This window comes from Ranitomeya variabilis, chromosome 6 (assembly GCF_051348905.1).
Source record: "Ranitomeya variabilis isolate aRanVar5 chromosome 6, aRanVar5.hap1, whole genome shotgun sequence".
Lineage (NCBI taxonomy): Eukaryota > Metazoa > Chordata > Amphibia > Anura > Dendrobatidae > Ranitomeya > Ranitomeya variabilis.
This window is the reverse complement of record NC_135237.1, coordinates 326,290,326-326,434,504: the sequence shown is the minus strand read 5'-3', so window position 1 is coordinate 326,434,504 and position 144,179 is coordinate 326,290,326. Positions and strand designations below refer to the sequence as shown.

The 144,179-nt window shown below is 44.3% G+C and overlaps 1 protein-coding gene and 1 long non-coding RNA gene across 3 annotated transcripts; both read left to right on the top strand.

The window, feature by feature from the left end:
- Positions 1-27,766: 27,766 nt before the first annotated feature.
- On the top strand, positions 27,767-112,789 carry DUSP22 (dual specificity phosphatase 22). 2 transcript variants are annotated; one of them, XM_077269782.1, is made up of 7 exons: positions 27,767-27,968; positions 48,395-48,428; positions 67,038-67,120; positions 84,657-84,706; positions 100,769-100,843; positions 102,393-102,564; positions 110,864-112,789. In XM_077269782.1, the coding sequence occupies exons 1-7, from the start codon at positions 27,948-27,950 to the stop codon at positions 111,050-111,052; spliced, it is 624 nt and encodes a 207-aa protein (XP_077125897.1). In that variant the 5' UTR covers positions 27,767-27,947; the 3' UTR covers positions 111,053-112,789. The 2 variants fall into 2 exon arrangements, with proteins under 2 accessions (XP_077125897.1, XP_077125898.1); XM_077269783.1 differs by lacking the exon at positions 48,395-48,428 and having other exon boundaries at positions 27,781-27,968.
- On the top strand, positions 59,663-62,202 carry LOC143781141 (uncharacterized). Its single transcript, XR_013216586.1, has 3 exons — positions 59,663-59,956; positions 60,080-60,190; positions 60,637-62,202. It is a non-coding gene; the product is annotated as an uncharacterized LOC143781141 (long non-coding RNA).
- Positions 112,790-144,179: the final 31,390 nt, after the last annotated feature.

Sequence of the window (144,179 nt, the reverse complement as noted above, 5' to 3'; positions counted from 1 at the left end):
ACTTTTGGGACAATTTTTAGGGGTTAAAAAGTCGTCTTATACGCCGGAAAATACGGTAATTCCGTTTGTGTTTATTCACAGTTTTGATGCCTTCAGTGTGAATGTACAATTTTCATAGTCATGAAATTACAGAAAAATCTTTAAATGAGAAGGTGTATCCAAACTTTTGGTCAGCTCCTCCATTAGAAAAGCTTTCCCATGCTCTATCAGCCCTCATTGCATTATACATCTAACAAGACAGGATGGTATGTAATAAAGACAGGGCTCTATATAATCCGATATGTAAAGGACATGTAAGTGACGGTGCTGTACATAACAAGGGAGGGCACTGTGCAATAAGGGATGGCAATATACATAATAAAGAAGACTGTAATATATACACATGTGTGTGTGGCTACACATTATGTATATATATATATATATATATATATATATATATATATATATATACTGTGACTTGCGAAAGTATTCAGCTCCCTGGAACTTTTCAACCTTTTCCCACATATTAATAATAATAATAATAATAATAATTTTTATTTATATAGCGCCAACATATTCCGCAGCACTTTACAACTTATAGAGGGGACTTGTACAGACAATAGACATAACAGCATAACAGAAATCACAGTTCAAAATAGATACCAGGAGGAATGAGGGCCCTGCTCGCAAGCTTACAAACTATGAGGAAAAGGGGAGACACGAGAGGTGGATGGTAACAATTGCTTTAGTTATTTGGACCAGCCATAGTGTAAGGCTCGGGTGTTCATGTAAAGCTGCATGAACCAGTTAACTGCCTAAGTATGTAGCAGTACAGACACAGAGTGCTATTAACTGCATAAAGTGTATGAGAACATGATGCGAGGAACCTGATTATGTTTTTTTTTTGTTTTTTTTATTAGGCCACACAGGGATAGTTAGGTTAATGCATTGAGGCGGTAGGCCAGTCTGAACAAATGAGTTTTTAGGGCACGCTTAAAACTGTGGGGATTGGGGATTAATCGTATTAACCTAGGTAGTGCATTCCAAAGAATCGGCGCAGCACGTGTAAAGTCTTGGAGACGGGAGTGGGAGGTTCTGATTATTGAGGATGCTAACCTGAGGTCATTAGCGGAGCGGAGGGCACAGGTAGGGTGGTAGACTGAGACCAGAGAGGAGATGTAGGGTGGCGCTGAGCCATGGAGTGCTTTGTGGATGAGGGTAGTAGTTTTGTACTGGATTCTGGAGTGGATGGGTAGCCAGTGTAATGACTGGCACAAGGTAGAGGCATCGGTGTAACGGTTGGTGAGGAATATGATCCTGGCAGCAGCATTCAGGACAGATTGGAGCTGGGAGAGTTTGGTAAGAGGGAGGCCGATTAGTAGAGAGTTACAATAGTCCAGACGAGAATGAATAAGTGAGACAGTAAGAGTTTTTGCAGAGTCGAAAGTAAGAAAAGGGCGAATTCTAGAAATGTTTTTGAGATGCAGATAAGAAGAGCGAGCCAGTGATCGGATGTGGGGGGTGAATGAAAGCTCGGAATCAAGGATGACCCCAAGGCAGCGGGCATGTTGCTTTGGAGTAATGGTGGAACCACATATCATGCTTCAAACATAAAGATACCAAATGTAAATTGTTGGTGAAGAATCAACAACAAGTGGAACACAATTGTGAAGTTGAACGAAATTTGTTATTTTAAATTTTTGTGGAAATTAAAAAACTGAAAAGTGGGGCGTGCAATAAAGTAATGATGGCCACTCATTTTTCTTTACTTAGAATTTGTATTATGGCAAGAAAAAAGTTTCTAACAGTCTATTCAGTAGGACTATCAGCTGTGTATCCACCAGACTTCTGCACAACACAACTGATGGTCCCAAACCCATTTATATGGCAAGAAATCCCACTTATTAAACCTGACAGGGCACACATGTGAATTGAAAACTATTCCCGGTGACTACTTCTTGAAGCTCATCAAGAGAATGCCAAGAGTGTGCAAAGCAGTCATCAAAGCAAAAGGTGGCTTCTTTGGAGAACCTAGAATATAAGACATAATTTCAGTTGTTTCACACTTTTTTTAAAAGTATATAATTCCGTTTGTGTTTATTCACAGTTTTGATGCCTTCAGTGTGAATGTACAATTTTCATAGTCATGAAATTACAGAAAAATCTTTAAATGAGAAGGTGTATCCAAACTTTTGGTCTGTACTATATATATATATATATATATATATATATATATATATATATATATATATATATACACATATATATATATATATATATGTTGTGGCGATACGCTACCTGAGTGTGTTGGGGGACACTCGCTTGGCATATGATTTAAGCACTCAGGCACAATTTTTCCACAAATTAATTCCATACCGGTTTATTAAAGCATCATAAACCATGTCTCGAACAGTTCATTATACCGCCATATCAGCATATCACATACGGTTTTACATTGCCTTCAGTGGTCACACTGGTATCTCTCTCCATTACATGCATCAACGGAACATATTAAACCCCGACAGTCTGTTCCAATGGCAGATACGTCTCTGCCGTATATCACAGGTTTTTCCCATACCAGGGATTACCTCACAGGAACTTCGGCTCCACACACTGACTCCTGCCAGTGCTGGTTCACAGGGAAACTGCCTCACTGGGATCACCGTCCTTGTGACCAGGGCACCTCGGATAGTCCAGACCCACAGTAGGAACTGTAGCTTCCCCAACACAAAAACCGTCTCATGCTCTGTAGATGCAGACTTTCCATGCGCTTCCAGGAAGACCAATCACAGGCACTTCCAACACACAGGCCATCAGTCCATGATCTACCCAAGTGCTTACAGGACTCCAGTCCATCCGCGGACAATCCAACACTCTGACCATTCCAGGACTCACACTCTTACCAGGTGCTTGCACGACTCCAGCCCATACCAGGACAATCCAACACCTCAAGCATTCAGTCCATAGCCTCAGCAGTGCTTCCAGGAGTCCAGTCCATCCCAGGACAATCCAACACACAGGCTATTGCAGGACTCACTCTTCCCAGGTGCTTGCAGGACTCCAGCCCATACCAGGACAATCCAACACCCTTGAGCATTCAGTCCATAGCCTCAGCAGTGCTTCCAGGACTCCAGCCCACTTCAGGACAATCTAACACCCAGGCTATTGCAGGACTCACGGTCTCAGTGCCTCCAGGACTCCAGTCCATCCCAGGACAATCCAACACTGACCGTACATCAGGTCCACGGTCTCAGGTGCTTGCAGGACTTCTCCAATACCAGGAGTCTCCAACACCGACCGTCCAGGACCTTGCACATGGACCAAACAGATCCATACACAGGAACCACACAGGCACATGTGACCCACACCCTGGTCACATTACATACCTGTAACCACTCCCCTGGGTGGGAGTGTGGGTGTGTGTGGCTAGTCTGACCCTCCCATCTCTCATAACTAGCCCTGCCAATCTCCCATTAGCATTACACAACTACTTGTGGGACTACAGGTCCCAGCACACCAACCAAACTTCAGATTGACAGCACAGAGTGTCTTCCTCTGCAACACACACACCGGCCATTAACACTCCTGCTGGACTTAGTCTCATCACATTTATGCCTCCAAGCGCATCTTGAAGCACACACACAGCGCCCCCTGGCTGTAACGTTGGTCACTGCACCACAATGTATATACATACACACACACTGCTCAAAAAAATAAAGGAAACACCACATCTTAGATATCTCTGAATGAAATATTCCAGTTGCAAATTTTTATTAATTACATAGTGGAATGTGTTCAGAACAATATAATATAACAATTAGCAATGTAAATCAAAATGAATATACCCTTGGAGGTCTGGATTTGGAATGATACTGAAAATCAAAGTGGAAAATCAAATTACAGGCTCATCCAACTTCAGTGGAAATGCCTCATGACAAGGAAAAGATGCTCAGTATTGTGTGTGGCCTCCACGTGCCTGTATGACCTCCCTACTGTACAATGCCTGGGCATGCTCCTGATGAGGCGGCGGATGGTCTCCTGAGGGATCTCCTCCCAGACCTGGACTAAAGCATCCGCCAACTCCTGGGCATTCTGTGGTGCAACGTGACGTTGGTGGATGGAGCGAGACATGATGTCCCAGATGTGTTCAATCGGATTAAGGTCTGGGGAATGGGCGGGCCAGTACATGGCTTCAATGCCTTCATCTTGCAGGAACTGCTGACACACTCCAGCCACATGAGGTCTGGCATTGTCCTGCATTAGGAGGAACCCAGGGCCAACCGCACCAGCATATGGTCTCAGAAGGGGTCTGAGGATCTCATCTCGGTACCTAATGTCAGTCAGGCTACCTCTGGTGAGCATATGGAGGGCTGTGCGGCCCTCCAAAGACATGCCACCCCACACCATTACTGACCCACTGCCAAACCGGTCATGCTGAAGAATGTTGTAGGCAGCAGATCGCTCTCCATGGCGTCTCCAGACTCTGTCACATCTGTCACATGTGCTCAGTGCGAACCTGCTTTCATCTGTGAAGAGCACAGGGCGCCAGTGGTGAATTTGCCAATCCTGGTGTTCTTTGGCAAATGCCAAGCGTCCTGCACGGTGTTGGGCTGAGCACAGCCCCCCATCTGTGGAAGTCGGGCACAGACCATCCTCATGGAGTCGGTTTCTAACCATTTGTGCAGACACATGCACATTTGTGGCCTGCTGAAGGTCATTTTGCAGGTCTCTGGCAGTGCTCCTCCTGTTCCTTCTTGCACAAAGGCGGAGGTAGCGGTCCTGCTGCTGGGTTGTTGCCCTCCTACGGTTCCCTCCACATCTTCTGGTGTACTGGCTTGTCTCCTGGTAGCGCCTCCAGCCTCTGGACACTACGCTGACTCACACAGCAAACCTTCTTGCCACAGCTCGCATTGATGTGCTATCCTGGATGAGCTGCACTATCTGAGCCACTTGTGTGGGTTGTGGAGTCTGTCTCATGCTACCACGAGTGTGAAAACAACCAATATTCAAAAGTGACCAAAACATTAGTCAGAAAGCAAGCATTGGTACTGAGATGTGGTCTGTGTTCCCCACCTGCAGAACAACTCCTTTTATTGAGGGCGTCTTGATAATTGCCAATAATTTCCATCTGTTGTCTATTCAATTTGCACAACAGCATGTGAAATTGATTGTCAATCAGTTGCTTCCTAAGTGGACAGTTTAATTTCACAGAAGTTTGATTTACTTGGAGTTACATTCTGTTGTTTAAGTGTTCCCTTTATTTTTTGAGCAGTGTATATATGATACATTTATTGCATAAAGTATTTCAGCAGGTTTTTTTTGTTTGTTTTTTTGCGGCTAGTGCATTAAAAGTTCTCTGATCATGTTGCCTTGTATGAATGTTTTTAATTTTATGGGAAGCATTCATATCTACTATATAATCATCTAATTCTGTCTGTTTGTATCGGAAATCCCGCGTCGCTGATTGGTCACGGGCGCGCGACCAATCAGCGACAGGCGCATTCTGGCCGCGAATGGGAGCGGGATTTGAACCACGCTTCGCTGATGGGTCGCGCCCGGCCGGCCGCTACCAATCAGCGATATTGGCACGGGATTTAAACCACTACATACATATTCTAGATTACCCGATGCGTCACCATCTAGTTTATTTATAAATGCTTGTATTGTGTTTTCACTTTATAATTAGTGATGAGCGAATATACTCATTACTCGAGATTTCTCGAGCATGCTCGGGGGTCCGCCGAGTATTTTTTGGTGCTCGGAGATTTTGTTTTTCTTGCCGCAGCTGGATCATTTTACATCTGTTAGCCAGCATAAGAACGTGTGGGGGTTGCCTGGTTGGTAGGCAACCCCCACATGTACTTATCCTGGCTAACAGGTCCTGTGTAGCGTGTGAACCAATACAAGTGGGGAATGTGAACACAGATGAAACAATTACCATCAAGGACTTCATCAATTGTAAGACCAGGGGGATAATATATAGGGCATTATGTGTATGTGGAACTACATATGTTGGCCAAACGATCAGGGAGTTCAGGAGGCAGGTGGGGGAACACCTGAGGGACATTCGGAACAAAAGGGACACAGTGATTGCCAAACATGTGAATGGAGTTCATGGAGATGATGTAAGAGCAATACGGTTTATGGGCATCGATAAAGTAAAATTTCCAGTAAGAGGGGGGAATTTTGATAAGATGCTACTACAAAGGGGGGCAAAATGGATATTCATATTGGACACCTGCCACCCCCATAAATTAAATGAGCAATTAAATTTTGGATGTTTCCTGTAAAAAAATAAAACAACAACAATTATATTATTCCCCTACTCCAATCCCTCAGGTACCTCCACCCTAAGTACCCCTGGATAAGGGAGGTTATCAATTTATAATCCCACAAGGGCCCTTATTTTTTATTTGAAACCTTCAATGAATTCCCCATTCAGTCCCTTCCTTTTCTCCCCCCCCCCCCCCATTTATATCTAATCCTAAATTCTCTTTAACTTGTATGGGAATAACGATTATAATGCTCGTGGCTTTTTGTGTACATGATCTGGTATTTGGAACTGTAGATAAAGGACCACCAAGGAAAACAGTACTTGCCTTCCACCATGACGGATAATTCATTTGAAGGAAGGGATTATCATCTACCTATTCTTTTTGTTCCCCTGTGAAAATACTACAATCTTGGTCCCCTACCTAGGGATGGAAATTCCAGTGATCTAAATACAGGGGTTCCTTATTATTGGACACTTGAGACTATAATGATGGCCATACAGGCTAATTATGTACACAATTATAAATCCCCATATTCGATGCTATATACAATTGGGCCCTTGAACGCAGGTAACATGTTTATTTTCAAAAGCTAAATATGACAAATCATACATGTGGAGGTTGGTAATGTGATCGCGCTCTGTGAGAGGAATGGGCCTAATGATGTTATGGCTAGATCCACTGTGGAGTTTTTGCGGCTCAGATTGAGTTTGCGTTCCACTGATGGAACGCACGGCGCACCTTCGTAGTACGGGCCTACTGGATATGACGTGCACAAGATGGCGCGTCCACTTCCGGTTGTGTTCCATGAGGTGGAAAGGATGGAATCCACTGGTTCCTGATAGGTAGCTGCCGGACATTGACGGAATAGCATGCAGTCCGGATGGACACATGGATAAGGCACGGACGAATGGGGTTCCGATGAAAAACTTGTAATAATGGCCCCAAACTTTTAAAATCTCCAATGAAATGTGAGTATAAACATGGGGAGGGGTTGCGATGATAAATAGGTCACACGCCGAGGGCGTACCTTACTAGACAGCTGTACATAAGAGGGAGGTTGATAAGTATATCTCCCTATGCCAACTGCCCACATATAGGCTGAGACACGGACAGCAATATTGGCTTTAGGGAGCTCCTGCCACTGCAGGGCCCTACAATGAGGATAGATATATAATCTCATCATAATACTCATCTGAGTTGTTCCCCTGTTGAATCCCCAGGAACGGGGAAGAAACGCGTAGGGAAGTATAATTATTTGTGGATGGTGGGATGTCCATAGTAGGGCACACTTGGGGCCTGTCCTTGTAAGGACAGGAGCTTTACAGGGGCACGACAGGGAGTCAGAAATAATTATCCTGTCAGATCCCTCACCTGTCCAAGAACAGATGGACCCCATGTGAAAGCATATCCTCTAAAATGGTGAGACCAAACCATTTTTAACTTGAGCACTGGTATGCATGAGCACTTTATACACGTGGTTTTTGTGTGTCTTTTTGTCCTTGATTTTAATGTTACAGTAAAAGTTATGATCCAAAAAATGTGCAGCGACAGAAGTAATAGATTTACCTTTTTCCCCGTTGACCCCGGCTTTTGCGATATTCGAGATTTGTTGCTGCACTCGTCTCAATTCTTGGCTTGTTTGACCCACGTAAATCTTTGGACATTGGCATATAAGCAAATAGACAACATTGCGTGACCGACAGAATAAAATATTATCCTGATCTATCCAAGAAAAACAGGCAAGGAAATGTTGTCATCTGCAATCAACAAAGGACAGATCGTACAACCCCCCCACATGGAAATGAGCCCACCAAGCGATGACCAGTACCTGTTCTAACTGTTGACCACCTGAAGTGACTCACTGTCAGATGATCCTTTAAGTTCCTGGCCCTCCTGACCATCATTCTGGGGGTTTCAGATAGAAAGGATCAAAGTTTTGATTTGCTGAGTAGGATGCTCCAATATGTTTGTAATATTCCATGGACTTCATGCCATTGATTGTCATTATTGCAGCCAACTCTTCGGAACAGATCACACACCATCAACATAATAACTGTGTACAATAATCAATGGCATGAAGTCCATTGAATATTACAAACATATTGGAGCATCTGTTACTGCTCAATGAATGTTGAAAGACTGTAGACAGGGCCGCCATCAGGGCATTATTGCTCTGTTCTGCTCACCGGGCCAGCAGCAGGATCCTGCCGCTTCAGTAACTGATTGTGCATCCTCCGTATTTGTTCCTTGTATGTGCTATTATTTGGTCACTATGTGGTGATATGTGGTCTGGACATGGTGTGGTGGTATTTGTTCCTTGTATGTAGTATTTTTCGGTCACCATGTGGTGGTAATATGTGGTCTGGTCATGGTGTGGTGGTTTTTGTTACTTGTATGTGGTATTATTTGATCACTATATGGTGGTAATATGTGGTCTGATCATGGTGTTGGCAGTATTTATTCCTTGTTTGTGATATTATTGGTCATTTTAAAAATTGAAAAATAAAAATATACCTAAATTGTATTGGATATTTTAACAAATGTTTAGTAAGTTACACTAGAGTAGAGCCCAGCCAAAAGAGTCTACCTTGTCATAGTGGTGGATTAAAAAATCTTTTGGCCAAAACAAAAGCTGCAGGTTATGTATGTGGTGATGGGAACTGTTAATGTGTGATTGGTGAGGATGTGGTGCAGAAGAGGAGTTTTTCCAAGAGAGGGTGGAGGGACTGTGGACGGTTCGAGGGGTGGAGCCTGGGCGGACTAACAAGGGGGCCCAAAAATTTTTGCCAGTATTGGGGCCCGAAATTCCTAGTGGCAGCCCTGAATACCAGTACTACAGACAGGGCTGCCACTAGGAATTTCGGGGCCCAATACTGGGAACATTTTCAGGGCCCCCCTGAGACTCTGCCGAGGCTCCACCCCAGCCCCGCCTCCACCCCTCGAACTGTCCACAGCCCCACTGCTCTCTCTTGGAATACTCCACTTCTCACCAATCAGACATTAACAGATCCCATCACACATATAGCCAGCAGCTTTTGTTTTAGCCAAAAGATTTTTTAAGCTGCCACCACAAGGTAGATTCTTTTGGCAGAGCTCTACTCTACACTAACCTATTAATCATTTGTTAAAATATCCAATATAATTTAGGTATATTTTTATTTATTTTTCAATTTTGAAAATGACCAATAATATCATATACAAGGGACAAATACCACAGCACTATGACCAGATCACATATTACCACCACATAGATCTAGAATACCGCATACAAGGAACAAATACCGCCACACCATGTCCAGACCACATATTACCACCCACCGTGACCGAATAATATCACATATAAGGAACAAATACCACCGCACCATGTCCAGATCACATATTACCACCACATGGTGACCAATAAAACCACATACAAGGAACAAATACCACCACACCATGGCCGGACAACATATTACCACCACATAGTGACTGAATACTTCATTAATAAAAAAGAACACACAATACTAATATCACCATAAGTGCCATTTGTAACGAATGGAAACGGAGGCACAAAGGTTGAAGCTCACATTCGTTTTTATTATGATTTAACGTGGAACCTCAGGATCACAATCCGGGGGGCTCCGAAGGGGGCGTGACTACATGAGCCCCAGACACCCGTGGTAAGTCCCCTCGAACAGGGTCAGAATGGAATGCCTGGGGGACACGGGTGCTACCTCCAGTTAGACACCGGACTCGTGGCAGCTGTCCCAGCGGGACAAACGGACAAGCAGGGTTAGCAGGAGACATGGAGCTAACCAGATGATACCGGGTGTACAGGTAGGAGCTGGTACCGGTGGTACTGGCGTTGTCCGGAGATGAGGATGGCAGATTGGCGGGATGAGATGGAACTGGCGTAGACAGAGCAGACGTCGTCCAGGATAGCCGAGCAACAGGTAGCTGATGATCTGTGGAGACAGACAGTGTAAGCGGAGCACTGGCAGAGAACTTCAGAAACAGAAGCATATGCTAGCAGGAACCGGAAGCAACAGTGAATACTAGTTGCTCAGGCGCCCTCCCTATGGTGGAGGAGCTAGAAATAGTAACCATCAGCACGCCATTGGCCAGAAGTCCTTTTTGAAAAATGCGCTGTCTCTTTAAGAGACCGGAAGCGCGTGCGACCTAAGCACTCTGCCCGAGAACCTGCTGGCAGCGCGCCAGGACGCAGAGGAGGAAGGGAAGGCAGAGGCTGTATCCTGACAGCGTGGAGCCTGCACACAGCAGGAGTCCCAGCGAAGGTACAGGGACCGGAGCGGGTGCAACAGTATCCCCCTCTTTACGCCCCCTCTTTTTCAAGCCTGCGTAGAATCTCTTCAGAAGGAGAGGAGCCCGGATGTTCTCTTTAGGCTCCCATGACCTCTCCTCAGGACCAAAGCCCCTCCAATCCACCAAATAATAGGTCTTACCCCTTACTCTCTTAGTGGCCTAGATATTCTCTACCTCAAAAACATCCTCCTCACTGATGGGATCTGGAGTTCGAACCCGGGTCTTTAAAGAAGGAGCTCAAAACTACTGGTTTGAGGAGGGAAATATGGAAAGAGTTAGGCACACGTAAAGAAGGAGACAATTTCAATTTGTACGAGACTGCGTTAATCTGTTTCAAGACTTCAAATGGACCGATGAAGCGGGGACCCAATTTGTATGAGGGTACCTTCAGACAGATATACCTGGAGGAGAGCCACACCTTATCTCCAGGCCGAAAGATTGGAGCATCCAGACGTCTATTGTCCGCATGCCTCTTCATACGTTGTGAGGCTTTCTCCAAGGCGACCTTGGTGTCGTTCCATACTTTTGAGAATTCCCCAGTAAAGGTATCAGCTGCAGCAACGCCTGAAGACCCAGAGATGGGAAGAGGGATCCCGGGTTGGAGTCCAAACACAATCTGAAAAGGAGATTTTCCAGAGGATTCACTTACTTGATCATTGTACGAGAATTCTGCCCAAGGCAGCAACTTGATCCAGTCATCATGATGCACATTGACGAAGTGATGCAGGAATCCAGTCAGGATTTGATTGGCCCTCTCTACTTGCTCATTGGATTGAGGATCGTATGCAGAAGAGAAGTCCAGCTCCAATTGTACAGATTTACAAACCGCCCTCCAGAACTTGGAGATGAACTGGGCATCCCTGTCGGATACAATGAGGAGAGGAAATCCATGAAGACGAAAGATGTGCTGTATGAAATGGTCAGCAAGCTCAGGAGCAGACGGAAGACCGGGTAACGGAACGAAATGAGCCATCTTCGAAAAACGATCCACCACTACCCAGATAACAGAACAACCGGAAGAGACAGGAAGATCAGTAATGAAGTCCATCGCGATGTGCTGCCAGGGAACTGAAGGAACAGAAAGAGGTAATAACTGCCCGGAGGGCAGATGCTTAGCAGTCTTGTTACAGGCACACGAAGGATAGGCAGCAACATATTCCTGGACATCTTTGCCCATGGTGGACCACCAGTAGTAACGAGAAATGAGTTGCAGAGTCTTATGACCGGCAATACCAGCCAACTTGGAAGAATGACTCCACCGGAGGACTCTACTCTTACCTGAAGTAGATACAAGAGTCTTACCTGGAGGAAGACGAGCAAGATTAACTGCAGCCACAGGCACAAATCTGGACTGTTCAATGATGTGTTCCTCAAAACCTGGAGGCAGGAATGCGCTAGAGAGTGCATCCGCCTTAACGTTCTTACTACCTGGACAAAAATGAAAAACAAAATCAAATCGAGCAAAAAACAAGGCCCAACGGGCCTGGCGAGGATTGAGTCTTTGAGCGGATTGGAGATAAGCAAGGTTTTTATGATCAGTGAAGAGGACACCCTGTTGTTGCCATTCCTGCAGGGCTAACTTGATTGCTAACAATTCACGATCTCCTACGGAATAGTTTCTTTCTGAAGTAGAAAAGACCTTGGAAAAGAAACCACAGGTGACCATCCGACTGGTAGACGACTTCTGGGTGAGAACCGCTCCAGCCCCTATGAAAGAAGGGTCTACCTCAAGCAAGAATTGTTTATCTGAGTCCGGTCGATGAAGAATGAGTGTGGAGGAAAAGGCCTGTTTAAGAGAAACAAAAGCCTCCTCTGCCTCTGGAGTCCATTCCTTAGCGTTAGCGCCTTTCCGGGTCAAGGCCGAGATGGGTGCCACTCGGGTAGAAAAGTGTGGAATAAACAACCGGTAATAGATGGCGAACCCCAGGAACCGTTGTATGGCTTTCAGGCCGGATGGACGAGGCCATTTAAGGATGGCGGATACCTTCTCCAGATCTATCTTTAAACCTGTGGACAAGACAGTATATCCAAGGAAGGGCAGAGAGGATTGTTCAAAGGGACACTTTTCAAATTTAGCATAAAGTCTATTCTCCCTGAGTCTTTGTAATACCAGAAGGACTTGTCTCCGATGGGAGGCTAAATCTGCAGAGAAGATCAAGATGTCGTCCAGGTAAACAACAACAACACACGAATAGAGCAGATCTCTGAAGATATGATTTACGAATTCCTGAAAAACTGCGGGTGCATTGCTTAGGCCGAACGGCATTACCAGGTATTCGTAGTGTCCATCCCGGGTGTTAAAATCAGTTTTCCACTCGTCTCCTTCACGAATGCGTATCAGGTTGTAGGCCCCTCTGAGGTCCAGTTTGGTGAATATTTTAGAGCCCCTAAGACGGTCAAACTCTGAAATTAGCGGCAATGGATACCTGTTCTTTACCGTAATCTGGTTCAGCCCCCTGTAATCAATGCTGGGCCGTAGGGAACCGTATTTTTTCTTCACGCAGAAGAATCCTGCTCCAGCTGGCGAGGATGACTCCCGGATAAATCCCCTGGCCAGGTTCTCCTGAATGTAATCAGACATGGACTGAGTCTCTGCTTGAGAAAGAGGATAGATTCACCCTCGAGGAGATGTTCTGGGGAGCAGATCAATGGAGCAATCATACAACCTGTGCGGAGGTAATTTCTCTGCTTCACATCAGCGAAGACATCAGCGAAGGCCCAGTAAGAGGATGGTAGACCCGGCACGGTATTGGGCTGGACTGGGGGAAGAGCAGGACGGACAGGGATGATACACCGATCCAAGCAGGGGACTCCCCAGCGCAGAACCTCTCCCATCTTCCAATTTAAGACTGGTTCATGTATCCGGAACCAGGGTAGACCTAAAAGCAAGGGGTGAGACGAATCTGGCAACGCATAAAAGCAGATTCTTTCAGAATGCATTAAACCTACCCAGAGTTCCAGAGGCTCAGTCTGGAACCGAATGGACTCAGACAGGGGTTTGCCATTTACGGATATCACCTGCAACGATTCTGGAAGGTGCTGGACTGGTATCTGATAACGATCCACAACCGCCTGCTGAATGAGACTCCTGGCGGCTCCGGAATCCAGGTGACAGAGTTCTGAAAATGTTACCTTGCCTGAAGAATACGGAGACTGTTATTTGCAGTGGAGGAGAGGGATGATCCTTACCTAGGGTAGCCTCTCCTACAGACCCTAGGCACTGGAGTTTCCCGACTTCTTTGGACAATTGTGGATATGCTTCGAACTGCCACAGTAGAAACAGCTCCCCTCCTAGCGGCGGTTACAAAAGTTTCTCAATCCACGTCCATAGCCATAGGTGAGGGGGATGAAGTCGAGGAGGTTGATGATTTAGGAGAATTAGCAACCTGATGATAGGACTCCTTTTCACGTTTGGTCTCCTTGGATCGTTTTTGAAACCGTAGATCAATCCGAACTGCCAGGGAAATCAGGTCATCCAGAATTGTAGGCATGTCCCGTCCTGCCAGCTCATCCTTAATTGTTCCTGAAAGGCCCTGCCAGAAGGTAGCCACCAAGGCTTCGTTGTTCCAGGATAATTCAGACAAAAGGGTATGAAATTGCACTGCATACTGAGCCACTGCAAGATCCTCCTGTCGTAGTTGAAGAGCCGAAGCTGTCGACGTAGCACGACCAGGTTCATCAAAGGTCCTGCGGAATGCCTCTAGAAAAGACTGAAGATTAGTAACCAGAGGATCCATTCTCTCCCACAGCGGATTCAACCAGGCGAGAGCCTCTCCATCAACGTGGGACATGATGAAGCCCACCTTGGCCCGATCAGAAGCAAACATATGCCAAAGGAGTTCAAAGTGCAGCGTGCACTGGTTAATGAACCCTCGACACTGAACGGGATCGCCACGGAAGCGGGTGGGAGCCACCAGGCGAGGACCTTTACTTGCAGTACAGCTAGATACCTGGATGCCGGTGGCAGAGACAGGAGCAGTCGAAGAGACCAGGGTATCTATGCGAGCAGACACGTTGTGCAGAAAAGTCATGATCTTGTCCTGTTGACCCCTCAGACGGATAATTTCTTGACATAGCTCTATGGCCGGTGGTGTCTGGGATCCAGCGGGTTCAGTGAGACACATATATATATATATATATACATATTTATATTTAATACGGCGCTAGATAGCTTAAAAGCCGGTAATTCAATTACCGGCTTTTGCTATCTCCTTCCAAAACCCGACAGGATATGAGACATGGTTTACATACAGTAAACCATTTCATATCCCTTATTTTTTTACATATTCCTCATTAGTAATGTTCCAAGTGTCTGTGTGCAAAATTTTGGGTCTCTAGCTGTTAAAATAAAGGGTTAAATCACGGAAAAAATTGGCGTGGGCTGCCGCGCAATTTTTTCCGCCAGAGTGGGAAAGCCAGTGACTGAGGACAGATGTTAATAGCCTAGGGAGGTACCATGGTTATAGGACCCCCCGGCTAAAAACATCTGCCCCCAGCCACCCCAGAAAAGGCACATCTGGAAGATGCGCCTATTCTGGCACTTAGCCTCTCTCTTCCCACTCCCATGTAGCTGTGGGATATGGGGTAATAAAGGGTTAATGTCACCTTGCTATTGTAAGGGGACATTAAGCCAGGTTAATAATGGAGAGGTGTCAATAAGACACCTATCCATTATTAATCCAATAGAAGTAAATGGTTAATAAAGCACACACACACACATTAGGAAAAAAGTATTTTATTGAAATAAAGACACAGGGTGTTGTAATATACTCTTAATCCAATTGAAGACCCTTGTCACCTGAAACAAAGTTAAAATAAAAAATCAACAATATCCCATACCTTCCGTCGTTCAGTCTTGTCCCACGCTGTAAATCCATCTGAAGAGGTTAAAGGGGTTGTCCACTACTTTCAATTATCCCCCCAATGTATCCCCCCGGGGCCTCTGATGAATTGTGTAAATACCTTCCGTTGCCGTTTTCGCCTGTGAGCGGCGCTATGCTGCTGGCTGAGTCCGGGTCACGTGACCCCCAGGCTGCAGCCGCCGCTAATTTCCGCCGACGTCACGTCAATTTCCAGAGTCTGGAAATTGACGTGACGTCAGTAGCAGGCGTGACCCCAGGCTCCACAGTCAGCAGTCACTCATAGAGTGACTGGGCTGTGGGCGGCGCTGGGGGCTGCAGGGCTGTACTGGGGGCGGGGCTAGGTAGTAGGCAGGGATGTGAACGCTGTGTTCTGGGATGGGCGGGCGTGGAGGAGTCTGCGGGATGTTCCTGCGACTGTGTCGTGGTGCCGGTGCCTGCGCCGTGATGTGCCGGTATGTGCTGGCGCCGGGATGTGCCGTGGTGCCGGTATGTGCTGGCGCTGGGATGTGCCGGTGCCTGTGCCGTGGTGCCGGTATGTGCCGGTGCCTGCGCCGTTATGTGCCGTGGTGCCGGTATGTGCTGGTGCCGGGATGTGCCGGCGACTGCGCCGTGATGTGCCGTAGTGCCGGTATGTGCTGGCGCCGGGATGTGTCGGTGCCTGCGCCGTGATGTGCCGCCACCGGGATGTGCCGTGGGGCTGCGCCAGGCTGTGCGGTGGGTCCGCTGGCCATGCAGGGGTCTGCGGCGGGCGGGTGTCATTGCTGTATGTCTCTGTGTGCAGGCATCGTCCGATGGGACTACAAGTCCCATCGGGGTCTGCCTGCTACAGTGACAGTGAGTGACACATTAGCCAATGATGGGACAGTAGTAGTCCCATCATCCGGCTAATGTGTTCAATGTAAAAAAAATATATATATACACAATACGTACAGACATACAGTACATACAGACATACAACATACACCATGTGACAAGCAACATATAACACGCAACATGTGACAACATGGGACATGAGACATGGGACACGCGACATGGAACACGCCACATGGAACACGCCACATGCACCATGCGACGACTTGCACCATGCGACGACATATGACATGCAACATATGACATACACCATGCGACGACATGCAACATATGACATGCACCATGCGACGACATGCACCATGCGACAACATGCACCGCCATGCGACGACATGCACCATGCGACGACATGCGCCATGCGACGACATGCGCCATGCGACGACATGCGCCATGCGACGACATGCACCATGCGACGACATGCAACATGACATGCACCATGCGACAACATGCACCATGCGACAACATGCGCCATGCGACGACATGCACCATGCAACGACATGCACCATGCAACGACATGCACCATGCAACGACATGCACCATGCGACAACATGCACCATGCGACAACATGCACCATGCGACAACATGCAACAGGCGACATGCAACATATGACATGCACAATGCGACATGCACCATGTGACGCATTGCGACATGCGATGACATGCGTCATACTGCATGCGACATGCAATGACATGCAACATGTGACATGCGACATGCCACATACAGTATGTACATACATACAACATACATACAGACATACAGTACATGTAACATAGATTACATACTCACCATCACTTGTAACCTTGATCCCCGAAGCCAGTGTCATCTGTAAAAAATATTAAAATAATAAACAACCAATATACTCCCTGATCCACAGAAATCCAATTAAAACGAGTGGCCCTCGACGATCTCCCGTGGAGAGCAGGCGCATCGCTGATGCGACTGCTCTCCAGGGGCTCCAGGAACACAATGATGGAAGGTATCCTTCCACAATGTATTCCTCACAATGTATTCCTACGCCCCTGTGAGAAAATAGTCCCGTCTCACTTTATGCCATTGCTGTTGAGAAATTTTCCCAGGCAGCAATTGCCATAAAGTGAGATTTGTCCTAAGGTAACCTCTCAGTGATGCACTGCAGGAGCCATTGTCTCCTGTCAGTGTGTCACTGAGGGTCCTATAGAGCAGTAACATCACCCGATGTCACTTTTCTATAGGGGAGATCGTCGTGGGACACTCGTTATTAATTGGACTACGGCAGACAGGTAGTATACGGTTTATTATTTTACGTTTTTTGCAGGCGCTGAAGTATGGTAAGTATGGTGAAATGAAGAATATTAAAATACTTTTCCTAATGTGTGTGTGTTTTATTAACCCTTTATTAGTATTGGATTACTAATGGATAGGCGTCTTATTGACGCCTCTCCGTTATTAACCCGGCTTAATGTCACCTTACAATAGCAAGGTGACATTAACCCCTTATTACCCCATATCCCACCGCTACACGGGAGTGGGAAGAGAGGGGCTAAGTGCCGGAATTGGCGCATCTTACAGATGCGCCATTTCCGGGGCGGCTGCGGACTGGTATTTGTAGCCGGGGGGGACCAATATCCATGGCCCCTCTCTAGGCTATGAATATCAGCCCGCAGCTGTCTGCGTAGCCTTTCTGGCTATAAAATATAGGGGGACCCCACGTTATTTTTTTTTTGGGGGGTCCTCCTATTTTAATAGCCAGTAAAGGCTACGCAGACAGCTGTGGGCTGATATTCATAGCAGGCTACAAATATTGGCACCTGGCCGTCGGCTTTCCCCCTCTGGCGCAGAAAATTGCGCGGGAGCCCACGCCGTTTTTTTCCGTTTTTTTTTTTTTTAAATTAAACGCTCATAAAGGCCTATTTCACCCTTGCGTCGGTACGGGTCCGTCGCTATGCGTCGGGCCTACGTACTGACGCACGTTGTGAAATTTGTGCACGTTGTGGGCAGCGGATGCAGTTTTTCAACGCATCCGCTGCCCATTCTGAAGTCCGGGGAGGAGGGGGCGGAGTTTTGGCCGCGCATGCGCGGTAGAAAATGGCAGACGCGACAGACAAAAAAAAACTTTCACTTGAACGTTTTTTCGTCCCAACGGTCCGCCAAAACACGACGCATCCGTTGCACGACGGACGCGATGTGTGGCCATCTGTCGCGATCCGTCACTAATACAAGTCTATGTGTAAAAAACGCATCCTGCGAGCACATTTGCAGGATCCGTTTTTTTCCCCAAAAAGACGGATTGCTAAAAACGCAAGTGTGAAAGTAGCCTTAGGCTGCTTTCACACTAGCGTCGGTAAGGGGCCGTCGCGCTGCGTCGGCCCGACATACCGACGCATGCTGGTCCAGTCTTAAGACGCTTCCGCTGCCCCATTGCAAGGTCCGGGGAGGAGGGGGCTGCGTTTCGCCAGCGCATGCGCGGTCGAAAATGGCGGACTAGACGCACAAAAAAGTTACATGTAACTTTTTTGTGCCGGCGGTACGCCAAAACACGGCGCAACCGTCGCACGACGGTTGCGAAGTGTGGCACTGCATCGCAAATAAAAGTCTATGGAGAAAAAACGCATCCTGCGGGCAACTTTGCAGGATGAGTTTTTTCTCCACAACGACGCACTGCGATGTGCAGTGCACGACGCTAGTCTGAAAGTTGCCTTAGAAACATCGGCCTTTCTATTATATATCTATGGATATATCTATCCAAAGATATATTTATAGATAGATATATCTATAGATACATAGATGTATCTATCCATATAGTTGGCTGCTTTCACACAATCCGGCGAGTTTTGAAGAAAACGGATCCATTTTTTTTGGTGCAGTTTTGATGCAGTTTTTGGTGCGGTTTTGGTGCAGTGTTGATGCAATTTTGGTGCAGTTTTTGGTGCAGTTTTGATGCGTTTTTTATGCAGTTTTTTGCACGGTTTTGATGCATTTTTTAATTCGCTTTTGGTGCGGTTTTTGCGCGGTTTTTCTGCGTTTTGGAAAACTAAATAAAGATGTATTATTGAACAAAAAAAAAAAAAGATTTGTGATGTCATTATTGTCCAACCTCCTCTTTTACATTTGTCCAACCCACACTCCATGACACACACAGATAGACATATAGATGATAGATAAAATGGATAGACAGATCTACATATAGATAGATCTATAGATGCATACATCTATCTATTCATATATCTATCTATAGATGTATCTGGATAGATATATCTATTGATAGATGTATGGATAGCGTAGGGTGTGTGTCCACTGTCTGGATTACATCCGAATGAGCTGCAGATTGGATGCTGCGTACCGTATTTTTTGGACTATAAGACGCACTTTTTTCCCTCCAAATTTGGGAGGAAAGTGTGGGTGCGTCTTATAGTCCGGATATAGCATGTGGGGAGGGGGGCAGCAGGGAGTGGGATCGCACTGTTATCCCACTTCAGGATGTCCCCGCTGCCCTGAATCAGCTGCTGGGGAAAGCACATGGCCCGCTGATTAAGTGCAGTGAATATTTATGAGCGGCTCCCCGCCCACCGATCAGCTGAGCGGTGAGCCGGGAGCAGCACATGAATGCTGCACTTAATCAGGGACACACAGGGCTTCCTCAGCGCTGATTCCTTCAGCAGCTAAGGAGATTTGTGTGTCCTGGGGAGCAGGAGGCAGTAGCAGGGGCCAGGAGATCGCTGCTTACCTGCCTGGACGCTGAGTGTTGTGCACAATCAGGACCTGTGATGATGTCAGGAGTGGGCGGGCTGGAGCATCACATGGCAGCTCAGAGCCCTCCCTCTTCCTGACATCATCATAGGTCCTTCAGACTCCCCAATAGAATCTGCAGGCTTCCTCTTATAACCTGTGCTGTGCTGTGGAGAGGCAACAAGAGGGAGGGCTCTGTGTGCAGCCATGGGATGCTTGTACCTCACCACAGGCTGGCAGGCTGCCACAATTAAGAGGTTAGTCTACAACACACAATAAAGCACTCTGCCACTCCTGTGGTTATCTATAACTCCCAGCGTGTCATAGGATCTGCAGGACATGCTGGGAGTTATAGTTCTCCCATGGGATTTTAAAGCAGCACTCCAGTGCTATTTTGCAGTGCTGGAGTGGTGCTTTCACTATAAGCCCTGTGCCCCCATTCTTATACTCACCCTCCAGCATCTTCATATAGTACTTCACAGACACCACACTGGTCCCGCAGCATCCAACATAATAACGTACTATTATATATAATAACACCACATATAATAGTATGTTATTTATGTTATTATTTTACCACATTTTTTTTGCTTCAAATATTTTTTTTCCCTATTTTCCACCTCTAAAACCTGGGTGCGCCTTATAGTCCGGTGCGTCTTATAGTCCGCGAAATACGGTACTTGTAGTCCCATCGGATGATGCCTGCACACACACCCCAAAAGACCCCCTGCACAGCCCCGCACACACCTGAACAGTCCCGCACACACCCGCACAGGACCGCACACACCCAAACAGTCCCGCACAGGGCCGCAACATCTGAACAGTCCCGCACACATCCGAACAGCCCGCAGACCCCGCACACATCCGAACAGCCCGCAGACCCAGCACACACCTGAACAGTCCCGCACAGCGCCGCACACATCCGAACAGCCCGCAGACCCAGCACAGACATACACGCACACCGTCACCGCCCACATTCCGCCCAACACACTTCCCTCCTGCCGAACTGCAGCGTTTCTCGGACCCACATCCGCATCTAAACTGCAGATCTTTTTTACATCTGCGGTTTTGCTGCGGATGTGCCCGACTCAATGAAAGTCTAAAGGTGCAGAAACGCTGCAGTTCCGCACACAAGAAGTGACATGCTGCGAGAAAAAAAAGCTGCGTTTCGGTGCGGCTTTTTCCGCAGCATGTGCACAAGTCTGCGGCTCCCATAGACTTACATTGGTTGTGCACTACACTGCGGATTTGATGCAATTCAGTGTGGCAAAAAACGCTGCGGATCTGCAATCAAATCCGCAACGTGTGCACACAGCCTTAGCATTTAATGAACCTAGCAAAAAAGCCAAGCAAAAAACAACTGTGGGATTTGCACTTTTTTGCAATTTCATTGCACTTAGAATTTTTTTCACATTTTCTGTTACACGACATGGTAAAACCAATGGTGTCGTTCAAAAGTAGAACTTGTCCCGCAAAAGATAAGCCCTCACATGGCTATATTGATGGAAAAATTATGGCTCTGGAAAGAAGGGGAGTGATAAACGAAAACAAAAAAGCTCCAGGGGTGAAGGGGTTTAGAAACATGGATATGGACATATCTATGAAAATAGACATAGATATATAGATATGTATTCATCTATTTATTTGTTATCTATCTATCTATCTATCTATTTGTTATCTATCTATCTATCTATCTATCTATCTATCTATCTGTCTGTCTATCTATCTATCTGTGTGTAATGGAGTGTGGGTTGGACAAATGTAAAAGAGGAGGTTGGACAGAAATGACATCACAAATCTTTTTGAAGATAGAGGGAGGGGTTGGGGTGTGTTTTGGAGTGGGTGTGCCAGGTGCAGAATTACAGGCGAGTGCAATGCATCATGGAACTTGTAGTATTAGAGCACAGTAAGTCAGGAGAAAGGAAGTTGTCGATTAACCCCATGAGAGCTGGATCCAGCACTAAAGATGTGCTGCTTCAGCATGATAAAAGGTAATATTGCTAAAATAAACACAGTAGATGTTTTCAGTGGCACATAATAGCAAGATTTATGAAAAAAAAAAAAAAAAAAGGTTATAGTAGTGGACAACTTCTTTAAATAATTTTACAAGCAGGAGCTCTGCTAATGCAGCTGTGCTCCTGGCTTTTAAAATCTGGGGAATGAATGGAAAGCAGTGGAACGTAGCTACCTAGACTTGCGGTGCTGCGCCCCCTGCTTGTATAACCTCAGATGAACTCGAGCGTGAGAAAATAATCAGAAAAATTCCCACGCTCGAGTTCATCTGAGGTTATGCCAGCAGGGGGCGCAGCACCGCAAGTCTAGGTAGCTACGTTCCCCTGCTTTCCATTCATTCCCCAGATTTTACAGCCAGGAGCACAGCTGCATTAGCAGAACTCCTGCTTGTAAATTTTTTTAACCCCTTCAGATGGATTTACAGCGTGGGACAAGACTGAACGACGGAAGGTATGGGATATTGTTGATTTTATATTTTATCTTTGTTTCAGGTGACAAGGGTCTTCAATTGGATTGAGAGTATAATAAACTATTACAAAACCCTGTATCTTTATTTCAATAAAATACTTTTTTCCTAATGTGTGTGTGTGTGTGCTTTATTAACCATTTACTACTATTGGATTAATAATGGATAGGTGTCTTATTGACACCTCTCCATTATTAACCTGGCTTAATGTCACCTTACAATAGCAAGGTGACATTAACCCTTTATTACCCCTTATCCCACCGCTACACGGGAGTGGGAAGATAGAGGCTAAGCGCCAGAATAGGCGCATCTTCCAGATGTGCCTTTTCTGGGGTGGCTGGGGGCAGATGTTTTTAGCCAGGGGGGGGGGGGGGGGGTCCTATAACCATGGTACCTCCCTAGGCTATTAATATCTGCCCTCAGTCACTGGCTTTCCCACTCTGGCGGAGAAAATTGAGCGGGAGCCCACGACAATTTTTTCCGTTATTTAACTCTTTATTTTAACAGCTAGAGACCAAAAATTTTGCACACAGACACTTGGAACATTACTAATGAGGAATATGTAAAAAATAAGGGATATGAAATGGTTTACTGTATGTAACCATGTCTCATATCGGAAGGAGATAGCAAAAGCCGGCAATTGAATTACCGGCTTTTCTGCTATCTAGCTCTGTATGAAATATACACATATATATATATATATATGTGTCTCACTGACATATATATACCTATACTATGTGTAGACATTTATTTTAGCTATTCTATTCTAACCTGTCAGTGTGATTTTACTGTACACCACGCTGAATTGCCGGCTTTTCTATAGAACACCGCTGCGTATTTCTCGCAAGTCACACTGTTGGTCCGTGTGTAAGCCGTATTTTTCTCGCCCCCATTGACTTTCATTGGCGGATTTTTTGCGCAATACGCTGACAAACGCAGCATGCTGCGATTTTCTACGGCCGTACAAGACAGTAAAATACACCAGATAGGAGCTGGGCCATAGAGAATCATTGTACCGTGTACAATGCGTATTTTCTGCGCCTCTCATACATCCGTAAAACTCACTAGTGTGACACCGACCTTAGGTGTCAAGTTCCCGCCTCTGCACAGGGGGAATCTGGGAACCATCTCCGCTGCGGTCTCCCATTCTTCTCCAGCCGCAGTGGAGTCTGCTCAGCAGAGACATCGGTCCCAGCGTCTAGCTCAGGCTGATACTGGACGACTGGTTACTACTGCCCTTCCAGGCTCTGTCCTTGTAGCCAGCAATGTTCAGCAGCAAGCAGGTCTTTCTGGGACTAAGTCCTGCTTTTCCCTTACTGAGCATGCCCACGGGCCGACCTCTCATTGGAGGTCGGGGGTCACATGCTCAGGTCCTGTTGCGACTCCTATTGCACCATCTGGAAGGTCTTGTAGCACTGCCACTATAAAAGGTTCACATGGCCGCTCGGCCATGCGCTAGTGTATACTTGTAAACGGTTGCGACGTGTGGCAAAGCGTCGCAATGCGACGCTAATGCAAATCAATGGTGAAAAAAAACGCATCCTTCAAGGACTTTTGCAGGATGCGTTTTTTCAACCAAACGACGCATAGCGACGTGCAGTGCACAACGCTAGCGTGAAAGTAGCCTAAGGTGGATGATTGCTATCTAGCGCCCGACTTAGCCATCAGCATGTGACACACAAAACAGCGTCAAATTGCTGTGACCGCCAGTGCGGCGCCGTGCGCTTTCACAGCGCTTTCCTTGCTCAAGCCTGATTGGTTAGTGGCGTATTTAAATTATTATTTCAGTTATGCTGACACTCCAGTTGTGGTGTCGAGCGCAAGAGGTCTAGTTGTACTCTAATCCCGAGTCTAGGGGTAGAGTTCTGTGACTCCTTGCTTGCGCTCTTTGTGCGGTACCGCGGCCCTGTGACGTAACAGGGTTCGCTTTCTTCATACTGGGTGAAGTTAACCCGTGTGTGAATCCATATTGTACCGCCATATAGTCCGTCATTACTTAGCAGCAGGTTCCATCTCTGCACGGTGGACCCCGGGCTGCGAACTCACCTTACTCTATCTTTCTAATTATTTGGTGCGTTCCGCTAGCCCTAACAGTAAGTCCCCTCAAACAGGGTCAGAATGGAATGCCTGGGGGACACGGGTGCTACCTCCAGTTAGACCCCGGACTCGTGGCAGCTGTCCCAGCGGGACAAACGGACAAGCAGGGTTAGCAGGAGACGTGGAGCTAACCAGATGATACCAGGTGTACGGGTAGGAGCTGGTACCAGCAGTACCGGCGTTGTCCGGAGATGAGGATGGCAGATTGGCGGGACGAGAAGGAACTGGTGTAGACAGAGCGGACATCATACAGGATAGCCGGGCAACAGGTAGCTGATGATCTGTGGAGACAGACAGTATAAGCGGAGCACTGGCAGAGAACTTCAGGAACCGGAAGAAGCAACAGTGAATACTAGTTGCTCAGGCGCCCTCCCTATGGTGGAGGAGCTAGAAATAGTAACCATCAACACGCCATTGGCCAGAAGTCCTTTTTGAAAAATGCGCGCTGTCTCTTTAAAAGACCGGAAGCGAGCACGCGACCTAAGCACTCTGCCTGAGAACCTGCTGGCAGCGCGCTAGGAAGCAGAGGAGGAAGGGAAGGCAGAAGCTGTATCCTGACAGCGTGGAGCCTGCACAGAGCGGGAGTCCCGACGGGGACCCCGCGAAGGTACAGGGACCGGATGTAACACCATTATACACAGGAGATCTGTACTTAGTATGCAGTGTCTGTGTAGAGGTAATAGAGTGATTACCGGTGACATTATACACAGGAGCTCTGTATTTAGTGTAAGTGTACAGGTAAAACAGTGATCACCAGTGACATTATACACAGGTGCTCTGTATATAGCGTCAGTGTACAGGTAAAACAGTGACGTTATACACAGGAGCTCTGTATACAATGTATAGTGTACGGGTAATACAGTGATCCAGGTAACATTATACACAGGAGCTCTGTATACAGTATCAGTGTACAGGTAATACAGTGATCAACAGTGACATTATACACATGAGAACTGTATATACTGTACAGGTTATACTGTGATCAATGACATTATACACAGGAGCTCTGTATATAGTGTCAGTATAAAGGTAATACAGTGATCACTGGTGACATTGTACACAGGACCGCTGTATACAGTATACAGTGTACAGGTAACACACTGACTCACCAGTGACGTCTCCAGGTGAAGTGCTTCATCTTTGCTTTTCATCTTCATCCTGCACAGACTGCCATCACTTCCAGCCAGGGCTCGTCCTGCAGGAAATAACACAGTTAGCTAGAGCACTGCTTGCAGAACACATTACTTAATTTTTTCCCAACTTCTAAACTACACCAGATGAAGAAAAAAAGGCAACATATTGTCGCTTTGAGCAGTAACAGGACTGCCTCCCGCATTTAAAACAGTATCATCAAAAAAGAAATACATCACTGCAGTAATAATATCCCTTAATTAGCTCTTGTGGTAATAATATCCCCCATCCTGGCCCCCGTGTGTCTCATTCCTGGCTCCAGCCATATGTTCTCCCATCCTGCACTCATGAGTATCCATTCTGCCCCCATGTGATGTCCAATCCTGCCCCATCGGTCCCGTGATCCTGCCTCAGCTGTCTCCATTGTATCCATCCTACCCATGATCCTGCACCATGTGTCTCCATCCTGCCCCATGATCCTGCACCACGTGTCTCCACCCTGCCCCATCTGTCTCCATCCTGCCACATGATCCTGCCCCATCTGTCTCCATCCTGCCTCATGATCTTGCCCCATCTATCTACATCCTGCCCCATCTCCATCCTGCCATCCAAACATTATTGCGGCTTGCCGCTTTCAATAGAAAAAAAAATGCTTTCTCCTTACTTGACCGCACCATCTGTCTCCATCATGCACCATCCTGTCCCCTGTATCTCCATCCTGCCCCGTGTCTCCATTCTGCCCCGTATCTGCATACTTCCCCCCCGTGTCTCCATTCTTCCCCGTGTCTCCATTCTTCCCCCGTATCTCCATTCTTTCCCCCGTGTCTCCATTCTTCCCCCGTATCTCCATTCTTTCCCCCGTATCTCCATTCTGCCCCCCCGTATCTCCATTCTGCCCCCCCGTATCTCCATTCTGCCCCCCCCCGTATCTCCATTCTGCCCCCTGTATCTCCATTCTGCCCCCTGTATCTCCATTCTGCCCCCCGTATCTCCATTCTTCCCCCGTATCTCCATTCTGCCCCCCAGTATCTCCAGTCTGTCCCCCAGTATCTCCATTCTGCCCCCCAGTATCTCCATTCTGCCCCCCAGTATCTCAATTCTGCCCCCCGTATCTCCATTCTTCCCCCGTATCTCCATTCTTTCCCCCGTATCTCCATTCTGCCCCCCAGTATCTCCGTTCTGCCCCCAGTATCTCCATTCTGCCCCCCAGTATCTCCGTTCTGCCCCCTGTATTTCCGTTCTGCCCCCCCGTGTCTCCATTCTGCCCCCCAGTATCTCCATTCTTTCCCCCGTATCTCCGTTCTGCCCCCCCGTATCTCCATTCTTTCCCCCGTATCTCCATTCTTTCCCCCGTATCTCCATTCTGCCCCCCAGTATCTCCATTCTGCCCCCCAGTATCTCCGTTCTGCCCCCTGTATTTCCGTTCTGCCCCCAGTGTCTCCGTTCTGCCCCCCCGTGTCTCCATTCTGCCCCCCCGTGTCTCCATTCTGCCCCCCAGTATCTCCATTCTTTCCCCCGTATCTCCGTTCTGCCCCCCCGTATCTCCATTCTTTCCCCCGTATCTCCATTCTTTCCCCCGTATCTCCATTCTTTCCCCCGTATCTCCATTCTTTCCCCCGTATCTCCATTCTGCCCCCGTATTTCCGTTCTGCCCCGTGACTCCATTCTGCCCCCCCGTGTCTCCATTCTGCCCCCCGTGTCTCCATTCTGCCCCCCGTGTCTCCATACTACCTCCCGTGTCTCCATTCTTCCCTGTATCTCCATTCTGCCCCCCATTTCCATACTTCCCCGTGTCTGTCATTCTGCCCTGTGTCTCCATACTTCCCCCCTGTATCTCCATACTGCCCCCCCCCCCCCGAACCAAAACCCTAGCTACGCCTCAGAGTCGCTGTATTCTGTTTTCTTTTTTTTCTGCACGTTTATCTCTAGTTTGAAAACCACAGTGTGACCATGACCATGGCTTTCTTCCATTACCAATGTTTTCCACACGTTTCCAGCAGCCGATGGTGCACGTCCGGGCGGCGGCCAGCAGAGGTCAGTACCGAGCAGCAGCCAGGCCAATGGGAGGCGGAGGCAGTGAGTGGTGAGGCGGGCCCGACCTGATCAGCGGCAGCTGGTACGGACCGATAGCTGACAAGTCCCTGAGCGCGGCCGTGACCGTAGTGCGGAGCCCCAGACGCACATGTACTAGCGGCGGCGCCGGTGACGCTTTGCTTCCTGTTGTGCGTGTAGCTCGCTGCAGTCACAGCCATGGGTAATGGAATGAACAAGGTACCGTACACTGCACGGCTTCTACCTACTTTTGTGTGTCTGTGAGCGGCGCTCTGCTGTGACGGCTCCACCCTGTGTGTGATGCACGCTTAGCTATGTGGCAGGTGTGAGCGGACATGTAATGCAGGGGTGACAGAGCTAACAGTATGCGGGTACCCGTGACGTCACGCGGGGGTGTGGCCGCAGAGGCTTCCTCATAGCTGCTGTATACAGGCAGCGATCTGATAGGTCACGTGGTGTGATGTCCCCACCAGCCACGTGTCCCTTGTGACAGGACATCCCTGCAGCCCACATGTGGAGTGGGACCTATGATGTCACATGGGTAGAGGGTGACGGGACATACCTGCTGCCCCCCTGTGGGACCTGTGGCTTCACGGGGGTAGAGGGTGATGGGACATACCTGCTGCCCCCCTGTGGGACCTGTGGCTTCACTGGGGTAGAGGGTGACGGGACATACCTGCAGCCCACCTGTGGGACCTGTGACGTCACAGGGGTAGAGGGTGATGGGACATACCTGCTGCCCCCCTGTGGGACCTGTGACGTCACATGGGTAGAGGGTGACGGGACATACCTGCTACCCCCCTGTGGGACCTGTGACGTCACATGGGTAGAGGGTGACGGGACATACCTGCTGCCCCCCTGTGGGACCTGTGGCTTCACAGGGGTAGAGGGTGACGGGACATACCTGCTGCCCACCTGTGGGACCTGTGGCTTCACAGGGGTAGAGGGTGACGGGACATACCTGCTGCCCCCCTGTGGGACCTGTGGCTTCACAGGGGTAGAGGGTGACGGGACATACCTGCTGCCCCCCTGTGGGACCTGTGGCTTCACAGGGGTAGAGGGTGACGGGACATACCTGCTGCCCCCCTGTGGGACCTGTGATGTCACATGGGTAGAGGGTGACGGGACATACCTGCTACCCCCCCTGTGGGACCTGTGGCTTCACTGGGGTAGAGGGTGACGGGACATACCTGCTGCCCCCCTGTGGGACCTGTGGCTTCACAGGGGTAGAGGGTGACGGGACATACCTGCTGCCCCCCTGTGGGACCTGTGGCTTCACAGGGGTAGAGGGTGACGGGACATACCTGCTGCCCCCCTGTGGGACCTGTGATGTCACATGGGTAGAGGGTGACGGGACATACCTGCTACCCCCCCTGTGGGACCTGTGGCTTCACTGGGGTAGAGGGTGACGGGACATCCCTGCAGCCCACCTGTGGGACCTGTGACGTCACATGGGTAGAGGGTGATGGGACATACCTGCTGCCCCCCTGTGGGACCTGTGGCTTCACGGGGGTAGAGGGTGACGGGACATACCTGCTGCCCCCCTGTGGGACCTGTGACGTCACATGGGTAGAGGGTGACGGGACATACCTGCTGCCCCCCTGTGGGACCTGTGGCTTCACAGGGGTAGAGGGTGATGGGACATACCTGCTACCCCTCCTGTGGGACCTGTGGCTTCACAGGGGTAGAGGGTGACGGGACATACCTGCTGCCCCCCTGTGGGACCTGTGACGTCACATGGGTAGAGGTTGACGGGACATACCTGCTGCCCCCCTGTGGGACCTGTGGCTTCACAGGGGTAGAGGGTGATGGGACATACTTGCTGCCCCCCCTGTGGGACCTGTGGCTTCACAGGGGTAGAGGGTGACGGGACATACCTGCTGCCCCCCCTGTGGGACCTGTGACGTCACATGGGTAGAGGGTGACGGGACATACCTACTGCCCACCTGTGATGTCACAGGGGCAGAGGGTGACGGGACATACCTGCTGCCCCCTGTGGGACCTGTGGCTTCACAGGGGTAGAGGGTGACGGGACATACCTGCTGCCCCCCTGTGGGACCTGTGACGTCACATGGGTAGAGGGTGACGGGACATACCTGCTGCCCCCCTGTGGGACCTGTGGCTTCACAGGGGTAGAGGGTGACGGGACATACCTGCTGCCCCCCTGTGGGACCTGTGACGTCACATGGGTAGAGGGTGACGGGACATACCTGCTACCCCCCCTGTGGGACCTGTGGCTTCACAGGGGTAGAGGGTGACGGGACATACCTACTGCCCACCTGTGACGTCACAGGGGCAGAGGGTGATGGGACATACCTGCTGCCCCCTGTGGGACCTGTGGCTTCACAGGGGTAGAGGGTGGCGGGACATACCTGCTGCCCACCTGTGGGACCTGTGCCGTCACAGGGGTAGAGGGTGATGGGACATACCTGCTGCCCCCCTGTGGGACCTGTGGCTTCACAGGGGTAGAGGGTGACGGGACATACCTGCTGCCCCCCTGTGGGACCTGTGGCTTCACAGGGGTAGAGGGTGACGGGACATACCTACTGCCCACCTGTGACGTCACAGGGGCAGAGGGTGACGGGACATACCTACTGCCCACCTGTGACGTCACGGGCAGAGGGTGACGGGACATACCTGCTGCCCCCCTGTGGAACCTGTGACGTCACAGGGGTAGAGGGTGACGGGACATACCTACTGCCCACCTGTGACGTCACGGGCAGAGGGTGACGGGACATACCTGCTGCCCACCTGTGGGGCCTGTGACGTCACAGGGGTAGAGGGATTTCTCGCCCACAAGATCTGGAAATCGCACACTAACAATCTCCAGTGTGTTATACATCACTGGGACCAGTCATCTGAAATCCCTACAGTAATTTGTCCCCAATAATCAGCTGATCACCCACCAGAGGAGCAGGCCCCAATAATCAGATGTGCGCTGACAAATACCGGCCCCTCATATTTTATTCAGATGGTAACATAAGATAGTTGTGTACTAGCCCCGGAAATACTCCACGTGTAACCGCTTCTAGTTTTGTACAATACATTTACTATCAAACAATTGGGACCCAGTGTTAAGGTCTGGTCACGGCTCTCCTGACCACAGTGGCACCTGCTGCCGGTCCTTGAATTTAACCAAGGGGTGAGTGATAGATCGCGAGGGTCTTATCTCTGAGACCATTATCGATTAGCAGAATGGGTCACTCTTATGCCTGCTATAATGGTGTAGCAGTGCGCTTGCTGGACCGATGCTCCATTCACCACCTATGAGGCTGCCAAGAGCTGAGCTCAACTTTTTTGACAGCCCTATAGCGAAAGAATGGAGCAGAAGTTGGACATGTACACTACTGTTCTAATGGGAATAAAAGTGCCCATTCTGCCAACTCTAGCAGTTAGATCCCCACCGATCTGTAGTTATAGACGATAACTTATTTTCACCTTAGAACCCCTTTAAAGGGAATATGCCTGCAGGATTAAACCTCCTAAGCCATCTATATGGGAATGCATATCCTAGGAAGGTGAATAAAATGATACCTTGATATCTGTAATCCAATCTCTTATACAAGAGAAATCAACGTTTTTCTTATACGTAAATGAGCTGGTAAGATCTATGGTCCGGACACCGATCTGCATAAGAATCTGCCTCCAGAGTTTATTTTAAATGAAAGGGGAGTGAGCAATGTAATGTACCAGTGTGAGACATGTAATGGCTGATGGTCTGCTCTCGTAATCATACACAGCTCCGCACTGACATCAGAACTAACAGTACAGCAGAAGTGAACTTTTATTACAGTCATTTTCAACAGCACTTGTCCTCTCCTAGTGCTGACAGCCCTGCTGCAGAGCTGTGCCGGATTATAACTAACAGTACAGTGGAGTTTCATCTTATTACCAACGCAATAAGCACATTTGCGCTTGTCTTGTCAGAGCTGTGATCTCTGCTGTAATGCCTTTCACCCACGCTGACTGCCCGTGAGATGGAAGCTGTAGCACTAACCGCAGGCTGCATGGATCACATCCTGGTCGCACGATTGCAGCTAGATATATATTTCTCTGAAGCGCTAACCAGCATGATACAGACGTAATACAATATGTTATATGAGGGATCGGGCTCAAACTGGTGCAAGTTCTAAGTTTTACTAAAAACCCTATATAAACCTATATAAATTTGGCATCACTGTATTCCTACTGACCTGCAGAATAAAGTTACCATGTCACTTATACCACAGTGAACACTTTCTAAAAGAAACCCAAAATGCCAAAAATAGGAGTATTTGTCCATTAAAAAAATGAGTTTATTCCAGTTACACCAAAACTGAGCCATTGAATAATAAAAGTCAAACTCCTAAAACCACGCTGATCAAAAATATATCCCATCTGGCCATGGAAAAAGTCATTAAAAAAAAAAAAAAAACCCTGCTGTGTCGACAATTGCCCAAAATAGCTGACCGCCCAAACATGGACGACCCCAAGTGCATCAAGGGTTACAGTAACTTGGTGTCGAGTTTGACTGAACCTATTTCTTGGGTGGTAAGAATTGTAAGATAGCCGTAGGGAATGTGGGGAAAAAATTCTCTTTTTTTTTTCCCCCCCTCTCGTCCTTCTTTCACACAGATCAGAGTCGGTGCAGACCACTGTTTTGCTTGTCTTGGGTAAGGTCCTCCAGCTTTGTCTTCCTTGGAATATGGTCGTCCATTCCTTTTGGTGTAATTCCCCTAGTTGTAGCCCCATGTGCTGCTGTAGCTTTTGTTGAAATGCAATACACTGCATGCCTGGGCCGCCATTGGCATGTGGTAAGCTGAGCTGCCCAACAGCTGAAGGACTGACTGTATGGTATTTGCTTTTGTGATCAGTGAACTTACTAGTGATTGCTCAGATGGCACAGACCTATGTACGGCGATGCTCATCATTCTCAGACTGCGGCCTCGGACACAGCCTAGGTCCCTTGGGGACCATATTGTACCTCTGTATACCCACAGTTGTACATGGGAGAGTACACATTGCCTCCACAATGCGACGCTTGCTGTCCAGCCTGTGCTGTAAGATCAGAATATAGTGTGCTTTCCGAAAGGGTTAACAGTACTCAAATAGGTATAGTTAGCATTCGGGCTTGTGTACCAGGACCTGCTAATTTTTGGGCAAATGCACACGATGTGGACTTTTCCGCTGCATATCCGCAGTTCTCCGCTTTCACTTCAGAATCAGCACTTGTCACATGAGGATTTTGTTGAGTTTTCCGATGGGCATTGTAAGATAAGATCATAGTGAATCCCACACAGCCTCGACAGGCTGCAGATTTTACAATCCGCGCAGCAGGTCAGTTTATATGTGGACAACCTGCAAAGTGTAGTTAAGAATTTTTATTTATTTTTTAAAGATCTCATTAGTTTAACTGGTTGCCTATTATGCTGCAAATTTTTAGCACTGAAAATCCACAGGAAATTTGCACGATCAGCACAGAATGACTGTTCGAACCAAGTACAGGCAATCAGTGCTTCACGGCGGGACCAAATATTTAAATGCATCTTCCCACCATCTCCTCTTCTGTGACAGCTCTGGCTTTATAGATCAGAGAAGGGCAGCGATGGAGGGAAAACAAGCAAGTGATAAGGTGTATATAAATGACTGGCCACTCCAAGAGTGCCACAAGCGCCTGCGCTTGGGTAGAACAGTAATCCTGTGCTGACAGTCCCTTTAATTTTACCGTCTTTAGTGTTTCTATGGGCACATATGCCTGTAATATCATTGGTGTTTAATGAAACGATGACCTGATTTTTGAACCCCTTTAAGTACTACAATATCAAGTGATTGTCCAGCGGATCACCGCAATGAAGGCAGCTGTAATACTCGGGTGTACTCTACTGCAGTATTACTGTATCTTCAAAAGGGTATTCTCATGTTATGAAATTAGTATAAGTTAAGCAGCAAAAAAATTGGCACGTTTGCCATTGACATTCTCTCTATCTGCTGTCTTTCTACTTCTATGAGACCTGTTATCTTACATATTGTACATTTTGTTGCCAAGGAGGCCAACCATTAGAGCCTGGCCGAGTGTGCGCAGTAGTTAAAGGGACTCTGTCAGCACAGAATGACTGGTCAAACCAAGAACAGGAGCTCTGTTCTTTGCGGCATTTAACCCCTTAATGACGGCCGGTTACGCCCTTTAACGACGACAGCTAAGGGGCCTTATTCCTCAGCGCCGCTTTATAACAACGCTGAGAAATAAGGGTATAGTGCCACCCAGCGTCTGAAAACATGATTCAGGTTGGTTTTTACTGTCTCCAGTCACATTATCACCTTTATTCACCAAATAACTGCGATCGCAAAAAAAAAAAAGTCCGATTTTTTTTGTTTGTTTGTTTTGTTTTTTTTCCCTCCCCCCATTAATTTGTCTTCTCTAATATGATCTAGCATACCAGAGAAGAGAGAAATGAGGTTGCCAGATACTTCCACCTTCCCTGGACCCTCCAGGTCTCCACGTCTTCTTCCTGGAAGAAAATGGCAGGCTCATGCACAGTGCACGCGCCGAGATCTGCCGGTCGGCACCCGGCAACAATAGGAAATTTTTCCTATTGGTTAATTTTGATCACTGTGATAGACCCTCCCTTCTGACCCATTCACAGTCATCATAAAAAAAATGGTATATCAAGCCCCCTTTATCACCCCGCTTAGTAGGATTGGGGTTCGGGTTGGAGTTAGAATTAGGGGGTTCCACTATCTCCAAACGCGACATGGCTCCCACCATTGATTCCAGCTAATTTTGCGTTCAAAAAGTCAAACGATGCTCCCTCCCTTCTTAGCCCTGCATCCAAACAGTGGCTTTCCCCCATACGGGGTATTGGCGTACTCAGGAGAAATTGCACAACAACTTTTGTTGTCCATTTTCTTCTGATACCCTTGTGAAAATAAAAATATTGGTTCCATAGTCAATTTTTTGTGAAAAAGTCAAATGTTCATTTTTTCCTTCCACATTGCTTTAGTTCTCGTGAAGCACATAAAGGGTTAATAAACTTCTTGAATGGTTTTGCGCACCTTGAGGGGTGTAGTTTTTAGAATGGTGTCACTTTTGGGTATTTTCTGTTATATTGACCTCCCAAACTCACTTCAAGTGTGAGGTGGTCTCTAAAAAAAATGGTTTTATAAAGTTTGTTGGAAAAAATGAGAAATCGCTGGTCAACTTTTAACCCTTAAAATGTCCTAACAAAAACAAAAATTGTTTCCAAAATTGTGCTGCTGTAAAGTTGACTTTGTGGGAAATGTTATTTATTAACTATTTTGTGTGACACCACTCTCTGATTTAAGGGTACAAAAACTAAAAGTTTGAAAATTGCAAAATATTCACAATTTTTGCCAAATTTCCGTTTTTTTTAATAAACCCAAGTTATATCGAAGAAATGTTACCACTAAGAGGAAGTACAATGTCACAAAAAAATCTCAATCAGTGGGATACTTTGAAGCGTTCCAGAGCTGTAACCTCATAAAGGGACAGTGGTCAGTATTGTAAAAATTGGCTTGGTCATTAAGTACCAAATTGGCTCTGTCATTAAGGGGTTAAATGTTTCGTCCCGCCATGATGCACTGAGCAACTGTACTTAATGACAGCCAATACGTCTTTTAACTGACCTGAGATATAAGGGACTAGCATCCATGTTTGCACCGTAAAAATCTGTTTAACCCCTTAGATGCTGCTGTCAATAAAGACTACATCATTATAAATGGTTAACAGAGTGTGGGGGCTTCCTCTTTATCCAAATTGGTGCTCTTGGATCATGATTGTGTGGTCCTGATGCTTGCCATGGCTATTCATGACCAAATAGTGGCCTTAGAGTCTGACGGCTGTTGTAACCTGTTCAGAAGTTAGAGGCGTTTAGGTGGTAATAATACACATTTTCATTTCTGTCATGCCACTTTGCATTAATTCCTGAAAAGCACCTGAAGGGTTAATAAACTACCTGACAGCAATTTTCAATATGTCAGGGGGTGCTGTTTTTAAAATGGTATCACTATTGGGGGTTTCCCAATATATAGGACCCCTAAAGTCACTTCAAACATGGATAGGTCCCTAAAAAAATAAATTTTGTACATTTCCTTGAAAAAATGAAAAAATACTGCTACATTTTTAAACCTCCTAAAATACTAACAAAATAAAAGAACACTTTACAAATGGTGCTGATGTAAAGCAGACATGTGGGAAAAGTTACTTATTAATGATTTGCTGTGGTATGACTATCTGGATTAAAGGGATAATCATTCAAAGCTGGAAAATTGCTAATTTTTCTCAAATTTCTGATATTTTTTATAAATAAACACAAAACATGTTGACCTAAATTTACCATTATCATAAAGTATAATGTGTCATGAAAAAACAATCTCAAAATCACTGGGATATGTTGAATCGTTCCAGAGTTACCACATAAAGTGACATCAGATTTCAAAAATTTGGCTCAGTCACTAAGGGCTTAAACAGCCATTCTGTGCTGAGTCGGATTAAAATGAACCAGTCACCCGGGTTGAGATATGGCCACCACCTTTCAGCCCTCAAAAGCACCTTTTACTATAGTCACCTGCGGAGATGTCCAGTGCCTCCTCTCCTTTCCATGCTGTCCTCCTTCTGTGCTTTGTGTGGATGATTCAGCGCATCCCAGCCTTGTGCAGGTGTGCAATTTTGTCCCTGGTGTCCTTAGGCAGCTCTTTGGTCTTGACCATGGTGGAGAGGTTGGAGTGTGATTGCGTGGACAGGTGTCTTTTATACAGGTAACGAGTTCAAACAGGTGCAATTAATGCAGGTAATGAGCAGAGTAGGAGGGCTTCTTGAAGGAAAACTAACAGGTCTGTGAGAGTGTAATTCTTTCTGGTTGGTGGGTGATAAAATACTGATTTCATGCAATAAAATGCAATTTAATTATTTAAAAATCATACAGTATGATTTTCTGGACCTTTTTTTTAAGATTCTGTCTCACAGGTGAAGTGTACCTACAATAGAAATTATAGACCTCTCCATTCTTTGTAGGTGGGAAAACTTGCAAAATTGGCAGCGTATCAAATACTTATTTTCCCCACTGTATGTTCAGTACAGCAGTACTTTTTACAGTAAACTTAGTGCCTTACCGGACTATGGCACCATTAAAATAAACAGACATGTCCTGTAAGTGAATGACACACCAAAAAAGCAAAGATTGATAATCTCGCACTCTGAGACAGATGTTCTAGTGACGCCCTATAAAGTATACATTACAGAATAAAGGATTCTACATTCATGTGTTAGCTGGACAATCTAGAACACACAATTCATTTTGTAGTGTGTGCAATAAAACAAAGGCTGTACGGTTGGTAAGAATATCATCACGTTCATCTTTGTCCCATCAGTAGTATAAAAATGAAGAAAAGTTAGATTGTATAATGACTTGGAGGTAGATTTATCGTGTGCTTGTGATAGTTTTTATGAAGGCCCCACACCCTTTTACTGAACACGTAGGAATTAATTTTGGTTTCTTATGGCGTGCGGTAAAGAAATAGGGCACAGTAGGAAACTAAAAGCAACCAGAAGTTTTTGTCACAAGTTCTGTCCAATCAAAAAGATACTTATATAGACAAAGTAATGCTATAGAGCAGGGGTGGGCAATTAATTTTGCCATGGGGCTGCATGAGAAATTGGGATGGTTTTAGAGGGCCGGACTAATATAATTAACTCATTTTTACCCAATACTATTGTACATTGTACATATGTCTGATTATTTTCTTGGTCAGAGCCGACTCAGGGAAAAAAATAAAAAATTGGGTTCAGACAGATCTTCAGATCACATTCGGCCTTGCAGGTCAATGAGTCAGTTAAAAACATCAGACATGACACCTGAGTGTGGTCCCATTTCTATGAACTGACAAAATGGAGAAGATGGAGATATTTCTGTCTCCATCTTCTCATTTGAGAGAATCGGAGCACACTATGGTCACATTCTGATCAGGTTGTGATTTGCATAATTGACCCAATTTTCTTGGATGAGAAAACATACGTGACGGAGTCTCAGCGGAGCACTGATTGGTGAAGGAGAGCCCTTTGACACGACGCAGAGTTCTGATACCAGATCTGATGGGATGACCATAGGTAAAGGATGAGTGAAACCAATGGAAAATGTCTCAATGACAGCCACTTACTGTGGGAGGCTGGTCGAGGTCAGATTGGATCCAGGGAATATAAATCAGAAGGACATATTTACGTCCAGTCATAAGAGGGCGACGGAGAATAAACATCTGTGAGATGTCAGCAGGAACAAGGACACTGCTACACGCCATTTACCTGCGCACCAAACATGTACTTTTCCTGCAAAGCAATGAATCACATCTGACCCCCAAATCCTCGTGTAACCATTACTCAGCACTGCAGTGGTCTTCAATCATGTCTAATGCACTACTACTCCCAACACACCCCACACATGCTGAGAGGAGTAGTTGTCACCACAGGACACTGCATTCTATTATTCTAAAAAGAATGGACTCTCTGGCATGAGCCTACGAGGGGTGAGAAGGGTGCCCCAGCGGAGGAGGGGACCACAAAGGACGGGATAGCAGCGCGGCGGGAGCAGGGGGCGTACAAGGAGCTCTGCATGTCCTGCTGCCACCAGGCAGGCGCCGACATCTGCTGCAGCGGGACCTGCACGGAATGTGGCCGCATGTGACATCGGCGCCCAGGGGAGGGGAGCCCGCACAGAAGTCCTCTATTACCACACAGTGATGGCACCCGTACACACCCCCCCCCCCCCCCCGCTGCACGTGTGAGCAGGAGCCTTACCGGAGCGGCTGCAGCGCGGCCCGGGCTACACAGATAGGACGCGGGCTCCTTCCCTTCATGCGATCCGCTGCTGCTGCGAGTACTACGGCTCCGGCTGCTGTATCCTCCCCCGAAAGTGGAAGCTGAGCTCAGCCCCGCACTCATCCTCACACGCTGCAGCCTGGCGGGCACCATGCATGCCGTGCAGTGTCAGTGTGCAGCCTCCTCACACCCGCTAGCTGTGTGGTCACATGTGCTGCCTGCAGCCGTCTGCACACAGTGTCCGAGCACAGACTGCTAACCATGCTCAGCTGGCCGAGCGGTGCTGGGGACGGCTGTCAGAAGTGACAGCTGGCGGGCCGTTTAAAATCATCAGGCGGGCCGGATGCGGGCCGCATCTTGCCCAGGTCTGCTATAGAGATTGAGAGATTTCAAGGAGTGCCAACATTGTTACTCATCCAGACTGGTTTCTTCATATTTCGCCCAGAAAAAACACCAATACCAAAACATTGAGTTAACTGGGTTGGCCACAGCTTTATTAAACATATGTACATACAATACCAAATAAACCTCAATTCATGCCCCTTTGTTCTTTTATATTATATTGCTCTTCTTAATGACCAAAAGCCAACTGCTGATGGGGCCTTCAGGAAAAAAACACCACGGAGCATGAAAGAGGACCATGCTGTGACGAATTTTGGATTCCATAAGACTAACCGTAAGAAGACTCCCATCCTCTAGAATGGGAAAATGAAAACAAAACAATTTAATATATATGAAGTCTGGAGACCTAGAACTTCAACGAGGTACAATGGCCCTTGTTCTCATAGAAAAAAAAGAGGATACCTTGTCCAGGATGCATCCTTTTTTGTGAATCCTCTGGCCATTGTGCCTAGTTGAAGATTTATGTTTCCTAATGAATCTCTGGGGGGACGCGTCTAGACAGGACGGGGACCTCAGTATGGACAGACTGAAGCTTTGCTGATGGTGATATTAGTCTTCATCGATAAAGAGAGGGTTACAAGGAACTGCAAAATAAGTACTGTACCTTCTTCATTATTGTGCATCATAGATTCATTTTTTCATATCTTTTTAGGGCAATATTTAGGGTTTTCAGGGACAGTCGTCGCTGAGTGGGGGCACCGTTTTGAATTTTAGGGAGCCAGCCTACACGACAAGGTAGAGGGTAGAATTTTTTAGGGGCATATTTAGACTTCAGAGGCATCTATTGTACTATATATATTTTTTCCTTCAATGTCCAAAATCCCCTTGTGCCATTTGTGTTTATTTTATTTTGAATAAGGAACTTAGTCCATTATATTGGAATTTACTGACCAATATTTATGGACAGTTTTACTTCCTTTTACTCTTCATTGGAGTTTGTCACTTAATGAATAATTCTGTATATATATTTTACTTCCACCTCCATTGTCCAGGATGGCTGAAGGTCCGTTAACTCCCCTCATATTCCATTTTAAACGCACGCATCCCACCCCATAATTACAATACGCCCCCTTAGCCCCTTGTTTCCTGCATTTTTTAATTAACCCTTTATTAACTCTTTCCAAACCTAGGCCCCAGCCTTATCAAGTTGAGGATCTGCTATACATACAAGCTTCATTTAGGAAAATGCTACAAACAAATTGCATCAAAATCACAGATAAATAACCTTTCTACTAAGTGGAAAAAAATACTTGTAATTGAAATTTATTGCAGAAGTGCCCAATATACAGTAAATGCATATATAGCAACAAGTTTGGTAGACAGTAAAGGGGCGTCTGTAAGGGGCACGTGCTTCGCCACACTGCAGTTGGAGTTCCATGGGTGGCTTTTCAGGATATTGTTAGAGTTGAGTATTTTTAGTAGCATTCGTTTTTGTTGTACTATAGAGTAAGTGGTGATCTGGACACTTGGGCTATTTTTATATTCTGTATATTCTTGAAGTCACTTAACACCTCCAGTGACAAATGAAGTGAGGTCAGAACTGAACAAGGGTCAAGCTTTTCTGAGCAATTGTATGTAGATTAATATTCCAATGGTTCAGGATATTTTACACTTTTATAGGCATTCGGGTCTATGCACACGTTCTGGTTTTGTCATAAAATTTGAAGAAATTTCCTAGTGGCGGCAAAGTGAATGAGATTCCTGTAGTCCCATGTACACTTTGCTTATTTTTTTTCTTGCATATTTAGACCTGCAGCATGTCAAAGTGTGCTTATTGCAGATTTCACCCATATTAATGAATGGGAAAAGCTCATGCAAAAAAAAAGCCTTAAAAAAACTCATGGATTTTATGTTGCGTTATTCCTGCCAACCCATCAGTATTTTCAGCAGGTTTTTCTGCTGCAAATACTGAGCGTGTGCACATAGCCTTAGTATATGCCAATTTTGGTAATACAAAATATCTTTATGTTCATAATAGTTGGCTTTATTATTCCAGCTTTGTGTCATTGCACTAGCAATAGGCACTGTTTATTGCATCATATGGTGGGTTTGGGACACACTGCAACACTACAATTGGTACCTATGTATGTAGCTTCAAAGGGCATATAGTTGTCTTACAAGAGGCAGGCTGGTATACATTCAGAAAAAGCACTTCCAAGTCGTTCAGAAATACATGGTTCCCTCATTTACATACTAGTGGAATAATTGCTCATACTAACAAGATTTCAGATTTTATACTCGATCCTGTAAAACCTGAACTTTGGTTGCTTATGGGCCACTCATCCTGTTTTATCAGCAAACATTTCTTCAAGATCTTAAAGGGCTTCTCTGGGAACAGAAAAAAATTAAAATGTCTTATAATTTCTTAAAAACCATTAATTAGCAAATAACACTTTTTTTTTTTCCCTTCGGGAGATAATCATATTATAGGAAAATGTACCCATCTTATTACACTGACGGAAGCCTATCCTAAAATTTTATTAGGAAAGGTGGTTGGAAGCTCTGTCCCTTCCTTTGTGTAGGAAGATTTGCTCCCAGTGGATATTCTTATCTAATACTAGAAATACCCAGGGGTGATAAGATGGTAAGAGGCTGCTCACACTGCTGTCCATCCTGACTTTCTGATATAATACTGGAGATACCAGGGGTGCTAAGCTAACAAAATTCTGTTTAAGCTGCTTATTCTGACCCCGTAACTAAGCTGCAAGTGTAGGCTGTTGAGACACCATTTCTAGGCTGCTTCTTTCAACACACATAGAATGATGTCCTCATCTTCAACTGTAGAAGGTACCTATGAAGATTCCACAGGAAGGTTCATATTCCAGCTGAATTCTTGTAGATATGCACACAAAATACTTTTCTGACCAGAGCTGCAAACACATGGGCTTCTAAGATGGCTGATAGTGATGAGCGAGTGTGCTCGTTACTAGAGATTTCCCAGCATGCCCGGATGATCTCCGAGTATTTTGGACTTGCTCGTAGATTTTGTGTCATCGCAGCTGCATGATTTGCAGCTGTTAGACAACTTGAACACGTGCAGGGATTGCCTGTTTGTTAGGCAATCACCTCATGTATTCAGGCTGTCCAGCAGCCACAAATCATGCAGATGCGGCGACACAAACATAATCTACAAGCACATCCAAACTACTCAGAGATCACCTGAGCATGCTCGGAAATCTCAAGTAACGAGCACACTCGCTCATCACTACTGATAGACAGTAATGAGGAAGAAGGGAGGGGTTACTGACATCAGAGCTGCATCAGAGTCACAGGGAGAGAGACAGGAGAAACTTCTAAAGAGACCAAACCATATTGCATAGCAACGAAACGGCACAATATAACACAATGATAATGCAATACTGTATGTATGATTCCCAGATCATGGGACATAACAATGCTGACCACTCTGACATAATACTGGAAATATCAGGAGTGCTCGGGTAAGACAAGTGTCTGCTCACACTGCTTTCCACCTTGTCTTTTTCATCTAATACTGGAGATACCGGGGTGCTGAAGAAAGAGGTTTCTCACTGCTGTCCACCCTGACTTTCTGATCTAATACTGGAGATACCTGCAGTGCAGAGGTAATAAGAGGCTGCTCACACTGCTGTCCACCCTGTTTTTTTAGTGTAATACTGGAGATACCAGGTGTGTTGAGGTAATAAGGGACTGCTCACACTGCTGTTCATCCTGTCTTTCCCATCTAATACTCGAGATACCAGGTGTGCCTAGGTAATAAGAAGCTGCTCACACTGCTGTCCACCCTGTCTTTCCCATCTAATACTGGAGATATCAGGCGTGCTGAGGTAATAAGGGGCTGCTCACACTGCTGTCCACCCTGTTTTTCTTAGTCTAATACTGGAGATACCAGGTGTGTTGAGGTAATAAGGGGCTGCTCACACTGCTGTCCATCCTGTCTTTCCCATCTAATACTGGAGATACCAGGTGTGCCTAGGTAATAAGGGGCTGCTCACACTGCTGTCCACCCTGTTTTTCCCATCTAATACTGGAGATACCAGGTGTGCCTAGGTAATAAGGGGCTGCTCACACTGCTGTCCACCCTGTTTTTTTTAGTGTAATACTGGAGATACCAGGTGTGTTGAGGTAATAAGGGGCTGCTCACACTGCTGTCCACCCTGTTTTTTTTTAGTGTAATACTGGAGATACCAGGTGTGTTGAGGTAATAAGAAGCTGCTCACACTGCTGTCCATCCTGTCTTTCCCATCTAATACTGGAGATACCAGGTGTGTTGAGGTAATAAGGGGCTGCTCACACTGCTGTTCACCCTGTCTTAGGCCGGTTTCACACGTCAGTAGCTCCGGTACGTGAGGTGACAGTTTCCTCACGTACCGGAGACACTGACACACGTAGACCCATAAAAATCAATGCATCTGTGCAGATGTCATTGATTTTTTGCGGACCGTGTCTCCGTGTGCCAAACACGGAGACATGTCAGTGTTCGTGGGAGCGCACGTTTTACACGGACCCAATAGAGTCAATGGGTCCGCGTAAAACACGGACCTCACACGGACATTCTCCGTCTGGGGTCCGTGTGCGTGCCGGAGACAGCGCTACAGTAAGCGCTGTCCCCCCCACATGGTGCTGAAGCCGCGATTCATATCTTCCCTGTAGCAGCGTTTGCTATAGAGAAAATATGAAGAATAGTGTTAAAAATAAAGATCTATGTGTCCGCCGCCCCCCCACCCCCTGTGCGCCCCCCCGCTGGTCAGAAAATACTTACCCGCTCCCTGGCTCCTTCCTGGTCTGGCCGCGCCTCCTACTGTATGCGGTCACGTGGGGCCGATCATTTACAATCATGAATAGTCGGCTCTGCCCCTATGGGAGGTGGAGCCACATATTCATGACTGTAAATGATCGGCCCCACGTGACCGCATGCAGGAGAAGCCGCGGCCAGACCAGGAAGGAGCGACAGCCGACGGGGGACCCGGGTAAGTATTTTCTGACCAGCGGGGGGGCGCACAGGGGGTGGGGGGGCGGCGGACACATGGATCTTTATTTTTAACACTATTCTTCATATTTTCTCTGCAGCAAACGCTACTGCAGAGAGGATATGAATCGCAGCTTCAGCACCATGCAGAGTGGGTACCACACGCTCCGTGTGGTACCCACTCGCCATACGGGCGGCACACGTGTGCCGCAAGTATGGCCTCCGTGAGTTCCCAGGCACACGGACACGGATAACTCCGGTACCGATTTATTCCGGTACCGGAATTATCTGGACGTGTGGGACAGCCCTAACTCAAGCAGGGTGAGCAGCTGCTGTGACCCAGAAATGGCCTATGTCCTGTACTCTCTAACTATCTCCAGGTCACAGCAGTGGAGCTTCCAACTGCACATGCTCACAGGCACTTTTAACCTTCTAGTACAGGTTTCTTTCAGTGCAACAAGGCAGCTGCGATTTAATGTACAACAGTGATTACCTTTTGACAAAACAAGTGTGGTTTACTAATTAAGTGTCTTTAGGACTTTACGCATACTACAAGTTCATTTTTTTAATCTGTATTTTTTTTTTTTTCCTGTTCCTGGAGAACCCCTTTAATCACATGCACTGACGTGCCATACAAACACTACACAGACACTCTGTATTAACAAGCCGTATAAGGACTAAAATGTGTACGGTAGCAATTTGATATCTTTTGGAGCTCAGGAGAAATACTTGCTCACTATAAAGCCAGATAACTTGAAAGGTTGTAGTAAATCTAATATATGAAGTGCCTAAACCCGTGAAATCAGACTGGGCTTTTTTATATAATTCTTTGCTGACGGACTGTGTTCTGCATGTTTTTGTTCTGAAAATAGCATTCTCGGTCTCACCCCGCAGTTAATCATATTTAGAAGCATTACTCCCTTGTATGTTGATCTGGTTGTGAAGATATGGAATCGTTGCTATGGCTGGAGGAAGTGTGTCCAGCCTTGGTGGATACTCATTTATTTATAATCTGGTACTTCATCCCAGACAGAAGGAAGCATTTATCATTTTTCTTGTTCTGCAGGTTTTGCTTGTTACTTTTCAGCGTCATTAGATTATGCAGTAGGCAGCAAGAATTTTAAGCTTTATGACCATTCGTATTACAAAATACCCCCACTGTAGGGTTGTCCACTTTCAGGAAAGTGGGCTGCAAACTTTGTAAAATACATAAGATAACAAATTCAGCAGGTACGCGGCCTCCCTGGGTCCAGCATCGGCTACATGCCACAGAAACGATCATGGCACCAGTGCTAACCACTGAGCCACCGTGCTATCCATGATGTGAATTCAAAAGATGACTGGATGACCGCAGGGTTGAGCTGCAATACCAGGCACAGGCATATGTATGGGAACCATGGCTCAGTAAGGTCCCCATGCACATTAGCCAAACTACCAATTTAAGAAAGCCCAACAGTTTTGAGTAGAGATGGGTCTCCTGATGGAAAGATCAGGCATGCTGATCCTTTCAGCCTATTTTGTTTTCAGGGAAGATGAGCTGCTGCCTGAGGTGTCTGGCAGCCCCTTTCGCCTGATTGGAAATTCATGCATGCTCTGCTGAATTGAGCGTGCATGTGTTCGGAGTCACACGAGCGCATAACACGGCTGAGTGCTATGTGATAAAACATCGCATAGCACTCTGCCCAGTGTTATTCTATGAGGCTGCTCAGATCTGCGATTATTTTCACATGCTGGTTCGGCATAAGAGAACAATTGCAGATTGGCAGCGAAACTCGGCTCACTCACACCCATACAAGTCTGTGGGTGCAAGTGCAACATCGGACTGCACTCGGATGTCACCCCAGTGCAGTCCGATATACGCCAAGACAGGCAATGGAGGAGGTTGAGAAATTACTTCCATCATCTTCTCTGCACCTGTGCTGCGATCTATTCACCATGTGAGAGGATTGGCGCACAGTAGCATAACTCTCGGATCACACTCGCATCAGAGCTGGAGCCAAGGGTCATTGGCATATCGCACCGGATGCCATGCGCTGGTGTGATTCCAGCCTAAGGCTAGGTTCACATTGCGTTAGGGCAATCTGTTAAGCGCATAGCGCTAGCGGATTGCGCTAACGCAATGTTTCTTTAGGGTTCGCGTTCATCGTTCCCGCTAGCGCAGATCCCCGATCTGCGGTAGCGAGGACCGGACCTCGGACGCACTTCGGACGCTGCAAGCAGCGTCCGAGGTCTGTCACAAAAGAACGGCACATCGCTAGCGCGTGCCGAAAATGGCATGCGCTAGCGATGCGCTACAGAGACAAATCACATTGCTGTCAATGGGTGCGCTAACGGACCCGTTGCACGGCGTTAATTGCGACAATTTCGCCGTGCAACGCAGTCCGTTAGCGTTAACCCATTAACGCAATGTGAACCTAGCCTAAGGCCGGGGTCACACTTATGAGAAACTCGCACGAGTCTCGCGTCTCAATACCCAGCATTGGCGCCGGCACTCGGGACCGGAGTGTGCGACTGCATGTATTTCTATGCAGCCGAGCGCTCCGAAATAAGTGGAGGCGGCAGTGCCGGGTATTGAGACGCGAGACTCGTGCGAGTTTCTTGCAAGTGTGACCCCGGCCTAAGAGTAATTGTTGCAGTTTCAGTTTATTAAAAGATATATTGCACCATTAGTCCTGATCATTGAGGTCCCAGCAGTCAAAGGCTCACTAAAATCTACATAATGCAATTTCCTGTAAATTAATTAATTTTATTTATTCTCCATTCTTGCTATGTTCACACCTTGCGTTTTTTTCTGCAGGCAAAACCTGCTCTCTTGACAGGTAGAAACTCGCCTCTAAAAAGCAGGTTTTGCTTAGTTTTTGCTGCCTTTTTGTCAGGGTACAATTTTTTTTTTTTTAGTGCATAAAAAAATCTTATTCTATTTCATAAGGTTTTGACACCAAAAAGTCATTAAAAGCCGATACCTGCGTTTTTGGAGCTGAAAACCCCCTAAAGAAATGCTGAAAGAAGTGACGTGCTCCATTCTGCAAAACCCAAGGTTTTGCACAAAATACTGAGCACAAATAAACCAAGCTGTGTGCATGAGATTTCTGAAATCTCATAGACTTTGCTGGTACTGTGAAACGCAGCTAAATATCTGCATAAAAAACTGCGGAAAAAAACGCAACGTGTGAACATAGCCTGTAGTCCAATGCTGCATTTAAAATTGCTAGTTTTAGCTTTCAAATCCCATAACCCCACTGGTTCCATTGTCTTTATATCGTGTCCTGATGATTTGCATTCATGGTCCTCTTCCGACAAGCCTACAACCTGCAGTAACCACCGATGTACCAAACCGCTGCACGACCAGCTCTATCCTCACCTACTGTATTCTCACCCATCCCTTGTAGATTGTGAGCCTTCGCGGGCAGGGTCCTCACTCCTCCTGTACCAGTTGTGACTTGTATTGTTTAAGATTATTGTACTTTTTTTTTATGTATACCCCTCCTTACATGTAAAGCGCCATGGAATTGGCGCTAGAACAATAAAAAAAATAAAATAATAATAATAATAATAATAATAATGGTCTCTAAACTAATAAGTGAAGGGGAAAAAAATGACTGCGTCACATATAACTTCAGCGGTTTGCAGACTGTCTTGTATAGGGTTTCTCACAACAACAAGCTGAATTATGAATATTGCTCCGGACTATGATACAGGCGTAATGTCAAGTACAATGAAGTAGCTACAACCTTGATAAATATTTCTTAATTTTTCCAGTTCTGTAGTGTAGACTTGTGTCTGACTTCTAAATAGGCCTTGCTCTCATTCTTTTATGTGCCGTATTTGTGTATCTTTCCATTCTGCCTTTATGTGCTGTTTTAGAATTTCACAATGAAAAATTACTGGCCTACTTTACTTTCCTGTATGATTTCATTTAAGGCTTCTTTTACACTTGCCATGCTTTTGTGCCCCCAATAGATTTCTATGGGGCCGCAAAAATTCGTTGGAGCGCCGTATGGCCATGAGGGCCGTATTTACGGCCGTGAAAAAATATCGAGCCTGCTCGATATTTTTCACGGCTTATGGACACGGCCTCCATTGAAAATCAATGGGGCCGCAAAAACAACGGAAGCTTGTTTTTGCCGTGCAGCGTGTTGACCGTATTTGCGGACCGCCTTTTTTTTTTTTCCCCCCCCTACTTTTCCCTACTATTCGAAACAAGAAAAACTGAGATCCGCAAGATTTTTGCGGCCTGTTTTTGCAGAAGACCATGAAATTTAAGGTAATATGGCCAGCAAAAAAGGCTGACTTTTCAGAGTTTCTTAAATGATAAAACATACTGTCTGATTTAGCGCTAATCTTATCTCTGATGCCTCTGAAGGATATTGTGATCCAGCGAGACATGTCATTTTTAATTGTATGATAATCCATGCATATTACATCTTATTTTCAAGTCATGTAATTTTTCCTTGGTGTACTGGATTAATTTGTGTTTATTCTCTACAGATTCTTCCAGGGTTATTCATTGGTAATTTTAAAGGTATGTAAATATTTATTATCTATTATCGTGTGTGTAGTATATATCCATTCCTAAATATTTTAGAGGACCTCACTCCAGTTTTTGAATATAATATTCTAGACACACAGTGGGTTAGTTCAGATAAACCAGTGTTTTTTTTTTTATTGCAGCACTGGAGTGGTGCTATTAATGTAAGAGCCCTGCACCTGATATTATACTTACCACCTGCTGTCTTCAGCTCTTCCCAGCGCCACTCCGGTCCTGCGCTACCATCGTGTGACCGTAGCTTCTGACCGACTGGAAGTCAGAGTAAATGGTCACTAGCCCAACCAGACTCTCATAGACTTGCATTGAAATGTGACGTCTGGCTCGCTCCTGCAACTACTGGAGACCAGACGGAGTGACACCGATAAAAATCTCGCCCTCCCTCTGTTGGTGTCCCTCAAGGCTCTGTCCTGGGACCCCTTCTCTTCTCAATCTATACCCTTGGCCTTGGACAACTCCTAAAGTCCTATGGATTCCAGTGCCACCTATATGCTGATGACACTCTGATCTACCTCTCTGGCCCAGATGTCACCTCTCTGCTGTCCAGAATCCCAGAGTGTCTATCAGCCATATCCTCTTTCTCCTCCTCTTGCTTCCTCAAGTTCAATGTGCACAAATTTAAACGGGTCACCGATGTGTTGGCATGACAACGAGAGGTCTCCAGCAGACCAATATAGTTGTCATAGCCGGATTGCTATTAGTGCCGCCCGGTAGTCGGCAGCACTCGTAGCAAGTGAGCATTTCTGCTACATACAGGCAATCTGATCATCGCCTGTATGTAGCAGAGCCGATCAAAGTAGTGCAGTTTCTAGTCTCCCATGGAGGCTATTGAAGCATGCCCAAAGTAGAAAAAAATGTTTTAAAAAATATTTAAAAATATATAAAAGTTCAAATCACCCCATTCAAAATAAAACAATAAAAAAAAATTCAAAGATACCTGTATTTGGTATCGCCACGTTCAGAATCGCCCAATCTATCAATAAAAAAAGAACCCGATCGTTATACAGCGTAATGGGGGGAAAAAAGGAAAAAAACTCCAGAATTACGTTTTCTTGGTCGTTGCAACATTGCATTAAAATGCAGTAACGGGGGATCAAAAGATCGTATCTGCACCAAAGTGGTATCAATAAAAACGTCCGCTCGGTGCCCAAAAAATAAACCCTCACACAACCCGAGATTCTGAAAAAATAGACATGTTATGGGTATTGGAAAATGATGCAATTTTTTTTTTTTTTTTATAAACTTCGGAATTTTTTTTCACCACTTAAATAAAAAAGAACCTAGACATGTTTGGTGTCTATGAACTCCTAATGACCTGGGGAATCGTATTTGTAGGTCAGTTTTAGCATTTGGTGAACATGGTAAAAAAAAACAACAAAAACCAGTGGGATTGCACTTTTTTTGCAATTTCACCGCACTTGGATTTTTTCCCCTGTTTTCCAGTACACTATATGTTAAAACCAATGGTATCTTTCAAAAGTACAACTAGTCCCGCAAAAAACAAGGCCATTTTGATAGAAAAATAAAAAGTTATGGCTCTGGGAAGAAGGGGAACAAAAAACAAAAATGCAAAAACAAAAATACCTCTAGTCGTTGAGTTAAAGGGAATCCGTCAGCAGTTTTTTGCTATGTAATCTGAGAGCAGCATGCTGTAGGTGTAGAGGCCTTGATTCTAGTAATGTGGCACTTACTGGGCTCTGTTTCTGTCTTAATATAATGAGTGTATTGTATAACCATGCCCCACGGCTGATTAGCATATTTTTGTTTTTGATGTACATTGTACCCTGAAAGCTCCCAGTGGTGTGGAAGGGGATAGACAAGGCTCAGCAGTCTGAGTTCTGCTGGATCTGCAGTAGAGAGAACAGTGATTCCATTAAAATGATAGCATGCAGACCGGAAAGTGACACATCACTGGAACTAGGGTCTCATCCACTACATCATGCTGCTCTCAGATTATATAGCAAAAACCTGCTGAAAGATTCTTTTTTTTTTTCTATTTTTAATAAATATTTAAATAAGGTAAATATGATGATGAAAGGGAAGGATAGGGGCAATAAGGAGTAGAGGAAAGGAAAAGGGCTTATAGGAGGGAGGGAGGTAAGATGGGAAATGAATGGAAAAATAAGGGAGAACTCTGTTTCAAAAAAATGAGGAATCCAGCTCAACGAGGTAGTGAAAAAACCTTTTCTTTAAGAATGTGCTCGGTGGAGGATAAAAACATTAGCAATAACAAAAAGTAAAATGCGATATGGTCACCCGAAACGCGTTGATATCGCATTTTTACTTTTTGTTATTGCTGATGTTTTTATCCTCCACCGAGCACATTCTTTAAGTGAATAAAGAATAGGTTTTTGATGTTTTTTTCATTGCCGGCGTTGTTTTTGTTTTTTTGTCACTTGAAGTAAAGCTAATGGAAAGTTGCTTCTGTGAAGGAAAAAAAGTAATTTCCTGATTGCAGATATATTGGGGTATATTCCCACGGTCAGTAAACGCTGCGGGTTGGATGCTGCGTACATCTGCAGCATCCAACCTGCAGCGTCCAGCTGTTACAGCATCGTGTATGGGATTTCAAGAAACCCCATACCCCACTGTATGTGCACCAGTGCCTGTGATTCACCCGCCAGAGACGGACATGCGGCGCGTCTTTCCAGACTGCAGCATGTCAATTTATATAGTGGAGACGCTCTGTTTCCGCTGTGTAAATTACTCATACACAGGAAGTGGAGGAAAGCACAGAGAGGTCCCCTCCTTTTTAATAAATAATAATTTAAACAAAAAAATAGCGTGGGGTCCCCATATATTTGTTAACCAGCCAGAGTAATGCAGACTACTGAGACTGGTATTTCAGGCTGGTAAGCATCCAATATCCATGAACCTTTCAGCCTGATAATACCAGGCCGCAGCAGTCTGCTTACCTTGGATGGTTAGCAAAAAGTGGGTTCCCCTCCAAAAAAAACAGTGTGGGGTCCTCCTATTTTTGTTAATCAGCCAAGTAAAAAGCAGACAGCTGCAGCCTGGTATTTTCAGGCTGGTGAAGCCCATGGATTTTGGTCCTCACCCGCCTAAAAATAGCAGCCCGCAGCTGCCCCACAGCTGGCACATCCAAAGATGCGCATATTGTGGCACTTTACCCAGCTCTTCCCACTTGGCCTGTAGCGGTGGCAAGTGGGGTAATACAGGTCCTTCTCAAAAAATTTGCATATAGTGTTAAATTTCATTATTTACCATAATGTAATGATTACAATTAAACTTTCATATATTATAGATTCATTATCCACCAACTGAAATTTGTCAGGTCTTTTATTGTTTTAATACTGATGATTTTGGCATACAACTCCTGAAAACCCAAAAAACCTGTCTCAATAAATTAGCATATTTCACCCGTCCAATCAAATAAAAGTGTTTTTTAATAACAAACAAAAAAACCATCAAATAATAATGTTCAGTTATGCACTCAATACTTGGTCGGGAATCCTTTGGCAGAAATGACTGCTTCAATGCGGCGTGGCATGGAGGCAATCAGCCTGTGACACTGCTGAGATGTTATGGAGGCCCAGGATGCTTCAATAGCGGCCTTAAGCTCATCCAGAGTGTTGGGTCTTGCGTCTCTCAACTTTCTCTTCACAATATCCCACAGATTCTCTATGGGGTTCAGGTCAGGAGAGTTGGCAGGCCAATTGAGCACAGTAATACCATGGTCAGTAAACCATTTACCAGTGGTTTTGGCACTGTGAGCAGGTGCCAGGTCGTGCTGAAAAATGAAATCTTCATCTCCATAAAGCATTTCAGCCGATGGAAGCATGAAGTGCTCCAAAATCTCCTGATAGCTAGCTGCATTGACCCTGCCCTTGATGAAACACAGTGGACCAACACCAGCAGCTGACATGGCACCCCACACCATCACTGACTGTGGGTACTTGACACTGGACTTCAGGCATTTTGGCATTTCCTTCTCCCCAGTCTTCCTCCAGACTCTGGCACCTTGATTTCCGAATGACATGCAAAATTTGCTTTCATCAGAAAAAAGTACTTGGGACCACTTAGCAACAGTCCAGTGCTGCTTCTCTGTAGCCCAGGTCAGGCGCTTCTGCCTCTGTTTATGGTTCAAAAGTGGCTTTACCTGGGGAATGCGGCACCTGTAGCCCATTTCCTGCACACCAGACTCAGTCCACTGCTTCCTCAGGTTCCCCAAGGTCTGGAATCGGTCCTTCTCCACAATCTTCCTGTGGCAGCGTTTTCTGCCACATTGTTTCCTTCCAACAGACTTACCATTGAGGTGCCTTGATACAGCACTCTGGGAACAGCCTATTTGTTGAGAAATTTCTTTCTGGGTCTTGCCCTCTTGCTTGAGGGTGTCAATGATGGCCTTCTTGACATCTGTCAGGTCGCTAGTCTTACCCATGATGGGGGTTTTGAGTAATGAACCAGGCAGGGAGTTTTTAAAAGCCTCAGGTATCTTTTGCATGTGTTTAGAGTTAATTAGTTGATTCAGAAGATTAGGGTAATAGGTCGTTTAGAGAACCTTTTCTTGATATGCTAATTTATTGAGACAGGTTTTTTGGGTTTTCAGGAGTTGTATGCCAAAATCATCAGTATTAAAACAATAAAAGACCTGACAAATTTCAGTTGGTGGATAATGAATCTATAATATATGAAAGTTTAATTGTAATCATTACATTATGGTAAATAATGACATTTAACACTATATGCTAATTTTTTGAGAAGGACCTGTATTTGTGGGGTTGATGTCACCTGTGTATTGTCAGGTGACATCAAGCCTACGGCTTAGTAATGGAGTAGCTTCTATAAGACACTTATCCGTTACTAATCCTATAGTTGTATGGTCAATAAAGACAAAGCCTGAATAAAATCCTTTACTAATCTTAATTTACCATACTTACTGCACCGCCCAATCCCCGACGCCGTCGATCTCCTGCAAAAAAAAATAAAGTAATAAACCACCATATAATACTCCTTGTCCGCTGTAGTCCATTTACCGACTTTCCCACAACTAGTCCAGCTCTGTTACATCTGGATGCCTTTGGCTGAATGGTGGCATGATACCACCATCCAGCCTGACATCCAGACACGGCAGAGCTTGTAGATGACCACCGGAGATAACTCGGTCTCCGCCGGTCACCTGCACTGCAGTTCTCACGGTCAGCTGACCGTGAGAACTTTGCTAGTGACCAGAGATAACCCAGGCGGTCATGTGCATGGCAATTCTCGCGATCAGCTGATCTCTTGGCGAGAATTGCAGTGGACGTGAACTTCCGGCTGTGGTGCAAGGTAAGAGATTATGTAAATTAGTACACATGCGTAGTAAGCGGCGTTTCCGTACTTACTATGCATGTGTCTATAAAGATAATGTGGTTTTACCGCATGTAATAATAGTCTATGGGCAATTTACGCTGCGATGACTGAGCGTCTCCGCATCGTAAATAGACATGATGCGGTATGGAAAGACGCGCCGCATGTCCGATAACGCAGGGAGCCTCGGGCGTCTCTAAACGTATAGTGGAGATGGGATTTCTTGAAATCCCATCCACTATGCTGTAACATCTGGCCGCTGCGGGTTTGACGCTGCGACTGTACGCAGCATCAAACCCGCAGTGTTTACTGACCGTGGAAACATACGCTTGGGGCAATTCCAGAAAATATGGAGAAGACTACCTTGCTGACCAGTTTCTCCAACATGGAGGTGAAAGGTCTGAATTTATGTGGGCTCACCTAGTTGGGGTATAATACCATCTAACAAACATTGTATTAAAAGATTCTTTTACCCTTCGCCATGACAGCACCCACTGGAGAGATAGCGATCCGTCCCAAGGAACAGGAAAACCTACAGAGAAATAAAAGGGGCGGTCCCCCTCTCCTCCTCAGTTTAGGTTTTCCTGTTCCCAGGGGACAGGATCTCTGGACTCTCCGAAGAACTACAGATCCATTCCTGGGCCAGGGCATCCCGCCTGTGCGGTCTCTGCGGGAACGGCAGGGGATGCGGTCCAGAAGCAGCGTCGAGGGAGACTCCGTTAGACGGCTCCCCCCTCGTCTGTCCGGCATGTGGGATGGCTGGGAGGAACTGCCGGTCTCATGGACAACGCTGCGAGTGTGCGGTCTGGGGAGAGGCTCCGGACACCGGCCGATATACAAAGGTCCGTGATCCGTGGCACAGCAGCAGCGACAGCCAGTACACCGCTCCATAGCGCGGGCCGAGGTAAGATCGCAGCCGCGCATGCGCAGAGCAGTGTAAAAATCCCCATACTCGCCTGGAAGTGTTTGGTAGCACTTCCGGGTCACTCACACAGCGGTGAGGGAAAGCGCGGTTTCGCGCATGCGCAGTACACCGCTGAAGGAAAAAAAAAAAATCCGGATTTCTGCCTATAAAAGGGGGATGGTTGCGAGCGCACAGGCGATGCAACATGTCATCCCCAGGCAAGACGGTGGACCCAGCAGGTGAATTATCCAGCAGGAGGTCCTCGGACGCAAGTCGTAGGAGTGATGCCGTGGATTCAAGATCCAGAATGGCGTCTCTGCCATCTGATCGGGTCTTCCCTGACCCCTCAATTCCTTTCTATAGGAAGACCTTCAGAAGAAGACCATTTGGCAGAAGGAGGCAAAATGAAAGGCCATCGCGGTGGGGTAGGTTAAAACAATTCTTTCCTCAATGGGAAAAGATAACATCAAATTCCTGGATTCTAAACATCATTAGAGAAGGAATTAAGATAGAATTCCTCCAAATTCCCCCAGGAATCCTTCATTATAACAACCCTCAGCTCACCTATACAACAGAAGGCTCTTGAGCTTGAGATCCAAACTCTCATACATAAAAATGTCTTAGTAAGCGTACCAAAGGAACAAGAGGGTAGTGGGTTCTACTCTCCTTTATTTTTAACCCCTTCATGACCCAGCCTATTTTGGCCTTAATGACCTTGCCATTTTTTGCAATTCTGACCAGTGTCCCTTTATGAGGTAATAACTCAGGAACGCTTCAACGGATCCTTGCGGTTCTGAGATTGTTTTTTCGTGACATATTGGGCTTCATGTTAGTGGTAAATTTAGGTCGATAATTTCTGAGTTTATTTGTGAAAAAAACGGAAATTTGGCGAAAAATTTGAAAATTTTGCAATTTTCACATTTTGAATTTTTATTCTGTTAAACCAGAGAGTTATGTGACACAAAATAGTTAATAAATAACATTTCCCACATGTCTACTTTACATCAGCACAATTTTGGAAACAAATTTTTTTTTTTGCTAGGAAGTTATAAGGGTTAAAATTTGACCAGTGATTTCTCATTTTTACAACAAAATTTACAAAACCATTTTTTTTAGGGACCACCTCACATTTGAAGTCAGTTTGAGGGTTCTATATGGCTGAAAATACCCAAAAGTGACACCATTCTAAAAACTGCACCCCTCAAGGTGCTCAAAACCACATTCAAGAAGTTTATTAACCCTTCAGGTGTTTCACAGCAGCAGAAGCAACATGGAGGGGAAAAATTAACATTTTAACTTTTTAGTCACAAAAATGATCTTTTCGCAACAATTTTTTTATTTTCCCAAGGGTAAAATGAGAAACTGGACCACGAATGTTGTTGTCCAATTTGTCCTGAGTACGCTGATACCTCATATGTGGGGGTAAACCACTGTTTGGGCGCACGGCAGGGTTCGGAAGGGAAGGAGCGCCATTTGACTTTTTGAATGAAAAATTGGCTCCAATCTTTAGCGGACACCATGTCGCGTTTGGAGAGCCCCCGTGTGCCTAAACATTAGAGCTCCCCCACAAGTGACCCCATTTTGGAAACTAGACCCCCCAAGGAACTTATCTAGAAGCATAGTGAGCACTTTAAACCCCCAGGTGCTTCACAAATTAATCCGTAAAATGAAAAAGTACTTTTTTTTCACACAAAATTTCTTTTAGCCTTAATTTTTTCATTTTCACATGGGCAACAGGATAAAATGGATCCTAAAATTGGTTGGGCAATTTCTCCTGAGTACGCCAATACCTCATATGTGGGGGTAAACTACTGTTTGGGCACATGGTAAGGCTCGGAAGGGAAGGAGCGCCATTTGACTTTTTGAATGAAAAATTATCTCCATAGTTAGCGGACACCATGTCAGGTTTGGAGAGGCCCTGTGTGCCTAAACATTGGAGCTCCCCCACAAGTGACCCCATTTTGGAAACTAGACCCCCCAAGAAACTAATCTAGACGCATAGTGAGCACTTAAAACCCCCAGGTGCTTCACAGAAGTTTATAACGCAGAGCCATGAAAATAAAAAAATTATTTTTCTTTCCTCAAAAATGATTTTTAGCCCGGAGTTTTTTATTTTCCCAAGGATAATAGGAGAAATTGGACCCCAAATGTTGTTGTCCAGTTTGTCCTGAGTACGATGATACCCCATATGTGGGGGTAAACCACTGTTTGGGCGCACGGCAGGGCTCGGAAGGGAAGGCACGCCATTTGGCTTTTTGAATGGAAAATTAGCTTCAATCATTAGCGGACACCATGTCGCGTTTGGAGAGCCCCTGTGTGCCTAAACATTGGAGCTCCCGCACAAGTGACCCCATTTTGGAAACTAGACCTCCCAAGGAACTAATCTAGATGTGTGGTGAGCACTTTCAACCCCCAAGTGCTTCACATAAGTTTATAACGTAGAGCCATGAAAATAAAAAATAATTGTTCTTTCCTCAAAAATTATGTTCTAGCAAGTAATTTTTTATTTTTGCAAGGGTAACAGGAGAAATTGGACCCCAATAGTTGTTGCCCAGTTTGTCCTGAGTACGCTGGTACCCCATATGTGGGGGTAAACCACTGTTTGGGCGCACGTCGGGGCTTGGAAGGGAGGGCGCACCATTTGACTTTTTGAACGCAAGATTGGCTGGAATCAATGGTGGCGCCATGTTGCGTTTGGAGACCCCTGATGTGCCTAAACAGTGGAAACCCCTCAATTCTAACTTCAACACTAACCCCAACACACCCCTAATCCTAATCCCAACTGTAGCCATAACCCTAATCACAACCCTAACCCCAACACACCCCTAACCACAACCCTAACCCCAACACACCCGTAACCCTAAATCCAACCCTAATCCTAACCCTAATCCCAACCCTACCCACAACTGTAACCCCAACACAACCCTAACCCTATCCTTAACCCTAACCACAAGCCTAATCTTAACCCTATTTCCAACCCTAGCCCTAATTCCAACCCGAAGGGTACCGTCTCACATAACGATTTACCAACGATCACGACCAGCGATACGACCTGGCCGTGATCATTGGAAAGTCGTTGTGTGGTCACTGGGGAGCTGTCACACAGACCGCTCTCCAGCGACCAACGATGCCAAGGTCCCGGGTAACCAGGGTAAACATCGGGTTACTAAGCGCAGGGCCGCGCTTAGTAACCCGATGTTTACCGTGGTTACCAGCGTAAAAGTAAAAAAAAACAAAAACGTACATACTCACATTTCGGTGTCCTTCAGGTCCCTTGCCGTCTGCTTCCCGCTCTGACTGAGTGCCGCCGTACAGTGAGAGCAGAGCGCAGCGGTGATGTCACTGCTGTGCTGTGCTCTCACTTTCCGGCCGGCAGACAGAGCGGGAAGCAGACTGCAAGGGACCTGAAGGACACCGAAATGTGAGTATGTACGGTTTTTTTTTTTTTTACTTTTACGCTGGTAACCACGGTAAACATCGGGTTACTAAGCGCGGCCCTGCGCTTAGTAACCCGATGTTTACCCTGGTTACAAGCGAACGCATCGCTGGATCGCTGTCACAACGATCCAGCGATGACAGCAGGAGATCCAGCGACGAAAGAAAGTTCCAAACGATCTGCTACGACGTACGATTCTCAGCAGGGTCCCTGATCGCTGCTGCGTGTCAGACACAGCGATATTGTATGGATATCGCTGGAACGTCACGGATCGTACCGTCGTAGCGATCAAAGTGCCACTGTGAGACGGTACCCTAACTCTAATTCCAACCCTAAGGCTATGTGCCCACGTTGCGGATTCGTGTGAGATTTTTCCGCACGATTTTTTAAAAATCTGCAGCTAAAAGGCACTGCGTTTTACCTGCAGATTTCCAGTGTTTTTTTGTGCGGATTTCACCTGCGGATTCCTATTGAGGAACAGGTGTAAAACGCTGCGGAATCCGCACAAAAAATTGACATGCTGCAGAAAATACAACGCAGCGTTTCTGCACGGAATTTTCCGCACCATGGGCACAGTGGATTTGGTTTTCCATAGGTGTACATGGTACTGTAAACCTGATGGAAAACTGCAACGAATTCGCAGCGGCCAATCCGCTGCGGATCCGCAGCCAAATCCGCACATGCCATAACCCTACCCCTACCCGTAACCCTAACCCTAACCCTACCCCTAGTTCTAACCCTACCCCTAGTTCTAACCCTAACCCTAGTGGAAAACGAAGAAAAAAAAAATAAAAATATTTTCTTTATTTTATTATTGTCCCTACCTATGGGGGTGATAAAGGGGGGGGGGGGGGTATTTATTATTTTTTTTTATTTTGATCGCTGTGATAGAACCTACCACAGCGATCAAAATGTACTTGTAAGGAATCTGCCGGCTGGCAGATTCGGCGGGCGCACTGAGCATGCGCCCGCCATTTTCCAAGATGGCGGCGCCCAGCGAGGAGACGTACGGACACCGGGAGGATCGGTAAGTATGAAGGGGTGGTGGGGGGTGGATTGGAGCACAGGGGGGGTGATCGGACCACAGGGGGGGTTTATTCAAACAAGGAGGGAGCGGGCAGGAGGACGGGGGAGCCGGCAGGCGGACGGAGGGGACCGGACCCCATAACGGAGCACTGGGGAGGCGATCGGTGGGTGTGGGGGGGGGACATATTAGGTTTTCCAGCCATGGCCGATGTTATTGCAGCATCGGCCATGGCTGGATTGTAATATTTCACCAGTTTTTTAGGTGAAATATTACAAATCGCTCTGATTGGCAGTTTCACTTTCAACAGCCAATCAGAGCGATCGTAGCCACGGGGGGGGTGAAGCCACCCCCCCTGGGCTGAAGCACCACTCCCCCTGTCTCTGCAGATCGGGTAAAATGGGAGTTAACCCCTTCACCCGATCTGCAGGGACGCGATCCCTCCATGACGCATACGCTGCGTCATAGGTCGCATTGGCACCGACTTTCATGACGCAGCGTATGCGTCAAAGGTCGTGAAGGGGTTAATCTCTAAACCCGATGGTTCTTTCCGTACAATTATAAATCTTAAAAGACTTAATACGTTTATTAAAAATTATACGTTTAAGATGGAATCCATTAGATCAGCCATTAAGCTCCTTTATCCAAATTGTAAAATGGGGGGTATTGATTTAAAAGATGCTTACTACCATCTCCCTATTCATGACAGATATCAAAGATACCTCAGAGTTGCAGTAAAACTCGAAGGGGAGATTCATCATTTCCAGTATCCCGCCATGCCCTTTGGTCTCTCCACGGCACCAAGAATCTTCACCAAAGTAATGTTAGAGGTGATGGCCTACCTCCGTCAAAAAGACACTTTAATCATCCCCTATTTGGATGATTTTTTAGTAGTAGGAAATTCGTCCTTTCAGTGTGCTCAATGCTTAGCTGACACTGTCTCATCTTTACAGGATATAGGCTGGATCATCAACTTCGAAAAGTCCAGACTTATTCCACTATCCCTCCAAACATTTCTAGGGTTCCATCTAGATTCTACAAAACAAAGATGTCTGCTCCCTCAGGTAAAAATATCTCTAATAGTGGGAAAAGTAGCTACTGCCATTCAAAAACCCTGAATGTCCCTGAGGGAAGGGATGTCCTTATTAGGATCCCTTTCATCCTGTACTCCAGCCGTCCAGTGGGCACAACTCCATACCTGAACATTACAACACCAAATTCTTCGGGAACAGAAAAAATTTCTTGGCCACCTCGAATCAAAAATAACATTATCACAGGAGGTCCTAGCTTCCCTATCCTGGTGGCTAGATACTAAACATTTAAGGGGGGTGTGCCTTGGGTAATAACACCATCCCACACCTTGACTACTGATGCTAGTCCCCATGGGTGGGGCGCACATATGGGAGATAGTTTCTGCCAGGGAATATGGAATGAAGAAGAGATCCTATATTCATCAAATCTAAAAGAACTGAATGCAGTAAACTATGCACTGCGTCAATTTCTCCCACAGCTTCGAGGAAATCACGTCAGTCTGTTCAGACAACACTACGACAGTGGCCTACTTAAACAAACAAGGAGGTAATCGATCGGACGCTCTGATGTCTTCCGCAGAGAACATCCTGATCTTGGCCGAAAAACATCTGTTGTCTCTCTCTGCCATCCACATCAAAGGAGAGAGCAATCAACAGGCAGATTTTCTAAGTCGACACGCTCTGCATCAAGGAGAATGGTGTCTGAATCCTCGCATTTTTTACAAGATAACATTACTATGGGGCCGGCCCCAGATAGACCTATTTGCGACAAAACAAAACCGACAAGTACAAAAATTTGCATCCCGGTCCCGTGCAGATCACCCAGACATTCTAGATGCTCTTCAGATACCTTGGCATTTCAGTCTGGCATGTGCTTTCCCCCCGATAATTCTGCTTCCCCAAATCATACGGAAGATCAGAGAGGATCAGGCCAAAATAATATTGATAGCACCATTTTGGCCCAAGAGACCATGGTTCTCGTGCCTGCAATCCATGTCAGTGACGGATCCATGGGTCCTTCCCTCAATCCCAGACCTGCTATTTCAGGGACCTTCCTTCCACCCCCAAGTGGACAGTCTCCACTTGACGGCCTGGAATTTGAAAGGCAGATATTAAATTCCAGAGGTTTTTCAAAAGGTCTAATTGACACACTCCTGCTTAGCAGGAAACCATCTACTACAAAGATCCATACTAAAATATGGAAAAAGTTTCTTCAGTTCCATACAAGTTCAAACCCCTCAGAAGTTCCAATTAAACCTATCTTAGAATTTCTACAAAAAGGGAAAGAGTTAGGTCTGTCGGTTAATACTCTAAAAGTCCAGGTGTCCGCTCTGGGTGCCCTCTATGGTCATAATATTGCTGGTAATAAATGGGTGTCCCGTTTCATCATGGCCTGTGAACGAGTTACTCCTGTCCACATACCTAGAGTAGCTCCTTGGGATCTAAACTTAGTCCTAGACTCTTTAACAGAACCTCCGTTTGAGCCTATAGATACAGCGTCTCTAAAACACCTATCGTTAAAAACTGCCTTCTTAGTGGCACTAACATCGGCTAGAAGAAGTCGGCGACATTCAGGCCCTATCAATAGATCCACCTTTCCTTCTAACATTTCAGGACAGACTAATATTAAAACCAGACCGCTTATACCTTCCTAAGGTAGCAGGAAAATTCCACAGGTCACAAGAGATACACCTTCCCACTTTCTTTAAAGACCCCTCTACTCCTGAAGAACAAAAATTTCACACTCTAGATGTCAGGAGAATAGTTTTGCAATATATTGAAAAAACTAGTAGTTGGAGGCAGAGTAGGGCTCTGTTCATATCCTTCCAGGGCAAAAAGAAGGGGTATGGAGTCACAAGAGCCACATTATCCCGGTGGATGAGACGCTATCCGGTTGGCCTACTCCATAAAAAATGAAGAACCTCCGGAAGGCATCAAAGCACATTCCACCAGAGCCATGGCTTCTTCCTGGACCGAAAAAGGGAACGTTCCAATTGAGGACATATGTAAGGCTGCAACATGGTTGGCTCCTTCTACTTTCTATAATCACTACAGGCTTGATCTGTCATCAAATTCTGACCTACACTTTGGCAGGACTATCCTCAGCACGGTGGTCCCACCCTAGGTGTTGGTCTCTGGAAATCTCTCCAGTGGGTGCTGTCATGGCGAAGGGTAAATAGCCGGATTACTTACCGGTAATGCTCTTTTAATGAGTCCATGACAGCACCCAGTCACATCCCTCCCTAATAAATTAAAAGCAATTGAATTACTTCTATGAAGTTTATAACCTTATGATATATCGTAAATATTTGACTAATACTGGCGGTCCTCCGGGTACTCTGAAAATTAAAGGGAACCTGTCACCCCGTTTTTTGAAGATGAGCTAAAAATAGCGTTAAATAGGGGCAGAGCTGGGCGTTACACTAGTGTCTTTGTGTGCCTTTATTACCCACCTATGCTGCCGAAATACCTTTGTAAAGTCGCCGTTTTCTGCTGTCACTCACGCTGGTCTGGTCCTATGGGCGTGGTGACAGCGCTGTTTCTCCCCCAGAATCCTGCTCATCATTACGTTGGTGGCGTAGTGGTGTGCGCATGTCCAAAAGGCTAATCCACTGCCCAGGTGATGAAAAACAGCGCGATCTTTGCTATTCAGCCGTTTACCGGTGGGCGCGGCCATCTTTCCTGTGGCCGCACGTGCGCAGATGGAGCGCTCTGCTGCCCGGGGCTTCAGGAAAATGGCCGCGGGATTGCGGGATGCAATGTACTATATTAAAAACAAACACCAGAAAGACGCAAATACATTTCAGTGCAGAAAGATGAGAACTGATGTCTCCTAATTCTTTGCAGGCCAATAAAATTCCTTTGGCTTGTCGCATGCTGTACTGGCCTGATCTGTGTAATTTTCTTAATACATTTAGACAGGTCCACATTGGAATATTTGTGGTCTGACATTCCTTTTGATTGCTTTGCTTTATATTTCTAATATATTTTTGGCTGCCAAAAGACCAGCTATACTCCATACGTGAAGACAGACCAGGATGCAGTAGTAGTTAGCAGACCTGTTCCTCTTGTAGCATTGAGCCCAGGAGTGTAATGTAAATTTAGTTGTTAATTCCACCTATCATCTGCTGATTAAAGTCTGATCGTGCATCTGGAAGATTCGTCTTCCCGTATACATTTTCTCCTGGCACGAGTAACATCTCATTAGACATTACGTAAGGCTCCTGGCTATATGACTAGCATCGTGAAGATTCGACTTCTTTGCTTTCACCCTGCTCTGTGTGTTATAACGGCAGCAGAGCTATGTTGTTAATCTTCCTAATGGATACCATTTCTGACCCTGTGCAGTGACGTTACTGCTCTAATAATAATTTGTATGCTGCTCTCACTGCTTGGTTTAGGAAAACTGTAGGAACTCCAACAATGAAGCACTATTATGTATCGTAGTTAAAATATGTAGAAATGTTACATGATTATTTGGGAGACAGCGGTTTCACCCCACTCCACCGTAAGCATGCCACCACAACCCTGGAACAAGGAATTAGTGATGTTACAATCCAATATTAATGTTGCTACATTAGATGATGGTTCACTTGTTTTAAGGAGGTTGCCCACTACTTTATCATTGATGACCTATCCTAAGGATAGGTCAATGTCTGATCAGTCAGGGTCTGACACCCGGGACCTCAGCCGATCAGCTGTTCTCAATGTCGGCGGTGGCTGCCAGCCAGAAATGCTCACTTGCAGAGCTGCTATGTCTTCTGATAGTGGCCGTGGCTGGGTACTGCACATCTACTTCCTATTCAAATCATTAGAATGCAGATGTGCAGTAGTCAGCCTCGGCCACTATCAGAAGAGGATATGCAGTAGCCAGCCTCGGCCACTATCAGAAGAGGATGTGCAGTAGCCAGCCTCGGCCACTATCAGAAGAGGATATGCAGTAGTCAGCCTCGGCCACTATCAGAAGAGGATGTGCAGTAGCCAGCCTTGGCCACTATCAGAAGAGGATGTGTAGTACCCAGCCTCGGCCACTATCAGAAGAGGATGTGTAGTACCCAGCCTCGGCCACTATCAGAAGAGGATGTGCAGTAGCCAGCCCCGGCCACTATCAGAAGAGGATGTGCAGTAGCCAGCCTCGGCCACTATCAGAAGAGGATATGCAGTAGCCAGCCTCGGCCACTATCAGAAGAGGATGTGTAGTACCCAGCCTCGGCCACTATCAGAAGAGGATATGCAGTAGCCAGCCTCGGCCACTATCAGAAGAGGATGTGTAGTACCCAGCCTCGGCCACTATCAGAAGAGGATGTGCAGTAGCCAGCCTCGGCCACTATCAGAAGAGGATGTGCAGTACCCAGCCTCGGCCACTATCAGAAGAGGATATGCAGTAGCCAGCCTCGGCCACTATCAGAAGAGGATGTGTAGTACCCAGCCTCGGCCACTATCAGAAGAGGATATGCAGTAGTCAGCCTCGGCCACTATCAGAAGAGGATGTGCAGTAGCCAGCCTCGGCCACTATCAGAAGAGGATGTGCAGTAGCCAGCCTCGGCCACTATCAGAAGAGGATGTGCAGTAGCCAGCCTCGGCCACTATCAGAAGAGGATGTGTAGTACCCAGCCTCGGCCACTATCAGAAGAGGATATGCAGTAGTCAGCCTCGGCCACTATCAGAAGAGGATGTGCAGTAGCCAGCCTCGGCCACTATCAGAAGAGGATGTGCAGTAGCCAGCCTCTGCCACTATCAGAAGAGGATGTGCAGTAGCCAGCCTCGGCCACTATCAGAAGAGGATGTGCAGTAGCCAGCCTCGGCCACTATCAGAAGAGGATGTGCAGTAGCCAGCCTCGGCCACTATCAGAAGAGGATGTGCAGTAGCCAGCCTCGGCCACTATCAAAAGAGGATGTGCAGTACCCATCCTATCCAAGCATATTAATGGAGAGTTGAGTGGAAGGAAAAAGTGTTGTAGAAAAAGGTGCACAAGCAACCGGGATAACCACAGCCTTGAAGGGATTGTTAAAAAAAGACCATTCAAAAATTTGAGGGCGATTCACAGGGAGTGGACTGCTGCTGGAGTCATTGCTTCAAGAGCCACCAAACACAGACATATCCAGGACATGGGCTACAAGTGTCGCATTCCTTGTGTCAAGCCAATCATGACCAATAGACAAAGCCAGAAGCGTCTTACCTGGGCCAAGGAAAAAAAGAACTGGACTGTTGCTCAGTCTTCTAATGTGTTGTTTTCAGATGAAAGTAAATTTTGCATTTCATTTGGAAATCAAGCTCCCATAGTCTGGAGGAAGAGTGGAGAGGCCACAATTCAAGCTGCTTGAGGTCTAGTGTGAAGTTTCCACAATCAGTGATGGTTTGGGGAGCCATGTCATCTGGTGGTGTAGGTCCACGGTGTTTTATCAAGACCAAAGTCCGCGCAGTCTTCTGCCAGGAAATTTTAAAGCACTTCATACTTTCCTCTGCCGACAAGCTTTTTGTAGATGGAAATGTCCTTCTCCTGCAGGACTTGGCACCTGTCCACACTGCCAAAAGTACCAATACTTGGTTTACAAGCAACAGTATCACTGCACTTGATTGGCCAGCAAACGCGCCTGACCTTAACCCTATGGAGAATCTATGGCATTTTGTCAAGAGGAAGATGAGACACCAGACCCAACAATGCAGACGAGCAGAAGGCTGCTATGAAAGCAACCTGGGTTTCCATAACACGTCAGCAGTGCCACAGGCTGATCGCCTCCATTCCATGCCGCATTGATGCAGTAATTGATGCAAAAGGAGCCCCAACCAAGTATTGAGTGCATTTACTGAACATACATTCCAGTAGGCCAACATTTTGGATTTTAAAAATTTTCAAGCTGGTGTTATAAAGTATTCTAATTTACTGAGATAATGACTTTTAGGTTTTCATTGGCTGTAAGCCATAATCATCAACATTAACAAATAAATACTTGAAATAGATCACACTGTAACGACTCTATATAATGTTTCACTTTTTGTGTTGAAGAACTGAAATAAATTAACTTTTTGATGATATTGTAATTTTGTTAGAAGCACCTGTAGTTTGTTACAGTGGTCACATGAATATACAGCATAGCATCTTTTCCTGCAGTGATGACATAAAATGCCGTATATGTAAACATCACCATGGAGGCTAATAGTTGGCTACTGAGGTCACATGAATATATATGCATGTAGAAAAGCCGCGGAGACACCATCACGTGTTTCTCAATGCAAGCAATGAAAGCCAGGTCTTTCACCGGGAAGGAACAACCACGGGAAGGGCAGCATCCAATAAAGGAAAACCACCTATGCCAAAACATGGTATCCATCCACAGACAGCTGTTTCGGGGTATTTGCCCCTCATCAGTGTGGAGTAGGAAACTGGAGCAGTGCCTAGTGAAAAGGCTATAAACATAAGGATGAATGACCTCTGGGAGATCAAAACATCCAACACCGCGGAGACACCATCACGTGTTTCTCAACGCAGTGATCCAGAACACTGCCCCCATCCCCCTTAAGGGACATTTATAACATGAATATATATATGGCATCTCATTGTGTCAGCAAAGTACACAAATATAATCATTACATTGCAACCCCTTTTAGCAATGCTGATTGCACTGTCTTATGTCGGTCTTCCAATTTTGCCAAAATAGAAATTCCAGCTGCATTCCATGTATAAAAAATTCCGGGCAGAATGCTATCTATTTAATAAGAGATATGTCTCTTTTGGGCTAACTAGGTCATTTCTGTATCCTGAGTCCCAATTTTAGAATATCCTGCTTGAGTTTTAGACCTACATCAATTCAGAATTCAAAAATATTTCATGGTTTTTCTTTTTGCTGAAAGTTTATTTTTTTCTGTCCCTTCTTTCAGATGCTCGAGATATTGAACAGCTACAGAAGAATAACATTACTCACATTTTGTCTATACATGACAGTGCCAGACCTATGTTAGAGGTAAGCAGAACTGCCTTCCTTTTCATCATTCCTCTCAGTATGATTTATCACCCCTTTCCACACACCCTTCTCAATAACATTGACTTACAGACAAGGGTACCTTGAAAATCCTTTCCTTTTCTGCAGTGATCGCTCTAAGATCTGTATAATATTAAAAAAAAAAGTATGAACTGAGATATAAACTGATGTGCATTCAGAATGTAAGCACATGTTCACACTATCCACTGAACAGATAAAAACAAAGACAGAAGCATAATGATTACATACCCTGCAGTAAATAAACAGCATAGTGCATGAAAATAATAAAAATACGAAAGTCATCCCACCACTCCACGGTGATCGTAATTGGGACAGTCCTAACTGTAATATTAAAAACCTTACCATTTTCCAAGTGACATGTATGTGGATTTTATGTGCATATATGCAGCCTGCCTTTCCTTTGAGCTGGGCATCATATTGATGTGGTTTCCCATGTCTGTGTGTCCACTAGTTGGGCCCGATCCTTCTCAACCTTTATCCACATGCATGTCACTTGACAAACTGTAGGGTTTTTAATATTCGGGTTAGGACTGTCCCAATTACGGTCACCGTGAAGAGCTGGGATGGTTTTCGCATTATTTTTATCAAAAAACATGGAAACTAACTACCGTATATTTTCATACACTATGCTATTTATTTACTGCAGGGTATTTAATCATACTGTTTCTGTATTTGTTTTTTTATGTTTAATAGTATTATATATGGCCAGTATAATAATAAAATGACGGTCCTAAAACAAGACAGGTCCGTCAGGTCGGCTTTTTTTTATTTTTTGAAAATACATTCTTTGCCAGTTGTGTTGATGTCACAGAAAAAAAAGGCAGTCGTATTTATCAACACCAAGGCACATTATTAAATGCACAGCAGGATGCAGCATACCCCCATGATAAAGGCGGGGGCCTCACAGGTGCAAAATACTGATGAACCAACCACTTGCACCTACCTGTCATGGAGGGGGTGGTTGCCTAGCAGTACACATGCATAGGGCGCCAGTCACACAGGTAAGTGTAGTGCAAGTCTCGGGCTTAATATACCATTTCTATAGGACTAAGTATTCATTTTCTGAGGATTGTATATGCAGTACATGTCGTCTTGAAAAGCATTTGCATTTTTGATCTCCCTAATGCACGGACTGTCTTGTAATATGACTAGTTTCTTGGCTGTCCTCCCAAAAACAATGCAAATTCAATGATGTCTTAATGTATGAGAATGCAACATCTGGTTAGTGAAGCAAGAAACCTACCGTATGTACATTATTAGTTACCACTAATATCACAGACAATAGCATTCTGCGACTAGGCAACTAAAGGGTGTCTGTCATCCCCAAAACTGATATTGAATAATTTAGACCTTTTATATGGAAGACTTGGCCCATGTATTATCATACAGGTACTGTAGTTTATATTTAATGTGTTTTAGAGAAAAACTGTTTTATTACATATATAAATGAGGGGGCTTCAGTGCACCCTTGACATGGAACTTGTGCACCTCTCCTCCCCCTTAATTACCATCTACTCCGTCTGCCCTCATTGTGACTGTCAGTGCTGGCTTTGGATCTAACTCGCCAGTTGTGCACATACAGACTGTGCAGCAGGCGAGCACCTTCATAATCTGTGTCAGGGTATTCAGGGAGTTGTCATCCCATTCTCCAGTGTATACAGCCGCCGCTCGCTGCACACGGGATTACAAAGCGGTATTGGCGGTGAGTGGGAGCTGAGAGCGTGCACAATGTCAGTGTGTGGGCGCGTAATCATCCGGCTCCTGTGTATAACACCGGATCCAACAGCGGTGTGCAGCCATTATACACAGGAGAGGGAGGTATGGGTGTGTATATACTGACACTTGTCACTATTGGCCCGCCGCTGCTTTGTAATCCTGTGTGTAGCTAACCGGCTGCTATACGCTGAAGAGAGGGACAAGAGCTTTGCCTCTGCACATACTGAGCGCTACACATACGGACACTGTGTGCAGATGCTCAGCCACTCCATTGTCCATATGTGTAAAGCTGGGGAGCACTGCCAATCGCCATGAGAGGAGGAACGGGGTGGAGGATGGTAATTGAGGGGGCAGAAAGGTGCACTGAGCTCTTGGCAGGAATCTTCCGGATTTACATGAAGTATGTAATAAAATGCTTTCTTTTTAAAATGTGTTTACTAAAATCTACTGTACATGTATAATTTTTATAGGGGCTAAGTCTTCTATATTAAGGTCTAAATGGTTCTGTTTCAGTTTTGAGGGTGACAGACACTTTTTTAGGTTAATCTTTAAAGGGTATTTCCTGGCAAAAAAAACCTTTTCCCAGGAACTGGATACGTAAAAAATAATAAACTCTGTTGTTCTGACCTACCGGCACCCACCTGTATTTAGTGCAGGCCACTCTGTGATCTGCATTAACCATTTATGCAAGGACAAACACATATGGAGTATAGGTTTCTGTATATATAAATACACTCATATTGATGATCTATACACCAGCGGACTAGAGTGGAGACCACTCGGCAACATGTAGAATCAAGGAAAGATAGACCGAGGAGCAGTCAAAACGTTACAAAAGCAGGTACGCTAAGTATAATTTAAAATACCTTTTATTTTGGTGATTTGGGCGTGTGGTGGCACAGAAGGTGCTCACACAGAATAAAATAAATGTCACACATCAATAATCATAGCATAGCAGCATATGGTATAACACAAAGGGGTGACGAAGGCAAGGTCCGAAACGTACGTTCGGGTCCGGCACCACACCATTAGCAGCACTTCATGTATTAAACTGGTATGTACAAATTATTTATGCCTCTTTTGGTACTTTGATTGCTCCACCCTACATTTTATATTGATGCTATGAATTATTGTATAAATTGTAGTCAATAAATATCAGCATCAGTGTAATTTATATCTATATATGTGCAATATATTTATCTTTTGCGTATATGTCCATGTATACTTTTTGCACCTATGCACTTTATAGGGCCTCTGACACAATGATGCTGTTCTTCGTGTGATGCCATATGCTGCTATACTATGATTATTGATGTGTGACATATTTAGTTTATTTTATTCTGTGTGAGTCCCTTCTGTGCCACCACATGCCCAATTCACCAAAATAAAGGTATTTTATATTAAACTTGCCTGTATTTGTAACTTTTTGTCCACTCCTCGGTTTTTCTGTCTTTGGTTCACTCTGTGTGAAGAGACACAAAGCAGTGAAATCACTTTTCCACCAGCCACTGGACTGTGGTTTCTTATGATTTTATGATTAGCTGACTTTGAGCACATCATCATAAAACTGTTGAGCAAACTGTCCCAGGAGTGCTAGACGGCATGTTGCTTGTGCTATTGTGAGCACCTGCAATGCCTCTGGACTTGTCTTCAATCTAGCACATCTAGGATATAATTGGTCAGCAATTGCAAAGAGAGCTGCCAGCGGAGGATCTTGATGATTTGCCTGCCCAAGTGCTTTGTGTTGCAGTACATTTCTCAGACAACCATTAATAAGCTCATTGATAGCATGCCAAGGCGTGTAAGTGCGTGCGATTCTGCACATAGTGCTTGCTCTCAATGCTGAATAATCAGTATGTTTTGAAAATAGTTTTTCATAATTTGCATATCAGTAACAAGTCTATGGATTATGTAATTTCCATAATGCCGCAACTTTTCCTTCTTCATGTTGCCATCTCAATGTTGGGGAGTGTAGTATGAAGAAATCTACTAAAGACAGTGTAGAAAGACACATCTTCCAGTAATTTTATTAAGAATAGGTCTTCAATATGAGAGTGTAGAGGTCTGACTCCTGGCACCCCCAATCATCGGTTGATTACACTAGAACTGGAACAGCTCTACTGGCTGTACTATAGGCGTCCTGTACATTGCATAGTCAGTGGACAGACGTGCACACCTCTGCAGTATCTGCATTACGTCTTCAGGAGCTCAAGATGCTCTTTTAGCAATCTCATGACTGAAGGTTTTTTTTTAACAAGAAAATGTAACAAAGCCCTTATGTTAGTAAGTCATACATTTAAAGTAATAGTCACAGATTATTTTGGTAATTGTATCTTTTTACTTTGTGACTAAGTAAAGGTCTTCCAGACACCGTGAAACAGCAAACGGCTATAACATTTGTCAAGAACTCTATTTAGAAAACAAATGAACTGTAAAAAAAAATTGTGTAAAAGTGTACATAGCCTTTTAAAATAAAAATGTCATCTTAAATGGTTAAAATTGCAAAGTGTTTGTAAAAACAAGCATCCTTTCAATTTAATGGTGAGACTTTTAATTTTATAGTGTACATTGCTTAGGTCACGTCCACTCTGCAGCCTCAACATGGCATGTTACTAAGGCTATGTGCACACGTCCGGAATTGCCGCGGCAATTCCGGAACTCCCTGCTGTGGGAAAAACGCATGCGGAATTGGCATGCGTTTTCCCGCTAAACACTAGCGTTTTTCAAGCGATCTGTAGCCTCGCTTGGAAAGTGATTGACAGGTTGGTCACACTTGTCAAACATAGTGTTTGACAAGTGTGACCAGCATTCTACTATTGATGCTGCCTATGCAGCATCAATAGTAAAAAGATATAATGTTAAAAATAAAAAATCGTGATGCTCCCGTTCCCAGTAATGCAATGTGAGAATGACCTGTGATGATGTAGCCGTCTCACGAGACCGCTACATCATCACAGGTCATTGCCGCAAGGCATTATAGCCCCATGCGGAAAGTAAGTGGATCAATGCATTCCTATGTGTGCGGAATCCCCCCGATTCCGCGCAAAGAATGAACATGCTGCGTTTTTTTCCGGAATGTGATTCCGCCGCGGAAAAAAAATGCAACATGTGCACAAAAATTGCAGATTGCATTCTAATAATAGGATGCTTAATGTATGCATTTTTTTTTCGCGTTTTTATCGCGTTTTTATAGAGAAACGAAAAATCCTGAAAGTGTGCACACAGCCTAAGGAGCGCGCGCCGGCATGTGACTTTAGGCTACAATGCCGCTGGTCCAAACTGGCAATCTTCAGGAGAAAACGGGGAGCCGTGTGCACCTAAAGAAGATGAGATCAGCCCTCTAACACGATGCTTCTTGAGAACTGTACGCTTAGAAGCTACTTACACACTGCCAGTCATGGCTTATTCTTTGAAAATTGTCATGAGTCATGTTCACTGTGGCAGTCAGATGCATAGTTCTTATTCCGGCATGATGGACATCCTCCAGACTTTCAGTGTTCCCTTCACAACCACTGACAGATTTCACACCGACAACATGTGTACACCGAAATTAAAATGTCCTTGAAAATGGGCTATTTTGGTCCCCCGTTGCCGGTTAGAGTCAAATAAGGGTTGACAAATCTGAAAAGACTAGCCAGGTGCCAAATGGTTATTTGCATACAGCAAAACAAATTAAACTTTCGGGTTAGCTCTCGAGCTGTATGTATTTTGGCATGTTTTTCCTGGATATCATTTGTGAAAACCATTTTTTACTAAGTAATATTTAATTTTTAAAGAGACATTCTACATCTTAGAGTTGGAGAGTTTTACCGATAATAGCTATTAAATTCATGACGTATTTGATCACTTACGGGGTAATGCAATATTTTGTTTTATAACAGTTATATTTTCTCAGATTTTTCTTTGCTCAGAAAAGTTGGCTAAATTTAGATATTTAAGAGATTATATAATTATATAATTTTCAAATTTGTAAGTAATATACCACTAAATTACGTGTATTATGGGTAGTAATTAGTGATGAGTGGATGTACTGGGATAAGGCGTTATCTGAGCATGCTCGGGTGTCTCCGGTGTGCGCCAATAACATGTTTGAGTCCCTGCAGCTGCATGTCTCGCGGCTGTTAGGTAATCCCTGCATGTGTTGCAGCTGTTGAACAGCCGTGAAATATGCAGGCACGGGGAGCCCTCCGAAGCCACTGTTCGCACCCGAGCATGCTGATAACGCCTTATCCCAGCACGTTCGCTCATCACTAGTAGTAATCCTGCAATTCAGAGTTGCACAGTTCATGTAAAAACTTTTTGATGGTTGTTGTCATTTTTTTTCTATCCTTGATCACTTGCTAAAACACGTTTAACGTCGTGACATTTTATGGTAAGATTAATTTACATCAGAATAAATGTTATCACAGGAACTCCCAATCATGGATCACAAACTGATTCTTAGATATTGTGATCCTGCCCAAGAAAAGACATAGAAATTCTAAAGTACTGTATTCAATATAAAATATTTTAACTGGGTAAGAATTAAATGGACTTGTGTGCAATCCAACCCGTCAGTCTCTCGCCCCAGCATTTATACTTTCAGCAATATTTATATACAAACACACAGCACACAATGAAATCAATCTGATTCTATTTACTCATGTGATCTTTGTGCGTTATCTCTCGGTCTGGCAAACAAAGTAAAGCTAAAACAGCTCCGTGAAACAATTCTTTTGAGTTTTGATATTTCAGTAGATTCCAACCACACTAAAGGGAATCCGTCACCCGGTTTTTACTACCTTATTTGAGCGCTCGATGATGAAAGGGCAGAAAACTTAATTCCTGCAATCTCAGGTATCTGTCACTTACCTGACTGCTTGCTGTAGTTTTGATAAAATCATTGATTTATCAGCAGGAGATCATCATTAGAGGGAGAGTAAAGGTACCTTCACACTAAGCGATGCTGCAGCGATACAGACAACGATGCCGATCGCTGCAGCGTCGCTGTTTAGTCGTTGTGTGGTCGCTGGAGAGCTGTCACACAGACGGCTCTCCAGCGACCAACGATGCCGAAGTCCCCTGGTAACCAGGGTAAACATCGGGTTACTAAGCGCAGGGCCGCGCTTAGTAACCCGATGTTTACCCTGGTTACCATTGTAAAAGTAAAAAAAAAAAACACTTACTCACATTCCAGTGTCCGGCGTCCGCTTCCCTGCACTCCTCCTGCATCCTGTGTCAGCGCCGAACAACTCCGGCATCTCCCACAGAGTAGAGCGGTTGACGTCACCGCTCTGCTTTACGGCCGGCACTTACACAGGATGCAGGAGGAGTGCAGGGAAGCGGACGCTGGCCACCGGAATGTATGTTGTGTTTTTTTTTTACTTTAACAATGGTGACCAGGGTAAACATCGGGTTACTAAGCGCGGCCCTGCGCTTAGTAACCCGATGTTTACCCTGGTTACCAGTGAAGACATCGCTGGATCGGTGTCACACACACCGATTCAGCGATGTCAGCGGGAGATCCAGCGACGAAATAAAGTTCTGGACTTTCAGCAACGACCAGCAATCTCACAGCGGGATCCTGATCGCTGCTGCGTGTCAAACAACGATATTGCTATCCAGGACGCTGCAACGTCACGGATCGCTATCGTTATCGTTGTAAACTCGCTTAGTGTGAAGGTACCTTAAGCCTATTGCCATATAGTCTTCCATATTCATGAATTCTGTATAGCTTTGCTGCACCACTGACTAACCGCTTTCTTTGTACAGTGTGCATAGGCAGAAAGCTGCCAATCAGTATTGTGGGTGGGGTAATAGCTCAGGGAACTGATACAACTGCAGCAGACAAAACATTTCATAAAAACTGCAGCAAGCAACCCAGTAAGTGATACATCACTAGAATCAGAGTCTCTAAATTTTGCTTTTCTCAGATGAAGTAGCAAAAACATGGGACAGATTCCCTTTAATGCAACATTATAATTAAAGTGCATGGCTCCTCATCCCTATCCTGGTATGCATGGCCTCCTCATCCCCATCCTTTTATACATGGCCCCTCATCCCTATACTTTAATGCATGACCCCCTCATTGCTATCCTGTTATGCATGGCTCTTGATCCATATCCTGGTGTGCATGGCTCCTCATCCCTATCCTTGTGTGCATGGCTCCTCATCTCTGTCCTGGTGTGCATGGCTCCTCATCTCTGTCCTGGTGTGCATGGCTCCTCATCCCTCTCCTGGTGTGCATGGCTCCTCATCTCTATCCTGGTATGCATGGTTCCTGATCTCTATCCTGGTGTGCATGGCTCCTCATCCCTATCCTGGTGTGCATGGCTTCTCATCCCTATCCTTGTATGTATGGCCCCCATAAGAAAAATTTATAAAAAACAAAACATCCTACTTACTGTCCCTGCGCTCCCTCGCAGCGTATCGTATTGTTCTGATGCCAGCAGCTGCAGCGGCGGGACAATCACATGTGCCCGCTACTAAAGATAGATAATTCACTGCGCTCGCAATAAATATTCATTCCTTTAAGTAGTGGGCACATGTGATTGTCCGACCGCTGCTGTAATCCAGCGTCTGACTACTGTGCCCTCTATTAAAGAGAAATGAATATTCACTGTGAGTGTAGTGAATATTCATTTCTCTTTAGCAGCGGGCACAGGCTTTACCCGCAGCAGCCGGCTCCTGCCTCCCGTGACCTGCTGCTCCGCGCTGCCGCTCCTCATCCGTCTTCTGGTACCCTTACTTGAGTATACGCCGAGGGGGGGCTTTTTCAGCACAAAAAAATGTGCTGAGAAACTGCTTATACACCAGTATATATGGTAAATGATCTTTACCATTGTTTTATTGGACACAGTACTTCCTATAAAATACAGTTTCATGTACATGTTTACTTGTTGCGCACAGAAGGATGGCGTTAATGAATGGACCTTCTCTTTAGAGTTCTCTGAACCACTTGATAAGAACTGTCATTTTGAGCTCTGCACTTGGGGTATCACACTCTGTAAGGCTACGTTCACATTTGCATTGTGCGCCGCAGCGTCGGCGCCGCAGCGCACAACTCAAACAAAAACGCGGCAAAACGCACGCTAAAACGCTGCGTTTTGCGCCGCATGCGTCCTTTTTGGCCGAAAGTTGGACGCAAAAAAAATGCAACTTGAAGCGTTTCTTGCGTCCAACGCTTGCGGCCATGCGGCGCAAAACGCAGCACAACGCATGTCCATGCGCCCCCATGTTAAATATAGGGGCGCATGACGCATGCGGCGCCGCTGCGGCGCCCGACGCTGCGGCGCTGACCGCAAATGTGAACGTAGCCTAAGTTTGTTTTTTTAATGGATTTATCAGTTCATCAGAAAGGAGAAATTAGATGGCATTTGTGTGCGTTGTATGTGCTTTTTTTTTTTTTTTTTTGCACATTTTGAAGGTTTGATGCTCTCTGTATGTTTTGTTTTTACATATGGTTTCTACATACTGAATTCATCTTATTTTATGGTAATTTCTTTTCCAAGGATATCTGTCAGGTGTACACATTAATATTACATCTCAGCACCATCTAAAAAATGTATCCAATGACCCAGCTGTGCAAATAGCATTTTATTAGTAATCTAAAGTATCTGCACAATGCTGTAGACCGATCAGCCTTGACGGTCTTTGAGCGGTATGTGTTTGCAAGGCAGTCACAGGAATGAGTCCATTTATTATCTGCATATGACACCGTAAATGTACATAGCTACATGTAAGTGCAAAAACAAAAATGAAATGTATTAATCAATCCAATTCCTAACCACCAAAACTAGATGAAATTGTTGCCTCTCCTGAAACCAAAAATCAGTTAAACCGATACAGTGAGAGCTTGAAACACAAAACAAGTTGTAGGATTTCTAGATTGTCAAGACTTGAAACAAGCGAGAGTAAAATGTCTACCAAAAAAATCACAGTTTTCTTCAAAGCATGGGGATGGGGAAGAGAAATGGAGACAGTGAAATGAATTGCTTTCATGTGCTTGCATCAGGTGTTTTCGGCTTCGCTGAAAGTCGCTTCAAACTTGAGGAATGGGGTTAAGCTAGAGTAACTCTCGAGCACAACTAGGACATATGTGTCTTTCCTAAAATGCCTGTTTGGTTTATTTTGGAAATACGTATATAATATAATTTATGTATTGTAATAACTCATAATGAAATATGATCAGACATCTAATTGTCCTGTTGTGCCCTTGTTACATTCCAGATTGAGACCTATGAAAACAATGTGATATCAGATACTGTATGAATAAAATAAATGGGATATTCTAAGACTTCCAATAGTTAACATGCCCTTCTCTTGTATTTTTAGTCCCTGTCTGTAATCGCTAACTGGCCGCTCTACTTATTGATGTGCTTGGAACCTGTGTAGGTTCTCTATATGTCTTCGTTAACTCTCCGGGAATGTCTTGGCTGTCAGATTGCTTGGTATCCATTTCGGACATCAATGTAGTAATGGCTCTTGCTTAGGGTACTGTCACACAGAGCAATTTTGATCGCTACGACGGCACGATCCGTGACGTCGCAGCGATCGTATGATTATCGCTCCAGCGTCGTAGACTGCGGTCACACGTTGCAATCACGGCGCTGGAGCGATGCCGAAGTCCCCGGGTAACCAGGGTAAACATCGGGTTACTAAGCGCAGGGCCGCGCTTAGTAACCCGATGTTTACCCTGGTTACCAGCGTAAACGTAAAAAAAAACCAAACAGTACATACTTACATTCCGGTGTCTGTCCCCCGGCGTTCTGCTTCTCTCCACTGTGTAAGCACCATAGCCGGAAAGCACAGCGGTGACGTCACCGCGTCACCGCTGTGCTCGCTTTCCGGCCGGCCGGTGCTCACAATGCAGAGAAGCTGAGACGCCGGGGACAGACACCGGAATGTAAGTATGTACTGTTTGTTTTTTTTACGTTTACGCTGGTACCCACGGTAAACATCGGGTTACTAAGCGCGGCCCTGCGCTTAGTTACCCGATGTTTACCCTGGTTACAAGCGAACACATCGCTGGATCGCTGTCACACACAACGATCCAGCGATGTCAGCGGGTGATCAAGCGACGAAAGAAAGTTCCAAACGATCTGCTACGACGTACGATTCTCAGCAAGGTCCCTGATCGCTGCTGCGTGTCAGACACTGCGATATCGTAACGATATCGCTAGAACGTCACGAATCGTACCGTCGTAGCGATCAAAATTGCACTGTGTGACAGTACCCTTACTCTTGCCTTCCTGTTTATTTGGTTACAATTAAAACAATGAGCTTTATCAGACCTCCATTGACTTGCTTTTAAAATAAGATTTGTATTGCTTCCTGTTGAAGTTTCGCTGTGCATCCTCACAGGTTGTTCTTCTTCACGGAATGTATTATGTAATTTTACATCATTTGAACTCTGGCACTAATGTGGCAATGTTCTTTATTCAATATAGTCTATCAAAATAAATGAATTTCTATAGATTGGAAGACATCTAGTCTCAAAGATTGCTACTTAATACCGTAGTGCCTCCAAGAAAATTGCCAGACATATATTTTCATGTAGGACAAGTTTGAAAAAAAAAAATTCAGAAAACTTGTAAGCATTTACCCTTACATGTCTTAAACAATTTCTGTCACCCTTCAAATTATAGATTGAATGAAGTACCTCTGTTGTAAAATGTCTAACTATTAAAAGTTACCAAAGAGTCCTTATAAAGACCTGTTCACACTGTTTTTCTTCAGTGGAAAGTGTTACAGTACCGGCTAAGCGAATTAGATTTCTGAAATCTCATGTGTTGGCCTAATACGGTGCCAAGATGTATATCTTTCCTGAAATCTCATGCACATGCTTCTCATTTTTTCCCTTGTAGATTTGAACCATTAAAGCATTTTTTCAAATATGCTGCATGTTAATTCTTTCAGTGTTTTTATAGCTTTTTCTTCTTCCATTCATATGCAACAAAACACATTTTGCTCAGTTTTTTCCTGCACTTTTTTTTGCAGAAAAATCTGCTGCAAATACTCAACGTGTGCACATACCCTTAAAGAATCACAGGTCTACAAAAAATGTTTTTTTGTAATCCTCATAGGTGACTTTGTACTTTTCTGAATCAACTTTGTCCTGATTTCAAAAATGTATATAGTTTTTCTGTAGCACGTATATATAGTTTCCATGGAGCAGCATCATTATTATAAGGTATAGGAAATATACTGGCAACATTAAGAAAACCGTAATCTACAGATCAGAAAAATGCTTCACCTTACAAAACAGTTTTTATTGAACCCAAATTTCACATGTAAAATAGAAACCAAAATATGAGCAAAAATTAAAAGTACTTGACATTAGACTGTCGTTGATAGGATTTTTCAGAGTTATCCCTATATAACATCCAACAGTAATCTGCCATCATTGAGTCATTCCAAAAACCCTGGTAGCGGTGTTCCATTACTTTAATGTCCTGGTGAAACCGCTCACCTTGATCATCGCTTACATCCCCAAGATTTTGAGGGAAGAAATCTAAATGTGAATGCAGCATCCAAACCAGCAGGGGCCAGATGTTACAGCATAGTGGATGGGATTTCAAGAAATCTCATCTCCTCTATGCGTGCACTGACGCCTGCGGCTTCCCCGCGGAGACGGACATGCGGCACGTCTTTATAGACTGCAGCATGTCTATTTATCTTGCGGAGACGCTCAGTCATCCGCACGCTAAATGCCACCCGTACGATAAATGCCACCTGTACAATGTATTGGGCGCGGTGGTTCAATGAACACATGCGGAATCATCTACGTTCAAAAGTGGCCATGTGCTGCGTCCAAAGCACTGCCGATTACTGACCGTGGGGACGTAGCCTCAGATAGTGAGTTGTCCTGTCAGCTGCACTTTTGACCTTTCTTGTAAATTCTTTTCCTGGGGTGGACTCCATTTTAGCACTGCATGCATTTGACATGGGGCTGTACATAGGATAATGGTTATTGTTTGGTTTATGCTTCTGCTATTTTTTTAATGGCACTACATTATTTCACATGTGCAGCAAGGTACAGTATGCTGCACTAGTATCTGCACTCTGACTCTTTGGAGTGTTGGCTTAAGGGTTCAATATTTGCTATATTTATATGTGGCACCTTGCTTTATTTATTTTCTGATTAATAGTGCTGACTCCATAAGGAAATATTCAGGTATATATAAAAGCAAGTAAAGTGTGTCAAAAAAGGCAAAATTCAATGAAGATGATGATTAAGTAAAGTAACCGTATATAAAAAAAAAAATTAAAAATAAGTGCAGTGTTTAATACACTTCTAATAGTTTTTCATACTGTAGATTATTGTTTGTTATTAATAAAGTAAATTTTTACTTATTTAAAAACACCTACCCAAAAAATTGGTGTGGTTTGGAACAGATTAATAGCATTTCAATTCATTTTAATGGGGACATTTTAATTTGATATATGAGCAAATTGAGCTAAGTGTTCGGTCACAGAACAAATTAAACTTGTACGCCAAGGTAACCTTATGGTCCCTGGTTTTATTAATTTATTTCTATATTAAATATATTTGTGTAATTTAGATCTCATTTAATTTCTGAAATGATACAAGACTGTGACCTTCAAGTGCAAAGTAGAAATAAAGATATCAGCGATGCTGAATAATCTTCAGAAGCACTTGGCCTTAGAGTTTGGCACCACATTTTCTTCCACATGTCCTAACTTGTCAACTATTTTTTTTTTTTTTATTTTTTTTTTTCCTTTTCACAAGAATTAGATTTTTGATATAAAGTATTTTTTTGTCTTCTAAGCATGCGAAGTCTTAAGTTTGAGACTCCAATATGTAAATTTCTCTTGGTTTTGTAAATTGTGTGGGTTTCGTTGAAATCTGGAGCAAGCTGTGACACCATGCAAAAGTGTATCCGTCAATTTAAGTGATCAATCATTTCTCCCATTTTGCAGCACGATTTGGATGTGCATACAGATGGTTATTATTTTTTGTGACATTTAATGCATTTCTAAGCGCTCCCGATCCTCCCTACAACTCGCTTACTATGTTGTATCTTTGTGTCATTGCCTCTCTGCAGGCAGTTCTTCCACCAATAATCTCACAGCTGCCGTACAGATTCTTGTGCCACAACACCTGTTTTTCATGTGAAACAAAAGCTCTCATTATAGCTCAGCATGCTACTTTTTTCTTCTCTCGACATTTAACTTTCGAGTTTCATATGACACAGCTGCCTTAGTTTTTAAAGTAGTTTCCTATTTATAAACTTTATATAAAGTGGTTGTACTATACAGTAGTTTCAAGGTCATCAAACCTTGTTCTTGAAAAGTCACTTTGATGAGATTGATTTAACAATTCTTGTATGGTTCAGAGCACCATCTAGGGAAGCCCTTGTTCTCTTTATAAAGTGATCCACGGCAGAAAGAAAGTACGGTAACCCCCAAATTCATATTGCGGCCCTATTTCAGCGAATTTTAAAGACATTCTAGTTGCCTACTCCAATTGCCAGAGCACAGTGCTGGTAGACATTGATATAGTTTGATGAAAAAAAGAACGTCAGTAATTATATACCTAAGTCGACTCAATAGCAGCTATACTATACCGGAGATACAAGAGTCAAAGACTTTGCCAAATAGTAACCAATTATTTTTATTGAAAAAGAAATTTCCAATTAAAAAATCATACACGTAATATATAGTGCAAAATACTTAGTACAAGTTGTGACTAAATCCAAGGATACACCCATGGATCCAGATGCACCATGATAGGACAACAATAGATCAAATGTCATAAAACCAGTGTTAATTGTCTACACATAGCTATTGTATGGCTGATGTATAACAGTGACCACAGGTGTCGTATTTATACAATGGCATTACTCATACTAATAGGATCACTGCATATCACAAGTAAACCAACAGCAATATGTGAGGATAAAGTGAATAAATAAGTGAAGGGTTAATTACCCATAGGTCACACGATGTCCTGTCCGGCACCCGGTCCAAACCCTGATGCGCGTTTCGCGTTAGTGTACTGCCGCTTCCTCAGGGGGCGTATTGATATAGTTTGAGTTGTTAAAAAAATATATTCTGACGGTAGAACTGTTTCATTAGGGGTATTCAGAACAGGTAAAAAAAATATTTTACTCAATCCTAAAGTCACTTTATCAATATTGCAAGAGCCAAACTATCTTGTATACATTCATGGGAACTAGGGATTAAATACATTCTAATACCAGAATAGATTTGTTTTCATTTAGGGCATTTCACAAGCCAGTGACTGATACTGGTCAAGCCACCATAAGACAGTGTGCCGTATATACAGGTGCTTCTTACAAAATTAGAATATCATCTTAAAGCTAATTTATTTCAGTTCTTCAATACAAAAAGTGAAACTTGTATATTATATAGTCATTACAAACAGAGTGATCTATTTCAAGTGTTTCTGTTACTGTTGATGATTATGGCTTACAGCCAATGAAAACCCAAAAATCATTCTCAGTAAATTAGAATAATTAACAAAAAACACCTGCAAAGGCTTCCTAAGCATCCCATAGCCTGTTGCAGTAGGCTCCACAATCATGGGGAAGACTGATGTCCAGACACACACCACAAGGAGGGTAAGCCACAAAAGGTCATTGCTAAAGAGGCTGGCTGTTCAGAGTGATGTATCCAAGCACATTAATGGAAAGTTGAGTGGAAGGGAAAAGTGTGGTAGGAAAAGGTGCGCAAGCAGCCGGGATAACTGCAGGCTTGAAAGGATTAAGAAAAGGCCATTCAAAAATTTGGGGGAGACTCTCAGTGGACTGCTGCTGGACTCATTGCCACCACACACAGACGTATCCAGGACATGGGCTACAAGAGTCGCATTCCTTGTGTAAAGCCACTTATGACCAATAGACAACGCGAGAAGCTTCTTACCTGGGCCAAGGAGAAAAAGAAGTGGACTATTACTCAGTGGTCCAAGGTGTTCTTTTCAGATGAAGGACAATTTTGCATTTTATTTGGAAATCAAGGTCCCAGAGTCTGGAGGAATAGTGGAGAGGCCACAATCCAAGCTGCTTGAGGTCTAGTGTGAAGTTTCCACAATCAGTGATAGTTTCGGGAGCCTTGTCATCTGCTGAGTTTGGGGAGCCATGTCATCTGCTGGTGTATGTCTACTGTGTATTATCAAGACCAAAGTCAGCGCAGCCATCTACCAGAAAATTTTAGAGCACTTCGTGCTTCCCTCTGCTGACAAGCTTTTTGGAGATGGAAATGTCATTCTCTAGCAGGACTTGTCACCTGTCCACACCGCCAAAAGTTCCAATACCTGGTTTAAAAGCGACAGTATCACTGTGCTTGATTGGCCAGCAAACTCGCCTGACCTTAACCTCAATAAGAATGAGATATTGTCAAGAGGAAGCTGAGAAACACCAGACCCAACAATGCAGACAAGCTGAAGGCTACTATGAAAGCAACCTGGGCTTCCATAAGACCTCAGCAGGTCCACAGCCTGATCGCCTAAATGCCATGCTGCATTGATGCAGTAATTGATACAAAAGGAGCCCCGACCAAGTATGAGTGCACTTACTGAACATACATTTCAGTAGGCTAACATTTTGGATTTTAAAATAATTTTTCAAGCTGGTGTTATGAAGTATTCTAATTTACTGAGATAATGACTTTGGGGTTTTCATTGGCTGTAAGACATCAACATTAACAGAAATAAACACTTGAAATCGATCACTCTGTAATGACTCTTTATAATGAGTTTCACTTTTTGTATTGAAGAACTTAAATAAATTAACTTTTTGATGATATTCTAATTTTATGAGGAGCACCTGTACTAAATTAACCTGCTGATGGGCCTTGCGGATCTTACGTAATAAAGTCTATTGGATTCAAATCCAGGAACCCAGCACTTCAAGACATGTGTAAGGACCACTTTGTATATTATTTTATTTTTTTATAAGAAACTGCCAGGAGAGCAAGATTTTCTGAAAGAGAACCACCCCTTTAACAGATTATGCTAGTCTGAGAGAAGTGTTTTGAGAAACCGCACTGGCAAGAATCTATAACTGCACTATTTTGTGGTATCCTATGAAAACAGGGTGGAGGACAGACAAGAGAAAAGGTCTGGTTTGGTGTAGGAGTGGGGCAGATCGTATAGCGCTCCTCCTGAACTTTGACTAGCATAAACTTGTGCCTGCAATAACCATAATTATTTCTCTGAATAGCTAGATCTCTCATTTGCACTTTGAGGGTAGTTAGAGTAGAATAGCAGATACCTGTATGTACAATGGAATTTGTCTTCTAGGGGATGCAAAAACCTATTCCCTAGCAACCAGGCAACCCCCATATGTACTTATGCTGGCTAACAGATGTAAATCATTCAGCTGCGGCAAGAAAAACTAAATTTCCGAGCACTAAAAAATACTCGGAGGAGACCCGAGCGTGCTCGAGAAATCTCGAGTAACGAGTATATTCGCTCATCGCTAGTAGTATGTGATCATTTATTACTGAGAACATATTTAAAGGGGGATGTCCACTACATAAAACCTGAAAGCTCATATTGGCCTACCATCCTGGCGCTACTCCAGAGAAGGGAGCCCGGAGCCCAGCAGGGGATGTAGGCAGCAAAAAGGAGGTGCAGCGCCAGAGCAGTTGGCATGGATGGGACTCAATGGGCTAATGGGGGGAAAAACAACATTTATTATTGATTCTCACAAAATGAACAGTTTTTTTCATAAACCATGTATTCGGTTAACAGAATCCTTTAAAAACTCTGAAGAAGGCCATGAATTTGTTTTAATCTAGTGTCTTATCTCCACAGGGCATGAAATATCTTTGCATTCCAGCATCTGATTCGCCAAATCAAAATTTGTAAGTACTTACTTTTACATGGTTTTGGTGGGGCCTTGATTAAAATTCAACTTAAATATCTTAAAAACCATAGAGTTGTAGAAAATACATGAATTTCTCCTATTTATGAACATTTAAGATTTTAGATTTAGTTCTGGTATCCATATGTTCAATACGCCCTGGTTGAATGCTTTCTTAGAATCATATTGTAAATTGTAGAATTTTTTTTTATTGAAAATTTGTTTTAATGATCCAGTATTGACTGTTTTTATGTTAAAAAAGGTAAAAATTAGAGTACTTTTAAAAGAGGAAACTTGACAATGAATTGAGAACAGTACGTTAAAGGTTATATAAAGGGGAAGTCCCTAATAGTATGCAAAATTGCACCCGAATTGAACTTGATAATGTGTGACACTAATCATGAACATCTTGCCCTAGAAGAGAGGGAAACGTCCTATTTATAATTAGGATGTATTTTCCCATATGTGCATGGGTGATAAACATGTGGTTTCTGCTGGGTAAGGGAACACCTTGATCCCCAATGGAAACCAGTGAGGTACAGAACAAAGACTTGGTGCACTGTTCTAGTTAACTGCTGCTTCTGCGAAAACCAGTTACAGCTGCATAAAATTCAGACCAACAATGCAATCTCCATAGAGAAATATTGATACTGTAATTGCCGAACTGAGTGTTGCCAGAGCATACAACCTTTGCCGTTCAGTCAGTTTGGGAAATTTATGATTAAGCTGTGCCCTTGTTCTTGACTTTCTTGGGCTTCCATCTGAATCCTACTGTATACCCGATACTGCAATTTCCTTGTTTGGTTCAACCATAACTCCACAATAGCACGCTCGCTATCCTGGGGTCATATTTGACACAGAACTTTTTTTATTCCCTACATCTGATAACTTACTCATGTTGCCTGCATCTAAAGAAACATATATATATAGTAAAACCTGGCACTCAACTTATACTTGGAAGTGAATTTATTTTCCTGCAACAAATTTCCAGCAACAACAAAACGTTTCGGTCATCAATTAGACCTTCATCAGTTACATATGGTGAGTGGTGCCTGGAAAAAGGACTGACAAACGGTGGACACCGCGTCTGTTGCGCCCTGCACAAGCGGCTGTCTCATACAGACTACCTCTACATTTACTAGTGAAGTCTATTACTACCTGCCTACACTGGCACCACTCACCATATGTAACTGATGAAGGTCTGATTGATGACCGAAATTGTCTATTTTAGCTAGTCACAATATTCTGCATCTCAATTTGCAGACACTATATTTTGGGGTACTGCCCCTTATCAGCTCAGTGTGAGATCTGGTTTGGTTGGGTTAGAGGTGTCTGACTGGGATCCAAAGGGTAACATTTCTCCTTGCGAAGAGTGACATGTCAAGCCTGATGAGACTTTTAGGCCGCAATGCTCCTCTGGGAAATATACAAATGTTCTCTTTCGAGAGAAAGAGAACTAGAACTCTAGTGCCACCTATAAGAAGTAGCAATTCAAAAAGTCAATATTGACTCTCTAACAAGCCTTGTCACATGACTTAGGATAAAAGCCAAAATCCCGGTCAGACGGCTCTCACACTTTGCACTGACAAGGGTCAATGCCACGAAACCGTATCTGCAAATTGAGATTTTGGTTTTGGCTTTTATCCTAAGTCATGTGACTTAGAAAGTTGATATTGACTATCATTGCTATTTCCTATAGGTGGCACTAGAGTTCTAGTCTTTTTCCTCTCTGAAGAGACAATTTGCATATTTCTCAGATGAACATTGCTGCTTAGGTCTCCTTACCTTGACACGTCATCTTAACATGTCACTCTTCGCCGTGAGAAACGTTACCCCTTGGATCCCCAAGAGATCATCATGTAATGTTTGTCATGGTTGAGTCACAGCTCAAAATATCTATGCACAATGCCAATCATCAGCTACAATGGTAGAAAGCATGTTGCACCTGGACTTTAGAGCTGTGAAAATATGCAATCTCAAGTAATCACTTTTCACTATCTGACAGTCTGATGGATCTCTATTGGTGTACTGCCCAAAGAAAGCGGAAAACTGTAGGAATAGGAGGAGAATGTTGGAGTAATGGTATGGGGGTATTCTTAGGTTTTCGGATTAGTCACTTATTTCCTTTTGAAGGGTTGTGTTGATTCTACAGAATGCAAATATAATTCGGCTCAAGAATTTGTGCAGGAAGAAGGGGTTTGGGTTCCTGCAGAACTGAGCAAACTTCTCAGTTGGCTACAGGGACGCTAGGGACGGGCTGCACCTCAATGGGGAAGGTGCAGCTGTGCTGGGGGAGAAAATGGCTAGAAGGTTGGAGGAGTGTTTAAACTAGGGAATGGGGGGAGGGTATTCATATTATAGGAGGGGAAGATGGTGCAGATAGAGACCTGGGCATAAATAAGGAAGTTGGGGGTGGCGGTGGCATGGGGGGTGGGGTTAGAACAATTAATAATTTAAGAAAGAATAGAGGTACAGAGAGATACATAAAGTGCATGTATACCAATGCCAGAAGCCTCACCAACAAAATGGACTAATTAGAATTAATGTTGTTGGAGCATATTTATGACATGGTGGGGATATCTGAAACATGGCTGGATGAGAGCCATGACTGGGCTGTTAGCTTGCAGGGCTATAGTCTGTTCAGAAATGACATAATGGATAAGCGAGGGGGAGGTGTGTGTCTAGATGTAAAATTATCCTTAAAACCCCTGCGTGATAATATAGGTGAATCTAATGAAAATGTAGAGTCCCTGTGGGTGGAGATAAGGGGAGGGGGAAAAAATAATAAATTACTGATAGGGGTTTGTTATAAATCTCCAAAAATAATGGAAGCAATGGAGAACATCCTCATAAAGCAAATAGATGAAGCTGCGACTCAAGGAGAAGTCATTATTATGGGGGCCTTCAACTACCCTGAAATAGATTGGGGAACATAAACCTGTTCCAGCAAAGGTCATCGGTTTTTTTGACAACTATGAGAGACAATTACCTTTCACAACTGATTCAGGACCCAACAAGAAGGGGGGCACTGCTAGACCTAATATTAACCAACAGGCCAGACCGCATAGCAAATATAAGGGTTTGGGGGTCACTTGGGGAATAGTGATCACAAAATACGTTTTCATGTATCCTTTAATAAGATGTTTAGTAGAGGGGTTACAGGGACACTAAACTTCAGGAGGGCAAATTTCTAACGGATGAGAGATGATCTTGGTGCAATTAACTGGGACGATATCCTGAGACATAAAAATACACAAAGAAAATGGGAGACGTTTATTAGCATCCTGGATAGGACCTGTGCACAGTATACACCGTATGGGAATAAACATACTAGAAATAGGAGGAAACCAATATGGCTAAATAGAGCTGTAAGGGGCGCAATAAGTGACAAAAAGAAAGCATTTAGAGAATTAAAGGAAGTAGGTAGTCATGAGGCATTAAATAAATACAAAAAATTAAATAAATTCTGTAAATAGCAAACCAAGGCAGCAAAGATTGAGACAGAGACTCATTGCCAGAGAGAGTAAAAATAATCCCAAAATATTCTTTAACTACATAAATAGTAAGAAACTAAAAAATGATAGTGTTGGCCCCCTTAAAAATAGTCTGGGCGAAATGGTGGATGAGGATGAGGAAAAAGCCAATATGCTAAATGACTTTTTTTCATCAGTATTTACAGAAGAAAATCCCATGGCAGACAATATGATCAGTGATCACAAAAATTCCCCATTAAATGTCACCTGCTTAACCCAGCAGGAAGTACGGCGGCGTCTAAAAATCACTAAAATTGACAAATCTCCGGGCCCGAATAAGATACACCCCCGAGTACTGCAGGAATTAAGTACAGTCAATGACAGACCATTATTTTTAATCTTTAAAGACTCCATAATAACAGGGTCTGTACCACAGGACTGGCGTATAGCAATGTGGTGCCAATATTCAAAAAGGGGACAAAAACTGAACTCGGAAATTATAGGCCAGTAAGCTTAACCTCTACTGTGGGTAAAATCCTGGAGGGCATTCTAAGGGATGCTATACTGGAGTATCTGAAGAGGAATGACCTCATGGCCCAATATCAACATGGGTTTACTAGGGACCGTTCCTGTCAGACTAATCTGATCAATTTCTATGAAGTTCCGGACTGGACCAAGGGAACCCAGTAGATGTAGTGTATATAGACTTTTCAAAAGCTTTTGATATGGTGCCACACAAAAGGTTGATACATAAAATGAGAATAATGGGGATAGGGGAAAATATGTGTAAGTGGGTTAAGAGCTGGCTCAGGGATAGGAAACAAAGGGTGGTTATTAATGGAGCACACTCGAACTGGGTCACGGTTAGCAGTGGGGTACCACAGGGGTCAGTATTGGGCCCTCTTCTTTTTAACATATTTATTATTGACCTTGTAGGGGGCATACAAAGCAGAATTTCAATATTTGCAGATGACCCTAAGCTCTGCAGGGTAATCAATACACAGGATGGCAATTTTATATTAAAGGATGATTAATGTAAACTAGAAGCTTGGGCTGATAAATGGCAAATGAGCTTTAATGGGGATAAATGTAAGGTCATGCACTTGGGTAGAAGTAATAAGATGCGTAACTATGTGCTTAATTCTAAAACTCTGGGCAAAACCGTCAATGAAAAAGACCTGGGGGTATGGGTGGATGACAAACTCTCACATTTAGTGGCCAGTGTCAGGCAGCTGCTACAAAGGCAAATAGGATAATGGGATGCATTAAAAGAGGCATAGATGCTCATGAGGAGAACATCATTTTACCTCTATACAAGTCACTAGTTCGACCACACTTAGAATACTGTGCACAGTTCTGGTCTCCGGTGTATAAGAAAGACATAGATGAACTCTAGCTGGTGCAGAGAAGAGCGTCCAAGGTTATTAGAGGACTGGGGGGTCTGCAATACCAAGATAGGTTATTACACTTGGGGCTATTTAGTTTGGAAAAACGAAGACTAAGGGGTGATCTTATTTTAATGTATAAATATATGAGGGGACAGTACAAAGACCTTTCTGATGATCTTTTTAATCATAGACCTGAGACAGGGACAAGGGGGCATCCTCTGCTTCGGGAGGAAAAAAGGTTTAAGCATAATAACAGACGCGGATTCTTTACTGTAAGAGCAGTGAGACTATGGAACTCTCTGCCGTATGATGTTGTAATGAGTGATTCATTACTTAAATTTAAGAGGGGACTGGATACCTTTCTTGAAAAGTATAATGTTACAGGATATATATACTAGATTCCTTGATAGGGCGTTGATCCAGTGAACTAGTCTGATTGCTGTATGTGGAGTTGGGAAGGAATTTTTTTTCCCCAATGTGGAGCTTACTCTTTGCCACATGGTTTTTTTTTTTTGCCTTCCTCTGGATCAACATATTAGGGCATGTTAGTTTCTTTAGGCTATGGGTTGAACTAGATGGACTTAAAGTTTTCCTTCAACCTTAATAATAACTATGTTACTATGTTTGAACAATTGGAAACTTCCAACTTTGTGCCAACTGTGTGGGGAAAAAACTTTTTTCTTTCGGAGCATAAGTGTGCCCTGTGCTCTTAAAGAGACCAATAAGGATCTGGTTTGATGTATAGGAACTTAAGTGTTGTACAGATTCTTGACTTCAATCCCATCAAACACCTAAAATAGGTGTTGGAACACCAACTAGGAACCAGACCTTCCCATCATTTGCCAGTCATTGCCCCATACAAATGCTCTATTGGCTGAATGGGCACAAGTTCCCACATACCCTGTGATTATATCACACTGACCTACAAAGCCATCCATAACCTTTCTCCTTCGTATATTTCCAAACTAATCTCTCAATCTTCCCTCACATATTCTCTGCTCCTCCACTCTTCTCCCAAATATCCCCCAACACGTCCAACTATCCACCTTCAAAAGAAACCTGAAAACCCACCTCTTCAAGAAAGCTTACAACCTGTAATGACCACGCTGCCACCTCAACACCATCGGAGCTACTGCAACCCCCGACCTACTGTCTCCTTCCCCATAATCCTGTAGAATGTAAGCTCACAAGGGCAGGGTCCTCTTCCCTCTGTACCAGTCTGTCGTTGTTAGTTTGTTTACTGTAAGTGATATTTGTATTTTGATGTAACCCCTTCTCATGTACATCACCATGGAATTAATGGTGCTATATAAAATAATAATTTACTATTATTATTATTATTATTATTATTATTATTATTGTTATTATTATTATATGATCCAAGTGTACGCCAAATGAAATATTCTGTAATATGAGTAAAACTGAAATCAGAAATTAGCAAAAGGGGGAACAAATGTTGTCAAATGAAACAAAAGTAGTACTGGTTGAAAGTAAAGACAAAATTAATATGGCTTGTAACAATAAATTAATAATTAGAATATATTAAATATAATAATTTGACAAGTCTACAGTGAAGCGGTCAGTCATAGCAGTGATACTTTTATTCATTAATTTTCGAAATGGTCAAAAGGCATTAGAAGTAAAATTTCTGTTATCAAGTCTGATCCACTTTCCGCAATCTGTATGTTTGCGTGTTGAGGAGCATAATATTATGGTATGCATCGATGGACTTGGGGCTAAAATGTGTCTGTGGTATTTTATGAAGTTGTGTGACAATACAGTTTTAATATGCAGAAATAAAGATGTTTTTTCCAAGTGGATTTCGGTGCTGGACTTATATATAGATGCAAATTACTGTGGACAGGAACTTCATTAAGATTACATTCACATAATTTATCTGAAAGTTAATGGACTATATTTTCGTGTATTAAAATAATTATGTATTCACATTAAATATGAATATCTTCAAAATGTTTACAGAAAACTGCCAAATTATCAAGACTGCTAAAACAAACCTTTAAGGGTATGTGCACACGTTGCGGATTCATGTGCGGATTTTTCCGCACAGATTCCGAAAAATCCGCCTTAAATTTTACTTGCGCGTTTACCCGGTTTTTGTGATTTCACCTTTGTTTTTACACTTGCAGATTCCAATTATGGAACAGGTGTAAAACGCTGCAGAATCTGCACAAAGAATTGACATGCTGCAGAAAATAAACCGCCGTGTTTCCGCACGGAATTTTCCGCAGCATGTGCACGGATTTGGTTTTCCATAGGCTTACATGATCATGTAATCCGCATGGAAAACTGCTGCGAATCCGAAGCGCCAAATCCGCAACATGTGCACAGACCCTTAAGGAGCACTCCTTCAGGTATTTTTTTAATTGCTCCCTTCATTAACCATCAATTAAATGTTTTTTATGTGTGCAATGTAGTGGTTGCTGGTCCCGGTTTTTTTGGTAATCTCCTGCATCATGTGGCCGCAGCTCTTTTTTGCTTGCTCACGCAGCAGATTAATTCCTTTTTTAAAGGGTTTGTCCACCTCTCTGACAACCTCTTCTGAACCACAATGTTTTCCCGTAGTAAAAGAATAACACTTGTACTCACCTCCAGTGCTGTTTCAGCTTTGTCGCCACTGGTGTCATCTGATATTGTCACTGCGGGCAATCAGCGTTGGGTTCAGTCTCCTCCTTTGGACAAATTACGATATCTGAAATTTTAGGTCCATGGCCAAGAAATGTCCCATTTCTCAATGTTTTGTTCAAATTGCCACTTATTTATCACTTGTGCCTTGTGACATAATAATCTCTTTTATATAGTGCCAACCTATTCTGCAGCCCTTTACAGTTTTCTCCTTCGCCTCATTGGGGGACACAGGACTGTGGGTGTATGCTTCTGCCGCCAGGAGGCTGACACTAAGTAAACGTGAAAAAAAGTTAGCTCCTCCTCCGTCGTATACACCCTGACACTGGATACCGAAGAATCGAGTTTATGCTTAGTGTCTCAAGGAGGCACATCTCTGGGTCCTGTATCCTTTGGACTCTGTTTTCAACGTCTATGGATTGAGGGGGCGACGGACCCTTTTGAGGGTCTGATCTCCCCAAACCATCAACGGGCAAGCACGTGTGATCCCTCCACGTATCCTTTCCCGCTGTGTGGGATTCTTCACCGGACTTGGCCCTGACCACCCTAAGGTATTTACACCCTAGGCTGTACAGGTGCCCTTAGATGTCCGTGTGACCCCCTGACTCCTACACCCCTGCTCTGCTGCGGTGATAGATGGGGTGGTGGACGGTCCCTCTCCTTATCCTGGCAGATAATGGAGATAGGGTTCCTGTACCGTCATTTTCCTCCCCCTCGCTGTATTTACTCTGGGAGAGGGGGGCGCCTGACAGGGCTCTATCCATTACCTGGCGCTGCGGGCATCTTGGATAGCAGGTGCTCTGCGGTGCTGCGGTTCTTTCAAGTCGGCCACGGCTGTGGTTGTGCTGGGGCAGTGCGGTGCCGCCGGCGCCGTTTTCTATCCTCGGCGGCCGGCTCTGCGGCGGTATTGTACGGCGGTGCCGCAGTCTTTCCCAGGCTCTGCCTGGTCTCCAGCAGGTGTGGGGACAATTTCCGGGTAGCTCATGGCCCGGACTTCTGCCCAGCAGACCGCGTTGTTTAGGCTCCGGCGCGTCCACTTCCGGCTCCGCCTTTCCTCTCTCAGGGAGAGGAAAAATTGAGGCCCCGGCTTTAGGCCTACTACAGGCCGCATCGCAGCATGGCGGTTCCGCCCCCTAAGTCGTCTGGGGATAAAGGCAGCATCATTTCGCCGCATCGTGCGTTCGGATCAGTCGCTGTAATCGTGGGGACACAGGACTGGGGTAAGTGCTTCTCCCTCCTGCTGACAGAAGCACTATATTTTTTTTCCCAGTCTCAGGCCCTGGGTATAGCTTTACGGATCACTATGTCTAGAAGGGTTAAAACTCACACGGTCCTATATACCGGTTGTGCAGCTTGTCGTGTCTCATTCCCGCGTGCCCAGAGTAATCCTCTTTGCGAGGCCTGCGATTCTGAACACGCCCAGGAGCCCCCCCATGCCAGCTCCCCAGCAATCTCTCCGACTCCTGTCCCTCAAGCAGAGGCTGGGGCGGTTCCGCCGGAATGGGTTACGTCCTTGACGCAATCCATGGCGTCCCTTACTGAAGCAATCAAATCCCTTCAGACCCCGGCAGTCAGGGCCAGCAGTCCATCCGTCTCGGAGATGGCCTCGGGGCCTCAGGAGCCTTCGGCCTGCAGGGGCCGCGCTTGCACTAAACAGACACGTGGAAAGCGGATTCGCACAGCGTCGCCCAGGCCCTCAGGTGCTTCTGCATCCTGGAGCTCTGTCGCATTCTCCTTCCTCAGCAGAAAGTGGGGAAGTTGAGACAGACTGAATCGGAAGGGTCCCTTAAAGGGAACCTGTCACCTGAATTTGGCGGGACCGGTTTTGGGTCATATGGGTGGTCCCGCCAAATTCAGGCGACAGGTTCCCTTTAATTTTGAAAATCCTGGTTTTCAAGAGCCGGTAGATAGCTTGATTGAGGCTGTCAATCAGTCTCTGGGGATAGAGGACGAGCTCGCCTCATCATCAGCATAAGGTCTCATTTAATCGGGCCCATAGGGTGTTTTCTTCTCACCCTGAATTTGAGGACATGATCCGACGTACCCGGGAGCACCCGGACAAGCGTTTTTCGGGGCAAAAGGCTCTGAAGGCTAGGTATCCCTTTGCTACTGAGCTTTGTAGTAAATGGGTAGAAAATCCTGCTGTGGATCCTCCGGTGTCCCGTTTAGCCTCTAACACGTTGCTATCTCTCCCTAATGGATCGGCGATTAAGGATCCTACGGATCGTCTTATAGAGAGCTTGGCTCGTTCGGTTTTTGAGGCTTCAAGTTCGGCCCTTTTTCCTTCTTTCGCGGCAACTTGGGTTGCCAAGGCTATGATGTCTTGGTCTAACAAAAGCTCTTCAAGAAGGTGATTTGTCAGCGGAATTGGCGGAAATGTCATCTCGGATAACTACCAGCAAGTGCTATCTGATTAATGCATCCTTAGATGCTGCAGATTGTGCCTCTTCGGCTGCTCCTAACGCTGTTGCTATTAGAAGGGCTCTCTGGTTATGAACATGGCGGGCTGACTCTACCTCTAAAAAATCGCTTACAACCCTACCATATCAGGGAGGTCGCTTGTTCGGAGAGAAGCTAGATCAGCTTATTTCTGACTCCACAGGAGGGAAGAGCAAGTTTCTTCCTCAGCAAAGGATTAGACAGCCTTTTCGTCGCCAATTCCAGGCCCGATTCAGATCCTTTCATAATGCTAGATGGGCTCAGGCATCGAGCTCTGTTGCGCAGGGTCGACCCAATCAGGACCGAGATAATCGAGTCCCCTATACGGCCAACCAGGGGGGAAGAATGCGTTCCCAGTCAACTAGATCCAGAGGATCTAGGACTCAAAGGTTTTCGGCCAAGTGACTGGAGGCCTCCTCGGAGTGCCTCCAACAGAGTAGGCGGACGTCTACTTTTGTTTCACCAAGTCTGGCTTCAAGTGGTCCACGACCGGTGGGTCGGAGAGCTCGTATCTTCAGGTTACAAGATAGAGCTTGTCCGTCTGCCTCCTCCCCGGTTCTTTCCATCCCACCTTCCCAGGTCCGAGTCCCTCCGACAAGACCTGTACAATTCCATAGAGTCCCTTCGTCTCAGCGGAGTCATTTCTCCTGTGCCAAGGGAGGAAAGGTTTCAGGGCTTTTATTCCAATCTTTTTGTAGTACCCAAAAAGGATGGAACAGTAACGCCTATCCTAGATCTAAAGCTCTTAAACAGGTTTGTCCGCGTTCGTCACTTTCGGATGGAATCGCTCCGGTCAGTCATCGCCTCACTGGAAAAGGGAGAGTTCTTGGCCTCAATAGACATTCAGGATGCCTACCTACATATTCCCATCTTTCCTCCTCATCAAAGATTTCTCCGGTTTGCCTTGAACATTCTGCACTTCCAGTTCACGGCTTTACCCTTCGGGCTGGCCTCCACTCCCAGGGTGTTCACAAAGGTCATATCGACGGTGGTATCCATTCTACACTCCCGGGGCATAGTTGTCTTGCCATACCTGGACGATCTTCTGATCAAAGGGCCGACTTTTCAATCCTGCAGGGAAAATGTCGGCATCACTCTAGACACCCTTTCTCGTCTTGGTTGGCTAGTAAATTTAAGGAAGTCATCCCTTCAACCATCTCGGAGAATCTCTTTTCTAGGAATGATCTTCGACACCTCAAGCCCTATCAATTCTTCCCCAGGACAAGGTCCTAGCCCTTCGGCGGGAAGTGAGGGTTCTTCAGCAACCATACTCATACGATCCGGTCCTGCATGAGGGTGCTAGGAAAGATGGTTGCAACTATAGAGGCAGTACCATTTGCACAGCTCCATCTTCGACCTCTCCAACAGGCAATCCTAGCAGCGTAGAACAGAAATCCACTCTCCCTTAACCGCCGTTTTCGGTTGTCTCTCCAGGTCAGGCAGAGCCTCTCTTGGTGGTTGAACAGCTCATCCCTACTCAGGGGGAAGCCCTTTCCCCCAACCAATTGGCTAGGGGTTACAACAGATGCCAGTTGCCTGGGTTGGGGAGCAGTGTTCTTTCTCCACACAGCTCAAGGGCGCTGGTCTCCTCGAGAATCAGACCGTCCCATCAATCTCTTAGAGATTCAGGCAGTTCGGCTAGCCTTGCAACATTTCCACCATCTTCTGGCGGGTTGCCCTGTCCGAATTCAATCGGACAACACTGCTGTGGCCTACATAAATCACCAGGGGGGCACCCGCAGCAAGGTAGCCATGCAGGAAGTAAAACAAATTCTGTTCTGGGCAGAGAGAAATCACTCTGTGATTTCGGCAGTCCACATTCCGGGCGAAGAAAACTGGGCGGCAGATTTCCTAAGCCGTCAGGGCCTAGCATCCGGGGAATGGTCTCTCCATCCCGAGGTATTTCTGCAGATATGTCATCTTTGGGGGACTCCGGACGTGGATCAAATGGCGTCCAAGGGCAATGCCAAGGTACCCAGATTTGTCTCTCGGTACCGGGATCCACAGGCAATAGCCGTGGATGCGCTAGTACTGTCTTGGAACCAATTTCATCTCCCTTATCTGTTCTCTCCTCTGGCTCTGCTCCTGAGGGTAATCAAGAAAATCAAATCAGAGAGAGTACCTGCTATTCTGATCGCCCCGGATTGGCCACGACGGACCTGGTATGCAGATCTAGTACAGCTTCTCGCTGGAGTTCCATGGCAGCTCCCTGATCGTCCAGACCTTCTATCTCAAGGGCCGATTTACCACCAGAACTCAGGGGTCCTACGTTTGACGGCCTGGCCGTTGAATCTTGGGTTTTAACTCAAGCAGGGTTCTCCCAAGAGGTGGCAAATACCATGATCAGTGCACGTAAAACGGTTTCAGCCAGAATCTACCATCACACTTGGAAAGTTTTCCTTTCTTGGTGTAAAGAGCGCGAGCTGCCTCCTCTGCGTTTTTCCATCCCAAACATTCTAGCCTTTCTTCAAGCCGGCCTGGATTCAGGGCTTGCTCCAAGTACTCTTAAGAGGCCGATTTCGGCCTTATCGGTCCTTTTTTAGCGCAGGATTGCTACTAACCGTCAGGTCAAGACTTTTTTCCAGGGAGTCGCTCATAAGGTCCCTCTTTATAAGACTCCTTTGGAAGCTTGGGACCTTAATTTGGTCTTAAGGGCATTGCAGGAAGCCCCTTTTGAACCTCTTCAAGATATTTCCTTAACATTCCTTTCTTGGAAGGTCGTATTTTTAGTGGCCATAACTTCCATAAGGCGGGTATCGGAGCTGGCCGCCCTTTCCTGTCGTACCCCCTTTTTACGTTTTCATCAGGACAAGGTAGAGCTCAGACCAGCACCCTCTTTTTTTGCCGAAGGTTGTTTCCTCATTCCACATTAATGAGGATATAGTTCTTCCTTCTTTTTGCCCGGCGCCTACGCACCGTGTAGAAAAGGCTCTCCATATGTTGGACCTGGTGAGAGCGCTGAGAAGATACATTTCCCGAACGGCTCCTTTTCGCCAGACGGATGCTCTGTTTGTCCTTCCAGAAGGCCGCAGGAATGGTTGCGCGGCCAGGTGGATACGGGCAACCATTCAGGAGGCCTATCGCGCCAAGGGCGTAATGGTTCCGGACGGAATCAAGGCTCATTCCTCTAGAGCAGTGGGGGCTTCCTGGGCGATTCGGCACCAGGCCTCTGCAGAACAGGTTTGCAAGGCTGCAACCTGGTCTAGTCTGCATACCTTTGTCAAACATTATAATGTCCACTCTCAGATCTCTGCAGATGCAGGTCTGGGTAGAAGGATTCTTCAAGCAGCGGTGGCACACTTATAGAAAACCGTTATCTGGATAATTTATTACTGGTGAGTTAATTTCCCATCCAGGGACTGCTTTAGGACATCCCACAGTCCTGTGTCCCCCCAATGAGGCGAAGGAGAAATGGGGATTTTTGTGTTACTCACCGTAAAATCCTTTTCTCCGAGACGCTCATTGGGGGACACAGCTCCCTCCCTTTTAGCCTTATGGCTGCTTTGGTTATATCTGATTTTTAGTCAGTAGGATCTTTTCTAGACATAAGTTTTCTGTATTTATGCTGTTACATTATTTCTTGTGTTTTGTTCTCCTACTGCTTTTGCACCAAACTGGATTCTTCGGTAGCCAGTGTCAGGGTGTATACGACGGAGGAGGAGCTAACTTTTTTTCACGTTTACTTAGTGTCAGCCTCCTGGCAGCAGAAGCATACACCCACAGTCCTGTGTCCCCCAATGAGCGTCTCGGAGAAAAGGATTTTACGGTGAGTAACACAAAAATCCCTATTTTCCACACCTTACCATCGCTGTCCCCGATGGGGCTCACAATCTAAATTCCCTATCAGTATGTCTTTGGAATGTGGGAGGAAACCAGAGAACCCAGAGGAAACGCACGCAAATACGGGGAGAACATACAAACTCCTTGCAGATGTTGTCCTTAGTGGGATTTGAACCCAGGACTTTAGCGCTGCAAGGCTGCAGTGCTAAGCACATGGTGCGCCATCATGCTAGAAAAACAAGGCTGCAGTGCTAACCACATGGTGCGCCATCATGCTAGAAAAACAATGTTCATCACCAAATTGCTCCTGGATGGTTGGAAGAAGTTTCCCCTAAATTACATTTAGATGCCATTCTTTAATCATGGCTGTTCTTTCGCAAAATTGTTAGTGGGCCCACTCTCTTGAATGAAAATAAATGCTGCACATAAATGGTCTCAATGCTGTTGACTCATGACAGCGCTCACCTTTTTCTTCTCTGGGCAATCATTCTTCCAGATGTCCTAAGAGTTTGGCGTGGGGCTTCATCAGAAAAAATTACTTTCTTCCCTGTACTTCATGTCATGTTGTTTTATTTCTAATGAAGCCCCCTTCAGACTGTTTAGGACATTTGGAAGAATGATTTTCTGGAGAAGAAATGAGCACTATTCATGTGTCCTGTTGCTGTCAATCCAAGGGAGTGGGCTCCCTCAACACAGCCATGAATTAAAAAATGGTATCTAAACATACTCCAAGAGCAACTTCTCTCAACGATCCAGGAGCAATTTAGTGATGAGCAATGTTTCCAGCATGAGGGATCACCATGTTACAAAATGGCAAAGTGGCTTGGTGAATAAAACATTTGAAATGTTAGGTCCATGGCCAGAAAGCTTCATTTCTTTATCCCATTGATAACCAGGTGGACTAGCAAAAACACAGAAATTGTGATAAACTTCAAGCACGATTAGACAAGAATGGGTTGTCGTCAGTCAGTAAGCATGCTCCATGAAAGTGCAGAAGTCTTGTAAAATAAGGGTTAACACTGTAAATATGGAGTCTGATTAAACTTGATGAATTTGTTAATAAAATCTTATTAACAGATAAAATGCTTATAATTGTACTTCATTAACCACAGAAACATCTGACTGCAAGGTCAAAAAACTCTGAAGCAGCAAACTCTAACAAAAACCTGTGTCAGTCTAAAAAAAAAAAAAAAAAAAAAAAACAACTTTAGGTCACGATTGTAGATTTACATTGAGAGTGAGTTTTAGTCCATGCAGAAGACTGTGAGCTGGCTGGTTACAAGTCACATAATGCTGGAAATGGCAGAAGAGTGACCGGTACGTTGTATTATGCACACTTTGTACACACATTAATGATGGATTAACTGAAAGGGGCGATAAAAAAAAATCTTTTAACCAGGGCTGTGGAGTCGGAAAGCCAAACCTCTGACTCCTCAATTTCCCGACACCACGACTATGACTCCACAGCACTGGTCGCTACTGAGTATGTACATAAAGTGCAGCACAGATTCATCTCAACTAAAAGCCCAGATCCTTAGATCAGGAACAGAACAGACATTTATAGGACATTTCATAACTTTTCCAAATTCTTATGAAAACATTTACAGCACATCCTGCATTGTACTATTGTACACAATTGATTATATATTTTAGGAGTCGGAGTTGGTCCATTTCATACCGACTCCACCAAAATGGTCTCTGACTCCACAGCCCTGCTTTTAACTATTCGTTTTCACAATGTAGCCATATGAAGGGTTGGGAAAATTATGGTGTTAGCGTTAGACCTTTATCCAGTTTTTCCTATTTAAAGGAAATCTGTCATTAGGTTTTTGCTATATCATCTGAGAGCAACGATGTATCACTTAGTTTACTGGATGCAACAGTTGTGAAAAAAATTATTTTCCTCTGCAGTAGCAGTGCTCTGAATACTATAAGCCCTTTTTAATCAATCCCCCCACCACTGACCACTTTGTGCACACTCTATATTGATAATCAGTATGGGGTGGGTAGTTACATAGAGCAGTTAAGTAGGAGGCTCGCGACAGCTAGTCCTGTAATAATACTCTACTACTGATAAAACACTAATTTATTGAAACAGCGGCACAGAGCCCTTGTGGGCAAGACATTACTGGAATAAGGGTCTCTGCCCCTAAATCATGCTGCTCGCAGATTACATAGCAAATATCAGGACTGGGATATGTATGTATATATTTTTGTTGTAATACTTTTTCAAAATGTTACTAAAAAAAGCGATTTTGTTTATTTAAGATGATGGATTTTCATGCCCATATGTAGCCCGCTCTTGCCCTGGTAACAATGTTTTTGTATGGAATTTTCTAGAACACAACATTTTAAAGAAAGCACAACATTTATCCATGAGTGTCGGCTAAAAGGTGAAGGATGCCTTGTCCACTGGTATGTGTCTTCAAACATAATCTATATTTTATTATTTTGATTTTCACCATTGTTCATTTGGTAGACTTTTAGTGCCCTAAGAATAGCAATCCGAGGTCCAGATTTGAGTTTTTCCATGTTATACATTCATCACACAACTCATCCTCTTTTATGTATAATTGCCCATACTTGAATGCTGTTTATATTATACTAGATGGTGGCCTGATTCTAACGCATCGGGTATTCTAGAATATGCATGTCCACGTAGTATATTGCACAGCCCACGTAGTATATTGCCCAGCCACGTAGTATATTGCTCAGTGACGTAGTATATTGCCCAGTGACGTAGTATACAGCACAGAGCCACGTAGTATATTGCCCAGTGACGTAGTATACAGCACAGAGCCACGTAGTATATTGGCCAGTCACGTATATTGACCAGCCACGTATGTCACAGGTTAAAAAATAAACATATACTCACCTTCCGAGGGCCACTTCTAGTTCTGTCACCTGTGTGCGGTGCAGGCGACAGCTTCCTGTCCCAGGGTGTGATGGCGTCGTGGTCACATGACCGTGACGTCATGACAGGTCCCTCGCGCAGGACCTGTGATGACGTCACGGTCACATGACCGTGACGCGGCAGCTTCCGGTCCCAGGGTGTGATGACGTCGCGGTCACATGACCGTGACGTCATGGCAGCTCCTTCTCGCGCAGGTGCGCAGGACCTGTGATGACGTCGCGGTCACATGACCGTGATGTCATGGCAGGTCCTTGTCGCATACCATCTTTAGCACCGGAACCTGCCGCTTGCATGGAGCGGTCACCAGAGCGTCGCGAGGAGCGGGAAAGGCGGCGGAAGGTGAGTATATAATGATTTTTTTTATTTTTAACATTAGATGTTTTTACTATTGACGCTACATAGGCAGCATCAATAGTAAAAACTTGGTCACACAGGGTTAATAGCGGCGGTAACGGAGTGAGTTACCTGCGGCAGAACGCGGTCCGTTACCGCTGGCATTAACCCTGTGTGAGCCGTGACTGCGGGGAGTATGGAGCGGGCGCCGGGCACTGACTGCAGGGGAGTAAGGAGGGACTAATCGGACTGTGGCCGTGGCTGATTGGTCGCGGCAGCCATGACAGGCAGCTGGCGAGACCAGTCAGCGACTTGGATTCCATGACAGACATAGGCCGCGACCAATGAATATCCGTGACAGACAGAAGGACAGACAGACGGAAGTGACCCTTATATATATATATATATATATATATATATATATATATATATATATATATATATATATATATATATATATATATATATATATATATATATATATATATATATATATATATATATATATATATATATATATATAATTGTCTATTTCAGAGACTTTACCAGGGGATAAACGGTATTTGATAGATTCGGTGCAATTGGGTGAACACGGCAATACACTGAAGCCCAAAGCTGCTGCGTGACGTGATTAAAAATGAATTGTACCTTAGAAGAAGCCCTGCATGATCACATGTAATATGATTTATGAAATTTACAGAGTTATTTCTTTTACAGTTTGGCAGGTGTTTCCAGAAGTGTTACCTTGGTGGTAGCCTATGTCATGACAATCACAGATTTGGGGTGGGAAGATGCACTAGCTGCTGTTAGGGGTGCAAGAACATGTGCCAACCCAAATATGGGTTTTCAGAAGCAACTTGAAGACTTTGGGAAATGTGATGTTCATCAAGTAAGTAAACATAACATGTAGTATTCATAAAATATTGGAAAACTAACACAGGGTTTCCAATAAATGGCTTGGGTGAATGCTTAATTAAAAAAAAAATTACTTTTAACATGAAGTAGTGAAATCATTTACTATATAGAAAACACAAACTGAAGTCCGTGGGCCACTTTAGTCGACTGTTGAACTGTATGTTTAAATGCTGACTCATTTCTACTAAACACAAGAATCCACTTTAAGACGCAAATAATTTGCTTCCCCTACCGTATTATTAAATTCTTTCTAAATGACTGAATTAATGTACTTCCTTATCCCTAAAATACATGTTTCTGTTAGTATCAGGGACAGTTCCCACTTTTGGCATGTTAAACTGCCTACCTGATGATAAAGGGGCTTTATTCTTTATTTATAGCTAACTTGGAATGGGAGTAGAGATAGAGAGGGGGTATACTCCCAACATGCAGATAGCAATGAAAAGACCAAAACATTTTAAACATACAAACCAGTAGGTATTACAAAGTTATTAAACTGCAGCAGGGAGCAAACCCCAAGTCTTTATATATATATATATAACTCCTCATGACAATGAGCCAGGGCCAGTTCTGGAATCTCCCCTCCAACAGAACCTGATTTCTCAGGGGCCGGTTCTGTGTCAGACCCTGAGAGCTCTCAATCTGACAGCATGGAGGTTGACCGCCCCCTATTGAAAACAAAGGGTTTTACGAATAGGGTGTTGGATTCGCTAGCTCACTCTAGGAGTGATGCAACCAAGAGGTCCTATGCACGGATAAAGAAAATCTTTTCCTCTTGGTGCTCAAGAAGATCCATCAAACCTGGGGAACCATCCATCCCACAGATCTTGGATTTTTTGCAGGATGGATTTGACAGAGGACTTAAACCTAGTACCATCAGAGTCCAGGTTGCGGCTATCTCTGCTTGCCTTAGAAGACGCCTTGCAGAATATCCAGAGATCAGGAATTATCTGAAGGCCATTTAAAGTATAAGACCTCAAATTTCTAAACCAGTTACCCTGTGGGACCTCGGATTGGTGCTCAAACAGTTAATTAAGCCACCATTTGAACCCCTGATCTCAGTTGAAATTTCTGACCCTCAAGACTGTTCTCTTGCTTGCTGGCCAGAAGAGTGAGAGAGCTACAGGCTATGTCCTCCAGGGAACCCTACACTGTATTCATACAGGATAGGGTTAATTTGAGACTTCTTCCTTCCTTCATACCAAAAATTCGGTCAACAGAGAATCTGAACCAAATGATCTCTCTTCCAACTTATGTTCCCGAAGCAACATAATCCCAGGAAGATCTCTCTACTCTCAACATCGTAAGATGTCTCGAAAGATCTCGGGCGATCAGAAAGGATGAAAACTTCCTGGTACTTCATAAAGGAAAGTTCAAGGGGAAGAAGGCCTCAAAACCTTCCCTTTCGAGATGGATTTGTAATTGCATTAAGCTGTTCTATCAAAATGCCAATGTTCCATCTCCCCAGTTCACCTCTGCCCATTCAACTAGGGCAGTATCTACTAACCAGGCTGAGAGGGATTCTGTATCTATTGACCACGTATGTCGCTCAGCTACATGGTCAACACCGATGACCTTCTTTAAATACTATAGGTTAGAAGCTTCCTCTGCTCCATCTACCACCTTTGCCAGATCTATTCTAGACTCAGTTTCAATCCCTCCCAAATAAAGAATACGTGCTAGATCCCATATTGTGCTGCTGTGGATTTAGGGGAAGATTGGATTATTGTGTTAATCTGTTTTCCCCTAGTCCAACAGCAGCACAAGGCTCCCACCCTGTAAATTGTGTTATTAATGTCATGCTATTAACCTGATGGCTTCTGGGATGCTTCCCCCTTTATCCTGGGGGAGATGAGGGGGTGGGACTACTAAAAATCATTGAATATTCCACTTTGGCACACAGGGGCATGGTAACCCCATATTGTGCTGCTGTTAGACTAAAGGTACCGTCACACTAAACGATATCGCTAGCGATCCGTGACGTTGCAGCGTCCTCGCTAGCGATATCGTTTAGTTTGACACGCAGCAGCGATCAGGATCCTGCTGTGATGTCGCTGGTCGCTGAATAAAGTCCAGAACTTTATTTGGTCGTCCGATCGCTGTGTATCGTTGTGTTTGACACCAAAAGCAACGATACCAGCGATGTTTTACACTGGTAACCAGGGTAAACATCGGGTTACCAAGCGCAGGGCCGCGCTTAGTAACCCGATGTTTACCCTGGTTACCAGCGTAAAAGTAAAAAAAACAAACGGTACATACTCACCCAGCGTCATACCTCCCCCAGCGTCTGCTTCCTGACACTGACTGAGCGCCGGCCCTAAAAAGTGAAAGTGAAAGCACAGCGGTGACGTCACCGCTCTGCTGTTAGGGCCGGAGCTCAGTCAGTGTCAGGAAGCAGAAGCTGGGGGACGCGCAGGTGAGTATGTACTGTTTGTTTTTTTTACTTTTACGCTGGTAACCAGGGTAAACATCGGGTTACTAAGCGCGGCCCTGCGCTTAGCAACCCGATGTTTACCCTGGTTACCCGGGGACCTCGGCATCGTTGGTCGCTGGAGAGCGGTCTGTATGACAGCTCTCCAGCGATCAAACAGCGACGCTGCAGCGATCGGCATCGTTGTCGCTATCGCTGCAGCGTCGCTTAATGTGACGGTACCTTAAGAAAGCCTACAGCCTGCAGTGACCCCGCTATCCCCTCACCACCACCACCGAAGCTACCCCCTCACCAACACCGGAGCTGCTCAAATCCCCAACCCATTGTCTCTTTCCCCAGGGAAAACAGATAACCACAATAATCCAATCTTTGTCACAGAATATGGAACATCTGCATACAAAATGTTAATAACGTTGCTTTTGTTCACTGAAACAGAATTGCAATGTGATTTCTAGTCCATTTTCATCCAAAGTTGTGTGTTAAATATTTGAGCTTCTCTCCGCTGTTCTCTGTCGGCTCAGTCAGCTTGGACAATACCCATTTTTCGAAATCTTTCATTACACGTTTTGTTCTCAGAAAATTCCATGCTGTCTCCTAAGTTTCCATTTCCAGTGATCTACATTACATTATACCATGCTGGAGATGGAAACCTGGGGGCCAGCAAGGACCACAATCATTCCTTACTGCTATTGAAAGTAAGGCTACTTTCACACATCAGGTTTTTTGTTTCAGGCAGAATCCGGCTAATGTTTCAAAAAACGGATCCGTTTGAAATAGTGTAAAAACTGATGCAACGGATCCGTTTTTCTGCCGGATCCGGTTTTTATTTTTAGTATGGGGTTTACATTGACTTCTTGTGAAAAGATCTCTCTCTCGCTCTCTCTCCTTTTCCATGTCCGTTTGACACGTCTTTGGCCGGTTCCATCTTTGTGCGCTTTTTTCGCCGGACGAAAAAACGTTCATCTGGACGTTTTCTCCGTCCGCCGGAAACGACTATTTGGACAGATCCGGGAAAAAAAGGATGAAATGTCTGGCCATCAGGCACAATCCGGCACTAATACAACTCTATGAGAAAAAAAACGGATCAGGCGCAAAAAAAGATCTGGTTTTTTTTTTTTTTTTTTTTTAAACATGCCAGATTGTGCCTGAAACAAAAAACCTGATGTGTGAAAGTAGCCTAATATAGAAAAAAATATTATTTGATTGCAGACTCCTAAACAGTTAGGCTATGTGCACACGTAGGAAATGTGGTGCAGAATTTTCTGCACTAAATCTGCATCTCCTGGCAGAATCCGCAGGTGCATTTTTTATGCGTTTTTTTGTGCAGTTTTTACCACTGCAGATTTCTATTAATGGAGGGGTGCAGAAACGCTGCAGAAATGCACAAAAGAAGTGACATGCACTTCTTTGAAATCTGCAGCGTTTCTGCGCAGATTTTTCTGCACCATGTGCACAGCTTTTTTTTTTTCACATTGATTTACATTGTACTGTAAATCACAGTGCAGTTCTGCACCAATTCTGCACTAAATCTGCATCGTGTGCACATACCCTTATAGTTTTTGTTTTGTATACTTTAACCCCTTAATGACACATACATATAATCTTTCTATTAGGCCACGTTCACACGCTGCGGGTTCCTCTGCGGGTTAATCCCGCAGCGGAATTGAAAATCTGCAGCGCAAACCCGCTGCGGTTATCCCTGCAGATTTATCGCGGTTTGTTCCGCGGTTTCCGCTGCGGGATTACTGCTGTACTATTGATGCTGCATATGCAGCAATATGCAGCATCAATAGTAATGTAAAAAATAATAAAAATTGGCTATACTCACCCTCTGACGTCGCGATCTCCCCGGCGCTGCAAGCGGCTGTGCCGACAAGGACCTTCGTGATGTCACGGTCATGTGACCGCGGCGTCATCACGGTCATGTGACCGCGACGTCACCACAGGTCCTGTTCGGCACAGCAACTGAGACCGGACGCCGCGGGCAGCGCTGAGAGGTGAGTATAGCATGATTTTTTATTTTAATTCTTTTTTTTACACCCAAATATGGTTCCCAGGGCCTGGAGGAGAGTCTCCTCTCCTCCACCCCGGGTACCACCCGCACATTATCCGCTTAAAGGGAACCTGTCACCTGAATTTGGCGGGACCGGTTTTGGGTCATATGGGCGGGGTTTTCGGGTGTTTGACTCACCCTTTCCTTACCCGCTGGCTGCAATATTGGATTGAAGTTCATTCTCTGTCCTCCGGAGTACACGCCTGTGCAAGGCAATATTGCCTTGCACTGGTGTGTACTCTGGAGGACAGAGAATGAACCTTCAATCCGATATTGCGGCCAGCATGCAGCCAGCGGGTAAGGAAAAGGTGAGTCAAACAGCCGATAGCCCCGCCCATATGACCCAAAACCGGTCCCGCCAAATTCAGGTGACAGGTTCCCTTTAACTTCCCGCAACGTGGGCACAGCCCCATGCGGGAAGTTAGCGGTTCAATGCATTTCTATGGGTGCAGAATCGCTGCGATTCTGCACCAAGAAGTGACATGCTCCTTCTTTTTTTCTGCAGAAAATCCGCGCGGATTTTCCACAGAAAAAAAGGATCGTCGGCACAGCGGGTTTTGTTTTCCATTAGGTTACATTGTACTGTAACCTACATGGAAAAAGGATGCGGACCCGCAGCTGCAAAACAGCTGCGGGTCCGCAGCAAAACCCGCAGCGTGTGAACATGGTTGTATTTCAAGAACCTTTAAACGAAGTCTTATTAAAACATGGTTACTTTCATCATATATCCCTACAACAAAGTAATAAATTCTCATTGTAGAATTGTTCCTTTCTGCCCCTAGCGCCAATTGTGCATCCAGATCTGCTTGTGTATAGATATGACCAGTACAGAGCCATTTATTCTAGTTCTAACAATGCAACATTGAAGGGTTAATTAATCATTATATCTGCACAATACCACTATTAAATATATCAGTGAGTTTTTTATGTCTCTCCAGCTCTTTCTTGATCATTGTTTTAAAGAAATGATGGAAAACCTGCGTTTATCTTAACAGGCTATAAAATTAAGCAGTGTGCACTATAATAAATGTTCATAAGTGACTTTCATATGAAATGTGCTGCACTACGTACCAGTATATCTTACTTGCCTATTATTTTATAGCTAGGGAGGGACTCTTCCACAGCTGAAGAATATTAGTAACAAATATTTTTAAGAATCTGTAAACTATCCTTTCTTTAAAGGGAGTTTTGATATAGACAAATTCCTTTTGATAGGACCCCGCTAAGTGATTACTAGGGATTCACTAGGACCCTATCAATCACCTGTTATATTTGTATGGACCTGGACCTTAATCTTCTCCTACACCTACTCTGCAGTGGGCTGTCCATTGATTTTTAATGTGTGAGAACTGCTAATTGGGAATGGTTTATTACTAGCGATGAGCGAATATACTCGTTGCTCGGGTTTTCCCGAGCACGCTCGGGTGGTCTCCGAGTATTTGTGACTGCTCGAAGATTTCATTTTCTTCATCTCAGCTGCATGATTTACATCTGTTAGCCAGCTTGATTACATGTGGGGATTCCCTGCAACCAGGCAACCCCCACATGTACTCAAGATGGCTAGCAGCCGTGAATCATGCAGCTGCGTCAACAAAAACTAAATCTCCGAGCAGTCACAAATACTCAGAGACCACCTGAGCAACGAGTATATTCACACATCACTATTTATTACCACTACAAATAACATGGCCATTCCATATGGGGCTCTTTTATGTTTTAGTGATAATTTCTTAAGTGTATGGTGTATTAAAATGTATTATACGTGGTTCTGAAATGGACAATCACCTATAACATAGCACAGCATGGGGCTGTTGTTGAGTGGCAAATGGAGATTCTTCTTTGATTTCACCTTAAGATACCCAAGTCACAAGTGACTGCCATCTAAGGAGTGATATTAAAACTAAAGGAGTGAGTGGGGCTTTAACTTGTGCTGCTGGACTGCTGAAATGCAATACCTAGTCTAAAGAACTGCCATGGTATGTTGCGTGGAGTATCAGTCTGGGTGATGGTTTCAGCTCCGGTGCTTACTCTTAAGCTGGTGACTGGTTATTTACATGAGTAGTAATTGTCTCTCTTCACCATGAAGTCTTTCTCTTAGAGGTTAAAAAGCCATTCTTGGTAGTTTCTCTTTTTTTTTTTTTTCTTGAAATAACCCATTCTAATGTAGTGTGCAGTCTACAGCACAAACTACAACCTTTCTGTGGTCTACATAAGCATAGTCAAGCGTGCAGTCTACCGTACAGCCATAAGAGCCCCAGAACTGTCACTGAACTGAATCATGATCCTGTACATACAGGGACACAGAGCTATAACAGGTCACTATAGTCTACAGTATGGGGCGATCTTAGTTACTTTTCCATGGTTAAATAATTATTTTTCTGAGTTCAGTTGAGTTTAAGGTAGCATGCACGCCGTAGTGTCAATCTGTAGGGAGATTGCACACTGTAGTAGCAACCCTTCACAACCGTCTAACCTGTGGTACCATGGAACAAAGTTTAAGAAACTTTATTTCAGAAGTTTGAATTTACTACTTAACTGCAACTGTTTCTCCATTTATTCTTATGACCTTTCTCCTCTGTGAATTACTAGATACAGTCTGTATCCCTCATGGTGCTCATAATTACTACTTCTGTACAGTTGGTGCACAAAAAATGTAAAATATGGTCTGTTATAGCTGTTCTCTGTTTGGGTGCACCTCTCACATATTAATTACAGCCTGTACTTTGCTCAAACTGGTTTTTTTTCACTCCGATTTGGCTAATTATGTCACAAATAAAGCAGAATTTTCCAACTGGTTCATTACATATAATGTTTTTGAATAGTTAAACATTTCATTACCTGGCCTAATTACTGACACTTCTTCGCCCAGCAATTTTAACATTATAATTCAGTGATATCTAAACAGAATAGTCATTTTGGTCCCACACCATTGAATGATGTCAAGCGTGAAGAGTCGTTTTCCCCAATCTCCTAATTCGTTCTCATGTGTTTGAAGAAATTGGTGAAAATAATAGGGGCTTTCCATCTCCTTCATTTCTTATGCAGGACCTTAGTCATTTCTGTGGTGTGATTGTGCATGAGCATTGCAAAGCAAAAAAAAGATGAAATACCAGTCAATGGGCCAAAAATGATTGAAGGTCATAACATTCAATACGAGCTTCGTTGATGTCTCGGGTACAAGCTCTCTGTGTCTTGTACTGAGCCTTATCTAGTATAATTTTCAAAATCAAGTGACAATTGCATTTTTGGAAAACTTACATGAATATGTAGTAAATAATTTATTAAAGGAAGTCTGTCAGCAAGCAGAAAAAATATCTTCAATTCAAGCATAGGTGCTTTGGGCACCCTTTGTTTTCCCTCTTTCTCCGTTCTCTAGCTCTTGTAAGCCAGAGCTATCAATCAAGGATGAGGGGAAGCTGTGGTAAATGCCGAACAAGGTGGTAGAGAGGTGAACAAAGGGTGCCCCAAGTATGTGTGTTGGGCTTGAACATTGTGTGCTCATAGACTCCCTTTAACATACTTGGTTCCATTGCTAGATTTCCGGGCTGTCAGTGGATTATAGGTGCTGTTTCCTAAATCCTAGTAATAAAGTGCTGTGTGAGATTGTGTTGTGCTCAGGTGTATTGTCCTACAAGGCTGCCATTTTTATCTCTGCTTTCAGGGTCTCCCACAGCATTGAGAAGTAGCATCAACAGATTCAAAGTGTGAACATGTCCTTGAACGTCTGATTGTTCAAATTATGAAAATCCTATGTTATTATTAATAATCATATTGAATTTAAACTTTTAGCTAAGAAGTTGGTTGAAGGAGACATATGGTGGAAGCCCTTTCCTTGATGCAGAAGAAGCCAAACAACTTGTTGCCAAACATAGACAACGTGAAGAAGAATCGAGCGCTGGAAGTTCAGGAAGACAGTGGAGCAGCCATTTAACTTCTCTCTCATCCATGGCATATAACAATTACACTACAGAGACATAAGCTACTATCACTGCACTTGTATCTACTATCTAAAGTACTTTAACTAGCCACTCCTCTAAGTATATAAGAGGCACTGCATTGGTGATTGCCATCCAATGAAGAGAGAGCCGAGTAAGAGGTCTTAAGATATATATTTCTGTCTATATCCTTGCAAAGATGAGCGGTGCGTTACAAAATTGAAGTGCAGGTCTCGAATTGAATTCTAGTTTGACACGGGAATGGTTTCACGTCACTGTTGTGTTTAATTGGCATCTTGGCACTTTATTAACACATGTCTCCTGAAAGCTTCGTTATAGGTGAGAACTGTTCCATTGCTTCGACTGCTCTTCTGTTCTTAATGTACACTTTAACATTTTCTACCTCAAGACAAGAATTCTTTGTACCATTACCAAACACAACCACTTCTAACCCGAACCAACTAAACAAATCATTGACTCTAATTCTCAGGTAGGTAGTTACCAAAAATAAGGTTGACGCATCTGGTTCCAAAACAAATCTACTGTAAGACTTGTGGCGTCATAGACTCAGGTAATGAAACAAATGCCATTGCCTGCATAAAATATAAAATGCTGAAGCTTAAGGCTTAGCGTGTCATTTCTCCGAACAAATAAGAAAATGGTTGATGATTCTGTCCACTATGAAATAATTGTTTTTGCTGTATGCAAGGAACATTATGTTAGAAAATAGGTTGTTACGTCTGCCCTGCTACTATCGAATTGTGATGTGACCGATATGGGATGATTTAGAAATTTCTTAAAATGTTCATTTGTTCTGTGGATCGCATCGAGGAAGAAAGCTTTTATGCATAGAGTGTGAATACATTAGAAGGCAGTAAGATCTTTGCACTATAAATAAAGATAAGGACACATCTGTAGACTTTACTATGGTAACTTGATTAAATTGGATTAATAATGGCAATTTTCTGTACCCCAATACTTCTTTTTGCATAAAATCTTAGTGGGCATTAGACAGAAACAAACATACAATGTCTTCTTATTCAATAAAAAATCATTTATGAATCAAGTCAATATTGTTTCAGGTGAGATGTGAGTCATTCCCACTTTTATGTATCGGAAAAGCTTGCCGTAGACTATGGTCCCATACTGCAGACTTGGTTAAGTCACATATTCTGTATACTCTGGTGCCATTAAAGTGGACCAACATATCAATATAAGCATGTTCTGTTCTATACACTGAAATAATGTAGGCAAGACTTCCTCTAATCAAAGCCATATCAAAATAGATACCACTAAAATACCTCCTAAATATTAAAGCAAGACCATCTAAAGCCGCGGCACAAGACTAAGTTAACATATTTTAGTAGGTTTTCTCGATATACACTTGTTTTACCCATATGACACTCCCTGGTGCATCCTATTATCAAGCGACAGCCTTAAAGGGGTAATCTAGCTCCCCTCATGGGGAGATGAGCAGGGCCCGTGATGTCCCAGCTACATATATCAGCCGAGTCATGAGCACTACTGGCAGGTATCAACCATCTATTCTATTCATTACAATGCAATGCAGAAGTGAGCGGAGCCAGATTATCCCTTTAAGGACCAAAAAGGTCCCACTTAGATTATGACTCAAGGAGGCAAACCATTGAATGTTGGAAAGTTTGTGATAGTTTCTGTTGGGAAAGAAATATCAACTACTGTATTTGCTGCATATTTAATCTCATATATAACTTTTCCTATCCCTGTGTGTAAATATAAACAGACATTTTGTTTTAATGGATTCAGCGTGAATTTTTACTCAACTTGTCATGAACAATGTAGTTAACTGAGAAACACATTATTTTGAGCATTTTGTTCAATAGCTAAATGATGTTTAAAACAAAAATGCTATTTCACCCCAGAAAAACACTTTTATGTGCCTTTACTAGTAAAAAAAAAAAGTGTAATTTCTCAATTGCTGTCCAGTGTCCTGATGTGAAATGTTATTTATCTCTGGCTACAAATATGACATGATGGATTACAGGAAGTGGGGTTGGGTCTTAAAGGGAACCTGTCACCCCGTTTTTTCAATATGAGATAAAAATACCGTTAAATAGGGCCTGAGCTGTGCTTTACAATAGTGTATTTTTTGTCCCCTGATTCCCCACCTATGCTGCCGAAATACCTTGCTAAAGTCGCCATTTTCGCCTGTCAATCACGCTGGTCCGGTCAAATGGGCGTTGTGAAATCACTGTTTCTCCCCCCACTCCTCGGTGTGTCTGACGTAAATAGATCTGTGAATACCACAGATCGCGCTCTTTTTTTTTTTTTTTTCAGTTGCGCAGTGCATTCGGCTCTTGACTTCCGGGGCACACAGGTTACAGTGACGAGCCGCACATGCGCAGTGATGTAATGTATGCTATGCCCACAGTTGGGCAAAGCATAATGCGCAGGCGCAAGATTAGACTTTACTGCGCAGGCGCAAAACACTACGCCAACGCCGGGAAGAAATTTCTTAGGGAAAAGCAAGATGTGGGGGAGAAACAGTGATTTCACAACGCCCATTTGACCGGACCAGCGTGATTGACAGGCGAAAACGGCGACTTTAGCAAGGTATTTCGGCAGCATAGGTGGGGAATCGGGACAAAAAATACACTATTGTAAAGCACAGCTCAGGCCCTATTTAATGGTATTTTTATCTCATATTGAAAAAACGGGGTGACAGGTTCCCTTTAATCTTTCTGGCAGGTGTTAAGGAACGCAGCAGGGGGAGTTGCACAGATTCCACTGCTGCCACCAGTTAGTCAGGGGATGCTTCTCCGCTGGCTCCAATCGTCAGGACTAGGGTTGAGCGAAACGGATCGGACATTTTCAAAAGTTGGCGACTTTCAGCAAAGTCGGGTTTCATGAAACCCGACTCGATCCCACTGTGGGATCGGCCATGCGGTCGGCGATCTTCGCGCCAAAGTCGCGTTTCATATGACGCTTTCCCCGCCATTTTTTCAGCCAATGAAGGAGTGTGGGCAGCGTGATGACATAGGTTCCGGCTTGCTTTGTTCGGCGTCACAGGGGGTAAAAGCGCCATCTTAGCGTTTGGGATATAGCGATTTGCACAGTGAAACACAAACTTTGGAGAGAGAGAGAGAATAAATAAATTAAAATCCCCATTGATCTGCATTGGGTTTCGTGTTTCGGTTGGCCCCCGACTTTTCACAATAATCGGCCGATTTCACACGATCCAACTTTCGAGATAGTCGGGTTTCACGAGACCCGACTCGATCCTAAAAAAGCAAAAGTCGCTCAACCCTAGTCAGGACGATTACTCACTTGACTGACGAGTGATAGACTATATCTTGCACTACTAGGCCTGTTGGGGAACTCGCAGTAAGCGTATGGTATATACACCTCCAATTCCAACACACTTGGTGAGCTAATATGGGGGCTGGTCGTGGGATGTGTAAGGTCTTTTAGAAGTTTGAGATCCCTAACTTTCAGGATATCTTCGCACCTGAATGTCCCAGGCAGTAGATATTGTGATGCTTCATATAGCAATTTTACCTTTCTATAGAGATGAACCATGACATGGATAGCATTATCCATCAAATCAAATTAAGCTGGAGGGGTTAGAATGGCTTTACGGTGATAAGTGATATGAGTGAACGTGTTACCTTCGTCCCTTTGCTACAATGCCCAAAATATTCTCTCCTATAAATATTGAATCGAAGCAGACCTCAATATTCATCACTGGCCACTGGCTCCAAAAGGTCTGGGACCCGTACTTTGAACAGAGGAAGCCCTTCCCTTGGAAATGTACTTCTCCACCTCTGAAAAAACAATACGAGTCTTGGTGGCTGGTTCTCAGAGAAGACCTCATGTTATAATTATCTGGTCATTACAGGAGGTCCCTAATTCAATGGATGTTGGAGTAACTGCTCTTTTTCACTTCCCCAGTTATAATTAATCCCATAAGTTCAATGTGAGGGTGATATGTCCACTCTTCGGAGATGTTTTTTTTTTTAATGGATTTTATTTTTTCTTTGACAATAGGTTTGCCATTGGGCAATTACATGCTGGGAAGTGGGGGAGAAAGCAGGTACTGGCACCTGTAGTGCTGTCAGAATGCAGATAAAGAGGAAAAGCCAAGTTAAAAGCATACATAGCTGGTTACAAGCATGAGAATTTGGCAGTTGAAGGTAGACTTAAATCCATAGAGTTCAACCTATAATCTAATATGTTATTCCAGAGGAAGGCAAAAACCCAAATGGGGCAGACACTAATAGCTCCATATGTGGGGAAAAATTCCTTCTATCTCCACATTCAGCAATCAGACTAGTTCTCTGGGCTAACACCCAATCATAGAATCTAGTGCCCATAACCTGTAATATTATATTTTTCAAGAAAGGCATCCAGACTATTCTTGCGTTTTAGTAGTGACTCAACCGTTACATCATGTGGCCCAGAGTTCCATAGTCTCATTGCTCTTACAGTAAAGTATCTGCATCTGTGATTGATTAATTAAACCTTCTTTCCTCTAGACGTAGAGGATGCCCCCTTGTCCTTGTCGCAGGCCAAGATGTAAAAAGATCAATAGAAAGATCTCTTTACTGTCTCCTCATATATTTGTACTTTGTTATAAGATGTCCTCTGAACTTTTGTTTTTCCAAACTGAATAACCCCAAGTTTAATAACTTGTCTTGGTTTTGCAGTCCACCCATTCCCTTAACCCCTTAGTAACGGAGCCACATTTTTGAAATCTGACCAGTGTCACTTTGTGTTAATAACTCTTGAATACTTTAACAAATCCCAGTGATTTTGAGATTGTTTTTTTGTGACACATTATACTTTATGATAATGGTTAATTTAGGTCGATATGTTTTGTGTTTATTTATAAAAAATATCAGAAATTTGAGAAAAATGTTAAAACATTAGCAATTTTCAAACTTTGAATGATTATCCCTCTAATCCAGATAGTCATACTGCAACAAAACATTAATGAATAACATTTACCACATGTCTGCTTTGCATCAGCACCATTTATAAAATGTTCTTTTATGTTTGTATTTTATGAGGTTTAAAAATGTAACAGTAATTTTTCATTTTTTCAAGGAAATTTACAAAATGTATTTTTTTTAGGGACCTACCCATGTTTGAAGTGCCTTTAGGGGTCCCATAAATTGGGAAACCCCCAAAAGTTATACCATTTTAAAAACAGCACCCCAAGACATATTGAAAACTGCAGTCAGTTAGTTTATTAACCCTTCAGGTGATTTTCAGGAATTAATGCAAAGTGGCATGACAGAAATGAAAATGTGTATTTTACCACCTAAATGCCTCTAACTTCTGAACAGGTTCCAACAGCCGTCAGACTCTAAGGCCGCTATTTGGTCATGAATTGCCATAACAAACGCCAGGACCATGAAATCATGATCTGAGGGCATCAATTGGAATAAAGAGGAAGCCCCCACACTCTGTTAACCATTTATATGATGTAGTCACTATTGACTGCAGCATCTAAGGGGTTAAATAGATTTGAACTGTGCAAACACTGATCGTGGCCAATGCAGCAAGTTGTCAGCTATAAGTGTACAACCGACAGCTGCTGGATCGTCAACAGTATGGGGATGCTATTCTCTTATATCAGGTCAGTTAAAAGACGTATTGGCTGTCATTAAGGGGTTAATAATAACCTTGGTTAGTCTTCTCTGCACTCGCTTTAGTTCAGCTGTGCCCTTTCTCATACACCAGAGACCAAAATTGTACACAGTATTGTAAGTGTGGTTGCACTAGCGACTTGTATAGAGGCAAAACTATGTTCTCGTCATGAGCATCTATGCCTCTTTTAATGCACACCATTATTTTTTTTTTTTAATCTTAGCAGCATCTGCCTGACAATGGTCACTAAAGTTGTAGCCAAGCTGAGCAATCTTGGGAGAAGAGCCTTGGTGAGAGAGGTAAAGAAGAACTCCAAGATCATTGTGGCTGAGCTCCAGAGATGCAGTAGGGAGCTCAGCCACAGAGTCAACTATTACCGCAGCCCTCCACCAGTCGGGCCTTTATGGCAGAGTGGCCCGACGGAAGCCTCTCCTCAGTGCAAGACATATGAAAGCTTGCATAGAATTTGCTAAAGAACACATGGACTCCCAGACTATGAGAAACAAGATTCTCTTGTCTGATGAGATGAAGATAGACCTTTTTGGTGATAATTCTAAGCGGTATGTGTGGAGAGAACCAGGCACTACTCATCATCTACTCAATACAATCCCAACAGTGAAACATGGTGGTGGCAGCATCATGCTATGGGGTTTTGTTTAGCTGCAGGGACAGGACGACTGGTTGTCATTGAAGGAAAAATGAATGCGGCTAAGTACAGAGATATCCTGGATGAAAACCTCTTCCAGACTGTTCTGGACCTCAGATTTGGCCAAATGTTCACCGTCCAACAAGACAATGACCCTAAGCACAAAGCTAAAATAACAAAGGAGTGGCTTCAGAACAACTATGTGACTATTTTTGACTGGCCCAGCCAGAGCCCTGAGCTAAACCCAATTGGACATCGCTGGAGAGACCTGAAATCGGCTGTCCACCAACACTCACCATCCAGCCTGACGGAACTGGAGACTATCTGCAAGGAAGAATGGAGATGATCCCCAAATCCACGTGTGAAAAACTTGTTGCATCATTCCCAAGAAGACTCATGGTTGTACTTGCTCAAAAGGGTGCTTCTACTCAATACTGAGCAAAGGGTCTGAATACTTATGACCATGTGATATTTCAGTTTTTCTTTCTTAAATTTGCAAAAATTACTACATTTCTGTTTTTTTTTTCAGTCAAGATGGGTTGGAGAGTGAACATTAATGAGAAAAAAATGGACTTTTTTTTTGAATTTACCAAATGGCTGCAATGAAACAAAGAGCGAAAAATTTAAAGGGGTCTGAATACTTTCCGTACCCACTGTATATATGCACACAACATTTTCTAGTGTAGAAATTGGATTCCTAGGAGCGTTCTGTATCGTAGACTGCTTACACTCTAAATAAATACAACCATAGCCCATGTTTGTCATTCTTCGTTCATGAGAAAATAACTTCCACCAGTAGTTTTGGCCATCAGCCACTATGTTAAGAGTGTACTGAATAACTTGTTCATTTGATAAGCTAAATTTACACATGTTTTGTGAACCACAATTCAGAACCTAATAAGGCTAGACCATCAACACATGCCAATCAGCTAAACATATTTAGAGAGTACAGTAATATGGAATGTAATAAATAGTGCAGATTTTAGAAATTTTGTTTTTCACTATTCAACAGTCAAGCCCTCATTGACTTCAATGTATATCGTCTGATCATCCTACAAGCTAATGCTAATAATAATCTAAGATTAAGGCTATCACATCTGCTTTTAAATGGACATCTATGGTTGGACCTAGGTATGGCTAAACTGCTTAGTAAAATCTTTAGCTTTCACAGATGTTCACCCTTTGAACCTAATACATAGATCTGGCCTTCACTATGGCAAAATCCCCTGGTTACATTTGGAGAGTAGTTTCCAAAACACTGACCAAGGAGATTGGAGCCGGCACATAAAACAAGCTAATTCAACATAGAAGACTGGTCAGTGTTATTCTCAAACCTAGCCAAGTTCAAGTTAGCACAAGTAGCAGTAGAGAGTATTGAATCAGTTCAAAATCAAAACCACAGCCTAGGCTGAAAATGGGGATATCCAAGCCGATCAGACCAAAATCAAAACAATGCAGACAGAAAGGGGAATATCCAGGAGAATGGTCAAAGAATGTTAGAAAAACAGAATACACCGTCTAATATCACTCTGATAACACATCTAGATTCAATGTACAATAAAGGCACTGCTGTTTATTATAGGACCGGGTTTAACTTGCACAAAATACCATTCATTGGCTGCTAACGGTGCACACTGATCCCTGATTGATCTGCTGGTTATACTTGGGGATTTCTCAGGGAACAGGATGGAAAAACACGATGGGGCCGATTGGCTCGCGGTACGCCTGTCTTGATACAGTACAAAGCGCCAACTTCATTAAGTGGCACATGTCTCTTAAGAAATTTGACGCATCTTATAAGTGGCATGGACTTGAAGTAGCATTACTGAGGTACAAAACATCACTTTTAATTAATTGGATGGGTGGGCATGGCTATGCCCCATCCCACCCCAACTTCTACCCAGTTCTGCCCACTTTCGCAGAGTTGATTCAAACTGGTGTGAATCTGTCAAAGCTGCAAAATTTTTCTGTAAACACCAAGTTGCGCAAAAATGTTAATTTTCAAAGCTTTTTTGCCACTTTTGAAGGCATAAAATCTTTCATGAATCGTCTTTTGATATTTTACATGTAGGGGTTAATTCGCATGGCAGTGTTTTGGTCAGTATTTTACATCAGTATCTGTAAGCTATCCTTTGACCATTCCACTTCTAGTTTTGGTTTACAAATACTGAGGTAAAAAACTGACCGAATACTCAATGTGTGAACGTGGCCTAAAAGACATAAACACACAAGCATATACTACACCATGTAAAGGCCCCGTCTCACATAGCGAGATCGCTGCTGAGTCACAAGTTTTGTGACGCAACAGCGACCTCAGTAGCGATCTCGCTATGTGTGACACGTACCAGCGATCAGGCCCCTGCTGCGAGATCGCTGGTCGTGTCGGAATGGCCTGGACCGTTTTTTTGGTCGTTGAGGTCCCGCTGACATCGCTGAATCGGTGTGTGTGACACCGATCCAGCGATGTCTTCACTGGTAACCAGGGTAAACATCGGGTTACTAAGCGCAGGGCCGCGCTTAGTAACCCGATGTTTACCCTGGTTACCAGCGTAAATGTAAAAAAAAAAAAAAAAAACAGTACATACTCACCATCTGATGCCCGTCAGGTCCCTTGCCGTCTGCTTCCTGCTCTGACTGAGATCCGGCCGTACAGTGAGAGCAGAGCGCAGCGGTGACGTCACCGCTGCGCTCTGCTCTCAGTGTACGGCGGCACTGTCAGAGCAGGAAGCAGACGGCAAGGGACCTGACGGGCATCAGATGGTGAGTATGTACTGTTTTTTTTTTTTTTTTTTTACATTTATGCTGGTAACCAGGGTAAACATCGGGTTACTAAGCGCGGCCCTGCACTTAGTAACCCGATGTTTACCCGGGTGCTGCAGGGGGACTTCGGCATCGTTGAAGACAGTTTCAACGATGCCGAAGTCGTTCCCCTGATCGTTGGTTGCTGGAGAGAGCTGTCTGTGTGACAGCTCCCCAGTGACCACACAACGACTTACCAACGATCACGGCCAGGTCGTATCGCTGGTCGTGATCGTTGGTAAATCGCTATGTGAGACGGGGCCTCATGTAAGGCTCACCAGCTTATGCACTCTGCATACAGATGCCTGGCAACTGTCCTAGTGCTGACACCATGGATTGCATGCTGTCTTGGGGGTAGTTTTATGCAACATCTCTGTGTATGTCTGTAAGATGGCGCTTCAACCAATACGTCTCTTGTATGTTAAATGACTCTAAAATGTCCATTTTTAATTTGTAACACTTTCCTGATGTTTTACTTTATGATTCAAGCAGTGTTTGTTCATCATTCCAGTTCTGTAATTATATGTTAGTTTAGGGTTTTTAGATTTTACTTTTTTTTTTATAATCCTGCAAAGGATGAATCATGTAGTTTATGCCTAAAATTCTCAGTCTACCAGTGCAGAAAAAGCTTTTGACAGTTGATGTATTTATATGCATTAACCACAGTTGACTACATTCTTGTCCTTACATGACAGAACATACAAGGTTACAGCTTATTGGCAGATATGCAAATGTAATTGCTAAGTGAGAACATCATACTGTCCTTGTGACACAGCAAATTTCCCATTTCATTTATATCTGAACTATCAGCATTGATTAAAAGTACACGTGTAAAAACTGAAATGAGACTGATCTTGAAAAGAATCATGTAGGTTTCTATTTTCTTGAAAATTTTCTTGAGGATAGTAAATGGTGGACAACAATGATCCTGAGCAGCAGGAGGTGTGCAGCCCAGCCTGAAAACCCAAACATGGAGCACTCTCCACACAACGAATACAATGGAACATGACAACGAGATGGCCATGTCTTTTCTTCCCTACAGTTGATCTAAAGGTACCTTCACACGAAACGACTTTACAACGAGAACGACAACGATCCGTGACGTTGCAGCGTCCTGGATAGCGATCTCGTTGTGTTTGACACGCAGCAGCGATCTGGATCCTGCTGTGATATCGCTGGTCGGAGCTAGAAGTCCAGAACTTTATTTGGTCGTCAGATCAGCGTGTATCGTCGTGTTTGACAGCAAAAGCAACGATGCCAGCAATGTTAAACATGGAGCTAACGACCTTTGAGAACGATAAGTGCGTCACCGCTACGTCACAGGATCGCTCCTGCGTCGTTCTGGAGCTGCTGTGTTTGACATCTCTACAGCGATGTAAACAGCGACGCTGCAGCGATCAGATCGTTGTCGTTCTCGTTGTAGAGTCGTTTCGTGTGAAGGTACCTTAACAAGTATCTTTTCTCCTTGTTGAGACTGATATGTTAAGCTTGTCCAGGTGAGGAGACTTAAAGCCGCAATGCTCGTCTGGGAAATATACAAATTATCTCTTCAGAGAGGAAGAGGACTAGAGCTCTAGTGCCACCTATTGGAAGTAGCAATCCTAACAGTCAGTCGACCCTTTAACGAGCCTTGTCACATGACTTCGGATAAAAGCCAAACCAGAAATTATACTGTTGTTCTCACCCCATATTGTTCGTCTAATGGAAAAGTAGAGGACTTAAAACAATAGCCAATATAGTAGATTTAGCGATTGAAAAAAGTTCTCGCATATAATCAAGCTTGTATACAGTTAGACCTCATAAAAGCTCATCCATTTTACTATATACTAATGGACAGCGTGTGACTTAAATATGAGTGCTGAGCAAAGAGTCTGAATACTTATGACCATGTGATATTTCAGTTGTTTTTTTTTAATAAATTTGCAAAAATTTCTACATTTCTGTTTTTTTTTCAGTCAAGATGGGGTGCAGAGTGTACATTAATGACAAAAAAATAAACTTTTTTGAATTTACCAAATGGCTACAATGAAACAGAGTGAAAAATTTAAGGGGGTCTGAACACTTTCCGTATCCACTATAAGATCGTCCACACATTCACTAATTTTGGACAAGAATACATGCTTTTTCCCTTAGACATACATTTCCTTTGAGTATTTGCAAATGACAGAAACACAATCTTCCATGCTCATAAGTTACTACTTTACTGCATATCAGCGGCTGCTGAAAAGACCATACAACATACAGTCATGGCCAAAAGTATTCACACCCCTGCAATTCTGTCAGATAATATTCAGTTTCTTCCTGAAAATCATTGCAAACACAAATTCTTTGGTATTATCTCCATTTAATTTGTCTTAAATGAAAAATACACAAAAAGAATTGTTCTAAAGCCAAATCTATAATATAACGCTGGGAGCGTCACTCTGTCCGAAGCCTTTATAGACTGCGCAAGCGCCGGCGCAGTCTGGACCCCACAGAGTGACGCTCCCAGGAGATCGCGGTATGCGTAAGCGCTGAACGCACACCGCGATCTCCAACGGAGAAGCAGAGACGAGCCAGGAGGGTGAGTATGCAATACTTACCTGTCCCGTTCCACCGACGCGATTCCGGGCCGTGAATGTCCCCCTGCTCCTGGAATCGGCGCCTGTGCAGTCCGCGCTTTCCGGCGCCATTTTCTTGAAGACACACTGCGTGTCTTCAAGAAGATTGCGCCGGAAAGCGCGGACGCCTGTGACGTTCAGTTCAGAGGGCGCGATGATGCGCTTAATGCGCGCTGCCCTCTGACTGAACAGTCACAGAGGACCCGGAAGACGGAGCGATGGAACGGGGGACAGGTAAATATAGCAAGTGCCGGGGGCCTGAGCTAGCGGCGACTCCGGCACCTGACCCCCACAGCGCGCCGGTGTCCCCGCCTGCTCAGGCTCCCAGCACAGCCGCCCGCACTTTCAGCACCACCACGCACAGCCGCCCGCACTCACCACCGCCACGCACAGCCGCCTGCACTCACCACCGCCACGCACAGCCGCCCGCACTCAGCACCGCCACGCACAGCCGCCCGCACTCACCACCGCCACGCACAGCCGCCTGCACTCACCACCGCCACGCACAGCCGCCCGCACTCAGCACCGCCACGCACAGCCGCCCGCACTCACCACCGCCACGCACAGCCGCCCGCACTCACCACCGCCACGCACAGCCGCCCGCAGTCACCACCGCCACGCACAGCTGCCCGCAGTCACCGCCGCCACGCACAGCCGCCCGCACTCACCACCGCCACGCACAGCCGCCCGCAATCGCCACCGCCACGCACAGCCGCCCGCACTCGCCACCGCCACGCACAGCAGCCCGCACTTGCCACCGCCACGCACAGCCGCCCGCACTCGCCACAGCCGCCCGTACTCAGCACAGCCGCCTGCACTCACCACCGCCACGCACAGCCGCCCGCACTCACCACCGCCACGCACAGCCGCCCGCACTCACAACAGCCACGCACAGCCACCCGCACTCAGCACAGCCGCCTGCACTCAGCACAGCCGCCCGCACTCACCACCGCCACGCACAGCCGCCCGCACTCACCACCGCCACGCACAGCCGCCCGCACTCACCACAGCCGCCCGCACTGAGCACAGCCACCCCCACTGAGCACAGCCGCCCGCACTCACCACCGCCACGCACAGCCGCCCGCACTCACCACCGCCACGCACAGCCGCCCGCACTCACCTCCACCATGCACAGCCGCCTGCACTCACCACCGCCACGCACAGCCGCCCGCACTCAGCACAGCCGCACTCGGGCAGTAGAGCCGGAGAGAGAAAGATGGGAGCAACATATGGCAGAATGGAAACAGGAACAGGCAGAATGGGTGCAGCACATTACAACAGAATGGGGGCACAGGATGGGAGCAGCACATGACAGAATGGGGGCACGGGATGCGAGCAGCACATGACAGAATGATTGCGCACGATGGGAGCAGCACATGACCGGATGGGGGTGCAGGATGGGAGCACATGGCAGGATGGGAGCAGCACATGACAGGATGGGGGCACACACATGACAGGATGGGGGTGTAGGATGGAGCAGCATATGACAGGATGGGAGCACATGACAGGATGGGGATGCAGGATGGAGCAGCACATGACAGGATGGGGGCGCAGGATGGAGCAGCACATGACAGGATGGGGATGCAGGATGGAGCAGCACATGACAGGATGGGGGCGCAGGATGGAGCAGCACATGACAGGATGGGAGAGCAAGATGAGAGCAGCACATACCAGGATGGAGGCCATATACCAATATAAATGCTCGCCACCCGGGCGTAGAACGGGTTCAATAGCTAGTTGGATATAATTCCACACCAAACATAAAAAAGGGGGTGGACAAAAGTATTGGCACTGTTCGAAAAATCATGTGATGCTTCTCTAATTTGTGTAATTAACAGCACCTGTAACTTACCTGTGGCACCTAACAGGTGTTGGCAATAACTAAGTCACACTTGCAGCCAGTTAACATGGATTAAAGTTGACTCAACCTCTGTCCTGTGTCCTTGTGTGTACCACATTGAGCATGGAGAAAAGAAAGAAGACCAAAGAACTGTCTGAGGACTTGAGAAACCAAATTGTGAGGAAGCATGAGCAATCCCAAGGCTACAAGTCCATCTCCGAAGACCTGAATGTTCCTGTGTCTACCGTGCGCAGTGTCATCAAGAAGTTTAAAGCCCATGGCACTGTGGCTAACCTCCCTAGATGTGGACGGAAAAGAAAAATTGACAAGAGATTTCAACGCAAGATTGTGCGGATGTTGGATAAAGAACCTCGACTAACATCCAAATAAGTTCAAGCTGCCCTGCAGTCCGAGGGTACAACCGTGTCAACCCTTACTATCCGTCGGCATCTGAATGAAAAGGGACTGTATGGTAGGAGACTCAGGAAGACCCCACTTCTTACCCCGAGACATAAAAAAGCCAGGCTGGAGTTTGCCAAAACTTACCTGAAAAAGCCTAAAATGTTTTGGAAGAATGTGCTCTGGTCAGATGAGACAAAAGTAGAGCTTTTTGGGCAAAGGCATCAACATAGAGTTTACAGGAGAAAAAAAGAGGCATTCAAAGAAAAGAACACGGTCCCTACAGTCAAACATGGCAGAGGTTCCCTGATGTTTTGGGGTTGCTTTGCTGCCTCTGGCACTGGACTGCTTGACCGTGTGCATGGCATTATGAAGTCTGAAGACTACCAACAAATTTTGCAGCATACTGTAGGGCCCAGTGTGAGAAAGCTCGGTCTTCCTCAGAGGTCATGGGTCTTCCAGCAGGACAATGACCCAAAACACACTTCAAAAAGCACTAGAAAATAGTTTGAGAGAAAACACTGGAGACTTCTAAGGTGGCCAGCAATGAATCCAGACCTGAATCCCATAGAACACCTGTGGGGAGATCTAAAAATGGCAGTTTGGAGAAGGCACCCTTCAAATATCAGGGACCTGGAGCAGTTTGCCAAAGAAGAATGGTCTAAAATTCCAGCAGAGCATTGTAAGAAACTCATTGATGGTTACCGGAAGCGGTTGGTCGCAGTTATTTTGGCTAAAGGTTGTGCAACCAAGTATTAGGCTGAGGGTGCCAATACTTTTGTCTGGCCCATTTTTGGAGTTTTGTGTGAAATGATCAATGTTTTGCTTTTTGCTTCATTCTCTTTTGTGGTTTTTCATTTAAGACAAATTAAATGAAGATAATAATACCAAAGAATTTGTGTTTGCAATCATTTTCAGGAAGAAACTGAGTATTATCTGACCGAATTGCAGGGGTGTCAATACTTTTGGCCATGACTGTACATTTTGTGCAGAATTATCAAGTGAGTATTTTGACCGTCTCATCGTTTTCATGCCCATTTTCCAACTCTGAGCTCTATATTCTTGAATTGCTTATTGGATGAAACAGAGACCGGACCAGCAGTAGTTGCGAAACCAAGACTTCTGTTAGTTTGCAGCATTTGTGTTTGTGCTTTCAGACTAGTGTACTCTATAGATCATGTAGGTTAGTGATCATCAAGCCAAATCCTTCCTTCAAAGATCCTGTGCACTGTTAATGTCTTTTCTTATGTCTTAAAGCAGGGGAGGGGGGTTATTGCACAGCTGTAATGGTGCTTTTAGTGCAACTCCCCTTCCCCCTGTCTCATACTCACCAGCACTGTGTGAGTACCATTGGTAATGTATAAGGCCTAAAATCCTGAATGGGAACTTAGGATGATTTTTTACTGGCTGATTATTGGAAATAATCAAATTCCCTTCAGTGACTTTCACACATCTGTGTTTTTAATTTTTTTTCTTGAACAGCACTCTGACTCAGAGAGTACAGTGGATCTCTTCTCCCATCAGTTAAAATCATGGAGTCAGATCCAATGAGACTCAGACCAAATCCTTTTCTGATCTGATTTGTGTAGGAAAAGACCAAGAGATACATCTCAGTCACTACCACTTCAAAGTGTAACCAGATCGCTAGTGTGCCCCTTGTTTATTATACCTAAAATACCATAGCGCTAGTTGGCAGTAAAAAACAATTAAAATATTATAAAATATAAATGTGATCCTATGATTGAGGAGTGCTTTAGCTAATACCCCGCAGCTGAACTGACTGAAAGGAACCCCAGTGCTTGTTTGAGCAAGTGAGTACAATTATGCAGGGGATTCAATAGAGGATATAGTCTCAGTTTGGTACCTGTGATGCAGATACTTGCAAATTAAAGGCTGTCCGTGGATCCCTGGCGATAATAATGAAGCAGGTTACTTAGCTTAGTGGATGCTGCCGTCGGCTTCCAGGCGGCTTGTGCGAGCGCCGTCCCGGCCGGTGACAGATGCTCGCGCGGCCTGTACTTGAGGATCCTTGTGTGATGCTTCATCACCCTGATGAAGGAATCCGTAGCTATTCCGAAACGCGTAGGTTTTCTGGCTCCCACTGCGATCCGTAGTATCTCCAAGGGCACCACGTGACTGACTATCAGGTGACCCGAACATCATCCAAAGTCCTGCAAAGCATCACGCAAGGATCCTTGAAGCACTGGCCGCGCGAGCGCCTGTCACCGGCCGGGACTGAAGTAGTAGTGACTAAGATGTATCTCTTTGTCTTTTCCTCACCATAGTTCTTGTCCCCATCTATTCTTTGACCCGATACACATTCTAACAGAGCAACTCGAGCACTCTTCCCATCAAACAGGTAAATACACACTACGGATGTTTGACTAATGTACTTTACTCTATAGCGCAGGTAAAACAACGTATACTTGATTTAAAATTAAGCGTTTTTTATTGGCTTGGAAGCAAGCATACTTCTTTAGTGAAAAATATGGAAGAAACTAGGATGACACCTAAGAAAAAAATTGGTTCGTTTCTATGTGGTTGTAATACTCACATGGATATGTGAATCCAGCCTAATAGGAGTCCTTGTTAGTCTAGCCTTGACAACCAATCAGTTGTGAACTTACAGTGGTGAACTTACCCTCTGTGAAAACATGGAGGAAGTACACTCCTCAACATTAAAACTGCAACATATAGGAGGGAAAGTCAAGTAATTATAGAAATTAAATGATTGATAGATGATAATTATCTAAAAAAAAATGGAAACTAAATTTTCAAATTTTTCAGTATTGAGCATGAATTTGACCTTTTCTTACCTTTTCTTACCTTTGACTCCGTAAAAACTCTTACTGTTGCTCTGATTCCTTCCCACTTGAATTACTACAACTCTACTAATCGGTCTCCCTTATTAATAAACCGTCCCCTCTCCGATCTATCTTGAATGCAGCAGCCAAGATCATATTTCCTCCCAACTGCTACACCCATGCCTCTACTCTGCTAGTTTTTGCACTCGTTGCCCATCAACTACAGAGTCCAATAGAAACTTATGACTTTTACCCACCAAGCGCTCCACAGTTCTGCGCCACCCTACATCTCTTCCCTTAAGGTACCGTCACACTAAGCGACGCTGCAGCGATAGCGACAGCGATGCCGATCGCTGCAGCGTCGCTGTTTGGTCGCTGGAGAGCTGTCACACAGACCGCTCTCCAGCGACCAACGATGCCGAGGTCCCCGGGTAACCAGGGTAAACATCGGGTTGCTAAGCGCAGGGCTGCGCTTAGTAACCCGATGTTTACCCTGGTTACCAGCGTAAAATGTAAGTACATACTTACATGCGTCCCCCGGCGTCCGCTTCCTGTAATGACTGAGCGCCGGCAGTAGCAGGGCACAGCGGTGACGTCACCGCTGTGCTGTGCTTTCACTTTCAATTTGCGGCGCTCAGTCAGTGTGGGAAGCGGACGCCGGGGGAAGCATGTGAAGTATGTGCTGTTTGTTTTTTTTTACATTTTACGCTGGTAACCAGGGTAAACATCGGGTTACTAAGCGCGGCCCTGCGCTTAGTAACCCGATGTTTACCCTGGTTACCAGCGTAAAATGTCGCTGGTATGGTTGCTTTTGCTGTCAAACACGGCGATACACGGCGACCTAGCGACCAAATAATGTGCAGACCTTCTAGCAGCGACCAGCAATTTCACAGCGGGATTCTGATCGCTGCTGCGTGTCAAATACAGCGATATCGCTCCCTAGGACACTGCAACGTCACAGATCGCTGGCGACGTTGCTTAGTGTGACGGTACCTTTAGCTCTGTCCACCACACTGCCCGTCCTCTATGTTTCGCCAATGACCTAATACAAACGTCCTCTATAATCCAAGCCTTTCACTCCCATCTCTAGGAATTCTCTAGTGCTACACCAGTTTTCTGGAATGCACTACACCAGACAATTTGGTTAATTCCCAGTATCCACAGTTTCAAGTGTGCTATAAAGATACATTTATTTAGACTGGCCTATCCTCTCACCTCACTAATCTAATTAACTATTCACTGTTCTCCCTTCCATGCATTCAATTGTATTTGTACTTGTGCAGATACTGGCTGGAGCATTGTTATTTAAATGACCCTATTTATTATATAACCAAAGAATAAAGCAAAGTGGCACCACTCCTCAACCAGAGGACTAATCGGACCTGTGCACCAAGTCAAACATGCTTCACCACGGAGGTGCTTGCGTGCAGGAACAAGTGTTAGAGCTGACGATAGTTCAAAAGGAAAGAGGAACGCAGCACTCACCGGAGTTGAAGGAGGTATATCTTCTTTATTAATAACGATGCATCTTCACGGCACGGGGGAGTAGGGAGTGAGGAGCGTGTGAGGCAAGACGGACAACGGCCGTTTCGCGCTGAACGGTAGCGCTTCTACGGGTCCATAATCAGAGGGAAGGTACGCCAGGAGAAATAAGGTAGAAACTCCTCCTCTCCGGCGTCACTGCCCTCCGAGTGAACATGTGCAAAATATCAAGGTGCTAATTAAAACCATATTAACATGGATAAAATGCAGATTAGAACAGATTATAATTGTCAAAATACAGGAAAAAATCTCATGCCGACAATCATGATGTAAATCATCTAGTCTTACAAACTCACAGATTTATGCATGTATAAATATAAGAGTTGAGAGCATAGGGTCCGCCTATTGACACACATAGATCCAGCTATACGTAGGGAATAAGACCCTAAATAAGGACAGAAAAACCCGACGACCTAAAAAAGAAAAAAGAAGAAAGAAAAAGGGACAACAGCAAAGAAAAACAAAGCAAAAAAGTACATCTCCTAATAAACTTACTTAATCTATTGTAGCCCATTTTGCGATAAATAACGCCACCAGGAATTGATCAAAGAACAAAAATAAAATATCTATCAGCAACGGGGAGCACCGATTCAACAAGGATTAATGTCCAAACATTAGGGGAATATTACAAAAAAATAGACATATCTGTCCTATCGTTAAAACCAGAGGGGCCTGTGGCACGTGTCCTCATAATCCATTTTGTCTCTTGTTGCAACAGGATTTTACCCAAATCTCCTCCTTTAGGAGTAGGAGAGACTTTCTCTAATCCTACAAAGGTAAGGACTGTCGGATCACTCTGATGGCATTCTCTGATGTGACTTATGAGTCTTGGAACCCCTTTACCCGTGGATACGGATTTAAAGTGTTCTCTAAATCGGACGTATAATTTGCGTATGGTTTTGCCCACGTAAAATCGTTTACATGGGCAAAATAGCGCATAAACAACAAATTCCGTTTTACAAGAGATGAAATGACATACATTATGTGAGATGGGACCAATTTCGACCGTTTGTCCTGTCATGTGATATTGGCAAAAAGGACAATGTCCACAACGGAAATTACCTTGTGGAATAGTTTGGTTTAGCCAGGTGGTTTTTTTGTCCTTTGTCACTCTATTTCGGACCAAGATGTCCCTAACTCTGGTGCTTCGCCTATTGGAGATAAGCGGACCTGCTGTGGTTTTAGCAGAGAGATCGCCGTCCCTCTCCAAAACGTGCCAATGTCTGCGAATGGTGGAGCGTATCGCGTCATCCATAGGACCGTATTGGAAACAGAAGGCGAATCTCTGTTGAGAATTATCGGGAGGAATTACGTTCTGGTGAATATTCGAATCAACACGTTGGATGGTGGATTTTAGTAACTCTTCGGGGTACCCTCTTTCTCGGAACCTATTAAAGAGTTCTTTAGATTGCGCTTGAAAGCCACTACTTGTGTTGTTTAATCGTTGTACTCTAAGGAACTGTCCATAAGGTAAAGAATTTTTTACATGATTTGGATGGTAACTGTTATAATGTAACAAAGAGTTACTAGAAGTGGGCTTACGGAAAACAGAAGTGTGTATTTCATTGTGTTCTACTTGTACTGACACATCTAAAAAGTCTATAGTATGACCTCCAAAATGAGAGGTAAAAGACATCCCCATTAAATTGGTATCATTGAGATGGGTGACAAATGATTCAAACTCCACTTGGGTGCCATCCCATACCATAATCACATCATCCACGTACCTCATATATAGTTTAATGTGTTTTAGATAGGTGTTATTGTGGGAATAGATATAGTCCTCTTCAAATACCGCCATATATAGGTTGGCGAAAGTACATGCGACCGGGGTCCCCATGGCAGTCCCAGTGGTCTGCCTGTACCATACATCTAAGAACGTGAAGGCATTGTGGGTGAGTATGAATTGGAGACCTTCACACACAAATTGAACATATTCAGGACTCTTTGTAGTGGTGAGCAAAATTCTCCTAATCATGTCCACGCCCATATCTTGAGGAATGTTAGTGTATAGGCTGACCACATCTAGGGACACCAGGGAGAACCCCGGCTGCCAAACAAAATTTTGAATGTGTCTTAAAAATGAGTTGGTATCTTTAAGGTACGAAGGGACATCCGTGAGTATCGGGCGTAGCAGCCAATCAATGTACTGGGATAGGGGCTCGGTGAGTGACCCTATCCCAGACACGATTGGTCTGCCTGGGGGGCAAGTGGTAGACTTGTGAATTTTTGGTAAATAATACCAGTGGGGTTTGGTGGGATAATTAGGAAGTAACTTCTCCGCTTTCCTTTGAGTCAATACTCCGTTTTCTACCGTTTTCCTGAGGAACGTACACAATCTGGACTTATATTTTTGTGTTGGGTCACCTGGTAATTTAACATAGATCTTTGTGTCTGATAACTGTCTGTCCGCCTCCATTAAATAGGCTTCTTTCGGTAGTAACACTGTTTTGCCCCCCTTGTCGGCGGGGCGAATAATGACATCTGACCAACCGGCTAGTTCAAATAGAGCCTTTTTCTCATCGACCATTAAATTAGGTCGTGCTTTTTTATAAATTAAGGCCTCAATGTCCCTCAAAACCAAAGTCTCAAATAAATCAATTGTATTGCCTGGAGATATAGGTGGCATGTAAGTAGAGGGAACCCCTCCCACAAAGGGGGTAATGGTTCGAGGCTTGGGTGTCTCTGAAATGGTGGACTCGGCATCAGTTAGACTTAACAGTTGTTGTGCGTCATATTGATACTCTGCCAGGGCTTCTTCCCCTGACCCCACCATAAAACCTAGTGGGCCTATGGTGCAAGGTTGTTCCCCTTCTGTGCCAATGTTATTGGTAGAATTCGTCAAGAAGGACTTATATAGATGTATTTTCCTGGTGGCCTTAAAAAGATCTATCTGAAATGAAACAAAATCAAAATCATTGGGGATACAATAGTTTAAACCTTTGGATAATAACGAAAGGTGGGCTGGACTTAGCACACGATTTGTAAGGTTAAGGACATAATCATCAGGACAGGAGACTAGCGACGTTCCTGTCTCCAGGATACAAATTTCCTTTTCTGAAGCCGGTGGGGGCCGAGATTTTCATTTGCCCCTCCTTGTCTTCCTCCTAAAGGGGGTGATGTATTTATCGGCAACTCGGATGTCGCGTTTCCTGTAAGGTCAGCATTACTGCTAGGACCCTCGCTGAGACTGGAGTCGGATTCTGTAGTTAAATAGTCTTTTTTGTTTGGTTGACTACGTCTTTTTCTGTTAAAACTCCGTTTTCTCTGTCTGAGATTGTTGCCATTAAAACTACGATTCTCTTTATTAAATTTATTCCAAGTAAAAACATTGCCAGAGTCATAATCATTTTTATCACGGAGGAATTTATCCCTTTTCCTCTGCTTAATTTCTGCCTGTATCGGGATAAGCTTAATATCTAGTTTTTTGTTAAAAGCGGTCCATTGGCTCTCCGTCAATCTGCCTTGTAATTCAGCTTGAGTCTTGGTAATTTCGGAACTAACCATCTCATAATTTTTGATATTAGATTTTAGGACTAGCAAGAGTAATTCCTGGGAGCACCGTAACATCACTTGCTCCCATTCTGTTTTTTTTGTTTGGCAGCCGGGGTTCTCCCTGGTGTCCCTAGATGTGGTCAGCCTATACACTAACATTCCTCAAGATATGGGCGTGGACATGATTAGGAGAATTTTGCTCACCACTACAAAGAGTCCTGAATATGTTCAATTTGTGTGTGAAGGTCTCCAATTCATACTCACCCACAATGCCTTCACGTTCTTAGATGTATGGTACAGGCAGACCACTGGGACTGCCATGGGGACCCCGGTCGCATGTACTTTCGCCAACCTATATATGGCGGTATTTGAAGAGGACTATATCTATTCCCACAATAACACCTATCTAAAACACATTAAACTATATATGAGGTACGTGGATGATGTGATTATGGAATGGGATGGCACCCAAGTGGAGTTTGAATCATTTGTCACCCATCTCAATGATACCAATTTAATGGGGATGTCTTTTACCTCTCATTTTGGAGGTCATACTATAGACTTTTTAGATGTGTCAGTACAAGTAGAACACAATGAAATACACACTTCTGTTTTCCGTAAGCCCACTTCTAGTAACTCTTTGTTACATTATAACAGTTACCATCCAAATCATGTAAAAAATTCTTTACCTTATGGACAGTTCCTTAGAGTACAACGATTAAACAACACAAGTAGTGGCTTTCAAGCGCAATCTAAAGAACTCTTTAATAGGTTCCGAGAAAGAGGGTACCCCGAAGAGTTACTAAAATCCACCATCCAACGTGTTGATTCGAATATTCACCAGAACGTAATTCCTCCCGATAATTCTCAACAGAGATTCGCCTTCTGTTTCCAATACGGTCCTATGGATGACGCGATACGCTCCACCATTCGCAGACATTGGCACGTTTTGGAGAGGGACGGCGATCTCTCTGCTAAAACCACAGCAGGTCCGCTTATCTCCAATAGGCGAAGCACCAGAGTTAGGGACATCTTGGTCCGAAATAGAGTGACAAAGGACAAAAAAACCACCTGGCTAAACCAAACTATTCCACAAGGTAATTTCCGTTGTGGACATTGTCCTTTTTGCCAATATCACATGACAGGACAAACGGTCGAAATTGGTCCCATCTCACATAATGTATGTCATTTCATCTCTTGTAAAACGGAATTTGTTGTTTATGCGCTATTTTGCCCATGTAAACGATTTTACGTGGGCAAAACCATACGCAAATTATACGTCCGATTTAGAGAACACTTTAAATCCGTATCCACGGGTAAAGGGGTTCCAAGACTCATAAGTCACATCAGAGAATGCCATCAGAGTGATCCGACAGTCCTTACCTTTGTAGGATTAGAGAAAGTCTCTCCTACTCCTAAAGGAGGAGATTTGGGTAAAATCCTGTTGCAACAAGAGACAAAATGGATTATGAGGACACGTGCCACAGGCCCCTCTGGTTTTAACGATAGGACAGATATGTCTATTTTTTTGTAATATTCCCCTAATGTTTGGACATTAATCCTTGTTGAATCGGTGCTCCCCGTTGCTGATAGATATTTTATTTTTGTTCTTTGATCAATTCCTGGTGGCGTTATTTATCGCAAAATGGGCTACAATAGATTAAGTAAGTTTATTAGGAGATGTACTTTTTTGCTTTGTTTTTCTTTGCTGTTGTCCCTTTTTCTTTCTTCTTTTTTCTTTTTTAGGTCGTCGGGTTTTTCTGTCCTTATTTAGGGTCTTATTCCCTACGTATAGCTGGATCTATGTGTGTCAATAGGCGGACCCTATGCTCTCAACTCTTATATTTATACATGCATAAATCTGTGAGTTTGTAAGACTAGATGATTTACATCATGATTGTCGGCATGAGATTTTTTCCTGTATTTTGACAATTATAATCTGTTCTAATCTGCATTTTATCCATGTTAATATGGTTTTAATTAGCACCTTGATATTTTGCACATGTTCACTCGGAGGGCAGTGACGCCGGAGAGGAGGAGTTTCTACCTTATTTCTCCTGGCGTACCTTCCCTCTGATTATGGACCCGTAGAAGCGCTACCGTTCAGCGCGAAACGGCCGTTGTCCGTCTTGCCTCACACGCTCCTCACTCCCTACTCCCCCGTGCCGTGAAGATGCATCGTTATTAATAAAGAAGATATACCTCCTTCAACTCCGGTGAGTGCTGCGTTCCTCTTTCCTTTTGAACTATTTATTATATAGATGCTGCAGGCTATGGTATCATGTTTAGGCCACACAGGCTGATCACAGTAACACAAGCAAAATATGGCCTTGTTTTGTCATGTTAAACAAAAGCTCCAGGGACAAAGATTGGAAGGATTCAGCTAATGTAGATTATACTACACCAATCCATACTCCTTGGTGAAGGAGCAATGTAATATTTTCTTGGAAGGCCTCTTCATGGCTTTGCCAATGCTATCCTCTTTAACAATGAGTCTTATTTTTCTCTTGGATGAAGTGGTAGCCAGAGATTGGTGCAGACCAAGTGCGCCATGCCATGACAAGGCTTTCATGAGAGAATATCACAATGGTCCTACTCTCAGGATTATGATGTGAGGTGGCATAATGTACTGTAGTTGGACCCCTCCAATCTTTTTTCCAGGACCACTAACAGATCAGAATTACATTAATTTGGCCATGAATCCAGTGGTACGGCCATTTCTCCAAAGTGACCCAGGAGCCATTTTTCAACCCAAAGCCAGGTTGCATGCTGTTCATGCTACTGCTAGCAACCTGCATGGCTTAAAAGTACTACCATGGCCTACAACGTCTTCAGTCTCCCATTGAGTACATCTGGGATGTCATTAATTGGCAATTGCAAAGTGAGCTTCTAGCAGCGGATCTTGATGATTTGCATAAACAAATGCATTCAGCTGGTAGAACATTCCTCAGACAACCATTAATAACCTCATTGATACCATGCCAAGGCATGTAAGTGCGTGTGTTTCTGTGCATGGCCCTCATACTCAATAATGAAAAAATAGACGTTTTGAAAAAAAAAAGTAATTTGCCTATCAATAACATGTCTATCCATCCTGTCATTCCCATAATTCCATAACTTTTCCTTATTGGTGTTGCCATTTCAATATAAAGGAGAGTATAATTCTGAGATTGTAGACAATTATGATCCTGACCATTACAGAATGGTGTCAGCTGTATGTCACATTTGATACCTAATTCTGATGGCAAAGGTACAGTTCCTGAGACAGTGCTATCCCAATGTTGGGAAAGCGTGTCATCTTGTAGGAACTTAACATTTACGGTGTGATGTGGGAATGGGTTAAAGCAGTGATAAATGTGCTTATTTTTTCTTCTCAGTTACATCATTGCATTATTATTTCCTTTATCTATGAAGAGTAATATTGATGTTTCCACATGTTATAAAAAATAAAAACTTTACATGGAGTGTCCTTACTTTTTACTTGTATGTTGTTAGACATTGTCTATACCAGATTCAAATTTGTAAATATCAATTGGGTTGAAGAAGATTGAAATGAAGACAAAATAAGTCAAAAAGCACCACAATTTCCCCTTCGCTATTCTGCTAAGTTTTTAATGTTTGTTACCAGAAAGAATAATTTAAAGATAAGTACTTAATGTTTTATTTTGGTAAATGCACATGTTTTTATCAACTAAACATAACCACTAGTACAAGGCATAGACCGTATTTGAATACTAACATGTCATCTGTGGTCTGAAGCAGACTTTTTCCTCAATGTGTGGGTGATCTCTTATGATGGTTGACGGTAGAAGTCAAGTTAAAAGTGGGTCATAAGCACCAATAATGAGTGGAGAAATAGCATAAAACAGATCAGTTCTTCTTTAGACTGCCAGATGTTGGGAGAAAATGTGTAAAAAAATACCCATACAGCTTCTAGTATGTAACCGAAGAAATCCAGACAAAAGTGAACTGATTGCATATCATTGAGACCAGTGAAATAAAATTATGATTGTGGGGCCTATGAGCTCAGACTGTCATCAATAAGCAAAATGCTGATAGAGTGTTATGTATAGAGTTGCATGTATAGTAGACCATCACTTTGCATTTTGATGTTATAATGGTACAAAAAAAGTGTGAATTTTTGATAAAGTGACTCCATAAGAAAGTAATGACTTGGAAATCTCAAATAGCCATATTTTATTCACAACACAACATAGAACACAGATCAGAAGTTGAATGCTAACCATTTTTCCATTTCATTTGAAAAAATTAGCTCTTTAATAGTTGATGGCTGAGGGCCAAGTCTGCCATTGTGTAGCAACCCCTCTTATTTTTACAACAATCTGAAAGCGTTTGAGAAGTGATGAGACTAATTGCTGGTGTTTCCATTGTTGTCTGATGTCAGATTTTAGCTGCTCAAAGGTCCTGAGTAGTGATGAGCGAATATACTCGTTACTCGAGATTTCTCGAGCATGCGGGTGTCCTCCGAGTATTTTTTAGTGCTCGGAGTTTTAGTTTTTCTTGCCACAGCTGAATGATTTACATCTGATAGCCAGCATAAGTACATGTGGGGGTTGCCTGGTTGCAAGGGAAACCCCACATGTACTTAAGCTGGCTAACAGATGTAAATCATTCAGCTGCAGCAAGAAAAACTAAAAATCTGAGCACTAAAAATTACTCGGAGGACACCCGAGCATGCTCGAGTAACGAGTATATTCGCTCATCACTAGTCCTGAGCCTTCTTTGCTGGATTTTTAATTTCATAATGCACCAAATGTCTTCCATTGGAGAAAGGTCTGAACTGTAGACGGTGAGATCATCACCTGAACTCTTCTGTGAAGCCATGCTGTTATGAGGAATACAGAATGAGATTTTGTATTGTCTTGCTGAAATATCCAAGGTCTTCCCTGAAATAGACATTGTTTGGATGGAAGCATATGTTGTTCTCAAACCTCTATATAATGCTTAGCTTTGATAGTGACTTTCAAAATGTCTAAGCTGCTCATGCCATGCCTTAGGAAAAAATACAATCCCATACCATCAGAGATGTAGGCTTTTGAACTGTGCTCTGAAAACAAGCTGGATGGCCGTTCTCTCTTGAGCTTGTGTAATGGGATGAAGAAGTGAAGGTGTTAAAGCTGAGTAACTGTGGGCAAACACGAAACCTGCTGATCAAGGATGAACGAGAAAGTGAAAGCAAAATAACTGTATTAGTAGGAACCTAATAGTGGTGAACCTGTTCCCACAGGAAGGGGATTGAGAAGACACCGGGTTAAATGGAACTTGTCGCAGTTACAAAATAAGAAAAGGCCTGGCTGAGAAGGGAAGAGTTGGCATCAGAGTCTGTATAAGGCAGGCTGTGTCGCTGCAAAGTGGGCTTACAGCCACCATCACCAAAGAAGGGTCTGAGTGCGGTCAAATCCAAGAGAAAAACTGAACTGTGAGGAAGATCCGTGCCCCATGCCAGTAGAAGTCCATGACCTGCAACATTAGAAGACCGTGACCAGTGCCAGTAGAAGACTAAGCAGTGCCAGTAAAAGACTGTAAGCAGTAGAATACCATGACTAGATCTGAACCTGGTTTGGGAGACAAACTGGCTGTAGCAGATGTCCATTCTTGTGGGCCGTTACTTACAACATGGACGTACGGTACTGAATGTGGTCTGGGGCTGTGCTTCAGGGAACGAAGACTGCCAGTGTGATGAGCACAATGTGTACGAAGTGAATAACATACCTTGGACTTGCAGAATAGCAGGAAATACTGGTGACCCCCGTTATGGCCAGTGTAATGATCAGAGGCACTTAAAGAGAATATGACGGTAATGGCCTAGTAGTGAGAGTGACACCCATGAAGCTGAGACACAAAGGCATTCATGGTCATTTAACTGCTGGGTAATAAAAACATTAAGAACAGTGTATTTAATAGAATGTTGCATAGATATATGTAGTTGCATCACTGTGTTCTGTGTCATAACATACTGTATTGGTATTGCTACTGTTACCTATAGTATAGTGCTTACTTGTACATATATGCTGATAGATTTTTTGTGTTAGTCAAATAAATAGTGATGGTTAAGTACCACTGTCTCCTCATTGTCTGCGCTGTTGCATCCAAGTAACAAGTTTACACCTGCAGAACATTGCGTCCGTGGTTTCCATAAAGGATTTCAAATTTTTATTAATCTCATTACAGAACGGTTTTCCATTTTTCCTCAGTCCATTGAAAAGAAACTTTGGCCCAGAGAAGGTGACAGCATCTCTAGATTGGGTTTATATGTTTTTCGCTTTGCATGATAGAGGTTTAACTTGCATTTGTGGATTGCATGACAAACTGCTCACAGACAATTATTTTTAGAAGTATTCCTGAGGCCATGCAGTTATTTACATGACCAAATCATGCCAATTTTTAGTACCATGCTGCCTAAGGTCCTGTAGATCACAAGCATCCATTACTGACCATCATCATTGATGTTGTCCCTTCTGCACATGGATGTCTCCAGAATTTCTGAATGTTGTGTTGATAGTATGTCCCGTATTTTCCGGCATATAAGATGACTTTTTAACCCCTGGAAATCTCAAAAGTTGGGGGTCGTCATACGCCCGGTGTCGTCTTATACGCCGTGTGCTGAGCTCTGCGGTCACCGCATATGGTGCAGGGAGCGGTCCCAATGACAATGTGCCTCACCGGGAAGGTATAAGTGAATCAAGCCCGCCCTTGTATCCTATTACTTCCTTCTTTCACCCGCCTGGCCCACCCTTCTCTGCCTCTCAAGTCTCCGGAGGATGGAAATGAAGCTTCTTCCTTTCTTTCACCTCTCTGGCCCGCCTTTCTCTGCCTCTCAAGTGTCCAGAGGATGGAAATAAAGCCGCTCCTTCTTTCACTCATCTGGCCCGCCCTTCTCTGCCTTTCAAATCTCTCGGGGATGGAAGTGGTGGTGCAGGCGCGCTTGCGCTGCTACACTTCCATCCTCACGAGATTTGAGAGGCAGAGAAGGGTGGGCCAGATGGGTGAAAGAGAAGGAGCGGCTTCACTTTCATCCCCACGAGATTTGAAAGGCAGAGAAGGGCGGGCCAGACGAGTGAAAGAAGGAGCAGCCTCCTTTCCATCTTCTGGAGACTTGAGAGGCAGAGAAGGGTGGGCCAGATGGGTGAAAGAGAAGGAGGTAATAGAATACAAGGGTGGGCTTGATTCACTTACACCTTCCCGGTGAGGCACCTGGTCATCGGGACCGCTCCCCACACAATATGCGGCAACAGCAGAGCTCAGCACATGCCGTATAAGACGACACCCGGCATATAAGATGACCCCAGACTTATAAGGCAAGTATATCCCAAACTCTATTTTAAATTGAAAAGTTGAGTGTCGTCTTATACGCCCAGTTGTCTTATACGCTGGAAAATACGGTACTGTAGATGGTAGGTTATTAAAAGTCTTTGCATTTTTATGTTGTGGCGAATTTTTCTGAAATTGTTCAATAATTTTTAGATGTAGTTGCTCACAGATTAGAGAACCTCTGACCACCTTTGCTTAGTGAGAAAAAGACTCTGCCTCTTTAACATGCTCTTTTTATACAAAATCACGTGACTTAGTTGAAAATTGGCCCTACAACCCTGTCCCAATGTTTTTGAAATGTGTTGCTGCCATTAATTTCTAAATGAATTATTTTTTTTAAATGAAATGGGAAAATGTGTTTTATGCTCCGTAGTGAATACAATATAGCTTACTAAAATCTTACTTTTCAAAGAGGGTGTACTCATTTATGCCAAGCATTATACAGTATATATGCAGCAGTATAGTGGACAATGGGATGAAAAATTCACCAAGCTCATGTATTTATGTAGATTACTTTGATGAAAAATGAAAAAAAAAAAAACTTGTGACAACATCAAGGGTTTCCTAAAAAAAGATGTACAATTTATTTAATCAGCTACTTATAAAATATACAACATTTTGACCAGATATGGAGTCCTTGTCAAGTATTTGACAACGTATTTGGTTGAGACATTATATATATATATATATATATATATATATATATATATATATTGTAAGGTGCTAATGGAAAAAAGAGTAACTTTTGAAAAAAAACATGAATGCTGTCACATCTTTTTTGATATTTACAGCTAATCTGCCACAAAAGTTTTGAAACGATCCTTCAATGCAAATGTGATCATTGCCCTACTTTTACTGAATAAAATAGACGTTTGTGGAAAGAATCATTTGAACATGAGCACATTATTTAGGAGGCATAAATTTATGTTTTTGAAGTAGGCAAATACAACCATATTAAGGACAGGCATTCATACCTTTTCTAAATTTTCCACAATTCACTCCAACACATTTTTTAAGAGTTAGGGTACCGTTACACAAAACGATTTACCAACGATCACGACCAGCGATACGACCAGGCCGTGATCGTTGGTAAGTCGTTGTGTGGTTGCTGGGGAACTGTCACACAGACAGCTCTCCAGCGACCAACGATGCCGAAGTCCCCGGGTAACCAGGGTAAACATTGGGTTACTAAGCGCAGGGCCGCGCTTAGTAACCCGATGTTTACCCTGGTTAACATCGTAAATGTAAAAAAAACAAACCGTACATACTCACATTCCAGTGTCCGTCAGGTCCCTCGCCGTCTGCTTCCCGCACTGACTGAGTGCCGGCCGTAAAGTGAAAGCAGAGCACAGCAGTGTGCCATGTAGATGAGGCTCAGAAAGAGAATGTGCTACAGTGTATGGTAAGTGCTGCATCAAGTGGCCTCTCCTCTTCCTCCTCCTTAACATAATACACAGAAAAAATCTCAGAGGTGGCACCCTAATCACCCCAGACCCTTGTCACCAGATGTTAACAACCAAGGGTGGAGGTGATCCTGATGAGACTCAGATACCAGAGGCACATGCGGACTGTACTGTGGTGTCAGGGCAGGAACAGGAGGAGGGTGACTCAGCATGAGGAGTGTGAGAACAGAGAGGATGACGATGAGGTTGTAGATCCCACTTGGTGTGAACCCAGAGGTACGCAGCTAAGTAGCTCAGCAGAGGAGGAGGAGGAAGATGAGGTTACGTTGCAGATTCACACAGATACAACCACAACAAGCACTGCATCCTCAGCCCCAACTCCGGTCATGAGTGTACAGTTCACATGGGTGGCAAGGGTTGCCTAGCCTGGGCATTTTTTGAGATTGTAAAGGATGACCCAACACACATTATCTGTCAAATTTGCAAAAAAAAACTCAGTAGAGGCAAAAATTGCAAAATACAAACTCCTTGCAGATGTTGTCCTTGGTTAACCACTGAGCCACCATGCCGCCCATCCATTGGAAATACAAGCAATTTAGCAATTTACTGTTCATCAAAACTGTCAGCCGTTCTTGAGATAGTAACTCTATTCTTTTGCTTTACAGCTCATTGCCTTCAAAACTGAACACCGCTGCTGTACAACAGAAGATGTGCAGTGCTTACAAACTCTTTTCTTTTGTGTATGTAAGTAGTTTCCACGCTGGATAGGATTGCTGGAGCTTGCTGTTGCCTCCTAATCCTGTCCAGCTTCGTTGCATCATTGGTTGGTCTCCTAGGCAAAGAGCTGTAAACAATAGAAAAAACAAATGTTAACCCCTTTCTGACATTAGACGTACTATCCTGTCGAGGTGGTATGGGCCCGTATGACCATCGACAGGATAGTACGTCTAACGCGATCAGCCACGCTCACAGGAGGAGTGCGGCTGGGTGTCGCATGTTAAAACCCGGCTCTGCTGCCGGCACTCCAGAGCAGAGCGTGCGGCCACATAGCAAGTGCCGGCTGCAGAACTGGGTGTTACCATTCGAGACTCGGCCGTATTTCACGCAAGTGAGTATGAGCCTTAAAATTCTATGATTCTATGACTTGGAGGCCTTAAGGGATATAAAAATGTAAAATTTTGAAAAGTGTATGGGGAGGTATTGCTAAATAGTTGGCCTTGAATATTTCTAGCAGACAAAAATAAATCCTATCACTATGGAAGCAAAAATTAACTTTGAAAAGTGCACGAGCTAAGCTTTAGCAGGAAAAGTTCTGTCATTTTTAAATTGTGTTTAATAAAAGTTAAGATTAGAACATCAGCAAAAACTTTGTTGAACTTGCCCAAAAGCTGTGTGAGATCATGATAAAAAAAAATAGAAAAAATGGAGTAAAGGAAAAAAAAATTGGAAGAGCAATGGGGAATTACCGGGAATAGTCCTCTTTACATGTTTCGAACAAACATGTTCTTAATCATAGTGAACTGTCCACAAGTCTGGTATAACCCTGCAAAGACTCAATTAAATTGGCCTTGAAATTATCATTCATTGGCTATATTCTCCTGATTTGGGCCCATCTGATTATCCTCTCTTTAAAAAATAAAAAAAATCATGCAACAACTTGTAATTGATGTTGTGGAGCTGTTTTTTGCAGAACAGGGCAATGATTTCTGTTCTTTAAGATTGTATATTCTTAACCAGTTCATGACTGTACTAGTCTCCCCCCTTCCTGACAAGACACAATTTCGAGTTTTATTGTCCATGCACTTTTACTTTTATAGCTCTAAATTCTTTTCACGTTTGGATATTCAAATAGTTTTTGCCTCTTTTTTCAAGATATGAGGTTTATGTATTTTTTTTGCTTTGGTGGTATCAAACCAAAATGTAAAGAGAAATAAAAAGTGTCTATTTTTCGCTTTTTATTTATTTTTTAATGACTACAAAGGACTGCTAAAAATATTATGCATTGCATTCCCCTTTCTGTAGAAATTACTTTTAAGTATTGTACAATATTTTTTTCATTCGGGGTGAGTCCAGAAACAACAATTGTCTGTTTCTTTTTTATTGTTTATTTTATTTATTTATTTTACTCACTTATAATGCACCATTAATTCCACAGCGCTTTACAGACATTATCATCGCTGTCCCCATTGGGGCTCATAATCCAAATTCCCTATCAGTATGTCTTTGGAGTGTGGGAGGAAACAGGAGATCCCGGAGGAAACCACTGAGGCACCGTGCTTCCCATCATAGTTTTGTTGTATTTATTAATGCTTTTTTCAATTTAATTTCTGCTTTTTTATTTATATACTTCTTCATTTATTTTACTCTCTGTGATGTGCGTAAGATCTTTAAAGATCATTGGAGGACATTTTAATACATTTTTTCATTTCCGATTTTTCCGGTAACTGAGGCTGGTATATTAGCCCCAGTTATAGGGGAATTTCAGCAGTCTGACTGCACAGCATAGTTGACTGGGTTTCCTAGGACCCAGCATTTCCTGATCCCTCCTTACACTCAGTGAATCACATGAACACAAGGTCCGGAGGAAGAAGCACAGTCAGTGCCTCCTAATCTATATAGACAAGCACTGGTTCAGTGCTGTGTATACTGAGATTGAGAAGGTAAACACTGCTGTCTACT

Excerpts from the sequence above, each read along its gene's own strand:
- DUSP22 (XM_077269782.1), top strand. The coding sequence starts at position 27,948 with ATGGGTAATGGAATGAACAAG. Across the intron at positions 67,121-84,656 it reads GTGCCAGACCTATGTTAGAG|GGCATGAAATATCTTTGCAT; the intron begins GTAAGCAGAACT and ends TTATCTCCACAG. Across the intron at positions 100,844-102,392 it reads GAAGGATGCCTTGTCCACTG|TTTGGCAGGTGTTTCCAGAA; the intron begins GTATGTGTCTTC and ends TTTCTTTTACAG.